The 106,855-nt window shown below is 37.9% G+C and overlaps 6 protein-coding genes across 15 annotated transcripts; 3 read left to right on the top strand and 3 right to left on the bottom strand.

The window, feature by feature from the left end:
* Positions 1-13,939: 13,939 nt before the first annotated feature.
* ilvbl (ilvB (bacterial acetolactate synthase)-like) lies at positions 13,940-29,293 on the top strand. Its single transcript, XM_084409569.1, has 16 exons — positions 13,940-14,117; positions 14,281-14,444; positions 15,823-16,024; positions 16,112-16,239; positions 18,450-18,588; positions 19,294-19,405; positions 19,535-19,634; positions 19,888-19,985; positions 20,488-20,624; positions 20,865-20,999; positions 21,537-21,651; positions 21,980-22,149; positions 27,247-27,317; positions 27,459-27,530; positions 28,516-28,621; positions 28,810-29,293. Exons 2-16 carry the CDS (start codon positions 14,343-14,345, stop codon positions 28,986-28,988), a joined length of 1,866 nt encoding a protein of 621 aa, XP_084265695.1. The 5' UTR covers positions 13,940-14,117; positions 14,281-14,342; the 3' UTR covers positions 28,989-29,293.
* Positions 29,294-30,476: 1,183 nt separating this feature from the next.
* On the top strand, positions 30,477-47,350 carry fam118b (family with sequence similarity 118 member B). Of its 5 annotated transcripts, XM_084409575.1 has the most exons (11): positions 30,477-30,740; positions 31,271-31,548; positions 32,830-32,896; positions 33,051-33,149; positions 34,308-34,397; positions 35,501-35,753; positions 41,706-41,933; positions 45,136-45,264; positions 46,151-46,460; positions 46,542-46,607; positions 46,905-47,350. In XM_084409575.1, the coding sequence occupies exons 5-11, from the start codon at positions 34,315-34,317 to the stop codon at positions 46,916-46,918; spliced, it is 1,083 nt and encodes a 360-aa protein (XP_084265701.1). In that variant the 5' UTR covers positions 30,477-30,740; positions 31,271-31,548; positions 32,830-32,896; positions 33,051-33,149; positions 34,308-34,314; the 3' UTR covers positions 46,919-47,350. The 5 variants fall into 5 exon arrangements, with proteins under 5 accessions (XP_084265701.1, XP_084265697.1, XP_084265698.1 ...); XM_084409572.1 differs by lacking the exon at positions 32,830-32,896 and having other exon boundaries at positions 30,706-30,740; positions 32,962-33,149; XM_084409571.1 differs by lacking the exons at positions 32,830-32,896; positions 33,051-33,149 and having other exon boundaries at positions 30,652-30,740.
* Positions 47,351-50,290: 2,940 nt separating this feature from the next.
* Positions 50,291-64,921, bottom strand: srpra (SRP receptor subunit alpha). The gene is made up of 14 exons (XM_084409019.1): positions 64,606-64,921; positions 62,950-63,033; positions 62,689-62,852; positions 60,378-60,538; positions 60,115-60,277; positions 59,477-59,627; positions 57,191-57,315; positions 56,983-57,101; positions 54,574-54,660; positions 54,261-54,433; positions 53,349-53,562; positions 53,107-53,270; positions 51,438-51,536; positions 50,291-51,360 (listed from the first exon to the last, which is right to left on the bottom strand). The coding sequence occupies exons 1-14, from the start codon at positions 64,726-64,728 to the stop codon at positions 51,232-51,234; spliced, it is 1,956 nt and encodes a 651-aa protein (XP_084265145.1). The 5' UTR covers positions 64,729-64,921; the 3' UTR covers positions 50,291-51,231.
* A 646-nt stretch (positions 64,922-65,567) lies between these two features.
* On the top strand, positions 65,568-77,513 carry arfgap2 (ADP-ribosylation factor GTPase activating protein 2). 2 transcript variants are annotated; one of them, XM_084409856.1, is made up of 17 exons: positions 65,568-65,692; positions 66,417-66,535; positions 66,685-66,757; positions 66,874-67,005; positions 68,095-68,175; positions 68,928-69,042; positions 69,124-69,180; positions 69,596-69,646; positions 72,279-72,331; positions 73,518-73,654; positions 74,264-74,395; positions 74,546-74,674; positions 74,750-74,899; positions 74,987-75,113; positions 76,036-76,126; positions 76,224-76,345; positions 76,431-77,513. In XM_084409856.1, the coding sequence occupies exons 1-17, from the start codon at positions 65,621-65,623 to the stop codon at positions 76,449-76,451; spliced, it is 1,662 nt and encodes a 553-aa protein (XP_084265982.1). In that variant the 5' UTR covers positions 65,568-65,620; the 3' UTR covers positions 76,452-77,513. The 2 variants fall into 2 exon arrangements, with proteins under 2 accessions (XP_084265982.1, XP_084265983.1); XM_084409857.1 differs by lacking the exon at positions 69,596-69,646.
* Positions 77,514-77,521: 8 nt separating this feature from the next.
* Positions 77,522-88,728, bottom strand: LOC311291026 (para-nitrobenzyl esterase). Of its 4 annotated transcripts, none has more exons than XM_084409851.1 (10): positions 88,629-88,716; positions 86,880-87,581; positions 85,718-85,825; positions 83,205-83,401; positions 82,746-82,945; positions 81,545-81,603; positions 81,277-81,444; positions 80,843-81,064; positions 79,622-79,785; positions 77,522-78,840 (listed from the first exon to the last, which is right to left on the bottom strand). In XM_084409851.1, the coding sequence occupies exons 2-9, from the start codon at positions 87,571-87,573 to the stop codon at positions 79,643-79,645; spliced, it is 1,791 nt and encodes a 596-aa protein (XP_084265977.1). In that variant the 5' UTR covers positions 87,574-87,581; positions 88,629-88,716; the 3' UTR covers positions 77,522-78,840; positions 79,622-79,642. The 4 variants fall into 4 exon arrangements, with proteins under 4 accessions (XP_084265977.1, XP_084265978.1, XP_084265976.1 ...); XM_084409852.1 differs by having other exon boundaries at positions 77,522-78,768; XM_084409850.1 differs by having other exon boundaries at positions 77,522-79,785; positions 88,684-88,728.
* Positions 88,729-91,718: 2,990 nt separating this feature from the next.
* On the bottom strand, positions 91,719-106,512 carry pex16 (peroxisomal biogenesis factor 16). 2 transcript variants are annotated; one of them, XM_084409759.1, is made up of 11 exons: positions 106,305-106,512; positions 105,614-105,649; positions 105,429-105,505; positions 99,982-100,115; positions 99,428-99,528; positions 97,884-97,964; positions 96,190-96,339; positions 95,145-95,217; positions 94,925-95,044; positions 92,708-92,772; positions 91,719-92,598 (listed from the first exon to the last, which is right to left on the bottom strand). In XM_084409759.1, the coding sequence occupies exons 1-11, from the start codon at positions 106,429-106,431 to the stop codon at positions 92,540-92,542; spliced, it is 1,023 nt and encodes a 340-aa protein (XP_084265885.1). In that variant the 5' UTR covers positions 106,432-106,512; the 3' UTR covers positions 91,719-92,539. The 2 variants fall into 2 exon arrangements, with proteins under 2 accessions (XP_084265885.1, XP_084265886.1); XM_084409760.1 differs by having other exon boundaries at positions 105,619-105,649; positions 106,305-106,458.
* Positions 106,513-106,855: the final 343 nt, after the last annotated feature.

Raw genomic sequence — 106,855 nt, 5'->3', positions numbered from 1 at the left:
GATGCAGTGTACAGGAATTCACATGCTTCTCCAATGGGACACAGAAATCTGTTACAACCTTCTTGTAAGTGAATAGATGAGAAATGCTTGGAACCGGGATACACGACTCATCTGAATCAGCCAGATCCAATTCAGCTTCCATCTCAGAACCGCTTGGAACCGGGATACTCCATTCATCTGATTCAACCAGATCCAATTCAGCTTCCATCTCAGAACCGCTTGAAACCGGGATACACGACTCATCTGAATCAACCAGATCCAATTCAGCTTGCATCTCAGAACCGCTTGGAACCGGGATACACGACTCATCTGAATCAACCAGATCCAATTCAGCTTGCATCTCAGAACCGCTTGGAACCGGGATACACGACTCATCTGAATCAACCAGATCAAATTCAGCTTGCATCTCAGAACCACTTGGAACCGGGATACACGACTCGTCTGAATCAACCAGATCCAATTCAGCTTGCATCTCAGAACCGCTTGGAACCGGGATACACGGCTCATCTGAATCAACCAGATCCAATTCAGCTTCCATCTCAGAAACACACAAGGGCTGTGGAACAGCTGGATCATTCCAAAAAAGCTTTTGGAAAAAAGCCCACATTTTTTTCAACTTGCTACTTTCTGAAAAAAGAAGAAAACAAATAATTTGTTATAAGAAACATCACCATATCTGCACCAATATTTTCTAATTTCACTGAACATGAAACATGCTTTGTGAAATTTTATTTATTGAACTTGGAACTTTATGTTCATTAAAAAGGCTTATTATTCTATTGTAGGCTCATTTTGTAAATGTGATCAACTAATTTAGACATTCGCAAACTGGGTGCCGGTGTAATGAGACCTGCTCTGCCAGATTCGCCTCGAAAGTCACGCTATCTTTGGAAGCGGAGCCGCACAGAAAAAGTAAAAAAAAGAAATGGCATGACACACCGCAATGACGCCATTTTTGAAGCGCTCAGGAGCTCATTATATTAAAATATAATGTCCACTACAGTGGACAAAAGTCTATTCCAGGGTCCCAGAACAGTGGAACAGTTTTAAATGAGAAATAAACTAATTTACATACAAAATAGGCATTGGACAAACAATATTAACATTTTACAATACTCAAACTAAAGAAGTTCGCAGTTTCAAACTCAAATAACAATAGCGGCAAATTCTTTCTTTTTTCAATGCAACAATCACACTACCACATCATATGTTTTAAAAAACATAATTCAACATTTAATAACACTTTTTTTTTAAATAGCCCACTTGCAAATAAATTATATTGCAAAATAAATTACTAAATGCTAAAAGTGAATAGATGTAAATGTACATGTTTAACATTGACCTTTTGGCCTGTTCTCAGGGGTTTCAGGAGAAGCATCGATCCCACTGCTGCTCCCTGCCACTTCTGTTGGGGACACCAACACTGAGACGACGTCTTTGACGGTATTCTCCAGCTCCTCATCCCTCTCTACACTAGCTGAGGTTGAGTTGTTCACATCAAGGTCGACCTCCACGACGTTCCCCTCTAAAACGCTGTAACTGACTGACATGTCCTCGTGTGTATCAACCTCCAGCGGCGCATTGGTCGCTGCCGAGCTCCAGGAAAGGTCGTTGATGGCCTCGCTCATCCTAATCTCCACCTTCGAATTTGGATGTGCACGGCAGCAGAGCTCACCGTCGACGTATATCTCCAGACGCAATTCTCTTAAGTCTGTAGACATTGCGAGTTTTGTATCTAATGCTGACAAATCAATGATGCAGTTGTCAAACTGTATGCGATGTACTCAGTCTATAAACTGTGAGTAGCCTACGCTGAGTATAGAGACTCTGTCTGTATATAGAATGAAGTCGTATTACTAAAGTGTTCTGCTATAATGCAATAGGATATTTCGCTCAAAATCGCTTCTGCTCGGGAATATCGCTGAACTGCAAGAGACTATGATCGTGAGTCTTTGAAATCTGTGCTGTCTGTGACGTCATCAAACATTATGACGCGCCAGAGCGGCTCTGTGATGCGCCATCCATGGTTGCCATAGAAACAGATTGTTTGGCAATAGCTGGGTTTTAGTCACGTGATTATGATGACGCGCGAAGGCGGCGCGCGCGACTTCAGTTCAGACTATTTTTTACAGTCTACTCTACACTGTAAAAAATTTGCTGTAGTTATGCAGCTGTTTGCCAGTAACTTACTGTAGATTTAAATTTATGCTATTTACTGGCAACAGTTTGTTCAAAGTTAAATGAACATTAAACATTAACAAGTCTTTGTCTTTACAGAATAAAACTATAAAATAACAATCTAATGCAAAGCATTCTGGGAACCAGAAATCTTCATCAACCTTTTTCAGTTTTTTTCCTTCAGATTTTGGTTCCCAGAATGCTTTGCATGAGGCTGTTATTTTAGTTTTATTCTGTAAAGATAAAGACTTGTTAATGTTTAATGTTCATTTAATTTTGAACAAATTGTTGCCAGTAAATAACATCAATTTAAATCTACAGTAAGTTACTGGCAAGTAGCTGCCAGTAATACTGTAATTTCTACAGATTTTTCTAACAGTGTATGCTTCAGACGGAGGGCAGGAAGGAAACATGGAGAATTTTATTTTATTTTATTTTTTATTTTTATTATTATTATTATTGAACAGTATCAATTTACAAACTCAAATAGGGAACAATAATATGCAGACAAAAATATGTATAGAACAAAAAAACAACTGCATATTTAGTACAATAAACAAAAGCATAATTCAAACATTTAAGGGGGTTACAAATTGCAAGGAAAAATAAATAAATAAATCTTAGACAAAAAAAAGACAAGATCTTAGAAAGAAAGAGACTGCTTTTATACATTTTACAAAGGGACTGATTATCTTTGGATAAGTATTTAATGGATGCTAGATAATTCTTACATTCATTTTTAAAACAAAGAGGGTTTACTGTTATTCCACTTGCTTTTATGAATATGATATTTACCCAAGGAAATAATAACGTTTAACATCAATGACATATTTTTAGAGAGACCATCTACATATAGGCTATCAAAACTTAGTGAAGGAATATCAGTACCAATACTTAGCCAGCTGTAAAGATCCTGCCAGAATTTCAGTGTGACCGGACAAGAAAAAAATAAATGTTCAATGGTTTCAAGCTCTTTTGAGCAAAATCCGCATAAATCTACTTCAAAACGGAATCTTTTCCGTAAGATTTCAGCAGCAGGATAAACATTATTGATGATTCTAAACTGCATCTCCTTTATTTTAGGTACAGTTGGCCATTTAAGATAATAACAATACTTGTTACTGAATGTTTCATTTTCATTAATTGTAACTTTTGTTGGTGCATTGAAATCGTAAAATAATTTACTTTTAAATAAATTTCCAATTACTTTGTTATTGCACTTTTTATCCCAAATGTACACTTCTCCAATCTTCAACTCAGGCAATTTAACAGATACATTTGAATATGTAAGTGTGTTTTGTATTATTTGTTTTAGTGGAAGAGGGATTGCTCTACAAACACTATTAAATTCTCTAAAAGAACATTTTACTGCAAATTTCCCTATGAAAGAATTATATTGAATAAATTGACCAGCTTCATCTATCAAATCAGCAACAAATAAAACTTTTTTCTCCAACCACTCTTGTTTGAATAATGATTTCCTATTTAACATAATGGTCCTATTATTCCACAGGGTGGATCCATGAGGTGTGAAGTTGTGAGTAAATATCATTTTCCAGTATTGCAAAATCTGCTTGTGAAAATTTGAAAGCTTAATTGGCAATTTAGAAATCTCAAAATCACATTTCAGCAAAAACTCCAGTCCTCCGACTCTCTTGAATACACACTTTGGTATATAAACCACATTGAATTAGGCTGTGCTAAATATGATTTTATCCAATTCAGCTTGAGTACTCCAATCATTGATTCAAAATCAGTGGCTTTCAGCCCTCCATTTTTATAGTCTTTAATCATCTGGGATTTTTTTATATAATGAGTTTTATTTTTCCAAATAAAAAAAAAAAATGACAGAGTTAACCTTTTTTATCAATTGAGGAGAAACATAAAGGGAATAAGATGGGTAAATTAGTTTAGATATGCCTTCTGCTTTAGTCAAAAGGATTCTGCCCATAATAGATAGATCTCTCATAAGCCAGTGATTAAGAGATTTTTTTCATACTATCTATTCTCTCTTCTATATTTACTAGTTCTCTTGTATTTGAATCTTTAGATATTGTTAAACCAAGGTATTTTACTTCAGTTTTAACTGGAATGAAATCTATACTTTCCTCATCACACGAATACAAAGGTAACAATTCACATTTTTTTAGGTTTAAGCACAGACCCGATGCTCTTGAAAAAAACGAAATAATATTCAGGGCTTTCTCAATTATAGATTTGTCTTTTAAAAATATTACTGTATCATCAGCAAATTGACTGATTCGATACTCATAGCCACAAATGGTTATTCCTTTTAATTGAGGATGGTTGACAATTAAGTAAGCTAGCATTTGAGTGCATAGTATAAACAATTTTGGAGAAATTGGACAACCCTGTCTGATTCCACACAAAATTTCAATTCTAGGAGTCATTCCAGGATTGAGGGATATATAACTATAAATATCATTATATAACATTTTAATAACCTTGCAAAACCCTTCTCCAAAACCAAACTTTTTAAGAGTTGTAAATATAAATTCATGCTCCACGGTATCAAATGCTTTAAAGAAATCTATAAATAAAATAGGGCTATCTGATTGTAGCATTGAATTATAATCGATCATATCTAGAATTAATCTAATGTGATTTTGGATATATCTTCCCTTAATAAATGCTGATTGAAACTCCTCAACAAGTTTTCCTAGTACAATTTTTAGACGATTAGCATAAATCAAGGCAAATAACTTATATAATCGGTGCATAGTAGAGTTATTGGTCTCCAGGTATCTAATGACAACAATTGTTTCTTGGGTTTAGGCAGCAAGGTTATTACCGTAATCCTGTTTTCATTGTAGGGGATAAGCTCCCTTTCTGAATGCATTCCAAAAATGCATTATATAATAATTTCCTTATATCCTTCCAGAAATCCTTTAAAAACCGTCGATACCTGGTGATTTGCCATTTTTCATTTGTTTTAATGCCACATCTATTTCTGCTATAGTCAACTCATCATCAATTACGTTTTTATCATCCTCATTTAGTTTTTGAATATTATCTGTCCATCCATCCATCCATCTTCCTCCGCTTATCCGGGGCCGGGTCGCGGGGGCAGCAGTCTAAGCAGAGATGCCCAGACTTCCCTCTCCCCGGACACTTCCTCCAGCTCTTCCGGGGGGACACCGAGGCGTTCCCAGGCCAGCCGGGAGACATAGTCTCTCCAGCGTGACCTAGGTCTTCCCCGGGGTCTCCTCCCAGTGGGACGCGCCCGGAACACCTTCCCGGGAAGGCGTCCAGGAGGCATCCGAAACAGATGCCCGAGCCACCTCAGCTGACCCCTCTCGATGTGGAGGAGCAGGGGCTCTACTCTGAGCTCCTCCCGAGTGACCGAGCTTCTCACCCTATCTCTAAGGGATCGCCCAGCCACCCTGCGGAGAAAGCTCATTTCGGCCGCCTGTATCCGGGATCTTGTCCTTTCGGTCATGACCCAAAGCTCATGACCATAGGTGAGAGTAGGAACGTAGATTGACCGGTAAATCGAGAGCTTCGCCTTGCGGCTCAGCTCTTTCTTCACCACGACAGACCGGTACAGGGACCGCATTACTGCAGAAGCTGCAACGATCCGTCTGTCAATCTCCCGTTCCATCCTTCCCTCACTCGTGAACAAAACCCCAAGATATTTAAACTCCTCCACTTGAGGCAGGAACTCTCCACCAACCTGAAGTTAGATGTGTTAATTTATTTAACATTCAGTTAAATAAAGAATCACAATCTGCCTTTTTAAATTTAGATGTATAAAGGTTACGATAGAAAAGCCAAATTTCGTTCTGGATTTCTTTATGATCTTCAATAATCATATCATTAATCTCAAGCTTATTAATTTTTTTCTTTGTTTGTCTTTGTTTTTCAAGGCCGAAAAAATACGATGAACTTTTTTCTCCTTTTTCAATCCACCGGGCATCTTGAGCGGATATAAGCTCCATTTGCTTTTTCTGAATACAACTCATCTAACTGAGATTGTAACTCTTGAAGTTCTGCTGTGTTTTCAGGTGATACTTGTGAATTAACTGCCAATAAATGTATTTCCCCAATCAATTCCTTTTGTTTTTGTTTTCTCATCATAGATAAGAATTTTCCTGTATCAACGGCTATTATTTTGACCTTAAATTTAAACCATTGCCATTTATTCATGCAAGACATGTCAAGCTTTTCAATGTTCTCAATGAGAGTCATCACCTGGTGACAAAAGCTATCATTATTTAACAAATCATTATTGAATTTCCAAATATTAGGAGAGAACTGAGGTTTCTCAGAAATGGATAAAGACATAGTGACCATACAATGATCCGTAAGTGGGGAAGCTGAAATGATATAGTCTGAAACATCCTTACATAATTCACTAATAATAAGCCAATAATCTAGTCTTGAGCATTGTCCCTTACCTGAGGGGTTAAACCATGTATATTGAATGCGGTTCGGGTTAGTTATTCTCCAGTAATCAACCACATTTGTTGTTGTACACAGATTCAATATCGTATCATTATACACAGACTGTGTACTTCTTTGGGGTTTTCGGTCTAACCATGAATCAGGTGCTATATTAAAGTCTCCCCCCATTATCACATTTACTGATTTATAAGTTATTTTCCATTCGTTAACCATATTAGCAAGTTTCTCAAACAATTCTCTATTAGCCACTTAATATAACATATGTCATTTATTTCCACATTTACCATTAACCTTCTGTATCCTCTTTGTGAACAATTACTGAGCCTTCAAATCTATTAAATAATAACATTACTCCAGCTGAATGAGAAGATCCATGTGCAAACAGGGCTAAATCACCCCATTGTGTCTTCCAAAAATTTTCATCATTCAAAACAGAACGAGTCTCTTGTAAGAATACGCAATTTGCTTTTTGTTCCTTGCAAAATAAAAAAAAATTGGCTTTACACTTAACACTATTTTTTAACCCCCTGACATTCAAAGATAGAAAAGAAATAGACATAGATTAACTGTACAGTACGAACTTTAACATTCTAATATGCAGGAGTGAACATGTTTAACAAAACATGCATTTAAAAAATTACATTTTAACAAAACCATACTACCTTAATATTTGACTGGTAGGCTAGTTAACTACCATTTCTTCGATAGCGTTATCAGATTATTTCCATCTGATAGTGATAACCTTGAAAACTTTAACATGAGTCCAGACGTTACCTTTCGTGATCAACAGCTACGGGTCAACTCTCAGTCCATCAATGAGTGCATAGCCTTCTTTTGGGAACGCTCTTTTCCCCTTTTTCCTGGCTTCTTGCACTCTCGGCCACAACTTAATACGAGCTTTGCGATCTTCCTTTGAAGAGTCTTCTTTGAACTGGATGTTCATCTCTTTACACACTCTTGCCTCTCTCGATCTTTTCCACACTTCGTCACGTCACAGATGATCACCGGCCTGGGTAACCTGTTACCCAGCAAACATGCCAGTGTGGGCCCACTGTGGGTAAGTGTGGGTTTTCTGTGGGACAGTGTGGGCAAGGGCAAACCCTTTGGGGCCCCATGTGGGCTTTCTGTGGGCAAGCCCACAGTGGGCTTGCCCAAAGAAAACCCACACGGGCCCCTAGTAGGTTAGCCCATGCCGGGCCCATAGCAGTTTTGCCCATTAGGGTCCCACACGGCCCCAATGGGGGCCCACTCTACTTAGTGTGGGCTAGCCCACAGTCAGCCCACACTTTTGGGCTGTCCCGATGGGGCCCCACGTGGGCCCCGCATTTCACGCCGGTATCTGGCAGAGATGCTCACAAGTCTCTGAGCTAGAGTCCAAGTCAAGTCTCAAGTCTCTGAGCTAGAGTCCAAGTCAAGTCTCAAGTCTTTGAGCTACAGTCCAAGTCAAGTCTCAAGTCTCTGAGCTAGAGTCCAAGTCAAGTCTCAAGTCTCTTTATAATATTAAGTCTCTGGTTATAATAAGTGTTGCATCATCACGTACAGCGACCCATCCAACACTGCATAGCTATAAGGAATTCAAAGCATGTAATATGTTATTATGACTCCTTTATCTATCAGCATACAGTATCAGCTTTGATTTTGGTATATAATTAGTGTAAACAGGCTATTGCAACATGACAAAAACACCAAGAATGCTTTACTCTTAAGTTAATATCTGTATTTTGCCTTGTAGCATGAACACACAGTACAGTACAGACCAAAAATTAAGAAAGACCAAATATGGTCAAACATCACATTGTAGCTAAATGCAAAACACTACTGCAACAAACCAAACGATGTGAAATATAATGAAAAGTGCCATCTGAAATTTTCTTCTAGAATGATCATTTTTATCAAGCTTGTATATTTAAGTTCAATAATTTCACTTACATGGCAATGCAAATTACCTATTAATTGTCATTTAAGTGAAATTACTTAACTTAAATATACAAGCTTTATAAAAATGATCATTCTAGAAGAAAATTTCAGATGGTTTTACTAATGTACAAACTGTATCTATCCTCCTACACTAAACCTACCAATCACAGAAAACTTTTGGCGTTTTTTGAATAAAAAAGACACACCATCTAGTATGTTTTTTAAGCCGTTTGGTTTATGAGGACACAGATGTCCTCATAAACCATGTTTACGTTGTAATACCCATGTCATTGTACACATTTGTGTCCTCATAAACCATATACAAGAACACACACACACACACACACACGCACGCACGCACACACACACACACACACACACACACACACTTGGATATGTGGTTTACAAGACTCTCCATAGGCGTAATGGTTTTACTAATGTACTACAAACTGTATAATCTATCCTCCTACACTAAACCTACCCCTAAACCTACCAATCACAGAAAACTTTTGGCGTTTTTTGAATAAAAAAGACACACCATTTAGTATGTTTTTTTAAGCCGTTTGGTTTATGAGGACACAGATGTCCTCATAAACCATGTTTACGTTGTAATACCCATGTCATTGTACACATTTGTGTCCTCATAAACCATATACAAGAACACACACACACACACACACACACACACACAATAACAGTAGGCCCTGACAGGAGGACAGAGTAAAGGTACACTGGAGTCGGAGCTAAAATTCCTACACTTTTAAAAACGTTTTTTTTTTCCTTTTTGAAAATGGGTCCTACAGAACACCATACAAGGGTTAAACAAACGCACATTTATATTTCATAAGGAAGACAGACAGTCGGAGTTAACCTCCCGTAACGTTAGGTCGTAGCTAAAGCAAGAAGCAAGCTAAAGGTAGATGGTCAATGCTGAGCTAAACATGTTTAACGTTACTGACCTATCAGGATGCGTTTTCAGATGCCTGATAAAATTAGATGTGGTTGAGCCTGAATCTTTTATCCTCGTATCACATATCTTGCATTGAGCACTTCTTCTGTTTGGGCCGTCTTGTTTGAAGTTTGTAAATCCAAAGCTAACGATGAATGGCACAGCAGTCGACATGTTTGTTCGTTGTCCTCTACGTGTGGCGGCCGCGCCTAAAATAATTGAAAAAAAAAAGTGTGGCCGCGCCCGCGCGCAGCAGATACCTAGTACGTCACGTGTTACGTGGGCAGGTTATAGGTAACGGAGGGAGGGGAATAACAGCGAGCTCATCAGTTGCTTCCTAAAAATTAACATTGTTCACGAGTCCCGCAGCTCGAGTCCGAGTCGAGTCTGAAGTCTTTCGAGGACGAGTCTCAAGTCGAGTCTGAAGTCACTGTGTGTGCGACTTAAGTCGCACTCGAGTCCGAGTCTCAAACTCGAGTCCCCATCTCTGGTATCTGGGCCCACAGTGGGCTGCCCGCAAGGGCCCCATTCGGGCCCCAAAGGAGCATGTTTGCTGGATAGTAGCGGCGTCGTTCTTCTTTCCTAAACGATGCACTGTGTCCACCGACCCCCGAAGTTTCTCCACAGACAGCTAGCGGAATCACCCGAGTAAGGATTCCAATCACTGTTTCTCTTGAGTCTTCTTTCTCTTTTTCTGGCAGGCCGATTAGTCTGAGATCCCATCTTCTCTTATCTGGCTTGCTCCAAACACTATTGTTTCAGTGAGCTGTTCTCCTTTCTCAAATCCTTAATTTCCTCTTTCATTCTGTCAATATCTTTTCTTTAACTGCTTGTGCATCTTCCTCCATTCTTTTTTCTACGTTTTTCATTCTTTGATCTTGCTCGTCAAATCGCTTAAGGTTTTAATTGCATCAAAAATCACTTCATTTGTGATTTCGTCTGCTTGTTTGCTTTTGTCTTTCGCCTTCATTCTTGCTTTCTTGGGGTTAGGGCTGGGTAGCGGTGTGTGTTCATACCTTGCTTTGGCAGTGTCTACATCTCTTCAATTTCTACTTCATCACATGCCTCCGTGAGAGCGGTCAAGTTATAATCATGATCTGCTAGCCCGGTATCTGCTTGGTTAGTATTAGCCATCTTATTTACACTTGGATTGACAGAGAGTATCTTTATCGCATCAAAAAACTAAAATTTAGTTAATACTGGATGCAATTTCCACAGTACTAGTAGGTTTCTTTGCCAGAAGTATCGATACTAGGACGTTATTAAACTATTTGATCAGAGATGCATAGATGCTAGCGCTCACTCCGCCATCTTGGGTCCCTCCAAACATGGAGAATTGCCTATGGAGGAAAAAAAACGTTGCTTAGTCCATATTGTACGGATTTAGATCCAGTTTCAAGACATAAATAAAAGGAGTTAATTAACATATATGTTGGACGTGACCCGTACCTCATGAAGATGAGTGAGTTTTTGGTAGAACTTAAAGATTTGCCGACAGTCAAGGCTGTTGACATCACCAACTATCTAGTCCTTCAGACATTGTACTACTACACCAGACAGCAAATGAAGGCCTATAAAAGTCTGGAGGCATACCATTTTTTTTGTCAGCGGGTGGGTCCACAACCTCGGCTCCAAACAGCTCCACTATACATAGGTAAAGTTGGTTTTATATTCGCACATTCGCGCATTTAATTACACGTGCAATAAAGCTAATGTTTGCAAATTCTAAGCAGCTACATGATACTGACAACAAATATGGTCAACTAAGTTACTACATTTTCCGCAATCGATCAAAATGGGCAAGTATTGTTTTATGGCATACTTTACTTGCGAATGTCCACTGATTGTCCAATGTAGTGTGGTAAAAACAAGATAGGGACCGTCTAAAAAGTAGACCTTGCGTTCTAATGGGTTTAAGCAACAATAAAACTGCATTATAATGATGGTGTTTAAAAAGTTGTTTAGGTAATAATGAAGAATGAACATGACCTGTAATTTGCCAACAATCCAGACCGTAGAAAGTGTAAATCACTTCATTTTACAACTCTTTATATTTATTTATTTTAAATCAAAATGAACAAGAACTGTGTCGGTGTGTTGGTTTTAATAATGACATGATTTATTTCAAAAGGTTTTGCAAGCATGGGCCGACTGCTAAAGCAAGCTGGATCATCTTGTCTGGACTCTACAGAACTACAGGCCATGTCTTGCTGTTTTATTCACCTCTGTTGTTCTGTTTTTAAGTGCGATGAAGACTTTACAGTGTAACAGAGTTCTCCAGGTGTTGAATAAAAAGAATGGCAAAACTATCTTTTATGTTTTCCTGTTGTGTGGCATCTTCGTTTAACATTAAACTCTCACAATAACACAATTCATGTGCATTGATTGATGTTTACAGTCCTGCAGAAATATCACTGTCCGTGGGACTGAATCCATCAGATTATTGACAAGTACACAGAAAGCATGACAGCAAACATAATGTTTATTTTGGGTGTGAATGGTGTGGATTTTGGAATAAACTGTTGCTTCAATGTGTAATTAGTGATTTAATCAAGGTATTCATCAATATTTTTATTTCTAAATATCACATGAGTTGAATGACTTCTCTAGGCTTGTGATATTTTACTTTGTTATGGAAGTTACCAGTGAGTACTGAAATGTTCTTTTCATGTATTCTCTAATGTCTGTATTTGATATAAATGCAGTAACAGTGCTTGCTCCTTTAGCCCAGCTTCCAGAAATTAAATATGGAAAGATGTTTTGTTAAGAAAGATCTATAAGTCACAGGGGTCATTGAAGTCTATAGTTTAAGGGACCATTTCTCAGTTAAAGCCTTACTTTCCATTTATACTAAAGTGTCCTGTCCTTGAGAGAAAGAACATATTATCTTGAAGTTTTGAGAAGACTCTCCTGTTTATAGTTAGAGTCTGGGGCAATTCCACGCAAAACTGTCACATCCATAACGCCAACACAATGCCATGGTATTTAGTTGGCGTTATGGATGTGACAGTTTTGCGCGGAATTGCCCTCTGGCCAAATTCAACCTTGAAAAAGCTGTGTGCCAGTGTGTGTGTTAGTCTTTTTGGTTGCAGGTTAAGGAACCACTGACATTATTGGATATTGACTGAGTTGTTGTGGATATGCTGGCACCCAGCAACCCAAATCTTGAGACCTGAAAGGTCACGTAACTTCAGGGTCCGAGTGTCAGCTACATAATCGATGGAGATATTCTTCAGTCTATCTGTATATGTGTGGAAAATTTTGATTTTATGTGTTCTTAGCCAATCAGAAGTAGCTAACCTGTAAGCAATGATGTAATCAATGCCCTTGGAAATGGTATAACTGCTGTGATATTTGCAACTGAAAGTGGGGCGGCCTACGAACTCCCGTGTGAGTCTTGAAGCTGACTTCTGTTGATGAAACTGCAAACTATCTTCAGTAAATCTTTTCTTTAATTTATTACAAGACTCCGGGTCTTCATTCATCATATCTGGTTCTGGTATGGAAATAAAAAAATGTTTTTGAAACAAAAAAGCCTGTTGAATTGCACTACTTGAAAAAAAAAAAATAGGCATTGCATTAACCATGCTTGCATTTTAATGCATTGTATTTTTAGGGCTTGCATTTTTATGGGCTGAAATTCAACATGGTTGAATATTCAATATTAAAAGTGACAAAAAGGCAAACTACAGCTAGAGGTTTTACAAAAACTAAAAACCTCACAGAAAAATAAATACAAATAAATCATACATTGACTGCAACATAGTCAGTTATTAATATTTCATTGTCCTCTATTGTTTTTTCTTATGTTTACAATTTCTTTGTATGACACAGCCTGGCTAAATAGTATGCCTGTACAATTTGGCTTGTTTCACTGTGTTATCACAATTAAACAACTGACTCCAAGCACAACTACACAATATGCTTACAAAATCTTTAACACATTTATAATACTCTTTGAATCAAGATGCTTAAGCACAACATACATTACTTGCAACAGGATTTTCTAAACACAATAACATGCTACACTTAATATGCCATAATAACAACATAATTTCAGACTACCAAATATATTTTTTTATTGATGAGGTCAAGTAGAAGTTTTGCTGACATTCCAGCAAACAATTAAAAAGATTCTGGAAGAACGTTTTGTTTTATGTTGTATTATTACAGACACAGGACATAAAGGTGATGATGATGCTCCTATCAAAGTTCATAAGTTTTTTTGTTCAAACACTTTTAGAGTAAAGGGCATTTCAATGTCTTACGGTGTCACCTGCATTGATTGTGATATATTTAAATTACAAAATACATATTATGCCTGCGTAATTACAACTAAACACTCTTAAGTAATAAAATAATAAACAAAACAACCAAGCCACGAGTTTCCTGGTGGTTGTACAGATCTACAATGACGGAGTTACGTTTCAGCCTTCTATTGGATGACTGCGCTGTCAATCATGTTACGGCACAGACTGCTATTCTCAAAGGAATTAACGTAGAGCGCTGAATGGGCCAAGCAGAGACAATTACTCAAACTGCGGAACAGTTGTCCCGCCTATTGCGTACCTCTCTCTTACTCGGTCCATTCAGCGCGTTCATCGGCTTCAGCAACACCTGCAGACGGGGAGGAAGAGCTGGCAGCCAGGTACAGTGTTGTTTAACCTTAACAAGGCCTTGTCAAGATCAGACATGACAGCGTGCTGAATCTAATGACCATAATCTCGCCCTTTGTCCAGTTACTGCACGGTAAAAGTCAATTTCGTAGCCCACGACATTGTAAGCGGCTTGCTCTTTCATTTGTTTTGCAGGGCAGGTCTCTAACTGGCAGGTGGACATTAGGTCGTAAACCACCAACCAATCCACTCTAGCGATGGACATTTCCGTGGTTTTGGGCTGTTCTCTGAGCGCTGCCCTTGGGGGTGTGATCCTTGTAGCTTATAAACTGGGCTTACTTTACCAGCTATTCCATAAGGTATGATCTATCTATCTATCTATCTATCTATCTATCTATCTATCTATCTATCTATCTATCTATCTATCTATCTATCTATCTATCTATCTATCTATCTATCTATCTATCTATCTATTTATCTATCTATCAGCACAGTTTGAGAGTTTCACCTAGTTATACAGTTAAACTAGTTTGAAGGATTCATGCATATCTGTCTGTCTGTCTGTCTGTCTGTCTGTCATCTATATCTTATAACCATAACTGCATGTTTAATAACTACAAGAATTGTCAACTACCAAATAAAAAAAAGAAGCAGTTTCTTGCATACAAATTTTAATATGATTTAATAATATATTAGGTTACGTGCACGACTGCTTTTGCACCAGCAGAAGGAACTGGACAATTTATTTGTCGTATTTTTATGTACATTTTCTGAAGTCTTACAATAGCTTTGTGTGAGGTACGGACTGTAATTTGCAGTGTTACTCACTGAAAACACTGTTAACTTTTGCGAGTGGGTCGAGCCAGTGAGTTGAACTCAAGAGTCTCATTTGTTAACAAATTATTCATACTGTTTTTTTTTTTAACCTGATCAACTGATTCATTAGGAAAGATCTGACTCAAAAAAGCTATTAATTCATGAATCAGACATCACTATTTCTTGTATGAACTCTCATGAGCATACGAGCAGGGGCTCGAATGATTTTTGTCCAGTGCACTTCTCTTCTGGTGCTTTTTTTTAATCGTGAAAGCTCCAGTCTTCATTCTTTGTAACTGCATGGAAAAAACTGTACTTTCTAGAAAATGTCTCTCTTAGTGTACACTCATAAAAATAAAGGTTCATGCAGTAGAAGAACCATTTTTGTTTTTATAAAGAACCTTTCAGTGAACAGTTCTTAAGTGTGAAGAATATTTTAATAACCTGAAGAACCTTTTACCACTATATAGAAACTTTTATGCAATAGAAAGTTTCCATGGATGATAAAGGTTCTTCATGGAACCATAAGTGATAATAAAGAACCTTTTATTTTTAAGCGTGTAAAAAGATCTTCTGTACGCATGTTATAGATCTTATTGTGAATTTGGGCATATGTTTCTTTCTTTTTTTTGACCTCATAATGTTTAATCAAAATTATAACTGGATCTTCCAGTGAAAATGACAGACTTCTCGCTGGCGACGTATGCAGGACTTCTCCAATCATTTAGTTCATTTAAACTCCGCCCCTGCAAGCTTGTGTTCATCTACCTTAATTTTTTAATGCAACGCCCACTCCAATCAACAACCATTGCACAGAACCTAGTGTCCGCCCTACATTTTTGCGAGTTTCTATTCTGATAATCCGTTATATAATTTCTATTCAGAAAAGAACTGACTACTTTTATTGTTCATCCCTCTAAGACAGAGAGACAGAGCCCTCGACATGGAGGAGAGAGTGTGGCGGAGGTTTTGCGGGCTCAAGGGGTCAAATTCGTCTTCACATTGGTGGGAGGACACATCTCGCCCATCCTGGTGGCCTGTGAGAAACTGGGCATCCGCATCGTCGACACCCGCCATGAGGCCACCGCTGTGTTTGCTGCCGATGCCGTAGCAAGACTTTCTGGTAAGACTGCTCATAAACAGAAGCGGACAGATCACATCTTGTTAGAAGCTGTAGAAGAAGCTGAAAATCTTCTGTTCTGCTGTTTAGGCACTGTCGGCGTGGCTGCGGTGACGGCGGGGCCGGGGCTGACCAACACAGTGACTGCGGTGAAGAACGCTCAGATGGCTGAATCACCGCTGCTTCTGATTGGTGGTGCTGCTGCTACTCTCCTGCAGGTCAGGAAGTGCCTTATAGAACATGAGTCACGTACACGTGCACTTCATGCGCATGTCACCTGCGTATTTGCTCTTTGCTCTGGTTATCTTTTCTGCATATTTCTTTCTGTGTCTTGTGCAAACATTAGATATTATCTCAACTCAGGGGTGATTCTCAGGGAACTAGCCTTGACCCATGACAGCGAGGATTTGGTTATAAAAATCGTTAAAGGGAAAGTCACCCAGAAATGACAATCCTGCCATCATTTCCATACCCTCATGTCAATCCATACCTGTATGACAGAGGTCTTCAATCGTGCTTCTGGAGGGCCACTGTCCTGCAGAGATTAGTTCCAACCCTAATCAAACACACCTGAATCAGCTCATCAAACTCTTTAGGATTGCTTGAAAATACAAAGGCAGGTGTGCTGAAGCAGGTTGGAACTAAACTCTGCAGGACAGTGGCCCTCCAGTTGCACAATTGAAGACCTCTGCTGTATGACAAACAAGTTTGATTACCATTGACTTCCATTTTATGGAACAACCCAGATGCTACAGACATAAATACTTTCCCACTGCGCTGCATCTAGTAATGTACCTATTGTACCGGAAGTGTGCCAGTTCACACCAAGAATGATAACAATTATGATACCTAGACCTAATGCATAGCGATAAATACAAAGTTCTGTCATGAAACTCTAGATGGCGCAGGATGATGGGTGCTTCTCAGTCTAACTCAATGTGCTAGCAATCACATCATTCTCTACAGGACACAGCTGATTGGTTTCTGTTGCATCAGCAGCCAATGAGCTCGCTGCTCAAACTTTCAAATACTTAATCAGTGTTTGCTGTAGTAGTTTGCAGCGTGCTTTCAGAAACCCCTCACCTTCCCCAGCTCCACCTGTATAGATCTGCTATGGTTAATTCATGTGTGCTATATGTCTTACATGCTCACAGCAGTGTGTCTGTGTGTGTATTGGCAGGAGCAAGTCCTGTAGTTGCTCTGCAGCAGCAATAATCAACAGCAGCAACGATATCATCATCATCATCTATACCACACCAATACGCAGTAACGTTATGTTAAAGTCTGCCGCTCTTAATGCTCAAACTCCATCAGCTGGAATTTTTTTTTCTAAAAGTGATTCCAATAATAATGTTCCTCTGCGCAGTTATAGTTGTAGTTGTGGTGTGGTGTGGACTTACTCAGACTCATAGAATTAGAATGATTATTAAAATGTATATACATTATAAGTTTCTTAAAACGTAACATTATAGTTATAGTTATAGTTATTGTTCTTGATGCGAACTAGGTGTTGCACAGACTAGTCAACTTTAATGCTCTGCCATGACGCTTTAAGCTTGCCTTCGACTAGTCGCTGATCATTCATGGCCTAAAGAGGGCGCAACAGGATAAGAAATCTTTGAAGTCCACTTTTACACTCCGTTTGCAACTGTTAAAATGACAAATAAATGCGTGCTCCATGAGTGCTCCACAAGATATGTTTGATTATATCATCTGATGCTCAAAATTGAGAATCAATGATTGTGAATGCACGTTTTAAACAGCTGATTGTACACGTAAGTTAATCACCGTTCTATACTAATGCGCTGCTGCATAATGTGCTGTAATGCGCACACATCACGCGCAGATCGCGCACACAGAATCATTCAGTAGCACAGAACGATATTGTCAACAATGTTCTGTGATTTATCAATAAAATAGCTTAGAAACTGAAAAGTTCTAGCATATATTTCTTAGTAACTAAAACCCACAGCTTCACTGTAAGCAGAGAGACGCTGCCAGGTGCAACTCACACACAATCACTTTCTCTCACAGTAATGCAATGTAAATGTAATCTTTACTGTGCTTCTTTATATCTGATTTAGAATGACCAGAAATCTGTGAGAAATATTATGACACAAAGACAAAAGAAATGATAAAAATAAGCTGTTATGTAGGGAGCTGTGTGAGATGCCATAGCTGTGCACAAGGCAAACCGCGTTCGAGTCTCCGCTCGAGGTTCAGGCTTATTTGTTCATTAATGATGTCATCAGCTACTAGTCGACGTCGAGTCGACTTTAATCACATAATAAATGTCGACTTAAACAAATCTGAAGTCGTTCAACCCCTAGTGTACGAGGCTTTTTTCAGAGAAATAATTGTTGGGTGTCAATTGCATCATACTCTTTATTCTTTGTCATTAACATAATGTGTGACTGTTTCATTACAGGGTAGAGGTGCGCTACAGGATATTGACCAAATGTCCCTCTTCAAGCCTCTCTGTAAGTTCTGTGCATCAGTGAGGACTGTGAGAGAAATTGTTCCCACTGTGAGAAAAGCCTTGGCCGCCGCACAGTCTGGCACACCAGGTACAACGACACTGAATTTACCCATCCCTGTCATCTTGTTTCCTTTTGCTGAAATTCACTCTACTGACAGTGAAATACCAATCACATGATTTGTGCAAAGCTGAGGAGCTTTTTGTGGGGTGGGTGGCTTTATATGAACGTATCTCTGAGGGGAACCGACTCTTCAGAGAAGTTAATTAGTTCCTAATAAAGTAGTTTATAAGCGCAGTGCTGCTTTGTGTATGGGGTAACCGGGGTAACCGCTGCATTTCTGCTTTTTATGTAACTGACACCTACTGTAAATTTGCATTTTCATTTAGCCCACCGGCCACTTTTGTTTAGACCAATGCAATTATAAAAAAAAATATAAAATAAATAAATATATATATATATATATATTTATTTTTATTTTTGTCTTTTAAACCGTAGTTTCTTGGCTGAAATATGAGGTTTATCACTGTATAAACCGTAAAAAAAAAAAAAAATTTGCCAACTTGTATTATTTGAACTGTAAAGCCATTTTTACCATCATTTTACAGTTTATGATTTTTCCATAGACATTGGAATTGTTTCAAAACTACATAGCTACCTAAATGTGTAGTTCTATTCTAATGTCAGAATTTTCTATAACGATTCTACTTGTTTTTTTTAAGCAAAGTGAATTCCATTCTGAGCCCTGTTTGTAATTCTGTGAGTGTAATTCTATTTCTTTGATTTCTTTGACAGGCCCAGTGTTTATAGAGTTTCCCATAGACACACTGTACCCTTACCATGTGGTGGAAAAAGAGTTTGCCCCTAAAAACACTCCCAAAGGGCTAATGGGAAAAATCATTGCATGGTACAAACATTTATCAGTATTCACGTACTATTATTCTCAGTCCTTCAATCTTCAATATTAAATGACAAGTGATTACATTTTAAAATGTTTGTTACCTTTTTATTATTATTATTATTTGGTATCTTTTAGGTATCTCAAGAATCATTTAACAAACTTGTTTGCTGGAGCTTGGGAGACGCGTGATCTGTCCCCTCTTCCTGTTCACATCCCTCATGCCACCGAGGATGAGGTAAAGCTTGTCTACACTGTTGTGGCATATTTCTGTAGATGCAGTCATAGTTATACAGTTATACAGTTACTCTGTAGATTCAACTGATCAATTATATGATATATACTCTAAATAAAGCACATAACATGAACTACACCAGGGAAAAACCCAAAGCTGAAGGAGAAATGTTGAAATGTTGACTTTTGCCCCAAATACATAAGATAAGATCACATTGCACTTGAATGACTCTTGACTGACCCTTTACTCTTCGCAGGTCCAAAGGTGTGTGGAATTGGTGAGCAGAGCCAAGAAACCTGTCATACTGCTAGGCAGTCAGGCAACATTACCCCCCACACCAGCAGATGATGTCAGGTACATTTCAGCTTTCTTTGAACAGTTCAGGGGCCGCCTTTCTGGGTTTGAACTTCTAACCTTTAGGTCACCAGTCAAGATTTACCCAGCACAACACCTACCCTAAATTAAAAATGTAATACTATAAATAAAATGTAAATGTAATAAGAAAGAAATGTGTTAAAAAAAACAAAAACAAACGTGCACAGATAAATTATTAACAATAAGATTTACAACATGCAGAAAATAGTTAGGATGAGTTTTCATTTCATGCCGACTTTAAGATCCTAAGAAATATAAATTTAGTATGTGTGTTCAAACTTTTGATTGGTACAGTATGTATGGCATACATTGATCAAAGAAAATGCATTTGGTTTGTAAGAACAAGTCCAAAGCAACAGCAAATGATATACATTATTGATCAAAAGCCTTTGACTCAGATAAAAGCACCCAGAAATTGTGCTTGTCGATAACTCAGTCAATTTTTAGTCACAAGATTTTTTTTTTTGTATGTGCCTCACAGAAATGCCTTAGAATCTTTAGGCATTCCCTGCTTCCTGGGCGGAATGTCCCGAGGGATGCTGGGAAAGAACAGTCCACTGCACATTAGACAGAACAGGAGAGATGCCTTAAAAGATGCTGATCTCGTGCTGCTGGCAGGTGGGAAACAGCGCCAGCTACTGTACAGTTGGAATATGTGCAGAATTTGTGTTGTGTTCATTTCTTTGTATGTTTCGGAAAGCCTGGGAATATTAGTGAACTATAAAATTGTGATTTCCAGGGTTAGGAAAGATAATAAATTCAATTCTAAAAAGTAGAAAGTAAAATCATGGACATTAATAAAATATTACAATGTTTTGCATAGTTCTTGTTCCTGAATGTATTTGTTTTGGTGGATAGGTACGGTGTGTGATTTCAGACTCAGTTATGGAAGAGTGCTGAACAGACGGAGCAAAATCATCGCAGTCAACAGAGACAAGAGTCAGCTGCTAAAGAACTCAGACATGTTCTGGAAGCCAACAGTGGCCATTCAAGGTGAACAATACATTTTATTATACACTACCTTTCAAAGATATTTGAATGTTTTTGAAAGTCTCTTATGCTCTTAAGGCTGCATTTATTTTATCATAAAATATGGTAAATACCTTAAAAGAACAGCATTTTTAGAAATAGACATCTTTTAAGACATTGTAAATGTCTTTATTGTCACTTTTGATCAATTTAATGCTTCCTTGCTGAATAAAAGTATTAATTTCTTTCTTTTTTTTAAATCGTACTAACCCCAAACTTTTAAACGGTAGTGTATATATTAAAATACAACAAAAAAAGTTACAATCAACAGATTTGTTACAAAAAAGCTAATACATTTACATTAAATGCCTAGACACATAATTTATATCATTACATTATATAAAAACAGTGATAATCAGCAGCATTTAACTAAATATTTTGATAGAAAGCAGAGGCTTAAATTAATCAGTGAACCAATTCACTAAAATGAAACTTAAAAGATATATAACATATACTGATATTTGTGTTACGTGACAAGGTTTCCTTTCCCAACTGATTCAGGCGATGCTGGTTCCTTCCTCCTGCGTCTCTCGAAAGCCCTGAAGGGACACAGATGTCCAGAAGAATGGCCTCAGAAACTGAAAGAGGGAGATGACATCAAAGAGAAAACAAACAGGTGATCTTATTCAAGCCGTTGTACTGGTGCTTAGATTCATTGACTGTGGAGACTGTGGTTTCCAGGCCATAAACGACACATTACGTCACCGTTCGATCTTCAAGTCTGTGGTTCACGACGGGCTCCACTTTGCTTGGCATTCTGGTGGAAAAGAGGCAGACCTACACAACATAGCCAAACACCACATACACACCTGTTAAACATTTAAAAACAATTTGCAGTAATCCTTCCTTTTAATTAAAAGGTGTGACCATATACTTTTGGCATGTTTGATGCTATCCATCCATACGTTTTATGTTAATGCCCTTAAATGATGTTTTGTCCTCAGAGCGAAAGCAGATGAGAAGACAGAGAGACATTTGAACCCTTTGAGTGTTTTGCACCGTGTGGATGAGCTCTTGGCTGAGGACAGCATCATCGTGGCTGATGGGGGTGATTTTGTCGGCAGCGCTGCATATATCATGAGACCACGAGGCCCGCTCCGCTGGCTGGACCCAGGTTAGAGACAGAGCCATCACAGAGGATCCCTATGTTAATGTCTTCAGCATTCATATGCATATGAATGGAAGTCAATGGGATGAAAAGTGTAGTGTGACTACCCCTTTAGGCTGACTAAAGCTTTTTAAATGCATCAATTCTGAGTTTCATTTCATACACTTAGTGGTTTTATCCATTTGAAACATTAAAATTATATCAATATCTCTTTAGGAGGTTATTTTACTCAGAATCACAGATATTAGTTCAGTGCATGGAGAAGTGACATTTGTCCTTTGGTCCTGACAATTGTCATTAAAATAAAAGAAGATTAGATGAACATACTGTACTTTACAGTCAGATCAATAATATTGTTGAATAAGAGTCCCCAACTAAGCAAGCCAGAGGCGACAGTGGCAAGGCACCCAAACTGTGGACGAGGCCTTCACAGGGGATTGTCTAGTAGACACAGTCTCTGCTGACATTTAGGGCTGTGTTGTTGTCGTGTCTGGATATGGACCAGATCCAGCTGACTACGGTAACCTCGGGAGACAGGCAGACTAATATTAGCGTAGATGCCATTCTTCTTTTGGAAGTGTTATAGTAAGTGTTCCTGGTTCCGGTTGACCTAATTTATACAGCCTAACAATCCTTTAATGGATGTGAATTATAGAAATTGATAATGTGTTATGTGTATGCCAGGTTAAAGAGATGTGTTTTTAGTCTAGATTTAAACTGACAGAGTGTGTCTGCTTCCCGAATAATGCTAGGAAGACTGTTCCAGGGTGCTAAATAGGAACAGGATCGACCGCCTGCAGTTGATTTTGATATTCTGGGTATTGTCAACTGGTCAGAATTTTTGAGATCGCAATAGACGTGAAGGACTATAATGTGTTAAGAGCTCGCTCAAATACTGAGGAGCTAAACCATTTAGTGCTTTGTAAGTAATCAGCAAGATTTTAAAATGCAGTGTTGACAGAACCGGGCTAAAATGGTCATACTTCCTAGTTTTAGATGCTGCTGCATTTTGGATTAACTGGAGTTTGTTTATTAAGCGTGCAGGGGAACCACCCAGTATAATATTACAATAATCTAGCCTTGATGTCATGAAAGCATGAACTAACTTTTCCGCATTTGTCATTGAGAGCATATGCTGAAATTTAGATATATTTTTAAGATGGAAAAATGCGTTTTTACAGATGCTAAAAATGTGTCTTTCAAATGAAAGATTGGTATCGAAGAGCACACCCAAGTTCTTAAATGACGACGAAAACTTGACAAAACATCCATCAAGTGTTAGACAGTATTCTAGATTATCATGTGCAGAGGTTTTTGGTCCAATAATTAAAATCTCAGGTTTTTCTTTTTTTTTTTTTTTTAATGAAGTAGTAGGAATTACTGGTGATCAAATTTATATTAACTATGCTTTCTGTTAATTTTGTGAATTGTTATGTTTCGTCAGGGCACAAAGAAAAATATAGAGCTCAATATCTTCAGCGTAACAGTGAAAACTAACGCCATGCTTCCTAATGATATCTCCCAAGGTTAGCATGTACAGGGTGAAAAACAACGGTCCTAGTACTGAGCCTTGAGGTACTCCATACTGATCTTGTGATCGATATGATACGTCTTCATTTACTGCTAAAAATTTGGTAACGGTCAGATAAGTATGATTTGAACCATGCCTATTCATTTCCACTAATGCCAACGTAATTTTCGAGTCTATTCAAAAGATAGGATCAAATGCAGCACTAAGATCCAGTTACACTAATGGAGAGATACAACCACGGTCGGATGATAGGAGCAAATCATTTTTAACTCTAATTAAAAGCTGTCTCAGTACTGTGATACGGTCTAAATCCCGAATGGAAATCCTTGCAGAAACCATTTCTTTCTAAAAAGGAACTTGGTTGTAAAAATACTGCCTTTTCTAGTATTTTTGACAGGAGAGGTAGATTTGAGATTTGAAGTCTGTAATTATCTAGACAATAATCTTAAATTAAGTCAACAAATTAATGCTTTAGTTAGTGCTAGTTTTTACCATCTTTGCCGGTTAGTGAAAGTTAAACAGTTTTTAAGCAGACAAAGTTTTGAAACTGTCATTAACGCTTTTATCTGTACGTCGGATTCAGAATGCAGCTGCCCATCTACTTACGAAACCCTGCAAACGCGACCATATAACACCTATTTTATGCTCCTTGCACTGGTTGCCAGTCCGTTGCCGAATTGATTTCAAAATTCTTTTATTAGTTTATAAAGCTCTTAATAATTTAGTCCCTAAATATCTCACCGATCTACTTGTTTCTTATAACCCATCAAGATCACTATGGAACTATCACCTCCTGTTTGTTGAGCTTTCGCTGTAGCCGGCCCTAAGATGTGGCATAATCTGCCACTGTCTGTCAGAACAGCTCCTACGTTAGCCGAGTTCAAATCTATGTTAATTTTTTATTTAATTGAATAATTCTCTAGGATCAAGTTGCATTAATAACAGTTAAAAACGAAGTTTTTGGTACCTAATGACAATGATGAATTATTAATATTAAGAAGAGGATCTATGACATCTGAAAGCATCCCGTTCAGTAGTTTAGTCAGTATAGATTTTAACATACATGTTGTTGATTTGGATGATTTAACAAGTTTAGACAATTCTTTCGTCATCTATAGCAACAAATGAATAGAATTGTTCCTCAAGGGTGTCTACAATGACGTCTTATGTGATACTGAAGTAGACGGTTGCATCATGGTTATAATTTTCTTTCTAATAGTGTCAATCTTGTAAGTAAAGCAATTCATAACGTCATTACTGCTGTTCTGGTTGGAAACGTCTAAAGTTGCCTTTTTCTAATTTACAAACTAGAAATTACTTTCCTAGTTTGTAAATTAGAAAAGGCAACTTCAGATGTTTCCAACCAGAACAGCAGTTATGACGTTATGAATTGCTTTACTAAATAAAAAAAATTATATAGGAAGTATATAGGAAAGTATAAAGCACAGAGAACCACATTTAGGTCACTCTCCAAAATTTGTGTCACTGAAGCCTCTACTTCAAGGGAGCTGCCCATCCAAATCTATGAGAGCCAATGAGAGTAGAGCGCTGTCTAGCCTACACGAAGTTTATGCCATGGTGAAAGAAAAGTTGGTAAACGAAAACTTTGAAAATATAAATGAAAAATAAGGCAGTAATTTCATTTAAACTTTATGATGATGACTATAGACCTTATGTAGCTCCACCCCTTTTCAGCGCTGCGCTCATTGTCTTTTGACTTCCGGTCTGTATTTTCACAGCGTTTTGCGTATTTATTAATGAACGGCTCGTTTTAAAATCTTCCCGGTCGATTTACATTTGTTAAGTCATCTGCTTTAAACATTACAGTCCTCATGATAACTTTCGTTAACTTTACATTAAAGGTGCATTGCGCAACTTTTCATGTTAAAAATACCCGTTTTCTAACCCATACATGCTTAAACAATTGCCTGATGGGCTGACTGAGCCCTTCTCTGATCACTGCGATTGCCTCTATAATCCTGTACAGTAAAATAAATAAGAGGGATTCGGGTCGGAATCTGAGACTGGGCGTGACGTCATGCGCGTTCACGGCACGCTCATATGTCTGGCAGGTTTGTGTATGCGCCGACGCCGCCATTCTCCGTAGAAAATGGATTCTAAGAGACCGGCTTGTAGTTCATTTCAAACACCAACGCAAACTCCACGTAAGATAAAAAAAAAAAGAGAACTTTTGTCTAGTGCAACCAAAAGGTCCAAATTGGAGTCAGACAGGCGTCGGGGTAAGACGAGAGTAAACATAGGGAAGGCTTTCAACAAATGGAGAGATCTCCGGTCTGCTCTAGGGCTCAAACGGGATCCTCAGTTGGCTTTTTTCTTGATAAAAAGGTAAGATATATCCCATTCTCTAATGTCTGATACGGCCAATAATGACAATAAATGACGATCCATAAAATGTGTAATGCTTTAGCGTAAGCTAGATAAATGTACAATCGGAATAGGTTTTACTAACTTACCATTGTCAGTGATCAGGTTCAGAATGATTGTGATATAAAATGCTGATATATAAGTTAGATACTTAGACACAAATTTTGAGCAAATTACTGCTTAATTACGATGTATTGCTATTGGAATGCTACTTAGCTGATCAATAAAACAGGCTAAACCCCCGCAAATCTTCGGCGGATTAGCCTGTTTGGCTTTTATGGTAACGTCATAGTGCCACTTGATTGTTTATTACCTTGAGACATTTGGGTGTACTTTGTTGACCGACTGTGTATGGTATGGTATCATGATTACAATTTTGAGCTTTTACAAAGTTATAACTTATATTGTTCATGAACGTGTTTCCATAATAATAGTCATAAGTGGATACAGTAAACACATAACACAGTTCAACATGGAGATAGATGGGAATAAAAAACGAAGTTTTCTACTACCCCCATTTTTTCCCTCACACATAAGTGTGTTATTTACTCAATTGCCTTTCCTTTCACATATTTTAAATTACTTGCAGAATTAAAACTTTATTACCTCTGAAGACATTATGATTGTAAACAAAAGATTTGTGCGGCTGATGCTCCTTGGGTTATGACCAGCTCGAGCTCGTGCAAGTGTGCGTGTGGTCCATGAGCGTGCACACCTCTGGTTGCAGTTTCGCTTGCCGCCAGAGGGGGCGTAGTTCTGCGAAAACTCAGACTCTCGCGCAATGCACCTTTAAGTAAATCCACTTAAAAAGCTAATTACTCCTGGACAGAAATGCCATATAAATATACAGAGCGACCGCAAAACGGAAGTTAAAAGACAATATTCCAAAGATGGCGGCGCCCTTGTTTCTCTGGCGCATAAGGTCTATAGTGTTTAATTTATAATCCATTGTTTTGTGGAAAATTGTGAATAAAGAATGCTGTTTATTTATTTAATGCTGCCATTGAGTTAATTGTTTTAAGTTTGTCTTCTTTCCTCATTGTGTATTTGTGTCAATTCCATGAAAAGCTCTTTTTTGGCACAAATCCAATTCCATAATAATCTCCACCTCTATTTTTTTTTCAAACCTGACAAATGCACTCATAGTCTTTGTGTTCATCATGACTTGTGGCTTGTCTTTGCACCAGGGGCTTTTGGGACTCTGGGTGTTGGAGGAGGGTTTGCGTTGGGAGCGAAACTTTGTCGACCTGAGTCCGAGGTAAGATCTTAAAGTTAACTTAAAAGCAAATTTTTTTTTTTCTTGTTAAATGTGTTTTTCTCAGATCTACAGTTGAATCACAATGCAGCTTTAGTCACATTATAATTGTGCATGTAAACATAACCAATATTTTGTTTACAGGTATGGATCGTTTACGGCGATGGTTCTCTCGGATACAGCGTGGCTGAATTTGATACCTTCACACGCCACAAGGTAACAAACAAGCCCTTACAACACTGATTGTAAATTTTACAGCATCAAGATCTGAATGTATTCAAATGTATGTTTTGTAAAAATGCAAAACATTTCTCTAAGTTCACCCAAAAGTATACACTCATGCCGTTCCAAACCCATAAAACCTTCGTTCCTCTTTGAAAAACAAAAGAAGATATTTTTAATGAAGAGATTTCTGTCCCGCCATTGAATGTCTATTCTAGCAAAAGTTTGATGCTTCAAAACATTCATAAAGAGATCATAAAATAAACCCATGTGAATCGAGCGGTTTAATCTAAGTCTTCTGAAAAGACATTTTGCTTTATATAATGAACAGATTTTATTTAGTTGATATTTAATTATGATTTTTTTTTTTATACATGTATAAACATTGATCAGGGAAGCTCAGCAGCGGCTCAGCAGCACTTGCTTGATGCGTGAGAACAAACCTCACTGGATCATGTGGAAGCTCTCATGATCAAAGTTTATGTGAATAAAAGCCTTAAATTAAATCTGTCCATCATATAAAGTGATTGTTTCTCTTCAGAAGACTTGGATTAAACTGATCGAGTCATGGATTATGTTTACAATGTCATTAACAACTTTTTGAAGCTTGCACATTTTTGTTGCGTGGACTTTTAATGGAGGGAAAAAAATCATAAGATTTGTTTTACGAAGATAGGCTTATGGGTTTAAAACGACATGTTACAAAGAAGGGCTTATGGGTTTAAAACGACATGAGGGTGAGTAAATGATGACAGAACCCTCATTTTGGGGGGAACTATCCCTTTAAATCTAGGTGTTAATTGTAAATTTTTTAAGTTTCAAAAGCATTCGTGGCATGTTGTTCACTTGCCTCATAGACCTCCATTGTAAGCTCACAACTACCAACAATACTTAATTTGTTTTAACCTACTTGAATATATTCTGTTAAAATGTATGCTGTCAATTAGCTTGTAATGACTACCTTGTCATCTCATGTCAGACCCCAGTGATCGCTCTGGTAGGAAATGATGCGTGCTGGAGTCAGATCTCCAGAGAACAAGTGCCTATGCTGGGCAGCAACGTGGCCTGTGGTCTTGCCTTTACAGGTGAGGCGCAATCATTAAATTGTTGTTCACTGCACATGTCAGTGTTTTAAATCGCCAGTACATCTTGTGATCCACAATTTTTTTTTAATCTAATTATCTAGCTAATTTCCAAGGGAATATATTGTATATCGATCAGTCATGGTGGTGTGTTGCGTCACATGCTGTTCCATTTCTTCTCTTCCTTGCAGATTATCACATTGTAGCTGATGGTTATGGCGGAAAAGGTTACCTGATTGGCCGAGAGGATGAGTCGCAGCTTGACGACATCATTAAAAAGGCGCAGAAGGAGTGCAGAGAGGGAAAGGCAACTCTGCTAAACGTTCTGATCGGAAAGACCAACTTTAGGGAAGGTTCAATCTCAGTTTAGAGAGAGAAACTGTGCACCATCCGGCCTAGATACCCAAAGTCTTTCTTGTGTTGAACTTGTCATGCTCAAAATATACCATAAGACACAGCCTTTTCTAAGTTATATAGATTCAGCTGATTTGAAAAGAGATCAAAGCAACTACATATCAGATGTTCAGAAACATTTTGTCCTAAAACCAAAAAAGAAAATTGATATTATGAAAATTAAGCCTGTGTTTAAGACCATTTTAAGACGTTTTTTCTAGTATGACGTTATACTTATGATGATTTCCCCCTCAGTTTTCATGACCATAAAGCAAAAAAAGGGAGAAAATATAATTTAAATGAAAAAAAAAATATATATATATATATATATATATATATATTTGTTTTCTTTTGATTTCGTGCTGAAATGTGAGTTTGGACATGTTTTGCAAGTAATGTTTTTACTGAGCTGAAAAGGAGCAAGCACAGTGCCTTCACTTTATCCAGTAAATATAGATTGATGATTGAATATATATATAGATATGATTTTTGAGTGCCTGTATTTACTGAATGTTAAACTGATCTGAAATTTGCTAGAAATATTTTTCAAAGAACTTTGTGTGAATCAAATGGCTCTATGTTTATTAAAAAATGTAAATCTTAACCAAAGTAATATCCTAACAGATACTTCTGAAATATCAGACCTGGACATGCCGTGTAAGGCCTCTCCTCGGTTTGTGATTGATCACTTCAGCATCACCCAAAAAATGACCATGTGGGTATGGCAACATAATTTATCAAGATTTGTTGATGGAATAAAATCTCTAAAATACAGTGTTACAAAATGTTCTGTAGGTGTCAGAAGTAAAAAATAAGTAATATAACCATGTTGCCTTCAAATACCCTATAAATGAAAACAGCATTTCTAAGACCATCACTTTTGCATCTGCTCAGGCCCGGTAATCACTACTTTATGGGCCTTTGTTTTGTCTGCTCACAAATAACCCTCTAACTACAGGTACCTGTTTAATCAACATTATGTAGACTTTCATGTGCAGTCAGTGAAAAGCAATCAAATACTTGACCAGTGGGTGAAAAGAGAGAACACTAGAGGAAGAAAGTACTGAAAATAAGGATGCTCTTGTGTCTCTACGCAAGAGGCTATAAAAAAACTTGACGCTTCATTAACCACAGGCACATCATGACCTGTCCAAAATAGAGCAAGCCTTGCCATTAACCCATTAACTTTATTATGGTAGGCAGCATTTGAATGGGAACATATCCTACTTTCACTGAGACTGAACTGCTATAAAAAGAGCAACTTAAAAACTTTACAGCCATCTGCCATTGAGCTGCATGTTTGCAAATGCTAGAATTGATTATATTATATTATAAATATTGTGACCTTTTATAATTATAATAATTTTGTAACCATATCAGATTTTCACCAATAGAGCAGAACATCAGGCACTTTCAGGATCCAATGTTTAATTTAACAGGAAATTACCATGATGTTCCTATGTAATATGTTGCATTTTCAAACCGGTTGGGATTCAAAATGCACAATGCGAATGATTAATATCTGCATTATTTTATAGTAATTCAGTTGTACCCAATAAATAAGTATCCAATAGGAATAATATTTCTATCATTAAAATTATTAAATATGTCACTTTGCTGTTGTCAAATTACTAATAGATCACCCCCGTGGAACTGAGCAATAGTTTGTCCCAAAACCATGTGACCTGCATCACATGATTGCATTGGCTGACATTTTAAAAACACACCGGTGAGTGGACTCTGATTTTCTTCAACATTTCTCTGATAATAGTGCATTTAATGAGAGTGCAAAATATAATAATAATAAAAAACAATGTGTGGGTGACCAAATAAGACAAGAATGTCAACTATGTTACCCGTCAACTATGTTACTAAGAAACATCAATGTTGCTCATGTTAGTCATAGACATGATTCACTATATATATTTATAGTTAACCCTATTTTTAAGTTATAGTTTATATATAACTGTACTTGTCATAGTTCAAAACAGTATAACTAACAATATACTGTTCAAAATTTTGGGGTCAGTAAACTTTTTTTTTTTAATGTTTTTGAAATAATTTAGTATATATATTTTTTTGTATTTCTGTGATACATTTTTTGAATCATAACTCAAGTCTTCAGTGTCACATAATAAATCATTCTAATTGATTTGGTGCTCAAGAAACATTTCGTATTAATATTATCAATGCTAATGTCTTCACATTATACATGATCCATTACTATGTAACAATCCATAATTTCCATGGTTTTGACAGATGTCGGCAGCAGAGAAACAGCGAAGATACCGGGCTCGGCGGGATGCTGATCCCTCAAGAAGGGCCCAATATTTAGAAAAGCAGAGAGAGGCATGGTACAGACTGATAAGACTAGGAAATGTGAAACCAATCGCAGAGTTGAGTGAGAGCGAGAAACAAAGCAAAAGAGACAAATGGAGAAAAGCCCAACAGAGAAGAAGACAAAAAAAGCAAATGCTAGAAAACATAATTACTTCAGCAGACAGCCCTGAATTTGACCAGACACCTGAAGAGTCAAGGTAGAAAGCTACGTTTATGTCCTTTTAAGAATTTTTTCATGTAGTCAATAATGTGTCTGATCAACAATGTTACTCACATCAACTATGTGACCCATTACTGTCAACTGTGTTTGTGTGTGTATTTTTTATATATGTATATATATATATATATATGTATACGTATATATGGTCACACTTTAGTTTAGGGTCCAATTCTCGCTATTAACTAACTATTAACTATGACTTTTGCCTCAATAAACTTCTAATGACTGCTTATTAATAGTAAGTAAGGTAGTTGTTAAGTTTAGGTATAGAGTAGGATTAAGGGATATAGAATATGGTCATGCAGAATAAGGCATTAAGGGGGAACTGAAACGAAATAGGAAGTAAAGGTGATATAACACATGTGTTATCATTGTTATTTGTGGTAGGAGACTTAAAAATGCTTAAGTCGTTACAAGGGGGGAAACAGTGATGTTAGTTTGTTGTTTTGTTACTAGGGCGCAGCCATCTTGAGCTTCAACGGTCCGTGACGTCGCTGGCATAGTAGGCTACCTTGACAGCTCCAGCAAAATGGCATCTCAAGAGCATGTGCTTTATAAGTACTAATAAAACAGCCAATATTCAAGTCATATGTGTGCTAATAAGCAGCTAGTTAATAGTGAGAATACACACACACACACGCAATTGACATTAACGGCTCACATAGTTGATGTGAGTAACAGTTGATATGGTAACACTAATTTTACAGTGTTCTTACATATTTTACATAAACTTTACTGTAATCCTTAACCCAGTATGTACGTTGTTAATAATACTTTTGTGTAATTACACTGTAACAACTGCATTAAAATATAGTGTGACCATATTTTTTTTAAATGACTTGAATGCTGTTTCTGACATGCAATACACTATTTTGCATATCCCATAGGTAGAACTAATATCATATCTGATGAAAATTATTTAGATGCAGACTTACGATTAAGAAAAATGTCGTTATTCATTCCGAGAGTCTGTCCAAAAATGTGAAATCTGAACATTTAATGTGTCTAAAATGCCCCCCAAAAAGAGTAATTAGCTTTTTGAAAACTGCTAATTTAATAGACTAGGTTTGGAGCACAGTTATTTTAGTATCACTGAGATACTATTATATAGTATGTTTTTAATTAGTTATAATTATTAAAAAAAATTCTGTTTTCATTTAAATTTTAGTTAAAGTTTTAGTAATTTTGTTGTGCGTTTTGTCATTCTTATTCGTTTTTGAAAAAATAATTCTATATTTTTTATTTATTTCTGTTTTAGGTAACTAAATGGAAATGAGAAATGTTGCCTTGGCAAGTAGCTGAAATAAAATAAGTTTATATTTAAGGTAAAGTTTATTTTATTTCATGTTACGAAAGTAAAAAAATAAATAAAAATGTTTTATGGTTTTAGTTAACTATAATAACCCTGTTTTGGAGACGCTGCCTGCCTGTGTGAGTGATGACGTGTGTGACAGGATTAAACCTTCACTCGCATCCCAGGCGCAGACACACGCACGCGCTCGGGGGCACGCGCATCACATGTAAAGCTCAGCTTGTGAATGTGAACGCGAGGATCCGCAGAGGAAGAGACTCTGACAGGTACTTCGCTTGAAGGCTGACCTGAATTTTGTTTTTTTGAGGCCTTTAGTGTTTTTGTCTCTGAAGGCTGACTGGCACTGATACCCTACTGGCGTTGAGATCTATATAGAAAGCCACTTAACGTTTGTTCGATAGATAGATAAGATAGTTTGTCCTTAGTGTTTTGTTTTATCATCAGTAAACGCGTCGAGAAAATTTAAGATTAAGTACTCGTATCCTGCTTTTCTCTGTTCACCTCGGTAAGTAGTGTTTGCAACATTTTATGACATGCTCTTTGTTTCAGTATGCTAACGTTACTTATGTTGTTAGGTTTTTATTTTTATTTTGGTCTTAAACGTTAACGTTACTTGTGTGTCGGATTGGTAAATCTTTCCTTTTCAGTTATCTTGTCTTTCCTCAACTTAATGGATGTACTTTCTTAAATAGTTTGAATATTAAATAATACCCATATATAGAAAAGTGTGTAATCTTAGCCTGCATGCTAAATCTGTACTGTGTATCACATATGGAACAAAAGCAACAGGTGACTGAACGTTTAGTTGAAGACACTTAACGTTAAACGTCTCCCTTTTTTAAACGTCCTGGTGTCAAATATGTAATAAAAAGATCAGTTATTATAACTTAATAATTCGATTTTTACGCGCTGAAATAAATCACACATGTAGCTAGCCTGTTAACGTTAGCTTGCTAGCTCATAGAGGCTGTCTTGGGTTTTTGGCCAGAGTTTGCTGTTGTAGGTTATGATTGATTTTCTAGGCTTTTCATGTGCAGTCGAATCTGCCTGACATGAATATGAAAGAAAAGCAAAGAGAAAACAGAAAGAACAGAGCTGTGTGTTGACTGACCATCAGCTGCTGGCCCCTGAGTGAAGTGAGCACAACAAAGAACTGCAGCATCTTCAGTCTTGTTCCTCACATCATGAGCGTGTAAATACTCTGACATTGGTTCCTCTCGTCTAGCTAGAAGAGAATAAATCTTTTTCAATGTCAAGGACAATTAAAACAATTAAGCTCTGTTAAGCTCTGTTAACCTAATTGAACACTTGATGTTGGTCTATCTATCTATCTATCTATCTATCTATCTATCTATCTATCTATCTATCTATCTATCTATCTATCTATCTATCTACCTATCTTGGATCAACACATTTTTTTGTAGGAGTCGAATGGCCTCTGTTGTTACAGTGAAGACAGAGAAGCGTCCTTCCCCCGACTCTGAGGATGGCGACACAGTGGCTAAGAAGGCTAGGTATGAAAACAGATGTTCATGTATTGCTTTGCTGCCAGCACATTCCTAAGGCGTGCCAAATATTATTCATTCATTGCAATCAGCCCCTGTTTGTTCATCTGTTCTGACAAACATGTTTTTACAAAGAACTTCCTGGTAAGGATGATATCACCCAGGCGTTTTTTTATTATTATTTTTATATCCGGTAACACTTAATAAGTTTTCATTAGTTAAAGGTGCTGTGAGCGATTTCTGAGAAACACTGTTGAAAGTGAATTGGACCAAGCAGCACAACACACTTGTAGCTAATCAGCAGTAGGGTAGTATCCCAGTATCCCTACCCATAAGTTATCCCTAATATCATAAGGAAATTATATGTGAAAAAGAATGATGTAGAAGCCCCTAACCCTTGTTGTAAGCCTAAACTTGAGATTAACTGTAAACCTATCCCTCAAATCTGATTGGTTGATTGGAATGTTGTTCCAGGATCAACAAGGATGTTGATCCAAGAACATGTTTTACTTGGTGAAATCCCGTTCACTAGAGTATTGCATGAGACAGATTTTGAAAGATGTTGTTGTGACTGTGAGGAGATAAACTAGTATCTAGTTCGCTCTTAAATATCAAAAATATGTATCCCCCCCGCACTTCAGAGATCTTGACTGTATCACTATGCAGATTAAAATTATACAACAGTTGACTCATACTGTACATTGAGTGCAACCCTATCAATGCATGATTTTCTCCAATTATTTAATTTTCATTTTTACATGAATTAACTGTACTCATCAAGCTCAAACTTTCAACTCTTATTACGCAAGTAAAAATGATTTAACAAATGTTTTTTTCTTTATTTTATGGTTTATATAAGTTTATCAGTAACAACAAACCCACAAGAAAAACCCAAATTAAATAGTCCCTTCTGAGTGACAGCTGAACGTACAATAGTCCACAAACATTACAAAATGTCTCATGAGTTTGATAGACCTCTTTTTACTGACTGTTTAAAAAAAGTCGGAAGTCAGTTTAAGCTGTGCATTTGTATACAGCTCTGCAGTGTAGTTTCATCCATATGCATGTCTCCTCTGACCTGACTACATTTCCTCCATCTCTGCTGACTATAGGAAGCTGTTGCCCAGCCTGAAGACCAAACGTGCCCCTGAGCTGGTGCTGGTGATCGGCACGGGGGTGAGTTCAGCTGTAGCTCCTCAGGTGCCCGCGCTGCGCTCCTGGAAAGGTCTGATCCAGGCGCTGCTAGATGCTGCCAATGACTTTGATCTGCTAGAGGAGGAAGAGAGCCGCCGCTTCCAGAAAAGTCTGCAAGAGGACAAGAACCTGGTGCACGTTGCTCATGACCTTATTCAGAAACTTTCACCGGTAAGAAAATTTCATAGGTTTTTCTTATACATGTTAAATAAAGAGTTAATCTTAAGTTTTTAAGTTTGAAGTGTTGATAGTACACTTACATGCATGCATTTGGCTAAAGCAACTCATGTTTCATTCACTTGATCAGTTTTTGCATTCTCTGGGAATCAAACCCATAACCTTGCAGTTGCTAGTGTTATACACTTTTTTTTTTTTTGAGCTACTGTACAATATGCTGGAGTAGATCTAGGGGTGTTAATTAATAGAGATTTTATTAGTGCTTATTTTAATGACACAGATTTCCCAAATCAATTTGATTTAGATTCACAAGCTCTTTATTTGATTCGATTCAGATTCAAATCCATTGTCAATATTTTTGGATATATTATATTGGCCATACAGTACGTTTTAGTATTACTTAACGAAAGCAGTCTCTCTACGAAAGCTGTAAACTATATAAAGAACCCTGTCTGTTGCCCCTTTTTACAAGATTTCATATGTCTTAAGTGTCTTCAGATTGTCTCTGAGAATCTGTAAAGTTTCAGATCAAAATACCCCACAAATTATGTATTATACTATGCCCAAAATGCCCCTTTTTAGTTAGAAGCAAAAACACACTGTTTTTGTGTGTGTGTCTTTAAATGTAAAGGAGCCACTGCTCCCCACCTCCCTTTACAGAAGAGGGCTGTGCCTTTACAGCTCGTGCTGCGGATACTCTGGCAATAAAACAACGAAACAGGAGAAACAGGATGAAGCCTTTCCATAGAACTCGCTATTGCATTTAAGTGTTCTGCATTACCAGTATTTTCTATGTAAATGCCCTAGACATTTTTTTTTCTCCCATTCAGGGCCATTCACACATACATTAACACACACAGTTTATGATTATTGGGGAATATAAAAATAGAAGTGGTTGGATCTTTACTAGGGGTGGCACGGTACATGAAAAAACATCCGAACCGTTCGGTTCGCTTGTCTCGGTTCGGAGCGTGTGTGCGTCGCACGCACCTCGTGCCTGTGCTAAATCATAAATCAGATGTATGTAGAATAACATTACGATGTCCAGCAATCGATTTAAATAGTACACTGGGTTTACTTACACATTTAATGACATCTACTCCACTATATGTTGTTTTTTCACGTGAATAAATACATAGATCGACTATTTCACGTATGTACTTTAATGGTCCAGTGGCAGAACTATGCCAAGCGTGTCATAGGTTCTGAGTTCTAACTCGTATATATATATATTTTTTTCTTTTTCATCAAAACCAATTGTTTATCAGTGGTTGTATATCAAGCAGGGACAGATTTGTGTGAATTTTGTTTTGTGATTTCACCGTAACGAATAGAGAGTCTCCTCAATGGATTGAAGCGCGCGTCCGAGTGAAGACTGTACGGCGTGTGCGCGAGCCACAAGAGAACACTGTATCAGCGCCACTGATCGCAGCGGCAACGAGCACTTTGATCACTTGATTAAAAAAAAACACATTTCAGCGCTAGATTGCTTCTTATTTAACAAACGAACGAAACATACTTTGGAGTTTTTATTTGTATTGGTACTTCCGTGCCGCGAGATGTTTCAAAAGTGGTGGGGACAATATCGACCCTGGCAAAAAGTGGTGGGGACATGTCCCACCCGCAAATTACGCCTATGATGACGAGACACGAGGAGAAATTGACAAAGAACTGTCCGACACAGCCCACGTAGCTCTCACTACAGATGGATGGACCTCCAGGGCCACTGAAAGTTTCCTCACGGTGACCGCTCACTATATTACTTCGGAATGGGAAATGAGAAGCTGCGTTTTGCAAACACGCCCCATTTATGAAATAAATAAATAAATAATTAGATATTTAAGCTATATATCATATGCTGAAGTAAATTTTTGGAGTGTTAAAGATTAAAAGAAAAAATAACAACACGAACCGTACAGAACCTAAAACCGTGACCCTAAAACCGTGATACGAACCGAACCGTGGGTTTTGTGAACAGTGCCACCCCTAATCTTTACCATTATAGGGTGGTTTTGTACACACACAACCAACACACATTTATGTTCAAACACCATGTAAAAGTGAATTTTGCATAATAGGTAGTACCCTTTAATATTACAGGTTAAAATTAACAACAGTCCAAATTGAATTGGTATTTATTTTTAGAAATATAAAGCACCCAAATAAAAACTTAGTTTAATTTAAATGTCTGCATTTGATTATATAATATACGAGCTGTAAACATTAAATGGCTTTCCTGAGGTAAATGTAACATTACATGACATTGTTTACAAGCCATTTTATTGACGTCTTTCCGTGGGAGAAAATCTGATTGAGTAATTACATGAGACATGATACATTTCAACAAGTTGTACTGTTTCTTTCAATATACCTTCTTATGTTTATTCATGTTTATTTTATGAACAAGGAATAACTAATAGTAAAGAGGAAGAGATGACGGTTCACAGCGATCTGTCACGCCACATTAAATGGCACAATTTTTTGTTTGTTTCAATTTCTTGATAAAATTGACAATTTGAAAGCTGAGACTTTTTTCTAATCCAAAGTTACAAAGCACCATGCTCATTACGATTATTGAATGGCCGGCGCACTACAAATAACACAACAGAAAACAGCATAGATAGAAAAATCTGTCTAGGGATTTAAAAATCAATATGAGTTCATCAAAATGAAGATCGATTAAAATTGACTATATTGTTAAACCAGCCTTAAAATCCTATGGCTTATACCATAAATTAGTAGTAAGTTTGTAAAGAAACACTTAAAATTTCCTGAGGGAAACAAACATGTTTAATTTTTTTTTTTTTGGTGGTGGTGGTGGGGTTAGTGAAAATGTTGGCAGGGTAAGAAAAAATCCTTACGGTTGAGCTCTGATCATGAGCACAATGCCAGGAAGTGCGTGAAAGAGCACAACTTTGAATTTGTCCATCGTTAGTCTGTTCCTTTCTCTCTGGCTAGAATGAGGTGTAGAGCCACGTGCCACCTGTGTTGTTGTTTTTGTCAACCTGTCAAAACAGCGCACAGTGATTTATCCCTGTTTTTCACTGTCAAGCTCTTATATCAATTGCATCCAAACCCACCAATGTGGCTAGAGGATTTAGATGGCATTAGGCCTGTGAAAGGGAGTTAGGTGATGAATTTCAATTCCAATGTTGGTGTTTCATCGCTTGGAATGGTTGTAGCTGAACAATCCACATCAACAAAAACAACTCTCCTAGAAAAACATCAGCCCTACAGTCTTTCACCATCCCAGTATATTTCCAAGCTAGGGTAAGTAATTTCAGAGAGGCTAGCAATAGCGAGCTAGCTTTGAAAGCATAAGATCCCACCCTCCCTTTCAGAGCGTCTCCAAAGCCACACCTCCTCCAAAACACATGAACGCACACAGCCAGAGCAAAGTCTGCAAAGCCTCACGAGAGACTACGTTAAATTACCTCGTCTCAAAGAACATAACATTACAATAATAATGAACTTAAACAACTTGCAGAGCTCATTCGTATAAATCCGAGTCTTCACAGCTATTATTTACGTTCCAAAACTGATTGTGTTTAACTGAATACTTGAAATTTGGTGTGTATTTGACTGTTTAAACGCAGCACAAGCTGTTTGAGACTGAGAGCCGGGTTGTGCGCTCCACTTATATATAGATCAGTGGTGTGAGTGTGTAACCTGCGGGAAAGACTAAAATTAGGGGCAAAATACAAGCACTATTTAACCGGAGCGTATGAGACGAGTGAGTTAGAGGGGGCAGATGTGTGTCACTTCGCCGTCGTTTGCCTGTGCCGATGTGAGACTGACCGACCGTTCACTGGTCCGGGCCGATCAAGCGGAAAACCAGCCGATTCTGATCCCTGGCCGGTCGATCGGTGCAGCTCTATCTCATAATTACGGTTATGACATGGTGTGAACGTAGCATAAGCTCAGTGTTTTGGTTCAGGAGGAACTGTACGCCGCCCGGTGACTGTGTCTACAACTCTGCGTAGCCTTACAGAACACTCTGATGACGTGTGATGTCTGCGTGAGCAGGGTGTGCGGATGTATGGAAATATACTGTATGTTGACTGGTAGGTAGGACATCCTATCATTGCATTGGGACCGAATGCAATGATTGGACGAAAACTTTTTTGGGTCCTGAGACTTCCACAGAAGATGTGGATCAGGGTGTGAAGAGAGTTTCAACCAGTTTAACAAAAAGTGTTTATGTAAAACATCGCCTACCCAAACTTTAAGGTCTCAAATCTCCACAGGCCTTTTAATGGTTTAACCTACTTGTGAGTTTTGAGCCTTAAGTGAGCAGAGCAGATCCTAGTGAATCAAATGAACTGTTGGAGTTCAGCGCAGAAAATTAGGCTAATCTGAACATACATCCAGGATTCACACCTCAAGAACAACAGGCCACTGCTAGACAATAATCCAGTCAGCTTTTGCGTTATATATTTCTTTAGTTAGGCATGCTTTGTAATGCTCGCTGCAAGTCGGAGGATGCCAGTCAAAAATAAACATTAACATGTTTGAGCATGAAAGTCATGGTTCAGACGCTATCGAGTTACTGCATGTGCTGATAAGCACAAAAAAGTCCAAAACCTTCCAAATATGATTGTTCATCTACTTTCTCAGTGCTTGTTGCTCAATGCTGTTATTTTTCACTGACTACCTAAATCAGGGCTCCAGACAAATAAATCAATAGATAACATTGAATTTTACATGAATGAAACAAGGCTGTGAGGGATAGATTTACAGTCTTAATAATGTCATGTGCTGTATTCTAGATCACATGTCATTCTAAAAACTTTCAAAGCTTTTTGTCTGCTGAAAGTTTTTTGGAAAGATGTTTCATCAAATGAACAATCTGTATGTTTTTAAACAACAGGTACAATCCACTGAACACACTTTACTTCTATCCATCAGCCTCATTTTCATTCCTGTCAATAATGAAATATGCACTACACTGACTATAGACTTTAAACCGCTGCCACGTGTTTTTTTAGTTTTTTTAAGGTGTAACAAGAATAAACTGGCATTTACACTTTTACAACACTTATTTTCAGTCATCCTGCCGTGTGTATGTCTCTACCCTCCTTTTACAACATTTTCATTCATTTTTTCCCACTGAAACTTTGATGCGTAACGTCTCATTTTGTCAACACAACAAGTGAAGTCATAGGCAACTCTTCACAGAACACGCAAGTAAAAAGACATTACATGCACGTTTTTAATTCATAACGTGTACATTTAAATAGTCTTAGGCCCTTTAAATCTCGTTTGCGTGGTTTACATCTGTTTAGCACTGACCAAATGTGATCAGACAACCGAGACGGATTTTAATACCAGGTGTAAACAGTTAAAAGACACCTACACCTCTAAGATCAGAGGCATTAGTTCACAGCAGGTGTGGAGGTGCTGATAATTAGCCTTCTTCCTGAGAAAGTGGATTCTGCAAGCTATTCATAGCAGCCTCTCTCTCTCTCTGCTTTTCCATGTGCCTCGGCCAAGCTCAGAGAATGAATTCAGCTCAGTGTAATGAGATTGAGTATGACCAGGACAAGGGCACTGCTGTCAGAACTACTCTATTCTCAGCGCTCTCTACACAATCTCTCATACTTTCCAGTGTTTGAAATCAAATCATGTACAGTGTCTAATTAACACTTTACTGACTGAAATGGAAGTCACTGTAATGACTGAAGTACTTCTGTTTCTTTTGAGATTCCCCAGATAATGTATAAATCAAGCTAATTTAATTGCCTACAATTTTAGCTTAAATATATTAATTAAGTACTTGGTTTCTTGTATTGTGTCCCTCAAAGATGATAATGTTTATATTCCCTTCTAAAAGCAGGCTATGTAACGTTGTCGTACACTCCAAAAAGAGTCATTTAAATAGACCTGAAGTTGTTTTGTTTTTCCAAACATCTCAGATTTCTTTTTCACCTCTTGTGTTTTCTGTAGCGGACGGGAAATGTACGCTCCACCTTTTTTAAGGACTGCCTCTACGAGGTGTTTGATGACCTGGAGTGTAAGATGGAGAACGTTGGGAAGCATCTCCTCCGCTCTGTGCTGCAGTTGATGGAGAGCGGTGCTCTGGTCCTCACCACCAACTTTGACAACCTGTTAGAGATCTACGCTGCCCACCAAGGGACCAAGCTGGAGTCTTTGGATCTCACAGATGAGAAGAAGGTACCTGTTATGTTTCCTTAAGAACTTTAAAGTATAAATTAGCTGAATAAGCATTACAGATCAGACGGCCCTATTAGGCGCTTACAATGTTTTAAATTTGAATAGTAAAGGAGGTCTAAATATTTTTTGATTTGGATTCAGTCAATGCATAAATGTAGCATCAATGAAAGAAGATACTTGATTAATCTAAACCAGTGTTTGCCAAGTGAACAGTTTAATAAGTAAAAAATCCCACGGCACACCACCAAGCATTAAAATAACAAAATTGCACAAACATGCTTTGCTTCAAATGGCATATTAAAACTGGATATTATATTTAAAGTAGTAGGCTACTCACACTTAATGTGAAACTTGAGCTCAAGTCAGATATGAACACAAAAAGGTAAAATAGGTAGCTATATCAGGGCTCCAGACTAGATCAAATGGTCGCATTTTGCAACCCCTTTTCCTGTCGGTGCGACTTTGCCCAACTGATAAGAGCTGCCATTTCTGTTGCATGTGAGAAAAATCAAACGGCAAATGAAAACGCAACGAAACCGCACTTTTAATTTGAGCTGCACAGCACGGACCGTTAATCAGTTCAGAACAATAATCGACAATCCAGTGCGAGCTCAGAACAGGTTTTCGAGTCGTTCTCGATCACGCGACACCGTGTCTACTAGGGCTGTATTCTCCCAGTCGATTAGTTGATTATTTGGTCGATACGTTCTGGCTCGACCAAAATTCTGATTGGTCGATTTTTTGCCGCGTTCATTTCATCAGGTGGAAAGCACTAATTGCTAATGGGGGTGTTTTCAGAGCACCGCTGTTTCACAGGTATCAGTCTGTCTTCAGAATACCCCCCTTGTTTTCACTTCTTTTGGATTAGCCCAACCCACCGGAGAAGAGCGACAGATTGAAGAAAGTAGGCTACTAGAAGGTTTGCTGAATATTATTTATTTAATTGTGAGAGCGTTTAATTCATAGTCAGTCAGTCCTCTTCTACCATGTCAACAAAGACATCGGCAGTATTTTTTTAAAAGTTAATAGTCTATTCGTGTCTCAGCCGCGAAGTTGAGCTCCTATGTTCAGCGGCCTGTGCGAGCTGCACAGAGCGGCTGAAATGATAGTGTCTGTCAGTTGTTATAATACATATGACAAAAACAATTGTCTAAATTATGTTGCATATTCCTCAAAAGTTCTTGTGATGATATCACTAGTTGACAACATAGTACTATTTTCGGAAATCATAGGCTATGATATTGCGCAGGTGCACGTGATGCAACGCTGTCAGAGCCGACAGACTCGTGTGTCAGACTGATTTCAGTGCAAAATGATTTGGTCAAAAACGATTTAATATACTGCAAATAGCCTACTAGTTTTTTATGTTTATTTATAATGCATTTAGGCGGACAAGGCTACCAAGTACTGCGCAGTGCGCAGCTAATTAATTGAAAGTTTTTGTTTTTTTTACATAATTTTTAGTCGAAAATTTCAGGCCTTCTGTCGACCAAGATTTTCTTTGGTTGATTACAGCCATAGTGTCTACACAGTGCTGAAAGATCCGGTGAGAAAACATTGGAATTCACTGCAGTATTAATAAAATCGCATCAAGATCTAGTGAGAGGCATTCAAATTCAGCGCAGAATTCTCTTATAAACCACACAGATATCAGATCAAAAAGCACAAACCAGGCTTTTCAGTCTACAAATCACCAACTCTCACCATGGATTTAATGTAGTAACGCTAACTGTAACCATGGTATCGTGGCAGGAATAGGCGAATGCTTTTACATTATTCATTTCAGGGTTCGTACAACCTTTTGAGACAGAAATTCAAGCACTTTTCAAGGACTTTATTGTGCTTCACACTTTTTCCAGCACTTCATTCAAAGCTCTAAATAGTATCCAGTTTAAATGTTATTTTTAATGTGATTACCAAAAACATTATTTGTTCATCAATAATAGATTGTCCCCATTTGTAAAACTAAAAGTTTCAAGATGTAGGAAAACGAACACGTGGCAAACAAACACTTTTATTTTATTTTTATAAAAAAGAAGTGCCAGTAGCACTTATTGGCTTATTAGCCATTTCGACTCCCTAATAAAGTTTTTTTTTTTATTGATTTATCACGTTTTGCTTTTAAATTGATCCCTATTATAAAATATCAAATCATTAAGAAATAAATTATCAAAGTTTGACACTCTTTGTACTTAAGTATGAAGTAGGAAAAGTCACAGTCTCATGAAAAAATGACTTTAAATTGCAAAGAATTACACAGAAAGTAAGTAAAGAGCACTCCTTTTATAATCAATGAAGCTGTCTGTCAGTTCAGTATGAGACCATCGAAGAACAATGGTACATTAAGAGTAGAATATAATAGAAAATAAAAAATGTTCCCTATAAATCTTAGGTTGTTGTTAAAAGTTAATTTTATCTGCATCTCAACTCAAGCTCAATGCTTTACTGTCAATGTGCATTTCCAAGAAATAAACATGTAGTATTATTAGTAACGACCCTTATTAATGCAACGATAGTACATTTATTAGTAAATTGCCTTTATGATTAACAATCCCCCCCCTCAGCGCTACCAAATCAGGTGGCAGGTCATTGGGATCTCAAAGTCCATCGGCAATGTGACATCATATAGGGCGCAATTATTTAGTCTATGAATTGCATTGTTATGTTGCTGAGTGGAATTCCCCTCGGAGATAAATCAGTCACTGGCAGATACAAAAAAACATCTGAAGAAGAGACCATGAAGACTTGTAGAATAATACTTATCATCAGATCACTAAAAATAATGAAATCAATTTGTGAAATTATGTTCTTCAGATGTCCAGGGCACTGGGTTCATCTCTGTTTGCTTTTGGCCATAAATTTCCTTCAGCACAAAGCAGTGAAAGCTTCAGCTATTAGCCATAAAATCAGCCTTATGGTCCCCGGGCCAAGCGTCATGTAGTGCATTAGTGCATGTAGGCTCTACAGCAGCTCACCTGAAGGGCCCTCTGAAACACAAGTGACTGCATGTTCAGTTCTCTGTCTTTATTAATCAGGCCGTGTGTGGTTTTCCATAGTGTGGCCTTTAGGCTGGGTGTTTATGCACCTTTTCCATCAGACGCCTCTTGATTAGAACCCACAGTCATTAAAAGCAGCTGGACCCAGTGGGAACCGGATTGGGATCAGTGGAGTATGAAATGCTGCGGTGTGCATGTGTGTGCAGGTTCTGGAGTGGGCTCAGGAGAAGAGAAGACTAAGTGTACTCCATATTCACGGTGTTTACACCAACCCCAGTGGTATTGTACTGCATCCTGCGGGCTACCAGAATGTTCTGAGGAACACAGAAGTCATGGTGAGTAAATGTTTTCTGCTCTCAGGAGAAAATAAAGCTGAACCACTGGAAGTTGATAATTCACTGGGGTGGAGAACACAGTGAACCAAAGCATTCTGGCCCGAAGAGATACTCCCTTTTGTAGCAGTTTTTGTTGTTCTCTGTCCAGTCCTTGAGTGGGAAGGAAGTTATTTTGATTGAAGATTATGAGGGCACATTAAATATTAAATAAAAAAACATTATGTTCACAGATAAATAATTTATAATAATAATAATAAAAATTGATTTCATGCTGGCTTTAACATTTGAAAATGCAGAACTTAAGACAACCATAAATATTAGCATTGTAATTTTACAGTTCTAATGAAAATATATATTTTTTCTTAAATCCTGTATTTTTATTTTAAAGATAATTATTACAATAGTAAAAATTCTTTCGTTTTTTAGTAATTTTTATATTTGTATTTATTATTATTATTAAATAGCCATATTGATACATAATCACAATATTTTACTTAAATTGTGCTCCCCTAAAAAATAAAAAATGTAAAGTAAAAAAAACGTAAGTAATTCAGCATTTTTAAAATTTAAGTATTTCAAACAAAATGTAGTAACATTTGCTTATTATTTGAAAAACTTCATGAGTCATGTGCTGAGATTAACTTACATAATAAAAAAAAAAAATGAATTGCAATAATTTATGAATTAATAATTCATGATATACATAAATACTTTTTACCTTGAAAGATGTTTAATGTTTTTTGGAAATAAACTTTTATTGAAAATGCCATAAACGTTTTTTCAAAACCAAATGAAATCATCATGAACTTTTTTTTGTCTGTTATTTCTCGGTGATTTCTCCTTAGAATGTCACTCAATAACGTCAGTTCTAATATTGTTTTTGCAGAGAGAGATCCAGAAACTCTACGAAACCAAGTCTTTTGTGTTCCTGGGCTGCGGGAGGACAGTGGACGACACCACCTTCCAGGCACTGTTTCTCGAGGCGGTCAAACACAAGTCTGACCTTGAGCATTTCATGCTGGTGCGGCGAGAGGACGTGGGCGAATTCAAAAAGCTTCGAGATAACATGCTGGACAAAGGCATCAAGGTCATCTCGTACGGCAACGAATACGCCGACCTGCCGGAGTACTTCGAGCGGCTGGCCAATGAGATCTGCAACCGCGATGTGGACCGGGACGTAGTGACCAACGGTTGGGGTAAGCTCGGGCTTCACTTTTAAGACACATTACATACAATATTTGAGGTTTTTCACCTTTTCATTTGCTTGGTTCGTTCAGGATCTCCCGTCTCACAAGGCGAAGAAAGTCAAAATGGCTTTACGACCCAGAAAAACCTCCTGCAAGGTTAGGACAGCTTTCGTGTTGTTGCCTGGCTTGCATGCTAAAGGCAATTTGGCCATTTGACTGGAGCATGGCGACGCCTTTTTCCCTCCTTTTCCCTCCTTTCCTTAAATGCTTGCTTCTAGAACAAAAGAATCATAGACCTGAACGCAGCACAAGGGCTTCTGTTGTTGTTTTAAACTCACTACACCTTTCCACTGTCCTCTTCTGCACTTGAGCCCATGTGCGCTGTGGCTTCCTGTGATGAAATCAGCTGATGCTTCTGTTGTAATGAGATCTTCTTCCTGTCTCTCTGTCCAGACTACCACTCGTGACACAAGTGGCAGTCTTGAGAACATATCCACAGCTCCGCCGCACAGGTCTGGTATGACCAGATCTCCACGCACAACAGACTCCTTTCTCATACTTAAACCGAGCGCCGTCAGTACCGGTTCGCTTCACACGGGACAGGCGTCTGTAAAAACACCACCAGGCAAACTGTGAACTCCTGCAACTCAGAAAATGTTTCATGAAACTCTTCATGTGAGTGAAGGAGGAATTTGTGGCTTTTTTTTTTTATGTGGTATTTGAAGTGTGGACCAAGAATGATGTTCAGGGCCAGTCTGATCTTAAACACGAGCGGTCAATTATAGTGGTTTCTCAATTCCCATTGTTCACATCATCAAATGCACCAGCAATATTTAATTAGTGACTGAACCTCACAAAATAAATGTCCATGGGCATTTTTCATCCCAAAATTAAAAGGGAAATAAAAAACATTAAAAAAAAAACATATCACGCTTACACACACTATATAGTACACACTACTGGTCAAAAGTTTGGAATAATTATGTTGTTGTTGGTTTTTTTTTAAGTCACAAAGGCTTTTATTTTTATTTTATTTGTTTTGCAAAATACAATATATAGTAATACTATGAAATATTACAATTTAAAAGAATTTTCTATTGTAATATATTTTAAAATGTAATTTATTCCTGTGATCAAAGCTGAATTTTCAGCATCATTACTCCAGTCTTCAGTGCCACACGATCCTTTAATTAAGCAAGGATTCATTAAATTGATCAAAAGTGACAGTAAACACATTTATTATGTTACAAAAGATTTAAATTCAAAGAAATGCTGTTCTTTTGAACTTTGTATTCGTCAAAGAATTCTGAAAAAAGTTTCATGTTTTTCATAAAAATAAGCAGCACTGTTTTTAACGTTGATGATAATAATAACCATTATTAATGTAGTGTATTATAACAATTTCTGAAGGATCATGTAAAGACTGGAATAATGATGCTGAAAATCCAGCTTTGCATCACAGAATAAATTACATTTTAAAAGAAAAGTTCCGAATTTCACAATATTACTGTTTTTACTGTATTTTTCATTTAAAAAAAATGCCATGGTGAGCATAATCTTTCCAAACCATGACAAAAAAATCTTTATTCCACACTTTTAACCTGTAGTTTGTGTATATGTTAATTGGTTGAAATATGACTCAGGGCATTTCTTTTACAACTAAATCTGCATTTCAGCTTCCATGAATCTACTTGAACCTGTCACGAGACTGAGGATAATGATATAATGCCATCATTCCTCTCAAGCCACACAACTTTCAATATATTTTATTGCACTTGGACAGTTAGTTCCCATTTATAGTCTTAAAGGTATAGTGGAGGATTTTCTTTTTCCGGGTGGATCATCAAGACTATTGGTCCTCCTAGTTGTCAATCATTCTGGTGATATGTTTACGTAAGGCCGTCGTACGTGCTCGTCCCTAGGTAGTTTTCACTTTCTGCGCATGCGCACTTTCAGGTGTATGTGTGTGGTGAGCTACGGTTTCAGCCATTCATTGAAGCTCGCCCGTTCTCACCGGGTTTTTTCAAAATGTCTGAGGGTCGCAAGAGAAAAAGTGTCTACGAATTGTATGACAAGAAGAGAAAGGCCTCTGAAGAAAGAAACAAGACCAGAGTGTTTTTGGGAGAATATTTCACACGCTGGTGTGCGCTAAAAGCACAGGTTGGGTTTCCCACTGATGCCTCAGTCGCAAAGTTTCTACTCGACAGGTAAAGTTTGGCATGCTATTTGGAGAAATCCATTTAAAATCACTGCTAGTAAAAGTTAATGTAAGCTATGATTAGCGATGCTAGCCCTGGCACAAGTCACGCACTAGGCTCGTGCACACGTTTAATAGACGTTCCCTCTCGGGAGCAGGTAGAGTGTTGCGCATGTGCATTTTTTCAAAAAGTGGAGAGGGCGGTTCTCTTCTAAAATTCGGGAAAATCCTCCACTATACCTTTAAATGCTTGGCCAGCAATGCTCTAAAATAAAAAAGTAAACAGTTGTTTATAAACTTTTTGTATTTTTAACTCCAGTGGACCACTGTTTAAGCATCTCAGTCCACAAATGTCTTGGGTATTTATATGCTATTTTAAAATAAAATTATCTGTTTGGTACCAAACGTGTTGTCATTACTGAAAGCAAATAGAAGCAGGGAATTACATATATTCATCTTATTTTTAAAGGGATACTACACTTTTTTGGGAAATAGGCTCATTTTACAACTCCCCCAGAGTTAAACAGTTGAGTTTTACCGTTTTCGAATCCATTCAGCCGATCTCCGGGTCTGGCGGTACCACTTTTAGCATAGCTTAGCATAGATCATTGAATCGGACAAGACCATTAGCATCTCTCTCAAAAAAATGAACAAAGAGTTTCGATATTTTTCCTATTTAAAACTTGACTCTTCTGTAGTTACATCGTGTACTAAGACCGACGGAAAATGAAAATATCAAGAATAAGCACGTAATAATCAAGAAACTTTGCTGCAGTACCATGGGTGAAGCAGGCGTAATGATATGATGCAGCACATGCCGCCTGATAATAGGCTACTGAGCTGGGGACTATTTTCAGGCGCTGCGTCATATCATTACGCCTGCTGGACTCATGGTACGGCAGCAAAGTTTCTTGATTATTACGCAGGAATGAGAGTATAGTCCCTAGCCATATCAGCCTAGAAAATCACAACTTTTCATTTTCCGTCGGTCTTAGTACACGATGTAACTACAGAAGAGTCAAGTTTTAAATAGGAAAAATATCGAAACTCTGTTCATTTTTTTGAGAGAGATGCTAATGGTCTTGTCCGGTTCAATTCATTATGCTAAGCTATGCTAAAAGTGGTACCCCCCCAGACCCGGAGATCGGCTGAATGGATTCGAAAACGGTAAAACTCAACTGTTTAACTCTGGGGGAGTTGTAAAATGTGGAGTGTCCCTTTAAGTGTACGAATTGATGCAGCCATTTGTAACTTTCTTCTAGTTGGTTATCTATAGCAGCTGATGAATCTCTCGCACATTCACTGAAAATAGCGTACACCGAAATTTTTATTTGAATAATGAAATGATTTTGAAACTGCTCCATCACAAACATAGTCAGATGATTCTCAGTAAGCAACGCCCTGGATGGATTTGAGTATAACGATTTAAACCGGTAAATTGTAATTATTTTTGACTGATTCAAAAGACCTGGCCTATAAAAGTTATGATTCAGGGAATAACACCTCATCAGTCATGCTGTATGTTTGTTTTTGCACTGCAACAGGCATGTCTATTTGTCTTTATTCTTTAGAAATGCGAACATACCAGTACTGTACAGGAAACCAACTCCCAGCAGCCTACCAAACAAAACAGGTCATTACAGGCTATTATAGCAGCTTTATTTAAGAAATATTACACATTCTTAAAGTACATCAAATCTTCTCGACGAAGCTCTCCAGTCTTGCCATTGTGCTAGCGCAAATTAATGTGAGGAGAATTAAAACCTGACTTTGTTCTAAAATAAAAGCATGAAGGGATCTGAAAGAAAAGAAAATGACAGTACAGTTACTAATGAATTAAAACAAAAAGGTAACTTTGTAGGGATTCAGATAGTTTGGTATACGCAGCGTTCTACAACTCTTTGCTGAGGTGCCTCTCTCAGACCTTGACCTTTAAACCTCAAGCACCAAATCTTTCAATAACCTTTAATAACTTTCATATCAAGTGACATGAAAAGCCTGAGTAAAAAAGGAAGAATGAGGAAAGGCAGTTTTGGGAACAACTGCGAATGTAATGAGCTGAGGCACTATGGTAGTGAATTCTTGAGACAGTTTCGGGTGGCTGGCCATCTTCTGAATGTACCTACATCAAATCAAATAAAAAGTAGACAAAATACATTTAGAATATATTAGATTTCTTTTATGACATTTGAATCGCACCTCTATCCGTCTTTTTTCTTCTTTTGCGGGGAAGTGCGCATGAGAACACTTGATCGTAGCGAAGAGAGGCAGAAAAGTGCAAAAATACTTTCCTCATCTCATTCTCATCTTGAATGAAAAGATCTAAATGAGCGTTTGTAGCTGCTGCTCTCTGATTGGCTGTGCTGCATGTCAATCAAAAACAGTTGCTGAGGTGAGATCAAGTCAAATGTTATTCCTTCCACTCATTAAACTGAATCAAACACTTTTTTTTTCTTTTTTTTTCCTGGAACAAAACACAAGAGGGCTCCTAAATATAAACTGAATTTCAGTTAAACCTGTAGTAAACCAAAAAAACACATAGGCTTGTGTGCATTGACAGGAAGCTGAGGGCGGTGGTGTAGCTCAGGCCTTCATGAGCGCGCTGACCACAGCCCTGGCGTTGAGGCTGCGCAGATCGCTGTACGTCTGCCCGGTGCCCACAAACACGATGGGCTGACCCGTGATGTAGGTCATGGAGATGGCAGCGCCCACCTACGGGAAACATGCGAAGTTCTTAACCAAGGTTCATTTCACAAGAGCTTAAAACTTAAGGATTCCAACAGTCATACCTTGTCATCGATGGTGTCGAACTTGGTCAGAACAATGCCATCGATGAGCCTGGGTTTGTCAGTCTTGGAATGATCAGCCAGGGCTTGATTAAATTTCACCTACAAAAATGCAGTAAACATCCATGCATTACAGACTGAATATTAATATTGACAGATCTGAAATGTGTGTTATGAATGTCAGGACTGGTTTCTGACATCGACTTCCCACATTTAAGTGGATCCAATAGAAACAGAACATAGTATGTATCAGGATGGCCTAAAAATGGGTGGGGCTTAGCCACCCAGATGCTGTTTGTAATTGGTTGAATTATCCTGCTTTTACTTTTCCTCGTGTGTGTTAAATTTAATTCATTATTAAAGGCTATCAAAATCATTATACATAATGTTGCCATGTGGAATCTCTCAAGGTTTATTTGATAAAAAATACTATAAAAAAAACTGCAATATTGCAAAACATTTTTTTTTTTACAATTTAACAATTATAATAGAATACATTTTTTTTCACTTAAAATAAATTAAAATTAACATTTCCCATTTTTAGTTAAACTAGCTGTACTAAAATAGATCAAACTAAACCCAAAAAAAAAAAACAATACAGACCTATTTCATAATAGGTTTCAGGTTTCTTTGATGAATAGAAAGTTCAAAAGAACAACATTTATTTAAAATAGAAATCTTTAGTAACAGATGAAAAGTGACAGTAAAGACTTATTATATTTAATGCGTCCTTGCTGAATAAAAGTATACATGTTTATAAAAAAGAAAAAACCTTTTCAACGTAATAAAAGCATAATTAAAGTCATGATTGAAATACTCCTCCAGTGAGCTGTTAACCCTTGCAGACCACTCTTTCAGAACCATCAAGCGCCCCCTAGTGCAAGACCACTTTTTGTCTCCCAGTTATTAACCAGAAACATACAATTTGAATATAGTGCAGGTGTGACGTCACTTTGTAGGCCAACCGGCACGCTGGTTCCCTCGAGAAAACCCCAATAGGATTTTCCCACAGGCTTTAGATTATCACTAAAAATCAAGCTCTGTGATCAACAAAAGTTTATGATACTTGCACGTTTTGTCGATCAAGATAATTATCACAGATGAACACAACTTTTATGAATTTTGAAGCCTAAATGCAGTTGCCAGAATTAAAAAGCTAAAGGTAGGCTATAAACGAACTACACCACAGTCGCTCGACTTCAACGTCACCGTCGCTAAGCTTCCGACAACTCTTTCAGTTATCTAAAAACATTTTCCCAGAACGTGAGTTAGAAAAGTTTGTAAGAGCACAATTATAAGCATAACGAGGCTGTAAAAGCGGACTGAGTTTACCTGTTCAGCGCGATGACGTTTAATCTCCTCGACAGCCTCTGTACTCCCATTTAGCAACCCCATTTTTCAAGACACTTAACAGCTTCTAAAAAAATCACGAGTGGGGTAACATGGATGTATTTTGTCATAGACTTAAACATGAAAGTGTCTTGAGCTTGTGTTCACCACAGACCTTATTTCAGCCATTTAACCAAAAACCCATTCATAAAACCCATTGACTTCAGGACGAGGAAACCAGAAGTGCTAAAATGCTAACTCGCTTCCGCGTTTTGGCCTACAAAGTGACGTCATCCCTGCACCTCTCTATACAACACTATAAAGCAATGCCAATTACACCTACCAGCTGATCCACAGCCTCATTGCCCACCAGTGCTTCTCCCACAAACAAGACCAGGTCCGGGGTGTTGACCGCGATCAGCTTCGCCAGAGCCGTCATCAGAGGGGCGTTATCCTGCATACGGCCAGCTGTGTCGATCAACACCACTTCAAAACCCTGGTTACGAGCTGGAGAAAGAGAGATGCGTTAACCGATGAGTCCTTGGGAAAGTTTCGTTTCTTTCATTAAAATCACGTGGATTTTACCAAAGGCAATGGCTTCCATGGCGATCCCGGCCGCGTCCTTGCCGTAACCCTTCTCGAAGAGCTGTACGGCGGGGCGTCCCGCGTGTTTCTCCGGCGGGTGCAGAGCGTTCAGACGCCGCTGGTGAGTCCTCAGCTGCTCCACCGCACCCGCGCGGAACGTGTCACACGCGGCGATGAGCACCGAGAAGCCGTTCTCAATCAGCCAATAAGAGATCTGTACAAGAAGAAAAAAAGGCACATGACCTTAATATGCTGATTTACTGCTCAAGAAACATTTATTATTATTATTAGCAATATTGAAAACAGTTTTTGCTGCTTAATGTTTTTGCGGAAATTGTGATGCACTATTCAATTTTTTAAATAAAATAAATAAATACTTTTACTCAGCAAGGATGCATTAAATTGATCAAGTGGCAGTGAAGACAAAAGACTTTTTAAAATAAATCCTGTTCATCGAACATTCTATTTATCAAAGAATCCTGAAAAAAGAAAAATCTGGTTTCTACAAAAATATTAAAAATATATTTTCACGGTAACACATTACAACAAGGTTTGTTAGATAACATTAATGTATTAACTTTTCATATGGAAGGGGGAATCTCCTCAAAGCCACCACACACCAGCTTTGATCACAGGAATAAATTACATTTTAAAATGTATTCAAAACAGAAATAGTTTTTTTTCCAATTGTAATTACATTTCACAATATTTCAATTTTTTGCTGTTTTTTTTTTAATCAAATAAATGCAGCCTTGGTGAGCAGGAGAGACTTTAAGAAATCGTAGTGTATTTGTTTCTCGGGCATGTAAACCGCACACACAAATATCAAGCACTTTTCAACAGAAGCTTTCCAGGTATTCCAGACCTTAAACTTCTACAGGCGTGTTTTTTTTGTTGTTTTTTTTACTTCACCTTGGCGAGGTTGGTGGACTTGCCGACGCCGTTGACCCCGCAGAAGGTGATGACGAAGGGTTTGCGCTGAGATCGAGCGTCCAGCACGTCCCTCAGGATGTCCACACGCCGCTTGGGCTGCAGGATCTGCACCAGGGAGTCCTGTAGAGCCTGCTTTACTGTAGAGGCCACAGCTGGAGAGGAGAACACAGGAACATTTACAAGAGCAGAGACATGCACTCGATGCGCTGGCGTGAGAACGTGCACATGTCTGTGGGAAGGCTCTTGTTTGCATGGGCTGTTCAGCAGGTGTGTGTGTGTGTGCTGTACTCACTGGTGAAAGTGCCCATGACTTTGCCTTCCAGTTTCTTGGCCACAGACTCACAGAGCTGGGAGGAGATTTCAGCTGCTACATTCTTGGCTAGAAGAACGAGAGACAAAACTCAAATTGCAGCTAGCTTGATCCAGTTATAAATGTAGGCTGGGTTATACTTCAGTTTAAGGTGTCCTTGTTACAGATTCAGTAATTATACACATGTACTTGCTTAAGAGTTAGGGTTTGGTTTAGGGTTAGTTGCATGTAATTATGCATAATTATACTGTTATTATACATTAGGGGTGTAACGATACACAAAACTGACGGTTCGGTACGCCCCGCGGTTTTGACATCTCGGTTCGGTTCGGTTCGGTGGGGGGTTTAGAAAGCTAAAATTGCTTCTTTTTTTTTACAGTGGTTTAATGAACAAATTCTGTGTTTGTCTTTAAATTAATTCAATTACAATTAAACTTCTTTTTTTTTTAACTTTAAAAAAAAAGATCTGCTAATGCTGTAAACTATATAGGGAGCACACATTACTATAACCTTAAAGGTTAACAACAGAGCCTAGACTTTAAGCCTAATTTCAGATACTATTTATTTTTAGATATAATAATAATCAACACTCAACACATTGTATGAAAACATGTAAACTGCACATAAGGCAGTTTTCTCATTAACTTATGTTTTCTACTCTAATTTGGTATTGAAATATAAATATTTACACAGTTGCTGTCATTTTCATGACAGATATTTAAAACATAGGCTACATTAAATAATCAAGATATCAATCATTAACATGTTAAGTAAAATATATTATATAGGCTAATATAGTGCATTTATGTAGTGCAAGAGTTAATTTAGGAACCAACAAGCTGTGGACACTGAATGACTTGCCTGAGGTAAATAAATATGTGACAAACTAAGACGTTTTATTGGCGTCTTTCCGCTGCTGAAACACTGATCGATTGATTACACAAGTTATGATGACTTTCAGTAAGTATACTGTATCTTTTAACATACCTTCAGGTGTCCATTCATGTTTATTCTGTAACTGAGGAAGAGAATCGCGTTTACGCGCTGCCGCTTTAAATGAGGAGCGAGTACAGTGATCTGTCACGCCACATCAAAGAGCGCCAAAACGGCATTTATTGTTTGAATTTCGTGATCAAATAGACAGAATTTGAAAGATTACACCTTGCTTATTATCGAAAGTAACAAAAAGTAACGGAGCTTGCTATTATAGGGCGTTAATGGTGGTTAGGCTATAACGCTGTATTCGTTGTGTATTCGGGGCGTCCTCGGTACGCCATGAGAGTATCGCGATACGTATTGAATATCGTTACACCCCTAGAAGCAATTTTGTTTAACCGCTAGAGCGCCAAATGTTACATAGTGCACCTTTAAATTATTTTAACTACATTTTATTACGCTTTTTTTCTACCTGTTACTGTACTGTTCGATGTATAATTTTTTTTATAAAATGTTATTTATTTAAATCAAACATTTAAATCAAATGTTATTTATTTTACTCACATTTTTATTTACATTAAACAAATTTTTATTATGCTTTTTTTATTTTTTTTTATTTACTTGTATCAATATCTATTTATATTTATTTAATTTAAATCACCATTTAATCAGATTTTTCTACCTATAGTACTGTACTGTTAGAGCTATTTATTGTATATTTGTTTTTATTAAAATTGTCATTTTTTTCTACTTTTTCAAACTATATTTTAACCTGTACTTGTAGATGTATTATTTATTTATTTATATAAATTATTATTTATTTTAAATCTTTATTATTAATTTAATCTATTTATTTATTTAAACCCATTTTTTTTTTTTACATATCTATATTTAACTCAAATTCTTACTTTAATTTGTATTATACTTTACCTATAGTACAGTTTTTTGGATATATTTGCATATCAATATCTATTTTTTAAAATGTATATCAATTATTATTATATCAAATTTATTTACTTTAATCATATTTTTAATCACAAATTTTTCTGCCCTTTTCAACCTATATTACTTATATATCCTACTTTATTTAATTTAATCCTTTTATTTTTAATTATTCTAGTTATTAACATTTTTACACAGTTTTTCTGTACACTTTCACACAAATTCCCTAGCACACCTTCGTGTAATTAAATATATTAGTATAAATTGAACTATAAATATGTACAGTCAAAATGTCTCATTAATTGCAATGACCTTTCCAGGCCTGGAAAACACCAATCTAAAAAAATCCTCAATATTTCCAGTTTGTCCATGATTGTAGGAACCCTGTAACAATTTCATTAAAAACAAATTGTAAATAAACAGAGCAATTCCAAGAGGGTCCTCACACCATCGGTGCTCGGGCCCTAACAAGTGTACTGAATGAGGTGCTATGGAGCAAGAGCGATGTCATACCAATAAGGTGGTCCTTCATCTTGTCCAGAACTGGCTCCATGTCCTCCTGAGTCAGATTCTTAGATCCCACCAGGCCTTTCAGCATCCCAAACATTCCCCCAAAACCACCCTTTTTAGCTCTGCAGAGAAACAAGCAGATTCAAGACTCATTCAGCAGCAAGTTCAAATTCAATGTTGAAAGAACAGAATCGAGATTTTAAAATGTTACCCTTTCTTGTTAGTGTCTGGCACCACAACTCTCTCCTCCTCCACTTCTTCATCCTCATCATCCTCATCGGAGGACTCATAATCGACACCTCTCAGATCACCTTTCATTGAATCCACCTGGATCAGCTGAGAGGAACACAGACAATTTAATCTGCAATTCATTTAAAAGTGTTAAACAACCCTATAAATGAAACTTCTGGCAGCCTATAAAGGGATAGCTCAGACGGAGCGGAACGTGGAAAATGAACGTCTTCCTAGCATTGTTCGGGAAGCAGACACACTCTGTCAGTTTAAATGGCTAAAAATAGGGCTGGGTATCGTTTAAAAAATTTCGATACCAATACCGATACCGATACCTTGATTTCGATACCGGTTCCTGATCGATACTTTTTTCGATACCAATTTTATGAAATCCATTTTAACAAGATTACATAACACATTACCTCAGAAAAACTTTGGTTTTATTTTTTCAGTTTGACTCATGCTCCTTAGTCAGTGCACAAAGGAACAAAAAAAGCACAAAGGAACAAAATATTCCTTATACATATACATAAGGTACAAAATATTTTTTTTTTATAAAGAGCTCATGCTCACCAAAGCTGAATTTATTTCATCAAAAATACAGTAAAACTTGTAATATTGTGGAATAGTATTACAATTTAAAATCTTATTTGAATATATTTCAAAATGTAATTTATTCCTGTGTTGTCAAAGCTGAAATATGAAAACAGTTTTTGGAAGGTCATTTTTGATCACTTTAATGCATGCTTACTGAAAAAAAATTCTGACCAACACGTTTTTGAACGGCAGTGTACATTCAGTAGGTCATTATTGCAATATAAACACAGTCAGAGTGATCAACAAGGTATCTCTTCATTTACCAGTCGAAGACGCAGCAACTTTCTGCTCTTATGTTTACTCCGTGCACTGTCAAGGGCTTCATCATATCTGTCGCGGTACCGTCTTTGCAGCCATTATTTTACCACAAATACTGCATCGCGCGCTGTTGGCATCGAGCCTGGAGAAATGTAGCCACACTTTTGATCGACTTTTCCACATCTTTAGGGTATTGTGAGTGTGTGTGCTTGCGTGTCATTGAGTATGTGCGCGAGTTTGTGTGTGTGTGCTCGCGTCCATAGGCTCGCGTCTCATGAGAATGTGCGTGGACAGTTTGTGTGCGCGCGCGCGTCTCATAAGAGTATGTGCGGAGAGTTCCGCGCGTCTCGTGTGTGTAGAGTTTGCGTGTATGTGCGTGAGCGAATTTAGGCGTGTCGTTGTGCATTTCATATGTATTTGTTTGAGCACTGACGTTGACGAGTTAACCCCTTAGGTATCGAAATCTGGTACCGAAAAACAAGTCATTTTTCGATACTCGATAGTATCGAGGCAATTCGGTCGGTACCTAAAAAGTATCGAACTCGGTACCCAGCCCTAGCTAAAAACACATCTCTTTAACCTGCCATACACATTATACATTTCTATAATTCAGAAATTTCAGGCTGCATAAATTAGGTCAACCGGAACCGGGAACACTTCCCAAAACACGTGATGTACTCGTTGCATCATAAGAAGAATGGCGTCTACGCTAATATTAGTCTCTCCGTTTATCCCGAGGTTTACTGTAGTCAGCCGGATCCGGGCCGTATCCAGATCAGATGAAGGACCTGCGCCTGGACACGACCACAACACAGCCCTGACGTGTCAACTAGACTCTCCCCTGCGATGGCCTCATCGACACGGCATAAGTTTTCACAACAAACGTTTTATCCTCTGCACAGATGAAAACGTTATCAAAATGATTCCCATTCACACAGATCAACGGAAATGACTAAAAACGCTGTATTATGCATGCCAGACAAGTAATTGGCAATGTCACTTTGTAAAGAAAGACTACACGCACATATGCATTCAAACGCGCATGCCTATAGACTAAACACGTAATGCATGCCGTCACTGTTTTCAGATTCACGTTTCTGAAGTTTACGTGGAGATGAAACCCGTTTTCAAAAACTTGCACTTTGAAACCTACTTCATAGTTTGTGCTCTCAGGCCACCAAAACGCCGTTGTTGTGTAAATGAACAGCCAGAAGGCATTAAAAGTTGTTCTGTTTTCAGTTGAAAGCGGTATCATGTAAGCGGCCCCAAGTTAATTTTTACAACGGAAATGAATCAATCCAAGACCTACTTAAGATAGACAATGGCTTTCTTCAGATGCTGTACAGCCAAAACAATCTGTGTTGTAAAAAGCGCTGTATAAATGAAGGTAACTTAAATCTGGACTGCTCACCGGTTCAGCTGAGGCCTCATGGTCTTGTGTCTGCGCGTCGTTGTAGTTGTTGCCATTGCTTCCGCTGTAGTCCAGCTCTCCAGCGTTCCTCCCACCCATATCCCACACCCGGTTTGCCTTCCCCTTTGGCTTCTGGGGTTTAGGGGACTTACTGTGAAATACAACAGCAATAAAAACTTTAAACATCATGAGAGTTTATTAAGGAAGCTTGTTTCCACCATGAAATAAAACAATTTAAAGATAATTGCGACTTTTTCATCTTACAATTCTGACTTTTTTCCCCTCAGAATTGTGACAAAGTCGCAATTGCAAGTCATAAAGTCCAATTCTGAAGAGTCCAAAGCCCATTTCTGGACTGTCTTTTTTTTCCCTCAAACTTGCGACTTTTTATCTCACAGTTCTGCAGAAATGCGAGATGTAAACTCGCAATTGTGAGAAAAAAGTCAGAATTGTGAGATGATTTTGTATTCTGTGGCGGAAACAAGCTTCCATAGTTTATTATAACCTTCTGTTGTCAAAGTAATCAGATGGAATAATGTAGTCTAGAACTCAACTTGAGGGTTAAAGTGGAAGTCATTTAGTGATCAAAAGTGGCTTCACCTGCAATGCATTTTCACACAGTTCATAATGTCTCCTACCTGGTGGTCTTTTCTGGTTTTCCGCCACCCAACTGCTTGCTGATGAACTTGGCACGGTTCCTCTCAATAATCTCCTCTGCGGTCAGACCATCGCTTCCATTCTCCACAGTCTTCTTAGAGACCGTCTGTGAAGCAGCTTTAGTCTGATCTCCTCCTGAGACGCCTGAGAATAGATGAACAACAATGAAACGGTCACACTAACAAACGTATAAGCATTGAAAGCGCCACTTACTCCCCACTGCCTCGTCCTTCACATTTCTCACCTTCCTTTTTGGCATTTTTACTTTTCTTGCCTCCTTGCTCCTTGCTTTTGTCTCCATCCTTTGTCTCAATCATAGACTTCACAGTTTTCTGGGATTTCTGGGACTCCTTAAAATTCTTCATAGGGGCGGGGCCCTTGGCTTTGCTGCGGTCCTCCGCCTCCCTGCAAAAATTGTAATTGTAATATTTTAATTAAACAAGTAGTACGGTAGTCTCTTCTGGTTACCAAGGCTACATTTATCTGATCAAAAATACATTAAAAAACAGTAACATTGTGACAATTTAAAATAACTAAAGTAAGCATTTTTCATTCTAATATGATGATTTGGTGCATCAAGAAGTTATGCTGCTTCATATTTTTGTGGAAGCCATGATCCATTTTTTTAAAAGATTGTTTGATGAAAGTTCAAAAGAACATTTATTTGAAATACAAATCTTAATCAATTGAATGCATCTTTGCGGAATAAAAACATTAGCACATATATTTTGGATAGGTGCAGCTCTTTAAGTGACCTATGCAGCCTAACAAACCGGCTACTGTTTAACTGAACAACTTTTGCAACTTTAATAAGGATTAATCTATATTTCATTTATACAGTGAAGACTATGCAGTGCTATTTTACGTTTGATTATTCATTTTCTCTACCTGAAAATTAGAAAAACATGAAAAGCAGTGTTTATTTAATTTGCATGTTTGTTCTACTGTATTTGTGCTATTGCTTGTAATTTGATTATATGTTCCTATTGTATTACTGCCAGTTTCTTCATGTCTTTAACAATTTTTGAAATTGATACGAGTTAGGCTGACACAACCTTATTTATTAAGGTTATGGGTCAATAACAACAAAGACGATAACTAGGCCTATTTTGTTTAGGCTATTTATTATTTTTTTGTGGTGGGGCCAGTGGAAATCTTGGCAGGGCAAGTAAAAATTCTAAGCGTTGAGCCCTGTATACCTGAAAAAAATATTTTGATCCAAAGGTTTACTCTTAAAGGGATAGTTCACCCAAAAATGAAAATTCTGTCAGTAATTACTCACCCTCATGTTGTTCCAACCCCGTAAGACCTTCGTTCATCTTCGGAACACAAATTAAGATATTTGTGATGCGTGGTGACGTGCAACACAGACGCGCTGCGCAAAAACACTACGTGAAAAGACTCGAGGCCCAGAGAGAAGGAAATGAATAGTGGAATAAAGTCGTTATTTTTGTTTGTTTTTGCGCACAAAAAGTATTCTAGTCGCTTTATAAACTTAAGATTGAGCCACTGGAGTCACTCGGACTATATTAACGATGTCTTTAATACATTTTCTGGGCCAGCAAGTTATAGTGTCTTAGGCCCCGTCCACACTACTGCGTTTTCGTTTAAAAACGGAGACCTTTTGCTACGTTTGCACCTCCCGTCCACACTAAAACGGCAAAAACGGAGACCCAAAACGGAGAAGTTTAGAAACGCTTCCGACCCGTTTTTCGTTTTGAATCTCCGGAGGGTGTTTTAGTGTGGACGGGTCAAAACGGAGGACTTTAGAAACTATGACGTAGTAGAGGCTCACGCTCGGATCTATGATTGGGTGTCATCAGTCATGGCGTAGGCTATATCTTTTCTAGCAGCTGTTGTGCAAGTAAATTCTGCATTTTACAATGCTAACTGCCTAACGTACATGCGCCGGAGGCAAGCTATTATTCGAGCGATCTGTGACAATTCCCGGTAAAATAGTGACAATGTGACAATTCCCGTGTGCAACTGACAATTCCCGATAAAATAGTTTACGTTTGACAATTCCCGGTATCGACCGTGTACCTTGAGCGTCGGTTTTGGGTTAACCCGGGAAGAACCAGCGCATGGTGGGATAATTTTATCAATGAAGTTGTGTTTACACCGGCTCGCGCATGCCCAGTGTTGGTGAATGGTCACGTGATCCGCGTTTTCAGTCGTTTTAATGTGGACGGAGATCAATTCTAATGCGCAGCTAAAACGCTGGTGTGGACGGAGATCGTATTCGTTTTAATTCTCCGTTTCTAAACGAAAATGCAGTAGTGTGGATGGGGCCTTAGAAGCCTATGGAGGAGTGAGCCAGAACTCAGATTTAATCAAAAATATCTTAATTTGTGTTCCGAAGATGAACGAAGGTCTTACGGGGTTGGAACAACATGAGGGTGAGTAATTACTGACAGAATTTTCATTTTAGGGTGAACTAACCCTTTAAGTGTGTGAAATTAGTTTTGCAGACAAAAATACATTAAAAAAAAAAAAAAAAAAAACATCTGACAGCCATTCATATTTATCAACCCATGAAAAAGGTCTTTTCTCACCGTAGAAGATTGTGGAAGTCCTCTCCAAACTCAAAATTATTGAGCAGAAACTTTAGGGCACCTCTCTGCTCCAGCTCATTCTTGTATCGATCTCTGAAGTGAAGCTGGACATCATCTATGAACTTATCCACGTATGTGAGCGTCAGGATCTTTTGAAAACCCACCTGGGACACCAGAAGCACACGATCAGGCATATGGACGGTTGAGCCATGGGACACTGACTGAACTTTATTTGCACTGAAAAGGGAAAATGAAACTCACCACAAACACAAGCTCAAACTCATTGTCCAGCTTGTATTTAAGATTGAGGGCATTGTGGTTGAAAGAGTTATTCCCAGTCCTCTCCTGCAAACAGAAAGCAAAAAAACACATTCAATTTCTAATGTCTTTTTCGAATATTGCATTTCATGCAATGTGTAATAAGGGTCTCTGTGAATGTAAACGGTCTAGAAAATTGACTAGAATCGTGATCAAGAATCGACTCTGAACCGTCTAAACGAGTCGTCAGGAATACGTGTCTCACTTCCGTGCCCTGCATACGTAACGTGGTACGGTTACAGTTGCAACATCTCATAATGTACATTAAACTGAGTAGCGTATCAATAAGAAACGTCCTGCTCAAGTCATCCTTGCGATGGCGGTTCGGGTTGGTTAACTAGTTCTTCCGATGTTTCATTATCGGACTCGCGATCGGCTGGATATATTAAAATCTATGCAATTGTTTTTACAGTGTTTACAATCGCTGAGCTTTATGAAGCCTCCAGAGCTGAAATTCAGTTATGGTAATAGGCATAGATTGGTAGACCAATCACAACAAACTGGGCCATCTGACCAATCAGAGCAGAGTAAGCTCTCAGAAAGGAGGGGTTTAGAGAGACTGAATCTTCGGAGGAGTCGTTTGAGAATCATTGAAAAATGTATATATAAAATGAAAGTGTTTTTTCACCTTTGATGCAAGTAAACCGGTTGTAGGAGACCTCCAAAACAAAATTAGGAACCTTTCATAGGACAATAGGGGCACTTTAACATACAACTTGTTATAATAACTCTGATAATCTTTAATCAAGTTAACTGTTGGATGGAGCGGAGAAGAATGGACAGACCAAAATAATCGTTTAAAGGGATGGAGAGTGATACAGACACTTGGTTTGTTTTCATGCTAGGTTAATTTTAAATTGGATAATAGTTAATTAAATATGTGTAACATTCACGGAAAGAGGCTTTTAATGTTATATTTAGATTTTTTATTCTACTTTGAGTTAGCAGCTACTGTTGCATAATCATAAACTTTGACAAAAACAATTTTATAATAATGATAAAATATTTATTAGAGTAAATAAATAAAAGCCCTCTCTGTCTGGGTTTTTATATCACAACAAAGAATACAACCTTTTCAACGAAATTAGATGGTTACAATACATTCAATTCTAAAATTAACCAAAGTGTATTATATTATCTTATAGGTTTTACACCACATAAGAGTCCTACAAGTAACTTCATTTCTTTAAAGAATTCATATCATAATTTTTCTTGAAAATAAAAAGTTACTACTTACAATTATGAATGTATGCAAGGTGTAATAGTACTAAAAAAATATATAAACTAAACATGAAAGGTGTCTATATTCATCCCTCTGTTTGTCTAAGCTGGCACGTGCTGTGTTACGCAACGCATTTGACTGTCCAACACGTACAATCCAAAACTGAGAGTCAGAAACCACCTAATGCTTCATCTGTAGGTCAATATTAGTGCTATTTTACATCATCCAGCATAGTTCCCATAGTAACCTGCCTCCATTACACCCTCACAGCCTAACTAGCCCATGTGTTAGCTGGGCTAAGCTGGCGATGTCTCCCCTGCCTATATAACGTTAGTGAACTCCACAATAATCCACAGCAGGCCGAGCAGGGACTTTACCTGGAGGATGACGGAGCGGATGAGAGCGTTGACAGGCCCGGTAAAGGACTCCGAGACTCCGGCCCCCTGGAAACACCACAACACGATTCCCCCTTTACTGAAGATGGCGAAGAAGTCCAGCATCTTTGCCAAACACGAAACAACCTAATTCTAGGTTAGGACAGAACAAACAGCGTTCAACAAAAACGAAATAGGTGTAAAAAAATAAATAAGTACTCCAAAGTTGCCCTGCGCTTGAGTTACTGTGCGCACGCAGTGCTGCCCGCCGTGAGAATCTACACTCAACTCACGATCAGACACGTCAGTGTCATAATGCGGAAATGATGTAACTTCCGCCACATATGACCAGGGCTTGAAGTATTTGCCTTTTTTTTTGCGATTTTCTTTTATATATGAGGATGTACTATTTGTTTTTTTAAATTATGATAAAAGTTTGGAAAACGAGGCATCCATTATTAATCTTGTACAGTACTCAGTAATCAGTAACATTGTTTTGTTTTCTCTTGAGGTGCTTGAATTATAAAATAGTAATATAATATAATACAATATAGATATAATATAGTTACATAACTATATAGTTATCATGTAGTATTTTTATATGTATGTAATTGTTGTTTATGCATTTATTAAAAACTCAGGGCTTGAAGTTGCACTCTTAATTTTACATTACCGGTATATAGAATTTATGGATTCATATTAGATGAACAAAATCCAGATTGTGTAATTAATAAATTAATTACAATAAAAAAATAAATTAAAAAAAAAACTCTAGGTGCGTACGTCTAAAAGTAAATTTTTGTTTTTGTATCAATATTTAGATATTATACGAACGGTCTATAATACAGTGTTTTCACATGGTTTTTACGGATAGCATGTATGCATTCTCACGTTTCTGTGAGAGTTTGTTAATGTTCTTCTAAAGCGTTTGTCTCAAGGGACCTTTATTTTTCAGAAACATCACTTCCGCCTGGTCTTTAATGTCTGGTTTCTGTTTTCCCTCTGCTCAGTTGGCAAGATGGCGTCGGAACCGAACAAGACAGAAATTCTAACCATTTTTAAACGTTTGCGTTCTGTCCCTACAAACAAGGTAACACGCGAGGTCTTATTAAAACCTACCTGAGACTGTTTTCATTATCGTTATAACTTATTCAGAGACATCCTTATGTGTGTTTCATGTGGGATTACGTGTCATTTGTTAGTCGCTAAGCCGGTGCTGATGGGGCCTGAGTGCCGTCTAACACGTAAATGTTTACTATCAACATCACATCTCAAAAACAGACCAGTACTAAACTATCAAACAATAATTACTTCGTATTAACGAGCTATTATGACTAAATCAGCTGTCCTAAAAAGAAATCAGATGATTGCAGGTTTACCTGCTCTATCTGTGATGTGAGAATGACGCAGTGGCGATGGAAAATTACTCATCCTGTTAAAATGTGCCTCAAAATCCACGGAGTTATCAGTCTGTACTGTCCCATAGATGCATCAAACTCATTCATATGGTAAAATCTGTATATTGGGGGCATGGAATCGTGAATTATTGTACGATCAAATCTTTTAAGTTTACATAATGTTTGTTATTGACTTAAAATTGAACGTTTTGGTAAAGTTTTTGTACATTCCTTTTATATTCTTCTTTTTTTTTTTTTTTTCGAATGTACACATTACTGAGTTTTTATGAACATGTGGTTTGTGAACCATATGTTGGAACTCTTTGTCCTTAAGTCAGTTAAACCATTTGTTTACAGAGGTTTATTTATGAAACTGTTTTTTTTTTTTTGTATGTAAATGATTTGTTTTGTGCCTAGGCCTGCTTTGACTGCTCCGCTAAGAACCCGAGCTGGGCCAGTATTACATATGGAGTGTTTCTGTGCATTGACTGTTCTGGGATCCATCGCTCCTTGGGAGTACACTTGAGCTTTATCAGGTCGGTCTGACTCTCTATTGTCTTTCTCTTTAATTATATTATGCTGTCATGCAAATGTCTGTTAAGGTTTTTAGTCATCTGTGGTGTTCCACAATGCCACATTCATTTGTTAATAACGAGGCAAGAGTTGAGGTGTATTGTCTTTTCAGATCCACAGAGCTGGATAACAACTGGAGCTGGTTTCAGCTGAGATGTATGCAGGTTGGAGGAAATGCCAATGCGGTTAGTTCTTCTTTTTCCTACCCTGTAATATCCATTTCATCAGTTCTTCCTTTTAAACTTAGCCTCTTAATTCAGCTATTTGCATGAGCCAATACTGTAGTTTTCTTTGTGCGCAGATGGGGTTTTTCCGCCAACATGGCTGTACCACTAATGACACCAATGCAAAGTATAACAGTCGTGCGGCTCAGATGTACAGAGAGAAGATTCGACAGCTTGCCAACGCTGCGCTCTCCAAGTATGGCACTGAGGTGTGTATACGAACCTCATTCTGTTCCAGCGTTATCACTGCCTAGAAAGTGAACTATGCTCCTTGGGTTTGTTGTCAGCATTTATTATTAAAAGATGTTGTACTGTCATGCTGTTTACATGCTCTAAAGGCAGGGGCCTCCATCCAGCTTAGCCTTTCAAGACCCAGATTTTACAGAGGACATTTAACACTATATTTAATAAAAATGAAACAAAATATATATAGAAATGTATTAAAAGAAACTTTATTGCTATTGCAACAGGCATGTTTTAATAAGTAGTCTGAATGTTTGGGTTCTAAATGCCAATAATTCACAGAACTGCACATATTGTGCATATCATCACAAACCATGTTTTATCTCTGTTGCAAGTCAAGTCACCTTTATTTATACAGCGCTTTATACAATACAGATCGTTTCAAAGCAGCTTTACAGTGATGAAAGGGAAATGGTGCATTTCAGCTGTTGTTCAGCAGAAGTCAGTTCAGTGTTGATTCTGTAGCGTTGTAAAGATCACCAGTTATTAAATGAGTTTGATTTATCTAAAGCAGTTCTGCGAAAAATGATGTCATCGTCCAGCTCAGTTCAGTGAACTTATTTAATGTAGTCTGGGTTGTGTATTCCTTTTCATGGAAGAGTTTGATTGAATGCATGCTTTTTGTTGTCAACAACAAATGTCAAGCATTTTCTTCATGGACAAGTGTATCCCAATTATGCATTGTGTATTTAATGACTTTATGGTTAATTCCCCAAATCACACACACACACTTACTGTGAATCTATAATAACAGATGTGCAACCTAATAATAATTTTTTTACTTTATATATTTTAATAGTTATATGTTGCTGTTTAGTTATGTAAAGCAAAAAGAGATTTGGATTTCACTTCACTTTTTTTTTTTTATATGCAGCTGTGGTGTTTGTGATATTGAGTAAACTTTGAGCTTGAGTCACTGAACAAACTCCACGTTCCAGCAGTATTCGTTAGCTTTATCTTCCCAGACTCCCCTGACGTCCAGTGTATCTGGAGAGCTGCATTCAGAACTTTTATTCTGCTTTCTGACTTTCGCTTTTTTTTTTCTCATGGTTCAGCTGTGGATTGACAGCTCAGGCTGTGCTCAGCCATCACCTGTAGAGAAGAGAGAGACTGACTTCTTCGATGAGCTCACACAGGTAGGACACACAGGCTGCATCTGAAATCACATACTCTCTCGAGTAGGTACTTATTTTGAATAAGGTCTTACTTTGCGACCACTAAAAAAGTATGTTCTATATAGTATAATGTGCAGTATTAATGTAATCCAGACGTACTACATTCGCCATGTTGTCATTATCACGTCTCCATCGTATGCACACTTCCGAATATTGGCGGAAGTAGAAGGTCATACTCTTTTATGAGTTCTACATTCTTGTCGCATAATGGATTCAGGTATAGAATTGTGCATTTTGACTAGTAAATGCTGAGTTATGTCTTAAGGAATTTTTTTTTAAAGTTTTACTAAACATTTAGCTGAACAGTGCATCAGGAGGGACTAGTTTACCTGATGTTTTTTGTTTGTTTACTGTTGTTTTCTGGTTTTTTTTTTTTTTTTTGTGCCAGAAATGGGATTCCCTCAGTCTTGGAAACCTGAAAATGTCATGGAATTTTGTTAATTATAATTGTGAGAGTCGAGAAAATATATGAAATATTTTCATATCAAGTTTTTCTGGTTCTCTAAAATATTTAATCAGTAATTGCATTTTGTGAGTGAAAAGATATTTTAAATTCCTTATTCTGTTATTGGGAACGACTGAAAATGGTGTCAAAAGTTTCGCTCTCTCTTTAAGGTTGTGCTCATGCAGATATGCCATTATTATTATTATTATTATTATTATTATTATGACTTGATATGTAATATTTAATAATTGTGTTTTCTTACCTGTAGCCTGCCAACAGTTGGGACATGGCGTCCCCATCCCTAACAGATCTGAATGGAGCTGTTACTGTTAGCCCTCAACTGGAGCAGAGCAGTCCTAAGAGTTCAGAGACTACCAGCACTTGTGAGTGTAGCGCATTACACACCATTAATACATCATTGTCATTACTCTTACGTGTAAACATTTCTTGTCCATGTGATCCAGTGCCTGAAGAGGGTCCGAGCATTGAAGGACTGAGCACTAGTCCTAAAGCCACAATAGGTGAGTGTTTGCTGGTTTGTGTGTGTGTCTGTGTGTGTTAGTGCTCTGGCAGAATGTACATTATCATCAGAACATCCCCATGTGTCTATTTCTCCCTTCACCACCCAATTCCCCATTATTATTTTTGAAGTGTTTTTTTTTAGATACTATCACCACACATTAATGAATCCTATAAGCAAGTCAAGCTCCAGGACCTGGTTGTGACCAGTATATCAACCTTTTTATGGACAACTGACAGCAAATAATGAAATGAAAAGCAAAAAAGTGCTATGGTTCTAAAACACTATGACTATGTATGTACTTAAGTCTTTTTAAAATCATATCTATGTGTAATAGCAAGCCAGTAAATGTAGTTCTGCGACATTTATTGCAAATGAATTCAGAGCCTGCTGTCCTGTCTGTTCTGTTAATGTAGAGATTGAGAACTCAATGAGATTGGCGTCTGAAGAGTGTCAAATTCCTGAAGGTGATTTGAATGATTTTGAAATGCCTATTGGCTGATCAGAAAGTAGCAGCATGGTTCTGCGCTTGACTGACACTTATTATGAGTGTGTGTGCCGCTTTGGCTCCACCCCTTCCTCGCAAAGCTGCTCCTATTTAAAAATTGCCTTTACTGCTTATTAAAAAAAAATAATTCTTACTGCTTCAAATCTATTCAGGGTGTCATCAGGGACAGTGTATATATTGCACTGACAATTGTTGGCTGGGATTTTATTTATTTAATTTAAAATTGAGATATTCAGTGCTAATCAACATTATGAAACGAGCTTAAAGTATTATTCAACCGTCTATTGTTGTAGCCATCCACTTGTTATTATTGTCATTTATTTTTTTAATGTGGCCCTAATTCTGTTATTGCCCCTAATTAGTTCAAACGAAATTCAAGGATATATAGAAAAATATGGCTGCTCGCATACAGTACATGCATACTGTGATGATGAAAGAAATTACGTCACATGCGCTGTAAATATACCTTAGTGGACACATAAAACCTGAAGTAAACTTTGGGCTTCACTTGCACCTTGAACATTGCTTGGTATTGAACATTTTAAAGGTAGGGTTGGCGATTTTCGGGGAGGCTTGCAATAGCGAGCTAGCTTTGAAAGCATAAGATCCCAACCTCCTTTCAGAGCGTCTCCAAAGCCACGCCTCCTCCAAAACACACGAACGCATTCAGTAGGGAGAGAGACTGCGTTAAACTACCTCATGTCTCAAAGCACATACCGTTACAATAATAATGAACTTATACACTGACCTGTACCACCTGACTGCTGCAGGTTCATTTCACCGTTGATGGTGTTGCCATTGAAACGCACGAACAACCTCGAGTATAACGTTACAGGTTTCCAACTCTTTCAAATTGCAGTTGTTCTATTGTGTACGCTGCATAAGCTCGTTGGTTTGGTTCAGGAGGAACTGTAAAAGACGACTGCTGTTTCGGTTGCGGTGCTCAGTGACTAACGTCTGTCTAATTCTGCATAGCATGAAGCGCGCTGATGACGTATGATGTCTGCGCGAACAGAGTGCGCAAGGGTATGTAAAAACATCAGTGACAGGCAGGTAGGACATCCTGCCGTAGCCTTCGGAACGAGATCTATGATTGGATGAACATTTTATGGTCCTACGCCTTCCACAGATGATACATTTTGACCACTTAACTTAGTGATTGCTATCGGGATGTGAAGAGACTTTCACGCAGCACAACAAAAAATGTTTCTGAAGCAAATCACCTACCCTGCCTTAAGGAGTCAACTAGAACAATTGCCAGAACGTGGCGTCCCTAGTAATTGAATGTAAAAGCAGAACTAACTTGCATGTTATAAAACTATAATTATTCACAAAGTATTTGTCAATTCGTATTCCTAAGGTGCGGCAAATTGTCACTGGATCGCCTTTTGTCCAAAGAATTGTCCTCAAGTGTTTTTAGCTGGCTGAAAACGACAGGCACTCTTCTGAAAACGCCTAGCTGCGGGCGATTGAGAGAATTTGTACACTTTGATGGCACAGTGTTTTTTCAGTTGAGACGCTTTGGTTGCGGTTATGCGCAATATCCGTGGAAGTGTTACTAGTATCTGATTTCACAGATAATTTGCTTCTGAATACATTGTATGTATATTCTGAGACCAGCAATATTAATTTCCTCCATTATGCCGTTGTTGTGCTTGTTGTTGTCATTGTAGATGCAGGATGTGACAATTGGTCAGTGTGGTATTTGTCCCGCCCCTCTTCCACTGTGATTGGACGGCTGGGTAAAAAGTGACAGTGATGAGTTCTACATTTTACCCAAAGTTGAACATTTTTCAACTCTCACCGACCATAATAAAATGCTAAGTGCGCAGCTGCCTCACTGCCTCGTCACTCTGCCGCCATTTTAAAATATGTGGCTCTCCCATTAAAACATTTCAAATACACACTGTCCTTAGGAAAATATGCTTTGGTGGACACATGGCCTTAATTATTGATGCCACCTTTTAATCTTATTAATTCCTTGACACATTCCCAAATTATTAAATGTGTGTATATATATTTGTTAATCTATTTTCTGCAATTTAACACAAGTGAAGCCATGTGTAGCCAGTGTGTAAAGTCACTCACTGATACAAAAGGTGTAGGGTTTTCTGATCTCATAAAGAGCTCGCAGACACTTTCCATTCTGGACACAGAGCTTATGTTGTGGTATTTCTGACGTGTACTTCCGGTCTGGATTGATTTATGCCCTGAATGAGATTAGAGCGGCTTTTCATCGTTGATCAGGATGCAGTGGGTCTAAACTTTAAGACCAATCTCAGCATTCCAGTCACCCCAGTTTTCTATTTATTTTTGTACCTCATTGGTACAGTTTGCAAAATGAATACAGCATGAATGTTCACATGTACACTTTCAACACACTCTTGCTCTGATAATCTAATCGATTTGTGTGCAAGTGTGACCTCTTGCCTTTCCTCAGGCTTTGCCGGCATGATATTTCTCAGGTCATTATTGGCCGTGGCCTCTATCGCCATGCACTAATGATCCTTATCTAGAGAAGTTGTGTTCTCTGGAATAATCTAGGTGGAAATGCCTGTTTACTTTTCTCTGACTATGCTTTCCGTTTTCAGAAATGAAGTCCTCCATCATTGGAAAGAAGAAGCCAGCCACTGCAAAGAAAGGGGTAGGTGAACAATCAGTGCTCTCGGTCACTTCCTATTCAGGCAATTGTGTTTCCTGATCTTGCAGTGTTCAGTTTTTGGCAGTAGGTGTCAGACTTGTACAGAATCTAGAACTGTGGTTCTGCCTCAAGCTAAAGAAGGAAATCAAAAGTCAATGCAGACATGTGCAAGTAATGGCAGAATCTGAATGTTAAATATTCTAATAATAGTTATACAAATGTAATGTTTGTTTTTCCCCATTTAGTCGGTCAGACTTTTTTTTTTTTTTGTTCTCAGTAAAGAGTTTTAAGCATTAACCTGTTAACATGTCCAGGTCATATTTCATCTTGAAATCAAATAGGATAATATATTTTACTTTTAAGGATTATCATTGAAGCATAATTGTGTAGTTGTCATTGAGAATGAGACTTTATTTTATTTTTTTGCATTGTGGTACTCTAATATCAAAAGTCTCTATTTTTTGTGATGTTAATTTAGATAAAATCATAGTATTTTTTGTACTGCTTTTATGCTGTTTTTTTTTTTTAAGAGGATAAATGTACTTCGTTGACATGCGATAGTCTTTTCTTCCCTCTATTGTCTCACATATCAGAGTGAAACAGCTTCTCGAAGAAAAACAAATGTAGGGCAGGACTTGATTTTGTCCATCGGTAATTGATTGGATGGTTGTGGTTTTCTATTGGGCGATCTTGTGAGTGACAGGTTGTTCCGCCCTCGCGCCTATAAACGTGTCATCAGAGATGATGTCACTGCAAGAAGGAGGGGAAGTTATTTTATTAAATGTAATGAAGGCATGTGAAGTAATGAAATGTGCATGAATAAATTATATATAATAAACGCTGTAATATTGAGAATTTTCAGTTACACTTTATTTTAAGGTGTCATTGTTACAGTGTAATTATATATTTAAGTAATGAGTAATATTAAGCAACAACATGTACTAACTATAGGGTTAGGGTAGGATTAGGATTTGGTTGAGGGTTAGTTGCATGTAATTTTGCATATTTACTGTTATTACTATGGTAAGTACATGTGTAACAAGGACACTGTAAAATAAAGTGTTACCGAATTTTCTTTGTTTCTTTTTTTTTGTCAAATGTAAACCATCTGCAGAAGTATATACTGTCATTTAACCTCCGAGCTCATGGTTATGATCATTTGAAAAAATGTCTTCCTTTTGGTTTTTAGCTTGGCGTTAAAAAGGGTCTTGGTGCCCAGAAGGTGAGCAGCAAGAGCTTCACTGAGGTGGAGAAACAAGCTCAGGTGGCAGAGAAGATGAGAGAGGAACAGGTCGCTGAAGCCAAGAAACAAGCCGAAGAGTCCATGTGAGTCTGATTCTATGATGATGTTTGCAGATGCTGGAAACATTTTTTTAATCATTCTTTAAAGGTAAATAATGTAGTTCACTATAGTGGCACCTAGTGGAATTACAGCCTTGCAAACACTCTTTCAAAGCGTCGCACCTTCCCCAACTCAAACATCATGTCCAGCTCTTACGGTGCTAGTGAAGTCATCTCTCAACCCTTTAAAAGTAGGCTACTTCCAAGAAAAGGTCAAACATTTTATGAATACTTTTAGTTGTGTTGCTATGTGTCATGAGTAAGCAACAGAGCCGGCTAAGTCTAGAGCGAACGTGAGTGTTTCGTCCAATGTGTCTGCACCGGGCAGCTTTTTGACACTTCGACTGTTTGAGGCTGTACCGGACCCATCGAAGTATACCATATAAACTGGTACACATCGTGTCTTTCTGAATGAGTGTATGGTGGAGCTCTATAGTATTGAAGCGTTCATTGAACAATAAACAGGGTTAATAGAATGTATTTTAACATAAAATCGTACATACTTCACCTGTCAAGATTTTGCCCTCTCTTTAAACTATTGAATTCTCATGCCTCTTCTAACAGTGCCTGATTGCTTTCCCGCTTATCTCACAGGGTGGCCTCGATGCGACTGGCCTACAAAGAGCTGGAGATTGACAGGAAGATAGAGGAGAAGAAACTGCAGAACCTAGAAGGGAAGAAGAAGCAACAGGCGGAGAGACTGGGCATGGGATTCGGGAACAGGAGGTAAAGACACAGCGGAAACCTCCATTAAACCACTGTCACGTTAATTACATCACTCCCCTCAAGCATGACATCACTGTCTTCAGCAGATTAATAACCCAGAACAGAGTGACGCGTGTATGTTGGTTTCGTTAATGTGATGTTTTTCTGCAGTGCCGTGTCTCATTCCGTGATGTCCGAGATGCAAGTGATCGAGCAGGAGACCCCGGTGGGAGTCAAATCCTCCTCTCGCTCCAAGCTGGACATGTTTGATGAGCCTGGCTTTGCCTCGGGACCGCCAAAGTATGTTTGTGACGGACGCCGTGTGTGTGTGTGTGTGTGTGTGTTTGTAATTGGTATCATTCATTGTGATCTCAGGTACAAGGACAACCCATTCACATCAGGAGACAGCTTTGGGTCACGGTGGGACAATGATGGAGGATCATCATTCTCCTCCTGGGCTCTGGAGAAGGATGAACCTAAAGACAGTGAGGTCACCATCTCAAGCATCCAGCCAATCGGAGAAAGGTTGGTCTGTCTTAATAACGTCCTGATCCAGCAGTCAGTGATTTGATTTGTGGCCGCTTTCATGACTGGTGACACGATGCATGTCAGGTTGCCCAGCCGACGGAAGCCTGAGGTGTCTGTGCCCGCCGCAGAGTCTAGCGAAGCACGAGAGAAGTTTGCCAATGCTAAAGCCATCTCATCGGACATGTTCTTCGGCCGCGAGAGCAACCCAGAGGTACCATGAGCCCACTTTTGACACTAACTGGACATCTTTGGTGAAACGTTGGTGTTCATTTACTGTAATCTAAGGATAATGTTATTGTGTGTTAAATTATATTGCTCAATTGTATAGAAGTGTGGGGAAAAAAAGCGAATCATGTCAATCTTGATTCTATATTCCGATTTGCATCGATTCACAAATTTCAAAAATCGATTTTCTAAAGTGTTACACTTCTTTAACTTCGCAGTACTACTTAAAGTTACTTAAAATTATTGACGTTAATCACAAAAGCTGCGAACGAGGACTAAATGCGGTGCTCGTGCTGACGGACTCGCATGCATGCGATCTCGAATTCAGTTCTTTCACAGCTACACACACAATTGTGTCAAAATGCACATCGTGTGGACTGTGGAGTACTCAATGTAAACAGAGTCTGTTATGTCCTACGCGAACGAAAACAAATGGGAGAAAATCGGATGTGTAATAGATCTGTGCATTCGTTCTTAAAGGGACAGCAGCCTCATAAACTGTTGCCATCCGTTTCATTAATGTTGATTTAAAAATACACTCACTGCTTTTCTGACTGAATCACTTTATCTTTAATGTGAATCAATTTATATTTAATTCACACAGTGAAGACTATACAGTGTAACATGTAACACAAAACAGTTCACTACAATCAAATCTATGCACACATCGAATTGAAATTTGATTCAAAATCAAGAATCGTTTTGAATCGAATCGTGAGGTACCAAAAGTTTCCCGCCTCTACAATTTTATGTACAATTTTCAAGCGTCCTTGAGCCCTGGAAAGGCGCTATATAAATACAAATTATTATTATTATGTAAATTATTTGTGTTTTTAAAAATGTGTAATCTATTTATCTCAAGAAAGAATATGGAGACTTCTTTCATTGTTTATGTAAATCTCTACTAGTATGAAGCAAAGACTCGTCTGGAGGGCATGTCTGGAAGTACCTCCATCAGCTCTGCTGACCTGTTTGGTGACGGCAGTGTGCGTTCCTCTGGTAAACACATCCCTTTCCAGCTCGCCATGTTGCCGTAGTATATTGCGTAAGCGAGACTTTGTCTGCGAAACTCAGTGTGTGTGTGTTGTCCCTGCAGGCTCATCAGGATTCGATAACGTGCTTCCCTCTGGTCCAGACATCGCCCAGTTCAAGCAAGGTGTGAAGACCGTGGCAGGCAAGATGGCAGTGCTGGCTAATGGGGTTATGAACACCATTCAGGTGAATGCACACATGCGCTTTATATTCCAGTCGTGACGATACCACGCCGATTCTGATCTAACGGCTGTATTAACTCACGTTTCAGGATCGCTACGGATCTTACTGAAAGGACTGCGTTCGACTGAAATGGAAGTTGCATCAAACAGGACACACCTCACTGCTGATTGGATCTAGTCTGTCTTTCCTACATGAACACACATCAGAGAGAGAGGGAGAGGGAGCGAGAGAGCAAGACGAAGACCTGGGAACTCCCGCTCTCTCCCCAGACCACTGTAGACTCTTGCTGACAGTATTTTAATTTTAATTTTTTTTTTTGAAGACTCTTGTTTTATTTTCAGATTACAGAAACGCTTGACAGAGTGTAAAGTCTGTTTTCAGAGTCGCAGTGCTTTCTGTTTGAAATAACAGTCCTGTTTTCTATGCCATGTACTGGTCTTTGATTTCAAATAGTTTTGGATTTGAAAGTATTCTGTCTGGAATTAAATGTATAACTGAACTTCTAGTGCTAATATGTTCTAATGGCTTTCTTTTTTGTATTTTAACGCTCTCCGAAGACCTCAGTGCATTCAGTAAACAAGGAAAGGGAACCCCATATGGTATATTTATAAATTGAGCCCATTTCCTAAATACAATCTTTAAAATTGATGCATCATAATTTTACATGGTTAGTATAATTATGAGAAAGTTTGAGTGATTTAAGTGATAAAATAACAGTAATATTGTGCAATATGTCCTCGCATGTCAAGGACGAGTTCTTGAGGTTTTTTTTGTGGATGTGTGAGTGACACCTGGGAGTTTGAGTTTCAGGACAGGTGTTTGTTTTGCATGCCAGCATAAGCCGTAGACACTGGTGCTGTACAACGAGTCAGATTTCCAGCGTTCACTCGTCGTATTTACAGATAAACTGCTCAAGAAACCAAGCTGACTGAGGAGGTTTACAGTGATGTGATTTAATCAACAATTTAATACGACTCTCTCAGTTTAGATGATAAAATGACAGCTGACAAAATGGTTCTTTATTTAAAAATCACCCACTGAAGTGATGTCGTCTGTTTTCTAGTACATGCATTACAGCCTTTCTTTCCTATTCTTTTGGGTTCATGCCAGACTGGGAACTGGTGAATGGTATTTGTCTGCTAAATTTGAAAATAAAAGAACAACAATCCGACGACCGCCTGGAATAAAAGCTTTTTATTGTGGCCTGTTGAGAATTATGTGAATAAAGAATGAAATCCCCCACAACAGCTGTTTAAGACTTTGATTTAGTCAACACAATCATTTTATGCCACAAGGATTACAGATAAAGTGCAAAACCAAACAAGAGTGGTATTAAAGTAGTTCATTCAGACAGAGTACAAAGTAGAGAAGGTGTTAACCCTTTAATGGCCTGGCTGACGTTAACCCTATAAAGCCTACTGTATCATTTGATATGCACATTTTTAAGGCATCTAAATTTTCAACATGATAAAAACATTGCTAAAAAAAATATGTACACAATCTACGACTTGCCTTTTGTCGTCTGATTGAAAGTTTATACTTTTTAAGCAAGAGTATGATTGTGAAAGCGTACACCTTTAGGTTGTCTTATTGCTGTGAAATTTTTACTGATTTTAAAGCAACCATAATATACTTTATATTGTTAGTAATATTTCAAGATGAACACTTACTGGACTGAAGCAACTTAGGTTTACTTGATTACACATAATCATTTTTAGAATCATGTTAAAATTGACCAAATATGATACAACAATCTCTAGAAGAATGTTATTTTGTACATCCCGATCATCATGTGTTTTGCCCACCACCACAATAAAAACTACAGAGCTTTGATCATAAAAGCATTTAAATATCATTTTTAGGAAATATAGAGTAACAACTGATATGCATTTCATGTAAGTAGTCTGTTTTACTGTTATAAAGATCTCATTGATTTACATAGTAACTTTTTTGGCCATATAAACAGCAGCAAATTGCATATTTTTGCTCAGTTTGGGCCTCTGAATAAAAGTGGGTGTTTTTTCCCCCTTGAGTATGGGCTTCATTTTCTCCTACATCATATGAGCCATAAAACCAAAACAACGTTTGTTTTTGCAGTTTTGTTTTTTTACCCACTAAAAAAGTGTACCTTAAAATAAAAAAAGACTATTATTTCATATGTCAGGCTTTATAGGGTTAACGAAAACTCTGTATATGGGTCAGGGCTTTCATGTGCTCCCATTCAGCGGACACCTTTCATCCCGTTGTACAGGGGCAGGGCGACCTATGACCTCTCCATTCATTCAGCCATGCAAGGCAAAATGGGTCTGTATTATAAAACACAACTGTTCCTGGTTCAGATTTAGTGTGATAGTGCTCCAGGTGGTGTGATGTTCCTGATTCCACAGGCCTTGATTCCAAAGTCTGTTCAGGAGTGCTAGAAGACCCTTTGATCACAGGTACAAAAACACATAAATGTCACCTTCTGTTATTGCATCGATAGCGGGGTTCTACGGCATCTACAAACAAACAAAAGATCAATGTAACCGTAAGTCTTATTTGCATAGCAGTTAAATTAAAAGAGGGCGATCAGAGAGCCGCATTAAATCCCTTTCTAGGCCCTCATTGTGTCCCTGGCTTCTCATCCATGTCAAAGCTTTGGATTTACTTAGTCACACAACCAAAGAATAACAGGTTTGAAAGCAGACTGGCTATATTCTGTAAATATATGAATGGAGCCGATTAGTGTAACAAACAAACAAAGAAAAAACCTGAATAATGGGGATTTATGGCTTAAAACAGCCTTCGGATTCGCAAATTCAATTCACAGCTTAGGGGATGGATGGATGGATGCCCTTTTATCCCAATCAACTTTGTCTTAGATGTTTGTCCCAAAATAAAAAAAGACATACAGTAAGAAAAAACAGCTATAAAATAGCCCATAATTTGGGCTTGGAAAGGTTTGATTAGAAATGTTTAAATTCATTTTGTGGTCTCTAACTTTGTAGGCAAATTTGATCACAGTCCGAGATCTTTCTACGATAATTTCCCCATCAGAAAGACCCGAGTCTCCATTTGAGTTCGATTTAGTCTCGTTGCTCTCTGGGAGAAAGAAATTGAGACATTGAAGAGATCTCTGCGATTTTGCTTTCATATGGAAACACGTATTTTCCTGGAGGTCAAACAATATTCACCCGATACTCTGCGAAGTCTTATAAATGTGTCAATACTGTATAATCACACAATAAAGCTTTGCTCGTGTCACACAGTCAGATGGAAATGCAGTGGTTGGATCAATACCACCAGCGATGATGATGAGGCTCAGTTGATCCAGGCGTACGAGTAGAAGTCGTTCTGCTCCCACAGGTCACACCTCTCTCTGGAGTAGTTTGGCACGAAAGAAATGTTCTTGTCCAACAGGGCGACGCTTGAGGGGAACTCCGGCCACTCCTCCGGCATCCTACCTGTGACGTTATGAAGAGGTTTGGAACGTTATGGGCAAGATTTGATCACATTATTCACACACACAAAGTTATTTGTCAGAGCACAACATCGACTGCCTAATTTTCACCAGCTTAGGTTTCAGATGTACTATTTATTAGCACCTGGCTCCACTGTTGCTCGGGCCCTCTTGAAATTGCTCCGTTTGTTTAAAATGATATTTTTGGCCTTTTTATGGCATTATTGGATAGGACAGTGTAGAGATCAGACAGAAAAGCACAGGGTTGCAGAGAGAGGAACGGGATTGACAAAGGACATCGAGCCGGGAATCGAACTTGGGTTGCTGCGAAATTTCTTTACTTTATTTAGTCAAAGTGTTTTAAGTTTCGAACCAAACCAGCCAGCTTTGTAATGAATAAACATTGATTTGAACCAAAGCAAAAAAGATCAGGAAAAACCTGCTCTTGCACTTCCTCTGTAAACCTCAGACTGCTGGAAGAGTTTGTTGAAGATTGTTTTGATTAAACAACAAAAGACAAAAAAAAAAAACCGCTCACTGCTTTTGACTAAATAACTTTTGTAACTATAATAAGGATTAATATATATTTAATTTATACATGGTATTACTTTATTCAATTTCTGTACCTGAAAACAACTGTTAGACCTACCTGAAAAGCACTGTTTATTTCATATATATCTCTGTTCTGTTGTATTTATGAATTTATGTTGGCTTGTTGAATCATAAATGGATCAAACCCATGTTCAGTGAAGATGATTTGATGATGTGTCAATAAACTTTGCTAATAAACAGTAATCTATTTTAATAACAAAAGTTACATCGGTATCAGAATTTGCCAGAAGTTGTTTGTTAAAATTGGTATCGACCAAAAAAAATCCTATGTCCATAAATTCCAAAAAGTCCATAAATTATATAAAAAAAAATAAAAAAAACATCGTACTGACTCCAAACCTTTAAATAGTAGTGTACTGTATGTCTCATCAAATAGTTGAAGAATCAAGCAGGTTAGATTAACTATAAGTGTTGTGCTATTATTATGGGAAATCTCACAATAAGCTTACCTTCTTTGGCAAAATGTACAAAATACTTGGTGATCATTTCCTGGAAGTTCATATCAGCTGGCGACAGGGTCCCTAGCACCATTTCAAGACCCCTGAAGAAGGCCAAGCTGTCTAGAAGATGAAAGGCAAAGCGACTGGGGAAGGGAAGCCAGCTGGAGGCGTTTGCCTGTTTTGATGGAGTGTAAGTCACCAGATAACGGTACACTGGGCTCTTTAAAGCGCCTGGAATACATGTGACATCATTGAAAAGGTTTAGGTTTAAACATCTGACTATGGGGTCTGACTAAGGAGTTTATTTTGCAATTATGACTGTACGCTATATTGCTTATTACGCTTACCATGAAATATTTATTAGAGCTCACAAATTATAAAATATTCAGAGTGCTGATAAAGCTCAATTCCCTTTAATTGTGAAATGAAAAATTGATTTGAACCTGCAGCTCTCTTAGCCAGGTCGTTCCTGGGGCATGTGGCCTTCATGTCCGAGACCATGGTGGTGAAGAGTCTCTCTGGACAGCGGTCAGAGGTCGGACACGGTGCTGAACTATCATACAGCCTCAGCGCCTGATCGCTCAGGTTCTTTCCGAAAGGGCTCAGCTTGCCTGTGTGAAGGAATCAACAGAGACGTGGTGAGGAAAAACACATTCACTTATATAAAGACTAAACACTTATATAAAGAAATGTCTCTTATGAGCGACTTACTTGTCACAATCCAGCGATAGTCCCCCCATGTCCATGTAGAGATGTTTTCATATGGAGGACTAGAGAATGATGTATAGAGCATGATATATTAGTGCTGTCAAATCCATTATTTGTGATGAATCGCATCTAAAATAAAAGTTTGTGTTTACATAATGTGTGTGTATATATATTATTACATGTATATATATTGTATATATGTGTGTGTGTGTATATACTGTATATACACACACACATATTTATACACATATGCAGTATACTGCATATTTGTGTGTAAATATCTATAATTACTCTCGATTAATCAATTTGACAGCACTAGAAAATATATGATGCCATGTTCACAATGTAATTTCCATGGTTGGGTAAAATATTCCCCACCGGTTTGAATCAGAATTTGACTAGGAATGACAGGAGGAGAAATTTACTGAATTGCATTAGAGAAATTGAATTAGTCCAACATACATTTCACAACAAAACATTAATAATTACAAGATTTATTTTTATTATTTATGCTCATTTATTTCCTGTAGAATGTATGTAGAATATTAGGGGATGCATTGTATTGTATACTGTATATGTATAAAGAAACATAGAAATCTTTTAATTGTAATTTGTAACTATTCATTACAATTCATTATACAATCCCCATAAACGTTATCATACACAACATGGAGAATTTTGACTGGAGTATTTCCAGCAACATTAGATTAGTTAGATTTTTTATAATTCTAATAAAATAATAAAATAATTAGAACTATAAAAAAAAAAATATATATATATATATATATATATATATGAAAAAATAATAATAATAATAAATAAATAAAAATATATATACATATTCTTTTTTATATATATATATTTTTTAATCGATTTTTTATAATTCTAATAAAATAATAAAATAATTATAATTAAATAATAAATTAAATAGAAATTTCTATAGGTGGCATTTCAAACAGCGATTATAAATATCATCTAATGTTGCTGGAAATACTCCAGTCGAAATACACCATGTTGTGTATAATAACGTTTATGGGAACTGTATAATGAATTGTAATGAATAGTTACAAATTAGATTTCTATATTTCTTTGAACCTCAATTCCAATTCAAGAACTTAATTTGTGTTCAATTCTGAATGCCGCACATTCCTGACAGTATTTTCATTTTACAACTTATGACTGAAAATAAAACAAAGCCGGTTACCTAAAATCAGTCTCCTGTTCAGTTGTTCCAACCACAAATGGGACATCGTTATAGGCTCCCCCTTTCTCCCAGGTCTCAAACGGAGGAGCTTTGAGAACATGGCCGTCAACCACTGCGACCGGACCAACAAATATACCTTTGACTGGAAGATCGACTAAGTCATCGGCTGCCCATGATGGGTACTTCTGCCACGGGATTGCCTGAGTCAGACAGAAATCACTGACATTAATTCAACCACAGGTCCATTTCTGATATATTACTACCATTTAGAAAAATTAAACCCCTTCCTCTGATGTTCATTGAGAATTCATAGAGCGTTCAGTGAGTTCTGGCAGGAAGTTGAGGTTTGATGATTTATTAAAGAGAGTTTACGGATGACGAAGCCAACAGGTTGAGGCTGTTGTTAGTCAGCCATGACTCTGCTGTGGAAGGTTACAAGCTCGGCCATGAATTTCTCACCTGAAGGACTTGAGTGATGTGTAGTCCTCTCAGGCAGATGGCGTCCTTGCAGCCAGTTCTCCTCAGGAATTCCAAGTTGTCTTTTTCTGCTGACTCCAGGGAAGCATTATACACATACGAGCCGCTCATGTCAATCGCACGATGAAAGAGTCCTTTGGCTAGTGGAGACATCATCAAAGTCCAAACCGAAGTTCCTCCTCATGATCAAACAGTGAGAGAGATACTTATTATACATCTATAAAGCTAAACCCTTGTGAAAAAGAAGTACACTTTATTTTGAATGTGCACTAGTAATGTACTTGAAATCTTATGAGTATTTTTCAATGACTACCATAGTAGGGGAAAAAAATACTATGGAAGTCAATGGGGCCTGAGATACAAACATTCTTTCTTCGTGTTCAGCAGAACAAAGACATTTATACAGGTTTGGAACAATTTGAGGGTGAGTAAATGATGACAGAATTTTCATTTTTTGGGTGAACTATCACTTTAATCTACGTCTGGAATCATGCGGCCTGGTCCTTACGGATCACGGATCAACTACGATCCCTATACTTGACAACGCACATCCTTCGGGTTGACTATCGCGGATGCGCACATCGTAATATCGATGCTAAAACTATACATTATTCAACCCTACCTCGTATCGTGATTTTGGTCAAATCACCCACCCATTTCAACTTAAGATATATTGAAATTAATTTAACATAGTAGATTTTAACACATTTACAGAATTTGATTTTAAAGGGGTGGTTGATTATGATTTCACTTTTCTAACTTTAGTTAGTGTGTAATGTTGCTGTTTGAGCATAAACAACATCTGCAAAGTTACAACGCTCAAAGTTCAAAGCAAAGGGAGATATTTGCTTTTAAAGGGATAGTTCACTTTGAAATTAATTTTTGATATGTTTTAGCTTACCTCAAGGGCATCCAAGATGTAGGTGTCTTTGTTTCCGCAGTAGTTTCAATTTTGATATTTTTAAGAAAACGAACAGTATTTATATCGTTGTTATCTCTTGAAAACAGCACACGTCCAAATGATCTGACGGCGCGGGCGGGTATAGATATATACATAGATGTCGCCTTGGCTACTGCAGTTCATTGGAACAAAACCGTAGCCAAGCGACATCTAGTGTATATATCTATACCCGCCCGCTGGCGGGTATAGATGTATACACTAGATGTCGCCTTCGCTACTGCAGTTCATTGGAACGAAACTGTAGCCAAGGCGACATCTATGTTTATATCTATACCCGCCCGCGCCGTCAGATCATTTGGACGTGTGCTGTTTTCAAGAGATAACAACGATATAAATACTGTTCGTTTTCTCACACAAACCGCTCGTTTCGTGTCTTAGGCCATCAATGTGTACTTATGATGGGGAATTGTTTCATTTGGACGTGGGGAATTGTTTTAATTTGGACTCTGTGCTTGTGTTTTGAGACAGTGACCATCGACCTGCATTATATGACTGACAGACAAGAACGGTTTGACCTAAAAATATAAAAATTGAAACTACTGCGGAAACAAAGACACCTACATCTTGGATGCCCTTGAGGTAAGCTAAAACATATCAAAAATGTATTTCAAAGTGAACTATCCCTTTAAAGAAATCGTTTTTTAAGGACTACAACAAACGGCTGGTAGGGACTACACAACATTCCTCCCGGGTTAGTGACATCACAACCCTACAATTTACATAAACCCCGCCCCCGGAACACGATTTATAGATTATCAAGACAGAATATGCTAATCAATGACTAGAAGATAAGCTACCTAAATTCACCAACTAACCATTCAGAAACGTCCTGTTGCATTCTACACTTCTTTGAACATAAAAGGCTAAAAGTTTTAGAAATTTTCAGTGCCATGTGTGTGTGAGGTAAAAGGACACAAGCTGTTGTAGCTCCACCCTCTGTGCCGGGAGCAGCAGCTCATTTGCATTTAAAGGAACAGACACAAAACGGTGTGTTTTTGCTCACCCTCAAAAATGGACAACTTTAACATGCTATATAAAAATATCTGTGGGGTATTTTGAGCTAAAACTTCACATACACACTCTGGGGACATCAAAGACTTATTTTACATCTTGTGAAAAGGGCATTATACCACCCCTTAAAGGTTTAATTATTTTTGGTTGGGATTGAGTTTAGATCATGACTACTGGCTTTATTCTATTGACAGCACATTTAACATTTAGACATAAATACAAAATTTAGATGTCATTTTAAAGGTTTACACATGAATATACCTTTGGGTCAGTGTAAAAAAAAAAAGGTACTGTTAACTTATTAGAAAGTAAAAATATATATTATAAATATATTTTAAAGTAAAAATATAAAAGCTTAAAGACAAAAGAAATAAGTATTATAATATATGCAATATGTTACAAACTTATTTAATTTTAGAAACATGTTGTCCTTATTCACACATTCTCAAAAAGTAAAGGGTACAGGATTATGACATTTTAAGTGTCCAAATACTTTTAAGGGGTCATTCATTGTATGTTGTACCTGAGCTTTGACCAAATATGGTAACTCTCCCTGCATCCCCACCGAAGTTATGGATATTCTGCTGGACCCACTGAAGTGCTTGGATCTGGTCCATGAAGCCATAATTCCCTTTGACAGCAGACAGGAAAAAAACTGCTTGATGACATTTGATGAATTTCAATTATGCTGTAGTGACAAGCAGAGAGCTGATAGAGTCCATAAGGGAATGGATTTTAAAAAACAACTTATAAATCTTTAAAGACAGACCTACTGTGAGATCTGAGGTTGTTAATCGATGGTATATGCTTTTGTTGATGCCATCAGCCTGCGTTATTTCAACTTATTTTTTTTAAATAATCGTGTTTAAAAGTTGAATTTGTGATGAAAAACTACATTACCCAGGATAACCTTGTACTGTATGTGGCTTGAGTCAAGCGTCCTTCACAAAGACAGATGTGCCTGATTCTGATGTTTCAGCTTTGCTCAACACCTGGTCCTCTAATGGTTAGACAGAGACCTGGAGAACCCTCTGTGGAGGATTTGGTGGAGGATTTGTGATGATCTGGGGGTTCTTCAGGAAGGCTGGAATCGGACAGATCCGTCTTTTTGAAGGACGCATGACTCAAGTCACGTACAGTACAAGGTTAGCCTGGAAGAAAAATAGCTTTCTTCTGCTCTGACAATGTTCCCCAATTACAAAGATTGGGTTTTCTCGCAGGAAAAAGCTCTATGCCACACAAAGGTCAAGACCCTGTCATGGCTAGCCCAATCTCCAGACTTGAACCCCATTGAAAACCTCTGGAATGTGATCAAGAGGAAGGACACAAGGTCACAAGCACATCAGACAAAGTCTTAGTGCCAGGAGTGGCATAAAGTCACCCAACATCAACGAGAAAGACTGGTAGAGAACATGCCAAGACGCATAAAAACTGTGATTGTAAATCTGGGGTTTTCCACAACACATTGATTTCTAAACGTTTAAAAATGAGCATAAACTATTCAAGGTCTAAAAACATGGAATGTGTTTTGTTATTTTGACCAGTTGTCATTTTCTGCAAATAAATGCTCTAAATGACAATATTTTGAATTGAAATTTGGAAGATATGTTGTCAGTAGTTTATTAAATAAAAGTGTCCGAGATGGGCAGCAGTCATAAGTGAACTGGACAGGGACTGGGCCTTACCTGAGGAGTTGGTGGGGGAGCCTTCTCTGAGCACCTCCAGGGCCATGAAGCCGAAAGCATTGAGCCTGTAATTCAGACTGACGTACACCGTCTGCGTGCGGGCCGCCAGCTCTTCAGTGGGGGAGTAGCCTCTCTCCTGGCCGCTCAGCATGTGGAGATACCCTCCGTGGATCCACACCATGACGGGCAGGGGTTTTGCGGGCTCTAGACTCGGAGTCCACACGCTGAGATGCAGACAGTCCTCCTGTCCCATGACCTGCCCATCTTTTCGGAGGGGTTGCACCTGCGCACAGATGCTGCGAAATCGAGTAGCATCGTACATGCCATGCCAACACTTTCCCGCCTCCACTAGATCCGCCGGAGGCTGCCAACGACGTTCACCCACTGGCGGTACAGCGTACGGGATGCCCTTGAAAGAGTACGCTCCGCCTTCCCAGCGCCCGCGCAGCCAACCGCAATCCGTCTTCACCTCTGCCACCCCTGGAGGAGGAATCTTCGCCATATACGCCAGGTATCCCGCGAGAGAGAGGAGACTGACCACGGCACAGCCGATGAGGAACATGCATCTGCGTGACACTGCCCGGAATGGACTGACGTAGTGGCGACGGACGTACCTTACCTGTTCCTCCTCTTCGTCCTGCACTAGATAACGATACTCTGTCCCCTCAGGGACCTCATACACATCCTCACTCATTTTATATACTTTGTGTGAGAGAGAGAGAGAGACAGAGAGAGAATACAAGTGAAAGTCAATACCTTTTTTATCCAGAAAGACTGTACTGGAAAAAAACATGCAAATATTTTCTGTGAAGCTTGTATTTATAAAGCATTCTGAAGGTTTTCCTAATGCCATATAAAACACATTGCAATCCATTATACATTTTAACTGTAACAGTACATTATTATTGTGTATGACATTTGACTTTGACTTTACTTATGTTCATGACTGCACCTGTGGAGAATTGGTCTGTGATGTAACCTAACACACAGTAACACATGAAATATAATGATGATTGTGTGTTTTAATGCACTATACTCAAAACTATGCAATAAGTATAGTTACGTTAGTGTGCGTATAGACGTAGGTTACATTATAACCTAGTATTCTGAATAGATATGTAACGTTTCATAATGTGTTATGCCTATGGTAACCATATCTATAAAGCATGCCTTAGTGTTCACAGTGTATATAATGTTTATAATGCTTCACAGTGTGCATCTGTGTGGCTTGTGTTAGTTTATTCTCAGCATGAAGTGTGTGCTGTCGTGACAGACGCAGGATGAGGCGAATAATCAGCGGAAGCCACCAAATGACCCACCATGAAGTTTTCCATTTTATGCTGACTTATCCATGAGGTGAAAGTTAAAATATTACACCACAAATAAACGTATTCCACTAACGTTACATGACGCTAAAGAAAAACATGCATAAACATGTTTAAACTGCTCTGTGAGTGGAATAACTGGATTTCAGCCGCAGTTTAGATTACACGAGGAACTTTTTCCTTCACAGCAAACATAAAAGTGTACTAAACATAAAAATATAACAAAAAAATAACTAATCTACCTGAAAATGTTGCCCTGATAACGTCGATACAAAGTTAGGCTACTTGAAACGGCGCAACTACGACACAAGCACTCAAAGACATTTTCATATTGATTTACTAAACCATAATAGCTTTTTCCTGTTTAATAGCCTGTGTTTAATGTAAAAAGCAAAAAAGGTCACAAAATGACGCATGTACTTACTATGACATTAGAGCTCGCGCACGCACTCACTGAAGCCAGGCACAGGCTATCAGACAAAACAACCCTGTACTGGACGTCTCCTGCTCCGCCCATAACTGGAGTTTTACATGGCTGCTTTACCAAACCTACAGTAGAGAGAGATTTTAACATTTTTGCCTTAGATTAAAGCTGTATTAAAAAGAACAAGGGAGAAAATGAGAGGAATGGGAGTTGCATGCCAACTCAAATTAAAATGAATATATTTTAATAAAATATTGCATATAGTGTAGGCCTATTATATTTTTGTTTTATAAAAGCAACTATATGAATTAAGTGTTTTATTAAAGCTGCTGAAAGTTCAAACACACAGACTGCATAGATAGACACACACACACACACACACACACACACACACCCTATCATGCTTCTAGAACCTCTTTCGGCTTTTTTTTTTTTTTTTTTTTTTGACTCTTTGAAACAATTTGGAGTTACAGTTTTGGAATTACTTTATGGATTGTTGTTGTGGAATTACTTTATGGACTAATTAAAGATACATTAAGTGTATTCCTGACTGAGCTCTCATTTCTGCAGCTGGGTTCTCCAGCCCTCACAGCTTTTATCAATGGACTCGGTTCTAACAAACAAACAAACAAACAAACAAACAGATTTAAGTCTTTAAATGCAAATGAGCTGCTGCTCCCCTCCCCGTTTTTCAGAAGAGGGCGGAGCCTGTACAGCACGTGCCTCCAATACTTGCAAAAAACTAAAACATGTGTTTGGTTTTGATTATCATCTCTATTGAGGTCATGCATGTGACATTACAGTTCTTCAACAACATGAATGTTTATTATCTGCATTGCCTACGTTTTAAAGTCATATATCAGAAACTTCTGATATAGCCTATGTTTTTTTGAGCGCACACATCTGAAGCATGCGCACAGAAAGCTGGATGTTTGACGGCACACTGTCAAATACACACAAGGTTATGTCAATGTCAACCAAAGTTTACATAAACACAGTCGGTTATGTCTGTGAACGTAAACAGCTAGTAAAGAAATCGCATGTGTAGACTATATCTGTGTATTAAAGTGAAAACAGCGTAATATTACCTGCTATGCTGTTAATATGAATCACAACAAAAGAAAAGTCACTCATTGCTCTTGACTGAATTAACTTTGGTAGCTTTAATAAGAATACATTTGCTAAAAGGGCAGAGTCCGTCAGAAGGGTTCTGAATACTCTGGACTATTCATTAAAGCTACCTGTATATTTTGCTGCGTTGAGCTTTCCTTCAACCCTGACGAGTCCCTCAGACCCTGCCGCTGCTCCACCACTCTTTACTGTTGGGATGGTATCGTGCAGGAGATGAGCAGTGGTTTCCTCCAGACATAACGCTTGAAACTGCAGGTTCATCAGGCCACAGACGATTGTTTCTCGCAGTCTGAGAGAGTCCTTTAGTTTTATTTTTTCAAATTCCATGTGGGTTTTTTCATGTCTTGAAAGGCTTGAGTCTGGCCACTCTGCTATAAAGCCCAGATAAGTGGAGTGTTGCAGTGATGTTTGTCCTTCTGTAAATTTCTCTCATCTCCATATATGATCATAGAGCTCAACTAGAGTGACCATCATCTTCCTGGTCAGCACTCAAAACCAAAGCACTTCTCCACTGATTGCTCAGTTTGGACAGAAAGAGTCCTGGTTGTTCCAGACTTCTTCCATTAAGGATTATTGAAGCTACATGCTTCTGTGAACCTTCAATGCAACATCATTTTTGGTTACACTTTATGTTAAGGTTACTCAAATAAGTACTGAGTAATATTAATTAACTACATGTACTCAAAGTTAGGGTTTGGTTTAGGGTTAGTTACTTGTAATTATGCATAATTTGCATGTAGTACATGTACATTACTTCATTTTTTTGTAGTCTTCCCCAGATCTGTGTCTTGACACCATCCTGTCTCTGAGCTCTGCAGTTCTTTAGACCTCATGGCTTGGTTTTGGCTCGGATATGCCTTTTCAGCTGTTAGACCTTTTATTAAGAGGTGTGAGCCTTTCCAAATCATACCAATTCAATTGAATTTGCACAGATGGACTCCACTCGAACTGTAGTGACATCTACAAGCGAAATTGGAATTCTCCTGAGCTAAATTTTAAGTGTCCCAGAAAAGGGTACGGATACTTATGCAGTGTAATTATTTAAGTTTCTCATTTGTAACACATTTATAAAGATATACACAAATCAGTTTTTTGCTTTGTCATTATAGTCGAGGAAAAAAATCTTTTAAAACGGTTTAGCATAAGTCTGCAACATAACAAAATGTGGAAAAAAATGAAGGGTTACAAATACTTTCACAAGGCACTGTATATACTTGACACACCTGTGTGTTACTTTACATGTATTCATCTGTGTCAATAAAATAATTTATAGGAAACACAACAAAAGCAAATGCATTTTATCAGAAAATCAATTCTAGGCGTGATTAATGAACTCTATAAAGGTTTAATTGTTTTTAAATTGATTTAGATATTGATCCCATCCCAACATGGAAGGTAATTTGCTAGTGGTGAAAAGGCTTTAGAATTTAATATACTAATAACAGTATACAGTGTTTAGACAGGATACATGACTACGTTATGTGCAAACTTACAAAACCTCTGGTGGATCAGATAAACCCCAGAATATACGCACACGGCATAAAGATAAAAGAGCGAAAGAGATAGATAAATTGCACTGGGAGCTAGTGAGTATCTAGGGGCACAATTCAAGAGAGATGTCTTTTTTAACCCCACAGGGACGTATAATGGATAGCTTGGCTGTTCCCAGCTCTGAGGTCCATGAGGACATTTTTTGCCTTTCTTCCGGAAGCAGTTTATCATCTTCAGCATTGCTGATACTGTAGTTCAGGGATTTTTTTCATGAGCATATACACTACAGCCGCGACTCCATGAATCTGGAGGACATACATCACATTTATGTTTAATTCAAACATTGATTTGAAAAGCTGAATGAAAACACTGTGAGACCAGACTTTGAGTTATGGCCCATATGTGTACAAGTAGCTCTTAGAGGCATTATAAATTCTGCTCTCTGATGGAAAACACTTGAGGCATGAGGACTCTTATTATTTAAAGATTTATTAAATGCACGGAGGTATTTACAAAACCAATTATGCAATTTCACACTTTCAGCATTTCAAAAAAAGTCATGCTTTTCACTTTTGCTTCAGGTCTTTTAATCAAAATAATGATGGGCTTTCAAACAGAGAAGCGAATGAGTTTATTTCACACAGTGTAAAAACACGCTCATAGTGCTGGTTTAGATACCAAAGTCTCATTGGAGTCCTGCGAAACAACGGTGGACCTTCATCATTGATGGATTATACCATTTAATGAGCAAATGTAGCAACAATTAAAAGTATCAGATTCAGCTTCATCCCATCCATGCCGCAAAACTCTTGAGGATGATTCAGACAGAAACAGAACAAACAGAAAGACTGTCTAATTCATTTCAGCCAGTCGATTATTGTGTTCAATAAAACCGTCCCCTGGAATTAACCATCTAAATCAGAAAGAAGGCATTCATGTTTGGGGATAGATAACGGGATTAGAGAGCTTGAAGTTTGGCCAAAATTCATTTGACAACAGATGTCTATAAGTGCAAAAAATGTGGAAAAAGGCTCAGATGCATAAAATGATGTGAAAGCTAAAAGAGATAAGAAAAACAGCAATCGGAAAATCACTATCCAGAGATATGCATCTCAGAGACCAGCAGCGCATCTGTTACTCACTGACTACAAAACTCCTCAATAAATGTGGTAATGTTCTGGCACAGGTGTGATTGAGTCCTTGTGTCGCTGTAGCATCCTCTAAATGGCTTCCTCTCATTCTCTACTAACATTTTGGCGGCGCAGACCTGTGAAAGATTCACTTAGACGTCAGCCCCAGTTATAAAAGTAGATCTTCTGCCAAATGGGCAAGTAGTCCATCAGCGGACCTGAGAGGACAGGAAAAGAAATCCAGTCAGCACATATCTCTGAGCTTTTTTAAAGCTTTTAGTGTGACAGCACTGAACATCCATTGGGTGAGATGGATACGCCACTTACGTGCAACAAAACCAACTCCGGGAACATAATCTGCCAAGAAGCGAAGGAGGAAGAGAATCTTCGTCCTGTGAGTGTAAAAGAGACATTAGATCTGGGAACAAAAAGCCCCATTATGCAGTGAAGGTGTGCATGGTGAAATCTAGATAGATGACGTGTAAAAATACATTTTTTCATATTTTGAATATAAAAAAAGAAGAAAACTTTGGACAGAAGAAAAGAAAAGAAAAGAATATAGCCGTGCGAAGCCGGCTGTCATGATGCCAGGAAGTGGCTAAAAGGCAAGGCCCCGATATATTTCAAGCGAAATCAAAGACGAACTGGCATGACGTCATTTTGAGCAAAATCGGGCCAAAACAAAGTTTGTGTGAAGTTTGAAAAAGCTTGTCAAAGTAAACCTTCCGGGAAAGTTCACTCTGGCTGGTAAACACCTTCGAACTACCATTGGTCCATGCCGATGATGTAATAGATAGGTGTGGCTCTGAGAAATGTTTATGTCAGACGCAAGTATCACGAACACACTTGGTGTAGTGTTTACATGAACGCTAAAAGTGTTCGGACTGATGTGCGCGTTTATGTCACAAGCTTCAAATCGGAATTGATTTTTATGACGTGCGCACTGCACGAATATACAGAGTTTCCCGCTGTTTGCACTGACTAAATTACTTCTTTTATTTGATTTCAGGTCGTAATCAGGAGACGACGAGCACATGAATTGTTGTGCCGTTATGTTTATATTTATCAAACAGTAAAAACGCCTCTTTCCTCGCCCAAAACAAAGCGTCTGCGAATGAGAGTCCGAAAACAAGGACTGGTGGGACGTAGTTTTGCTCCACTTCACAGACGATGAGAGGAAGGAGAATTTTAGAATGAGACGACAGTCATTTATGACACTTCATTCAACAACAACAACAACAGCTCGTTCACTGCGTCATACGTCATTACGCCATTTCTACGTCATTGAACATGCGCAGTACTTTCAATCCGATCAAGTGTTTACATGTCCTCTCGATCGGATTACAAAAGGTTTAAACCACCCCTTACAATCCAAATTTAAATGAAATGGATTTGGCCAATTCATGCCGATGCTTTCTTTACTGATGTTTTCTCACCGCTGTCATTTTTGTCAGTTTTTCCGTTTAACTTTAGTGCATAAATTGTAGGTCTATACTTCAAATGTCGCGAAAAACTAATTTGGAAACACTTTTTGTAGAGAAAAGGGGCTTTAACACAAATTAATGTGGTGTCACATGACAGAATTAGCCTATTCAGCATCCTTTTGTTAAAGATTGTTTCTATATGAGCAAATTTACTGTACCAATCTTTTTTATGGATCCTAAAATTTGCCATAGGCTACAGGACAAATGAGCTGCCCTGTGTCCAAACCCACAGGGTTCGTCAAATAAAGGCTGAAATATACAGTCCTGTCAGACAAGCCGTCCTACTACGCAGTGATTTTTGATAAACTAATATTTCCTAATTTAGAAATAGGCTTATTATAAGTGAAAATAGTAAGCAGTGAACTGGCGAATTCCAAGTGTCTCGTTACTCTCTGCATTTTACAAATATTTGGGATGCGACAGATTTGATATCATTTGCGATATACATGAAATTATGTATGGAAACAACTCGAGGGCTGATTTTTTTAGCGATACAACAAAACCTATGCGACAATGCGTTTTTTTTTAGAGATGAGGTCATTACGCACACCGTTTTATCGGTAATAGGCAAACTGGATGGAAACAGGCTGGAGACAGCACATTTCACAATCTTTTTTTAACGTATATTCTCTTCTAAATTCTCATCTAAATGATCGGCATCGGGAAGTTCGCTAACAGTATATCGCTGCTAAGGTATCGTGTGCAAACATATTTTTACCCCTAAAAGCAAAGAACGAAAACTTTGCAGTTAGTATATCCGGCCTTAATCAGTTGCTAGGGTTTTCTGAGTGGTTGCTAAGCCTGTATCAGGCTTTATTTGACCAATTTCATTGTCCGTCAAGTGAAAATTTGAACTCTGATTGCTTATAAAACAGAACCTCCTCTCAAAACACTGCACAATTTGAGGAATGATTCATGTTCGTAGAACAAATTGTGCAAGCTGAGTTGCTCACCAAAGATTAAATATTTAAGCTTAATGGATTTGAACAAAACACTACCAGAAGCACATCATATGAGATGACTGCACTAATGCAGAGGATGCAATAAAGGAAACACTGACTCAGAGTATCGGTCATAGAAGGGTGAGCGGAGCAGGTAGTAGAGGAGAAGGAAGGCCCGTCTCCTCATCTCAGCGCGCTCTCTGCGGTTCAGCGCCTTCATGTCACTCAACAAACTGAAACTGGACAGAAAACAGCATCAGATTGAACTTCTTTAAACCTTTACAGACAGACTGACAAAGACAGCAAAGAGAGAGAGGAGCAAACTTCAGCACTCTGTACCTGGTTATCTCTAATAGACCAGAGATGATCCAAGGCTTCCAGGAACGCTTTCCGCAAATCCCGAGACTGGCCACTTGCAAATGTTAAGGATGATGGATGACAAACTGAAAAAATATTCTAACAATTTCATCACCATTGATCATCTTAAACCTTCATGAGGATTTTATAATGAGCATACGGTTTAGAGTTTGGTATAACTAGATAAATCCTCATAAAGCTTTAATATGATCAGTGGTGATGAAATTGTTTGAATATTTTTATGACCATGCTCTCATTCATGCAAATGCTTTTAAACAATTCAAGTTGCAAGACAAAAGAGAAACGCGCTGTCTGTGAATATTCTGGCTATGTGACACACACACGACGCACAGAAAGACGCGTTGCTCACCAAATCAAAACATCTCTCCCTCCCTTTTGCAGCGATATCTCTTTGATGATGTGTTTACTGACGCGAGGGCGGGACAACCTGTCAATCACATGAGATCGACCAATAGCAAACCACAACCATCCAATTCCATATGGACAAATTCAAGTCCCGCACTACATTTTTTTCTTCTCCGAGAAACCGTTTCACTTGAATCGCAACTTTCGTTTCAAGCCGACTTTAACTATCCTTATCCTTAATCCTAATCCAGTAAACAACGAACTGGAAAAAGCCATGTAAATTCACTGATTAAAAAGTGGTAACATTGAAAACACTCAGCTCTTAAAACTTCTGGAATCCTGAAATGTAATTTACAGAATCCAGTGCCGGCCTTCGAATATTGTATTGGAAAATAGGAGGCACTGGAGTAAGAAACGTTACTCTAAATGCATTAGAGTAATCGTATTTCATTATATTTTAAGTGTTTATTTTGTTTGACCATGCTGTAAAGAAAATGTGTAGATGGTCACATAAAATGACACTTAAAAACCAAGCGGTAAGCAGTAATCTTACAATAGCTAATTCCCACTAATAAATTAACAATTCGGCTCTCCTGGGATAATATTACACTGGGATATTGTTGTGAAAATTGTCATAAAAGAGAATTAGCAGAAAGGATACAATGAACAAGCGGTCGTGCGATGTACAGGGACTCTGCAATGGTTTCCTGCAGACCCAGAGGGGTCGGGCTTGAGTGGAGATCCTCTTCCTGATTCCTACTTGTTTTCCTTTTCTGAGGGAGACCCCAAAGACGAGACTGTAATGATGGTGCTGGAAAAAAAGGAAACAATACATTTTTATAAGGGCACAGAACTTACCGCTTAAAAACATTTATTTCTTTACCGTTTAAAACCCCCAGAAAAAATAAAAAACTAGCGCTGTCAAATCGATTAATTGCATCTAACATAAAAGTTGTTGTTTATATAATATGTTGTTTTATGTTAGATGCGATTAATCAATTTGACAGCTTTAAAAAAAAAACTAAAAAGTCGGCACACCAAGGCTCCAAAAAAAAGCTAAAGATTACAAAAAATATATGTTGGGCTCACACACAGGTAATGTTTCAAGCATGCTGTAAAAAGTAAAGGGTTTTACCCAACAAGCCTTTATACCCACAGGTGATTAATCAAGGATCACATGCCAAGAGAAAAAGAGGAAAGATAAAGAAAAGATAAGAAAGTCATGGAACAAAAAGGCAAAAGAAAAATACAAGATACTAAATGTGAAAGTCAAATTTTAAACATGCAAAATTAATAATATTAAGAAAATAATGATTCCAGCATAAACAAAGAGAAAACCAAGAGAGAATGTTAAAGAAACGGACGGATATCAAAAGCTTCAATTAATCCCCAAGGCGCTATAGTTTCTAATGTGTAAATCCAGGAGGTTTCACGTTTCAAAAGTACATGATTAATGTCACCGCCATGCCGTGGACGGTTGACTAATTCTACTCCTACGTATTGTAAGGTAGAGACCTAATGTCTAAAAGTAGCAAAGTGCAAAGTTACCGGATTTCTTATTTTACAATTTTTTGCAGTATGTGTGAAAGTTTGAGTTTTATAAGTAAAATTACATTGATGACATCTATATTACAAAATTACATCTATAATTGTCAAAAGGCACTTTATTTAAAAAAACAATGTGAGGGAGCGGTTAAATCCGCTCAAACCAAACTATTGTGAAGATTAGTTGGTCTCTTAGATACTACACGCAGTGGTTTTTCAAAGCATTTCTTGAAATTAGGGTCCCTGCCCACAATATGCCAATGTGTAAGTAACACGCCTTCTATGTCTTTAGCCAACGGTGAGTATTGAATATAGCCGTTCACTCGATGTTCAAACGTCTTCGGTCTTTTAACAAGACACACATGTTGTGACATTCATAAAACGACTCGCAGCAGACTGAATCCATTCTTCCTAATATGCTCTTGCTCTAAACCTATCTGATAAAGTTGCTGCTTGATGTTGGAAGTCATCATCACCTACATATGACAAGATGATAAGACGTACCATGTAACAGTGCATTACGATCAGTAGGTTTTCAATACAAGCTGGTTTCCAGATCTGATACAGATTCGATAACTCGATGGTAATTTCAGCGCACTGCAGTTATCACTGAACAGTTTATGAAACTCAAACCACTGAGACTCCGTATTCCAATTCCATAGCCAGAAAACATCATCAATGTACCGCTTCCATCGCACAATATGTTTTAAGAAAGGGTTACAATCTGGATGGTACACAAATCGTTGTTGAAACAAATCACATTATTTCCTTTATCAAACACCCAAACGTCCTGTTTTTGCCAAGTCTTACCGTTTCCCAGTGGTCGGACCACTCTTCCTGAACGCTGGCCCACGAAAGACGTGTCCTCATCATCTTCTTCTGTATTGTTCTCTGTGTAGGGAGATCAATATATGAGCGGAGTGCAGGAAATCACTTTTTCGCCATAAAGAACCGACAGTACGCTGACTGCAGGAGCAGTTTCCTTAGAGTCTCCCGGTGTTACGCTCAAGGGCAAACCGCAGCAACTCCATGGGCTCTTACTCAGCCTTACATTACACTCAACAACACAATGACAGTTTATCTGCACAGGCCATACACTGCTCTTATTGTCTCACACACGGTTTATTTATTGTCATCAGTGGGAGTGTTCTGGTGCTTATTGTTGTGGGTTCATTGTTTGCTGCATGGCGGTTTCCAGAGACACTTGAGTTGGTAAAACATCCTGTCATGCAGTGGAGAAATAACAATAAATGAACTCTGACTTTTGAATTTGAAATCTGTGTTATTATTTCGATTTTTGCATCCGCCATTCTTTTATTCATAGGTATATACTGTATTTTCTCAGTTCTTGCATTCTTTGGGAATTAAACCTAACCTTGGCACTGTTAGCGCCGTGCTCTAATATTTGAGCTTCAGGAACACTTAGTAACTAAGATCATCTATGTTTCCATCCACCTATTTTTATGTGAAATTTGGGATATTGCATTAAAAATAAGTTGGATGGAAACGCCATAAATTCTAAAATTGTGCATAAAAATGTATGCAATCGATTGAGGTGGATCATTTTTTATCAGATAAGAAGATATGCGCATAAACTACAATGGAAACACATTTACAGAATAAATCCCTCGATGCACAACAAATGTGATTTTGCCTCAACAGAGGATGCGATTTGATAACTGGACCAACCAGAGGACCAATTTAGATCGATCTATCTATTCTCTCTCTCTCTATATATATATACTTCAAAAAAGTAAAACAAATAAAATAAAAGTAAAAACGTAAAAAAAAAATTGTGTGAAAATGACCAAAGACCACCAGAGGGTTTGTTGTGGCTTCTGTGACTCTCAAAGTCTTGGGGTTTTAATGCCAGAAGACAGACTTTATTATCAAAGCTGAGTTGGTCTGCAGACAGCCTTAAATACAAATTTCCATTCACTCCAATCAAGGTGGAGTCAATGTATGTCATATATGCCGCTATTGTATATTTTAAACTATATCAAGTACAACAAGAGATCTCAGTTCATCACAATCTTTCTCATATGATGGTAGAACAAAGAGTCTTCAGTTCATTATAAATGAGTGTGGCAAGCAGGGTGGAGCCGAGAGCCGTGGGAACGGAGCGAGGCCGGTTGCGTGAGTGCTAAAGAGCTCCCGAATGATCATCAGAAATAATTATAGGATAAAATGGCTATTTTCACATTGACCACACTTGATTCTTTCATATTCAGCTCAATAAAAATTTTCCACAGGTTAAAGTTTCATACAAGGCTTTGTTGAGTCAATAGTTTGTCTTGAATAGTTTCTAGTTATTTTTTAAATATGAATCTGCTTGTGGTTCTTGTCTATCTCACCTTGACTACAGAGCTGAGAGTCCCTGTCCAGGGGAATTATAGGTGGTGATGTCTGGATGCCTGATTTGTACCAGAAAAGCAGGAGACAGCGCAGAATCGCTCTGAAAACACAGGAGAGAATGACGAATTGGGACGTCAGAAATGAGGACACAGCAATAATTAGATGAACTGTTAGTACAACTGAACATGACAATTCTGTCATCAATGAGAGCTACAACAGATGAATATTCATAAAACAACAACTTAAATATTTGTGTTTAGTAAAAGCTATTGTATGGCTTTAGAAAACTTAGAAAATGGTGTTGGAGTCATACAGACTATTTTTATGATACTTTAATGGTGCTCTTTGTGTCCTTTTTTGAGCTTGTTTTGGAGTGCATGTCCTCATTCACTTTCATTGTCTGGAAAAGAGCACTCAGAACATTCGGCTAAACATTTTACATCCCACAGAAAAGAGAAAGTCGTACATGAAATGACATGACGGTGCATAAATAATGATGTCCTCTTGGTGAACTACTCCTTTAAGCATACTACCTGTGAAAGAGGGTCCTTACTTAGCAATCTGAATGAGAACAATAACAAGCCAACGTCCAGCGTCCCCCCACAGCTTGGCGGCCCCCATCTCAGTGAAAACCTCCACATACTCCAATACTGACAGCCAGGTTAACAGCTTCTGTTGAGAAAGAGACTACACACACACACACACACACACACACACGCTAAGATCAGGATAAAACGCAGAGAAATGTTTAATATTTTCTGTTCAGTTTGGTCCAAAAGAAAAGAGGTTAGCCGTACTGTACTCTCAGCCTTAGTGTGTCATTATTAAAATTCATCATTTCTTTATTACTGTGGTTTAATCCATTTTAGATTAAAGTGATAGATCAACCAAAAGTGAAAATTAGTTACTTACCCTCATGTCTTTCCAAACCCATAAGACTTTCATTCATCATCGAAACACAAATGAAGATATTTTTAACTAAATCTTGAGAGATTTCTGTTCCTCCACTGAAAGTCTGTTCACCCTAAACTCTGATGCTTCAAAACCTTCATAAAGAGATCGTAAAAGAAATCCATATGAACTGAGCGGTTTAATCCATGTCCTCTGAAGAGACACGAATCACACAAACACTTTATATAATGAACATTTCATTTAGCAAGTTTGTTTTTCAGTAACATGTCATTCAAACATGCTTGTTGATGCGTGAGAACCAATGAGATTTGTTCCCGTTTGTCACAGGTACAATTGAGCTTTCGATACCATATTGGAGTCCTCTATGTGTGTTTGCTTATCAATGTTTATGTGTGAATAAAAGCCTCAATTAAATGTGTTCATTGTATAAAATTATCGTATCTCCTCAGGAGACTTAAGGATTAAACCACTCGAGTCGCATGGATTTATTTTACAATCTCTTTAAAGGGGTCATATAATGCCATTTTTGTACAAGTTAATATGATTCTTTAGGGTCTAAATGAAAAGTTTGTAATATACTTTAACTAAAAATTCTCATTAGTATTGTAAGAAAACACTCATTTTACCTGGTCAATAACAGCTCTTGTTTTCAGCACACCATTTAAGTGCATGTGTCTTTAAATAATAATGAGCTTTCCTCACCAAGTGTTGCCTTGACAACAGTTGAGGGTATATTTTGGAGAAAGAATGGCAGCGGGAGTCTCTGAGGACACATCTGTGCAACCAACCGTATCAATTTGAACCGGAGTCGGACCCGGAACAAGATGACGGCCCCGAAGAAGTTCGACAATTAAAGTAAGCTTAGTGTAGTGTTACCACGTTAACACTTGCGTACACAGTTTGTAATAACACAATAACCATAACGCGTTGTTCATTATAAACGTGGGATTATGAATTATATTGAGAACGTCGTACATAGAAAACATGCTGTAATGTACCCTGAGTGTAAACCTTAGACGCATTCATCGTGAAGCGTGCTAGCGATTTGCAAAGATTAATATAAAGATTAATATAAAGGTTAATAAAACGTTACACTCACTTCTTCTGGAGCAGGAACTCGAATAGTTGGTACCGATCCTTTTTTCAGGAGCAGCTTCTTAGCAAAACCAGCTTTATGCTGACCCTCGTTTGTAAAGCAGTCTGGTGTGTGAAATGATTCGCGCAAACATGAAAGCATTGCTGTTAATCGTGGGGAATATTCCCTTCGAAAACAAAACTCGGATTTAGGAACATCAAAATGATGCTGTGTTCATTATTGCACCCAAGAACAGAACACCACAATCGCTTAGACGCCATTCTGCTCCAGCGTATCAATAATGTCCGCGCGGACTATGATGACAGCTCGCTCAGGGCGGGTCTGAGTTGAAACGCTGCTGTCAATTAACATTCGTGGGAGGGGCGTCCGACCATGTGACGTCACACGGTCGAACGGCTTGATTTGAGACGGGGGAAAACATATAAGGAGATTTAAAAAAAAACCACTGGATGGATTTTTATCATTTTATGATGGTTGTGTACAGGCACTGCCAACACACATTTCAGTACAATCAACTTGTAAAAGTGCATGTACCATTATATGACCCCTTTAAGAACGTTTTGAAGTGTCAGTTTTGGGTGATTGACTTTCAATGAAAGTCATTTAAAAATATCTTTATTTGTGTTTCGAAGACAAACGAAAGTCTTGAGGGTTTGGAACAACATGAGAGTAAGCCGTTTACGACAGAATTTTCTATTGGGGAGAACTATCCTTTTAACTCCCCTAAATGGAACAAAATGAACTGTGGATGGGTCAGATGGTCTCTTCCTGTCTAAGTGGTGTTTTTAGGCTAGAATAAGCCAGAAAGAGAAAGAGGACTAGACTTTATGTCGTTTGCTAGACTAGTTGGCCTATCACAAACTCAATATAAAGTCAAACAGCCTCTGCGGAGGTCCATTAAGGTCACGGCTCAAAAGCCCATGGCTGTAAACGCAAACTCGTTCTTCTTGTCCCCGTGGCTGAGCTGCTCTGAAAGTACCTGTCTTTAAATGTGTTTATTCCTGTGCACTGCCAATGGAGCCCACAAAGCCAAATATGTCTCTCAAGTACAAACATAATAGAAAAGAAAAAAACAATGGCACTTTGTAGACTGTGCTTTTGAAGGGGTCAGGCGTATTTCACAAGACGCCCATTTCAAAGCCATCTCGAGCGATTCGAGGCTGTCATCATGGGGGCGAAAATGTGGATAACAACAAGTCTATTGCAGCACAGTGGCAGAGTTGGGGCAAAAGACCTGGGAAATAAATTCTTTGACAATGTGCGGTCAAAGGAAGCAGCTGGCAGCGACTTTGAACACATGAAGCTTGCCACAACTTTGAATCTTCTCTCTTGAAGCAGACACAGACTGTGCTGTTTCACAATAGAAAACTCTCATTCGTAGATAACTTTATGGTGGTTGCCATGCCAACTGCACATGCACATATCAGTCCCTTATGCAAGTGTGATGATTAAGAAGAGAAAGAGACTGGCTTAGAAGAGTCATTTTATGAGAAAAAATACTTTAAATAGATAAAATAACTTGATGTACCATGAAAACATAATGTATCTGTCAGATAGGAGTGAGTGACATGGTTTTAACTATGTGGAAGCTGACATTGTTGAGTATGTCACTCAACAATAACATGTATAATGACCTCAAAATTCAATATATGAGGGCAAAAATGTTTTTGACTTTGTATATGACATAGTTAAGCAATACCACACAAGCATGCTGTTTTTTCATCAGAGGCTGTGTCCAAAATCACATAGTAGGTAGTTGTTTTGAATAGCTTCTATAGTATGTTTTTGAGTATGTTCTATATAGTATAAATGTGAGATGTATGAATGTAATTTGGACATACTACATTCGCCATGTTGTCATTATCGCTTGACCTCACTGACATTCACAAATCCTGTCCCATGGCCTCGTGGGATAGCAAAGTGTCCATCATATGCACATTTCCGAATCTCGCCGGAAGAAGTAGGTCATCCGGGTACTTTTTGCCTACTCTTTTATGAGTACTGTGAATTAGGACATATCTCTTCTGTCACATAATGTTTTTCATCTACTACGTAGTAGAGAGGTTTGCAATTTCGGATGCAGCCAATGACTCATTCATTAAGACTAAAATAACTCATTTTAGTTATATTTTCAAAGTATTATTATTATTACTATTAAATAGCAGTTGGTTCTATAGCGAAGCTGCAATTGATACAAAATGCAGCAGCCAGAGCTGTTTTAATGGAATTGCATTGGTTACCAGTTCATCAAAGAATTGATTTTAAGGTTCTTTTATTAGTTTATAAAACACTGCACAATCTGGCTCCTCTATACATTTCAGCCTGTCTGTCGAGATATGTCCCGAATCGTAGTTTAAAGTCGGCATGAAATCAAAATGGACCCTATTTACTTTGTTAGTGCATATTACTAGTCTTGTGGTGAACAATTAATCCGTGCAAGTTAAAACACAGAAAAAAAAAATTTGGCTTCGTAATCTTTAATCAAAATCTGAAAATGCCCCTCCCCTCTGCCTTGGAGGACCTTCTCTGATGACGTAGGTTTGACGGCTTGGTTTGGGAAACGCTTAACCACTCCCCTCAAACCGTTAGTCTGTAATGAGCGAGAGATGGAGAGGAGGAGCGCTATAGTAAAACCCTGCCCTCTGTTCAATATTCCTTTTCACTGGGAAATACGTCACAGCACTGGAGAAAAGTCGTTTGCAACTTCCGGTTCACGCGGACTTTAAGATCCTCTAGTGCTAGCCTTCTGGCACATTATACAGTAAAGCATAAATAACGATCTGGCGGTACTTCTTTTAGCCACTATGCTCCACAAATTTGGAATTGTCTACCAGATGAAGTAAAAGTCATATTTTTAAAAAGCAGGTTATCTTTTTAAAGTTGCTTATCAATACAACAATATGGTGTTGTAATATAACAACGCTGTGTAAGTCAGTTTTATCTTCTATTTTACCTTTTTATTTATTTTATTTTATATCGATATTGAGGTCAAACTATATTGCCAATTTACATTTTTTTACACGCTGAACCTTTATAGTTGTTTTGGAATATTTTTATATTTGCATTGTGTGATTGTATTATTTGATTTTATGCATGTGAAGCACTTTGAGTTGCATTCTATGTATGAAAAGTGCTATACAAATAAATGTTTATTATTTTTGTATTATTATTTATATTTCAATATTCAAAATAATTAAAAAATATAGCATTATTTATGCAATTATAATTCCAAAGTAAATTAATCTAAACGCTGCTTTAGATGTAGCTCCGGGGCCACTTCTGCAGTGCAAAAATGGATTTCGTTGTTACTGATTTCATTTGACTGGTAACAGCCTATAGCGTCTCATTATTCTAACTTTTTGATTAAAAATTGATGATGCACACATCTGGTAAGGTTAGAACAAAAAAAATGCCCTCATAAAAGTAAAAATGCCCATGGAAATCAATTTAAGGTGGCAAATGTCACCCCTTAATTAAAAAGTCAATTTCAGTCACTGCAGAGAACTAAACACCGCACAGAAAATGAAAAATATTAAAAGCTGTGAGTCAGCTGTCCACAACAGGCCAAAACAAGTCAAGGTACCAGCACAAAACAAAATATTTCAGCAAAATATTGTCTAATTATCATGTTGATATCGAGATATAATCTTTTGCCAGTATCGCACACCCCTAATGTCAGAACTCAAACTTACTCTCTACTTCACTAGAAACAAATATTCTGATGTCAAATAGCAGTTGAAGTTTAATTTTAACAAGGTCTTTGATCATTTCAGCAACGTCATACAAGGTGGATTGTTATGTGTCAGTGTGAGTGGACCATTCCATGTGTGAAAGGGGCGCTTACTAAAGGCATGGCAACAAAAATGGACCATTTGTTTTCAAGAGTCAGAGAGGAGGTGAAAAATGAAACCAAAAACCCTTCACTGACAATAAGAAGACCTCAAAGAAAAAAAACCTTAATATATAATATGACATTAAGGGACATGCATTACCACAGTCAACGTCCGAGAAAGATTCTTCCTTAAGATACCATCATTCAGCAGCACTAGCAGGTTAGATGCTGAGTAGACTGCAAATCAAAGTGAGAAACACATAAAACACAACAGAATATATAGAAGGGCATTAATACAAAATTAAAACAAAAAAGACTAGGCCTATATAAAGTAGTGAATCCTACCCAACTCTGAGATTTCATGAGAGTCTGAGAAGCGACCTGTAATGAGAAAAATACTATGCAATCAAAAACTGTCTAGAGTTATAATCTAGTAGAGAGTGGTTACTTTGAAGAAGCTCAAACATAAAAAAAACATATATTTACATAGATTTGCTTATCATTTTAGTCATAGTTTCCATACTGCAAATTCTGTTATTTCATAGTTTTTATTACTTTTTTATTCTAAAATGTGGAACATGGTAGCTAATAATAAAGAATGAGTGGGTGTGTCCAAAAATGTTTGAATAGTAATACATAATAAATACAGTTAATGGGTAACGTTAGTTGGCATGACAGGTCAAAGAGTGACAGTGGTGTTCTACATTGTGGCATGACAAACTTTAAATCTCAAACTTTAAATGCATTTTTTTTTATATATCTCATGTTAATTAGGCTACATGAAATATTTGTGCGTTTAGAAGTGTGTACGAGGCATGCAAATTATACATCCCACATACATTTGATGAATTTGAATGTTTTTGAAATAAAAAAAACAAGAACCCAAATACATAAGGTAACAACACAATACAGATAACAGCCGATAAACAACAATAACTGAATAAACATACATCTAGCTTCAGTCTTGCACGACACTGTTTTACAAGTCGTGAGAGAGTATGTTTACTTTCACTTTGACAGACATTCAGAGTCTCACCTGCGATCAGGTAACTCAGCGCGCGCACTGTGCTCTCCAGATGAGACGCGGCCGCCGGGTTCGTCCTCACATACTCCTGATAGCGCTCATACACACGACTTAACTTATCCATGTAGAGCAACGACATCACAGTCAAAGCAATAAATTCACAATCACACACAACGCATCGCAGAAAACACACGGAGACTGACACTTCCGCAGATGCAGAGCGTTTTCCTTTGACGCCACTTCCTGTTCGGCTAGCGCGCGAGAAATTTAAAGACGCAGTTACCTGTTTACAGTAAAACGTTATTTTGCGTATGCGTGTACATTTATTCATGATGCACAGACGTAAGTGTGTCTATATACTTGGAGAAAGAAGTTGGCATTCTCAATGGCAGGTACTCAAATGGCAGGATGCCTGCTGTGCCAGGGATGCTTGTGCAGGTTACTTCAGGATGTTTATGCACCCGCCAGCTAAGGGTATGTACCTTTACAGTTTATGGTATGTACAATGGATGAACTCTTATATATATATATATATATATATATATATATATATATATATATAT

This window comes from Rutilus rutilus (genome assembly GCF_951802725.1).
Source record: "Rutilus rutilus genome assembly, chromosome: 5".
Taxonomy (NCBI): Eukaryota; Metazoa; Chordata; class Actinopteri; order Cypriniformes; family Leuciscidae; genus Rutilus; species Rutilus rutilus.
The sequence above is the reverse complement of the archived record's forward strand: the minus strand, read 5'-3'. Positions and strand labels throughout refer to the sequence as shown.

What these genes read in the sequence shown, in the direction of transcription:
- pex16 (XM_084409759.1), bottom strand. Translation starts at nt 106,431, where the DNA reads ATGTCGTTGCTCTACATGGATAAGTTAAGTCGTGTGTATGAGCGCTAT. An exon ending in TCATGAAATCTCAGAGTTGG is followed by an intron (nt 105,506 to 105,613) that starts GTAGGATTCACT and finishes TTTGATTTGCAG; the next exon opens with TCTACTCAGCATCTAACCTG. An exon ending in GGTCCGACCACTGGGAAACG is followed by an intron (nt 96,340 to 97,883) that starts GTAAGACTTGGC and finishes CTTTTTTTCCAG; the next exon opens with CACCATCATTACAGTCTCGT.
- ilvbl (XM_084409569.1), top strand. Translation starts at nt 14,343, where the DNA reads ATGGACATTTCCGTGGTTTTGGGCTGTTCTCTGAGCGCTGCCCTTGGG. An exon ending in ATGGGAAAAATCATTGCATG is followed by an intron (nt 19,406 to 19,534) that starts GTACAAACATTT and finishes GGTATCTTTTAG; the next exon opens with GTATCTCAAGAATCATTTAA. An exon ending in ACACCAGCAGATGATGTCAG is followed by an intron (nt 19,986 to 20,487) that starts GTACATTTCAGC and finishes TGTGCCTCACAG; the next exon opens with AAATGCCTTAGAATCTTTAG.
- LOC311291026 (XM_084409850.1), bottom strand. Translation starts at nt 87,573, where the DNA reads ATGAGTGAGGATGTGTATGAGGTCCCTGAGGGGACAGAGTATCGTTAT. An exon ending in CATATTTGGTCAAAGCTCAG is followed by an intron (nt 83,402 to 85,717) that starts GTACAACATACA and finishes TTTGATCATGAG; the next exon opens with GAGGAACTTCGGTTTGGACT. An exon ending in TGTACATTTTGCCAAAGAAG is followed by an intron (nt 79,786 to 80,842) that starts GTAAGCTTATTG and finishes ATAACGTCACAG; the next exon opens with GTAGGATGCCGGAGGAGTGG.
- arfgap2 (XM_084409856.1), top strand. Translation starts at nt 65,621, where the DNA reads ATGGCGTCGGAACCGAACAAGACAGAAATTCTAACCATTTTTAAACGT. An exon ending in TTCAGAGACTACCAGCACTT is followed by an intron (nt 69,043 to 69,123) that starts GTGAGTGTAGCG and finishes CATGTGATCCAG; the next exon opens with TGCCTGAAGAGGGTCCGAGC. An exon ending in CGGCAGTGTGCGTTCCTCTG is followed by an intron (nt 76,127 to 76,223) that starts GTAAACACATCC and finishes TTGTCCCTGCAG; the next exon opens with GCTCATCAGGATTCGATAAC.
- srpra (XM_084409019.1), bottom strand. Translation starts at nt 64,728, where the DNA reads ATGCTGGACTTCTTCGCCATCTTCAGTAAAGGGGGAATCGTGTTGTGG. An exon ending in ATGAGGCCTCAGCTGAACCG is followed by an intron (nt 57,316 to 59,476) that starts GTGAGCAGTCCA and finishes TGTTCCTCTCAG; the next exon opens with CTGATCCAGGTGGATTCAAT. An exon ending in CCAGACACTAACAAGAAAGG is followed by an intron (nt 57,102 to 57,190) that starts GTAACATTTTAA and finishes GTTTCTCTGCAG; the next exon opens with AGCTAAAAAGGGTGGTTTTG.
- fam118b (XM_084409571.1), top strand. Translation starts at nt 31,271, where the DNA reads ATGTCGGCAGCAGAGAAACAGCGAAGATACCGGGCTCGGCGGGATGCT. An exon ending in ATCTCACAGATGAGAAGAAG is followed by an intron (nt 41,934 to 45,135) that starts GTACCTGTTATG and finishes ATGTGTGTGCAG; the next exon opens with GTTCTGGAGTGGGCTCAGGA. An exon ending in TGAGGAACACAGAAGTCATG is followed by an intron (nt 45,265 to 46,150) that starts GTGAGTAAATGT and finishes TTGTTTTTGCAG; the next exon opens with AGAGAGATCCAGAAACTCTA.